The 144179-nt window shown below is 40.9% G+C and overlaps 7 protein-coding genes across 19 annotated transcripts in view; 4 read left to right on the forward strand and 3 right to left on the reverse strand.

The window, feature by feature from the left end:
• The window catches only part of shroom1 (shroom family member 1), a 31411-nt gene extending 12313 nt beyond the window's left edge, over positions 1-19098 (reverse strand). The window contains exons 1-2 of one of the 4 annotated variants that reach the window (XM_069146019.1): positions 18932-19098; positions 9139-9203 (exon numbers count right to left, since the gene is read on the reverse strand). The gene's annotated coding sequence lies outside the window, so the exon portion shown is untranslated. Of the gene's footprint in view, positions 1-545; positions 688-6072; positions 6265-9138; positions 9204-18931 lie in introns of those variants that run through there. The other 3 variants (XM_069146022.1, XM_069146021.1, XM_069146020.1) reach the window with 3 other exon arrangements.
• A 4200-nt stretch (positions 19099-23298) lies between these two features.
• Positions 23299-52615, reverse strand: aff4 (AF4/FMR2 family, member 4). Its single transcript, XM_069146023.1, has 21 exons — positions 52279-52615; positions 39257-39386; positions 35285-36079; positions 34399-34437; positions 34123-34209; positions 33142-33169; positions 32936-32999; positions 32648-32740; positions 31964-32108; positions 30981-31740; positions 30629-30780; positions 30080-30165; positions 29395-29629; positions 28784-28881; positions 28267-28330; positions 27232-27368; positions 26620-26691; positions 26338-26431; positions 26123-26166; positions 25517-25746; positions 23299-24987 (listed from the first exon to the last, which is right to left on the reverse strand). The coding sequence occupies exons 2-21, from the start codon at positions 39380-39382 to the stop codon at positions 24860-24862; spliced, it is 3477 nt and encodes a 1158-aa protein (XP_069002124.1). The 5' UTR covers positions 39383-39386; positions 52279-52615; the 3' UTR covers positions 23299-24859.
• Positions 52616-53768: 1153 nt separating this feature from the next.
• zcchc10 (zinc finger, CCHC domain containing 10) lies at positions 53769-59701 on the reverse strand. Its single transcript, XM_069146025.1, has 4 exons — positions 59642-59701; positions 57628-57789; positions 56600-56641; positions 53769-54487 (listed from the first exon to the last, which is right to left on the reverse strand). The coding sequence occupies exons 1-4, from the start codon at positions 59680-59682 to the stop codon at positions 54244-54246; spliced, it is 489 nt and encodes a 162-aa protein (XP_069002126.1). The 5' UTR covers positions 59683-59701; the 3' UTR covers positions 53769-54243.
• Positions 59702-61217: 1516 nt separating this feature from the next.
• On the forward strand, positions 61218-76876 carry hspa4a (heat shock protein 4a). Of its 3 annotated transcripts, XM_069146026.1 has the most exons (20): positions 61218-61314; positions 61463-61609; positions 63981-64038; positions 64186-64326; positions 65195-65317; positions 66181-66280; positions 66701-66834; positions 67304-67548; positions 67847-67923; positions 68315-68466; positions 69161-69267; positions 69945-70078; positions 70572-70753; positions 71435-71518; positions 73161-73316; positions 73950-74075; positions 74249-74356; positions 74528-74647; positions 74860-75021; positions 75842-76876. In XM_069146026.1, the coding sequence occupies exons 2-20, from the start codon at positions 61503-61505 to the stop codon at positions 76037-76039; spliced, it is 2514 nt and encodes an 837-aa protein (XP_069002127.1). In that variant the 5' UTR covers positions 61218-61314; positions 61463-61502; the 3' UTR covers positions 76040-76876. The 3 variants fall into 3 exon arrangements, with proteins under 3 accessions (XP_069002127.1, XP_069002129.1, XP_069002128.1); XM_069146028.1 differs by lacking the exon at positions 71435-71518; XM_069146027.1 differs by having other exon boundaries at positions 61269-61609.
• A 755-nt stretch (positions 76877-77631) lies between these two features.
• rnf14 (ring finger protein 14) lies at positions 77632-83473 on the forward strand. 4 transcript variants are annotated; one of them, XM_069146029.1, is made up of 9 exons: positions 77632-77701; positions 78384-78542; positions 79145-79275; positions 79463-79652; positions 80291-80676; positions 80854-81082; positions 81539-81711; positions 81916-82046; positions 82143-83473. In XM_069146029.1, the coding sequence occupies exons 2-9, from the start codon at positions 78392-78394 to the stop codon at positions 82201-82203; spliced, it is 1452 nt and encodes a 483-aa protein (XP_069002130.1). In that variant the 5' UTR covers positions 77632-77701; positions 78384-78391; the 3' UTR covers positions 82204-83473. The 4 variants fall into 4 exon arrangements, with proteins under 4 accessions (XP_069002130.1, XP_069002133.1, XP_069002131.1 ...); XM_069146032.1 differs by having other exon boundaries at positions 79214-79275; XM_069146030.1 differs by lacking the exon at positions 77632-77701 and adding an exon at positions 77708-78263.
• A 3084-nt stretch (positions 83474-86557) lies between these two features.
• On the forward strand, positions 86558-90489 carry endou2 (endonuclease, polyU-specific 2). Its single transcript, XM_069146033.1, has 6 exons — positions 86558-86697; positions 87457-87562; positions 88395-88516; positions 88778-88890; positions 89314-89467; positions 90159-90489. Exons 1-6 carry the CDS (start codon positions 86596-86598, stop codon positions 90411-90413), a joined length of 852 nt encoding a protein of 283 aa, XP_069002134.1. The 5' UTR covers positions 86558-86595; the 3' UTR covers positions 90414-90489.
• A 925-nt stretch (positions 90490-91414) lies between these two features.
• LOC138196209 (NEDD4 family-interacting protein 1-like) lies at positions 91415-99772 on the forward strand. 5 transcript variants are annotated; one of them, XM_069146036.1, is made up of 8 exons: positions 91415-91610; positions 93701-93788; positions 94252-94370; positions 96378-96437; positions 96957-97044; positions 97284-97408; positions 97705-97771; positions 98538-99772. In XM_069146036.1, the coding sequence occupies exons 1-8, from the start codon at positions 91581-91583 to the stop codon at positions 98639-98641; spliced, it is 681 nt and encodes a 226-aa protein (XP_069002137.1). In that variant the 5' UTR covers positions 91415-91580; the 3' UTR covers positions 98642-99772. The 5 variants fall into 5 exon arrangements, with proteins under 5 accessions (XP_069002137.1, XP_069002135.1, XP_069002136.1 ...); XM_069146034.1 differs by having other exon boundaries at positions 91416-91610; positions 94252-94382; XM_069146035.1 differs by having other exon boundaries at positions 91416-91610; positions 94252-94382; positions 96381-96437.
• Positions 99773-144179: the final 44407 nt, after the last annotated feature.

A 144179-nucleotide genomic window follows, 5' to 3' on the forward strand; every position in this document is an offset into this window, starting at 1 on the left:
AGTCTCCAAGTTTGTCGGCATCAAAGATGATCCTAGGTGGTCGTTTTGCATACATACAAAACCCACCTCCAAAGAGCCTTTCAAACTACAGTATTAAGGGGGATTCCATGTGTTTATGAAGGGCCTTCTGATCTGTAGTGTGTCACTGGGTGTGTGAGCATATGTGTGTGTGTGTGGTTTCCAGCCCTCCTCTTCCCTCTGCCAACATAGAGAGAGGCTCCCAAACAGGGGAGCGCTCAAGTGGAAGTGATGGAGGGGACAGGCAGTGACAAAATGTACAGAGAGGAGGGGGGCGGGGGGAGGCAGAGGGTGACAGGCCCAGACAAATACTCTCACACGCAAACCACAACAACAAGAGACAAGAGAAGTGAACAATGACAGCAGAAAAGCTCAATACAAGTTGGAAGACCAGGATCAACAGTCACAACAGAAAGACAGACTGGGAGCCACCCAGAAATCAACTACTTGCAGACTGCTTTGAAAAATTATAAAAGTTTTGGGAACACCATCTGCAAGTCCAAAAAAAAAGAAAGAAAATAACTCACCCAAACTTCGAGTCTAAGTCACTGACCTTCCTGATTTCCATCTGAAAAAGAAATTAGTTTCCCCTAGTTTCACCTTAAATAAGGATTAGCCAAGTGATTTCTGTCCTTGTTTCACATTCAGAACATCGTTCTTCTTCTAAAGAGGGACCAGAACAAGTAACCAGGAGAGCCAGATATTAGAGGGAAGACTTCTAGCGGGTCCCTTCTACCCCCACCGAGACCCGAAGCTGCCTAGAGGGAGCCACTGATTGGCCAGCCTATGATGTCCTGCTCTCTGATGCACAATGAGCGCAGCGGAGGGAATATTTCACTGCAGCAGATAGCTGCTAGTGCTGCCTGCTGCCTGAACAACAGAGAGAGGGAGAAAAAAAAAGAAAGAAAAAAAAAAAAAAAGAGGCCTCACATTCCTGGCTGGCTTCAAAGACGGAGCAGAGCCCGGGCGCCATTCATTCCCAAGGCCCTGAGCCCGGCACATGGAGACTAGCCAAGGCAGGAGGAAGGACATAGGAGGAGGGGAGGGGGTAATGGTGGGTGGGTGGGTGGGTGACCTCCCAGCCTTCACCCAAAAAACAGTCACAAAGACTAACCATCTCCCACCCTCACCCTCTTTTTCCGGTTTCTCTCATTTCGAACATCTGCTAGTGTCTCTTCTGTATTCTTTTATTCTTGTTGCAGTTATGAAGAAGTTACACAGCCAATCATCAATCGACCGCAGAAATATCTAATACTTTCTGCTGCCGCGTGACTGATATGAAAGTCATAGTAAGTGTAGTTCAATTTAAAAAGTTTGTGCTTATTACATGCAGTATTCCAGTGGTCACGGATGTCCTTTTAATTATATGAAGATAAAACAACCTCTGTTCACAATAAACGACCATAGTTAAAATGAGAACTAATTGACAGGTTGGGTTTATTGAATTGTAGAGATTAATTAACAAATATGCCATAACAAACTGAAAATATAGAGCGAAATTCCCACAAATTAGTATGCTTGCTGTAGTAAGCATGGACACAGATCTGTCCATTATAACATGGGTCAAACTTACCCTTGATAACAACGTCAGCTTTCAAAACTCCTGCGTGATTGTCTAGTGTCAGACAAAGACCCCTGTCGCATTCACTATTGTTTTCTATTGAGGCTGGCAGCACTAGTGCTCAGCTATGCAGTTTCTGTCACTGTTTGCACAGCGTCAGATAAAGTGGAGCAAAGAGCTCCATCCATGTTCTGCTGGTGGTTTCAGTGCTGATAACGACTCCACCTGATGATAACATCACAACTTTTTGTTTTTATGACGGACAAATATATTTGGAATTATAACTATTAATGTGTTCACCTGTCGCAAAATTACAGAAATTCTGGCATACAAACAATTATTAGTTTATTTATGGCAAATGCTTTGGCTTATTTCCGCAAAGGAGATGTATTTCTGCAAACGTCGCAAAAAAAAGTTGTGCGTTTTAAAACGTAACGTTTTAATATGGCTGAAGCGTAGGTAGATGGTATTGGAGCAATTCGTCAGTGCCATGAAGGTATCAAAGTTCGGTACCCAGCATTAGTGGCCAGCAGAGAAACCTTCATCTATTTTGCAAGTTTATGGTGACGTATAAGGATAAGCTCATGAACACTTTCCGCCTGGCAACTGAGCTAAGTACTCTGTCATGGTGGATGGTTGAGAGAGAGTAAGCCTTAAGAACTGCAAGAATTTAAAGGCCACATGTGTAAAAAAAAAAAAAAGCAAAAGGAATGTGGTCAGAGAAGGTGTCAGGCAAGGACACACTTTCTTAAAGAATACGGGATTTATAAAACCAACGAATGAGAGAGTGCAGGAACACGTGGTGAGGCTGATCTAGAAATCTTTCAGATTTATTTTTTTTGTCTTTCATTAGGTGATTACGAGTTCCAGCGTGACCTACGCCATGCAGCCACGAGACTGGACCACCAGTCCTCTAAGCAGCAGTGATGGTCTCAGAGGGCAGAAATGGACAGACAGAGACAGGGAAGACAGGATGATAAAAAAAAAAAAAAAGATGCAACAGGTAAAGAAAAACGGGGAAGATGGAAACAAGAGAGAGCCAAGCAGGGAATTCAAAACGCTATGGTGACTGGTGCCATGGTAGCCAGCCAACCAAATAGTACGCCAAAACCATTAAGCTTGTTAGCCCCGCTGGCCCTGCTAACTCCACCGATAGAGATGATGTTAGGTTGACGGACCTCCGGACCGCTGACTGAGGAGCTAAACGGATTGGGTGTTACCTTTAAAAACTACCGTTTGTACTGTGGCTCTCACTGGTGAGAAACAAAACTTTAAAATGGCTTTTCCCAGTACAACGTCCCTGTAGGTATTCATTTTTTCCAGAAGGCAAATACCTTCTGCTGGATTAAACATTGCCAAGTGCTATGATGTGTCTGACAGTTTGAAAAGAGAGTTAAATTACCCAGAATGCATGGCAAATTAGTCCTATTTAAGGCAGTCAAGAACTACAAAGCTTTGCGCAACAGATTAATTTAGATCGACGTCATCCATTAGTTATATCCAAGCCATAGTTTCTTTATGAAACTAAGTGCTGGCTAACTGGCACAGCTGTGCTTTTTACATTTTCCCCTGAAAATGATCTTTAAACGTTTCAAACACAAAATACAGCGGCTTGAAGTTGACCATCAGACTGTCGCTGTATGTGCACACTACTGCGCACGACTCCCACCGTGTTAGGAAATATTTAAACTTTAGCACATCGTGGATCCTTCTTACAGGATAGAACATTCACTCGGTCTACGAAAAGTTCAACCAAAGCAAATAGACTTGAGAGAGATTTACCTCAATGAGAATCCGACCGGACACTTTCAGAAAAGCGCTTCGCATCAACGTGCAACAAGAGACGAAGTAGACGGGTACCATTCTTGCTTACATTATTAGGAATTTAAGCTTCTTTCTCTATCGGATTAAAATTGTTCCGCTGACCTTTTGGCCCGTAAGGGCCTTCATCATGCAGTTAGCCATTATACTCTATACTTACTTTCTATGTACAGTACAAACTGCTGTACGCTCTGTTATGTACCGCCGATATCAGCATGGCTTTTAACTTCCAGGGAGGATGAAGAGACTCAACACGTGCCACCAGAAATAGAACCATCACATGGCATCTCCAAATTGAAAATCTTTTGGCACATGCAAGCACAAAAGGGATAAAAGAGGCATCAAATGCTCGGCAATGACTTCACTTCTTGGCTCAAGTCTCCCACAGGACCTAAAAGACATCAGTGTATTGTCCTTGATCAAACAGATACAAAGAGGAAGCTGTTTTTGAAAAGGCGGAAGTGGTCGGGTGTTGAGCTCTTACAGAGAACAGCGTCCAGTAGCGGGAAAGGGAAAGCTGTCATGCCATGCGGAGTTATGGCCAACACCTGCAGTGTAATTCCTGCTGTATGTGTGTGTGAGAGAGGTTTAACTGTGTGTGCAGTGGAAAGAAACTGTGGCTGGGTGTTGCTGGGCAATGCTCACATCAGTGTCTAAAATCTCAAGCTGACCAAGACAAGCTGTCACACTCTAATAAGCTCTGCATTCCTGCCCTGATCTGGCCTAAATACTTAGTTGACAATATCAATATTTAGTCCACTTGATTTAATGTTGATGTTTTCACCAAAGGTTGTACAGAATCGGTCATGTTTGAAACACTGAATACTAAATGCACGTGTGTGCAACTATGACACTGCTCTTCTGTATTTGCAGACAACCCTTTAGTTAAGCAATGGTTCAAATAATACTTATGTAACGACACGCATAAAATCCAACAAGGTGAATAAGAGTATATCAATAATATTCTCCGCTATAAAAAAAAAATATGATTCTGTATCCTTCCAGGTCAACCATTAACCAGGAACTGCACTGCGTCTCAGCATTGGGCTTAAAAATGAGCACAAGTCTCTGTGAATGATAAACTCCTTATTACTTTCAACTGGCCTCTGAGAAGACAATTACTTTTGTATTAAGGACCCCCCGGGGGTTTGCAATATGATCTAGTCATGGTGAATTTAACTGGATACTGTAGGAATTCCTCAGCACTAGAATAGTACAATGCTGCAGGCCACTGAGTTGTATTTGTGTGGAGGTGTGTTAAAGTCTAAAATAGGCTGTGCAAGTTCATCATTTCTGCAGCGTATACTTTTCTGTCTTTGGTATATGTATTAAAATCGGAGAACATAGTGACCTGGGTCAAACGTCAGAAGTGAAATGATAATAAAAAGGATTGAGCAGTAGAAGCAAGTGGACTCCCAGAGGCTGTATACCAAAGTAAGGCTGTAAAAGTGCCATCTCACACACGCAGTTATGCGTATAAAGAAAAAGTTATGCAACCCATATTGTGTCTTGCGGGAAAAATACCTTCCATTCGTGCAGGAGTCCGTAAAAATGATGCAAAATGGTTCACTACAGGAGAGATAGGTGAGGACACACCTGACCCCAGGGCCTGAGGATCAGAGCAGTGACAGCATCTTACACCTCTAACACCACCACAAAGCAGGAGATTAACTGATTCAGAGCCAACGTGTGATACTACCAACAACAAGATCCACGATTACAAAAGAGGGCCAAGCCGAGGAATGTATGAAAGGGGAAAAGACGCAGAAAGTGAGAAAGAAGAGACCCGGCCCCACAGGAAGCTGAGGACAAACACTAAAGGGGCATAAAACAAAACAAAACACACAATAACAAATGACCCACTTCCTGTTTGAAGGTGGGAAAAGTCTCAGTGACTCCATCATTATGGAAAAATGCTACCGTTAAACAAAAAAAAAAACCCGCTATTGTTCTCAATTCCAACGTTTCTGCTGCAGCTCAGCCCTCATCTCTCAACTGTCCCGGAGGACACACTGTCAGCAGTCTAAACAGGCTAGAAAAGCTTACGTTGGGTCTTAACCCAAAATTCTGCACGTTTTTTTCTTTGTGCAACGTTTGTCACTCAACAAGTGGGGCAACAATTATTTCATTTTTATGAATCATTAGTCTGCCAATTATTTTCTCCATAAACTAATAGTTTAGTTCTTATAATGTCAGAAAATAGTGAAAAATGAGCATCAGTTCCTCAGAGCCCAGGGCAACTTCTTTTTATTTTGTCAAACAATCCATAACCACCCAATATTAAATTTATTATCATGTAATACCAAAAATAAAATCTCATAATTCACTTGAGAAACTGCAACTGCTGAATGTTAAGCATTTTCTACTTACCTTGCTTGCCTTTCATTTAACTCAGCAGACACACTGAATATTCAAAGAAGAAAATTGACTACGAGAAGAAAGAAAAGAAACAACAACTTGATTATACGTATTCTATGAACAAAATGTGTTCAGCCAACCGAGAGAAGAACAGACCTACAAAAACGGATTCAACTTCTTGTTTCTAATTAGAAGCACTCTGTGTGTTAAAGTCTGGTTAATCTTTTAGGTTGAGTTTTATAGTGGGTCAAATACCTGCAGTTGCATCTCATAAACCAGAAACAGTCCAAACATGCTTTAAGACTTCTACTGACCACTTTGTACCAGAGAGCCGGAAGGTCCTTCGCTACCAGTTATCTCAGTGTCATCTTGTCCTGCCAGGCTGCATCACTGTCCTCTTACGTAATGAGCTGTGGTCCGACCAGCTGACCAACGAAACAACAGACGCAGGAATTCACCCATGGTGGCCCCTGTGCTTGTACAGCGAAAGCCATGACACTGCGTGACTTCACCAGTAACGCATGAGGAAAAGACATCCCAGGGAGACACTGACTATACAGAGCATGTATTGTTCTTTTAATATAACCAATCATTAATTATTCTCATCGTATCTTATCCAAAGTATAACACAAATGTTGCAAATGCCAATATCAGATGAACCACTGGTAAAAGAAAAGACCACATGAAGAGAAACGGCTTTATTAAACTAAATAAATTACAACCGATTAACGTCAGGTTTTCACAAAATGTCAGGCTGCCATGAGGTAAAGCTCACCCCAGAGGTCCTACTGCCAACATTCAGAGCAGAGAATTATTCATTCCTTACAAGACTCAATACATTTCAAACATCCATGCATGTATTGTGCCACTCATGGAATGTATTAATGCCGGTAAAACCCAAGCCAAAAGCTGTTGATGGACTTAACACCTTATACAGATTAGTGTGGCATAAAGGCCACATGATACAACCTGCTTTTTTTTTTTTTTTTTATGTTTTTCGCAATTTGCATAAAGCGACTGCTGTTCTGTTCCCTCTGAAGGTCTGATTGTTTGCAATTAATTCATTTTACTCTTCATTTACCAGTGCCTATGAATAATAAGAGCACAGTAAGAGCATTGACGGTGTTTTTAGCTTCAGTCTGTTCGGGGTCTTTTTGGAAACAATACTAAAAGGAAAGAAATATTATTAGGGGCAAGCTATAAACAAAATGTGTCTCTGATTTACTCTAAACTATGTTGTCTGTCTGATCTTTAACACCTTGTAGGTTGTCAGTTATTTTTGTATTGGACACACGTGCCCTTAACGTACCTCACACTTCTGTTTCTATACTGATACCGAGTCAGTGATTGCACCAGAGCTGCAAACTTGGCTGTGGACTCTTTTCTTGTTAAAAGTGTGGTTGATAACAGCACATTGTGGCTTAGGCAATTCTTTGTCTTTGAGAACGCAGACAAAATGTCAGACCATTTCAATTTCTAACAATCCAAGAACCATTAAATGAAACAATCTGTTATCTGAACTGGCTAAGCGGTGCGGAAATATCTACCAGGACAAACACCTGACACTTTATGGTGACATGAACCTTGGTGCATTATCACAGACAGGCTGGTTTGGGTGCTTGGCAGAAGCACATAGAGAGGAATGTGCATGATAAGCAGCTGGGGCACGTACACAAAGTTATTGAGTATGCTGCTGTATTCAAATGTTATTTACACTGTATAACTGACGCTCATCTGCACAATGACCTCACCGATCATGTGCTGGCCTGTGTAGATAGCAGGTGAACACATCAGATAAGACGACTTCCTGGTAGAACAAAAAAAACTCTCAGGAATTTAACCTGCAGGATTACATTCAATAAAGCAATGCATTGCGTTGCCATCTAAAAGTTCCCTCGACACGTCCAGACAGAAAAAAACCCGGCCTATCATGAAGCATTGTTATATCATGAGGACAAAGTTTTAGTTCCGATACCCATTATGTAATGAAATTAAATATTTAATCCTGCAGTACGGTGAACATGCAAGGGAAGGAATGCCAGGTTAATAACGAGCCGAGGGGGATTTTTGCAAAGACGCAGGAACACCGATCATGAACGCATGAATTATGTAGTTGTTAGATTAATCTGACTTTAGCAGTTCGTCTTCAGACAACCATTTTATCCATCAAGCAGCAATGGATTGAACTGCAATGGCTATAGCGTTGGGTTAGTCAGTTATCAAACACGAGGCCTTCATGGGAGAGCTCAAAGCGGCCACACAGATCCGAAATCTCTACATCAACACACTATCCGATTCCCTTTGAGACACTCAGACGACATAATTAGAACTGGGTGTTTTCCCCTCTCCTAATTGTACAACCTCCCGGGGTGGCTAAAGTCAGGTTACAGTACTAAATGACCTGTGGAGCTCCGAGACGACAGCATTCCTCGCCTGGTCTTATTGCTCCCCTGGACCCATCTAATATGAGGCAATTACAGGCAATGAATGGACAGTTGAAGGCCACAGAAAGTAATACAAGCTACACAGAGACTAGTTTTGAAGGAAAACCCCACATTCCAGCCTCCAACAGTCAATACGCTCCCCCACTGCCACCTGCTTAAACAACTGCACAGGTTAGTGCCTCATTCAGGCATCCTGCAGGTGCTTTCACTTGTTGATTCCACAGGTATAAAAAGTGTTAAAGATGTAAAACACATTAACTTGCATTTATATGTTCCCTCCATATAACTGCAAGTCCGTCAAATTTAAGCCCTTTACGTAGGAGTTCACACATTGCTGAATAAACCTGATAACTGCCAGGTATATCTTTTTGTATTTCCCACTATACAACATTTTTAAATCTGGTCTGTCTGGTAAGACATTCCCACGCTGGCCATGCTGGGCATGCTCGATGAGCAGAGCATGTACACCAGAGACTTACAGTGGCCGAGCCGGCTAACTTCCGCTTCAGCCCAAGGCTAACTTGAATAGAAATAAAACAATTTTTTTTTTTTTTTAATTAAATTGTGTGGCTCTTCTAGAGTTTCTGACAGGGAAATTGGTCATGCTCAAAATAATTCATCCACTATTATCCAGTCACAATATCTACAGAATACACAACTCTCACCTGTCAGGCCCTGAAACTAAAATATGATTAGCGCACACTCAAAACCCCATTCTATTTTGATCTAGTCACAGATGCCAAAAAAAAAAAAATCTTTATTTTACCAATAAGTAGAGCACAGTTAGATCCAGTGTGCACCCTGTGGTCATTTTAATGAGTCGCCAGCAGACTAACATATCTCTTGCACGTCCTGCTTTAGGTGAACTCCTTTCCACAATGACTGACATACACACAAATACATAGTCACCGAGATCAGATTAAAAAAAAGGCTTACTGGCAGCGGGAGTCATTCACGCATAGAGCTCTTGCTGTTACACGGGCACGTCTGTGACATCATGTCTGAAAAGGAAGGAGAAAACAACAGAAAACAGAGAAATATGAGAATAAGTAGGAAAACGGTGGAAGAAACTGGGCAACTGTCCGGCATCTAATGTGGCGTAATGAAAGTATCAGACGTGCCTCTAATCACTCCTTTTATACCTGCCAGGATGCTTTAAATGAGCATGAAAAGGACAGTCCAGATACACGAGACGCTGCCCTGTAGAGCGGCAGCTTCGTGACAACAAGGAAACATTTGCTCAGTGTTGCGCCAGAGATTTGAATTGCAAAACAACGCGCCAGGCAGATAGAGGCACCGTGTGAGGGCGAACGGTTAAGCATTCGCTTTCCCGACTGCCCCAACCATGACTTACCATGAAGTCAACGACCAATCTGAGCCAAAACATACTGTGTTTCTTGAGAGACTTGATTCACATGTTTAAGGAAGCGAGCCCGCTTGGCCGCCGTGACCCGCCCGCTCAGTTCGGACTCTGAATGTCAACTGAAATTAAGCAAATTCAAATGGCCAACACTCTCAACGTTTTTGGTTTCACCCGGAGAGTGCAAATTACCCAGGAGCCTCCACTCTGCCAGACCGAACAGATTAAGCCCAGTAAAAGTTGACGCTCCATCACGAAACGGGATGTTTCGCTATTTAATTGCCTGATTAATCAACAGAAAATGAATCGGCAAATATTTTGATAATCAATCGTTGTAGTCCTTTTTTCAAGCAAGAGTTTCAAACATTCGCCAGTTAAGGATTCTCTAAGGAGGCAATTTGGTCTCTTTTATTATTTTATGACATTTTATGAACAAAATATTAATCAAGACACTAATCTGCAGATTAATTGAAAATGAAAATAAGTAAGTAATAGTAAGCTGCAGTCCTTGTTGTAGGTAATGGGTGTCCAGTATGCACATTTTCCTTTTCCTTTAAATCCAGTAATTTAGCCTATGGGATCAAATCTCACTCAGTCTCTCTTCTTTATTTTCACTGTCTCCCACTCACTCCTCTGACACAGAACGTTAAAACAGGCAAGGGGAGTAATAACAGCTTTCCTTTAGAGAGAGATTTGTCTCCGTATCCACAGTTGGAGTGGAAGGTTTCATATCACGTGCTGTGATAACTGGGAGAATGAAATGCCCAAGATAAACACCCATTTTGCATTTATTTACCTTTTCTGGCAAACATCACTGTAGATCACACAAAAATCTGGGGCAAATCAATTAACCGGTCAGAGTTCACTCCATGTCCGACTTTCAGCTTCCTAGTTGTCTGGAGAAGTGATTTTGCTGATGCAGACTTTGGGTGCATCAAGTCAGACTGACTGGTGTAGAGCAGACCACAGCAAAGATTTTTGCTTTCTCCTCTGAGGCATAATTTAATACAGGAAAAAGCCCAGAGCAAAAAAAAAAAAAAAAAAATCGCATCACTGGAAGTGTCCGATTTTGCATAACCTGACCTTTCTGATGGTTTGGCAAACCATTCATTTACCTCCACCTCTCTCCATCTTCTCATTATGGAGAAATTTGATTTAGTGGAAAAGCTTAACACCAGAAGCTTTTAAATTTTTTAAATGCCAGGATCTCGGCTTTCAGCTTGTTCGTCAATGGATTTTTCCATGCACGCATACTGAACAAACTGGTGCTGCTTTACCTTTAAAATCACAACAGTAAATGTAAGTGTAACAATACCACCTCCGTGGCTCCAATGACAGTTTATTAGTCTGTAAGGTGAGGCTGGTTCAGTCCTTATTCAGGCCATCATAAAGAAATCATAACCAACAGTTTTTCCGTTAACAGGCTGATAAGTCTCTCACACTAAGTAATCCTGGGTAAGCGCATTTCCTCTGAGAAGTTTGCTTTTTGCCCTACAAGGCTATATAATAAACATAATGTAACAATGAAAAAGTAAATTATTATTTGATCCGGTTGACAGTAGTTCTTTGTTATCTTGCAGCGCAGTTACAACATGGATTGAGGATTTCTTTTTGCATTAATCCCGCCTCCATCTGAGCAATTTGAATGACATAATACATATCGGAGCACGATAGAAAGAGCAAATGTGTCTAATGTGCAAATGATTACAGACTTCCTCCTACACCTCTAGCTACAGACGGCAGGATGTACGTGATCTGCCGCTGTACCGACGCCTCTGCCAAGACGGAACACCTGGCGTTAACTTTTAATTGTCCTGCTTTTGAAATTTATACAGTAACATAATAGCACTGATCACCGTGCTCAGGAGTCAAGTGATTTCTAATCTCCATTGTGTTTCCCAGCACCAAGTCTGCCACCGTGGATAATTTTGGGGAGCTGATCACAATGGGCTCATTTTACTGCTGGCAGCGCAGGTTTCCAACCTCAGAGCAGGGGAGGGTGGAGGTGGAGAAGGAAGAAGGGTGGTGGAGGTGGTAAGAAAAGGTGGTGGGGGGGGTTAAGACCGTTAAAACAAATCACACAGAGATTAAACTTCACCAGAAAACAGTGCAACACACTTTGGACTTTGTAACCTGGTAGAGAAGAATGGAGTGTGGCTGGCAGATGTAGACGTTGCGACTACTGTTTCCTTTGATGAAAAAAAAATACACCCATATAGTCAACGCGGTATTTTTGCTCCCATTGTTATTTAGCTTTCTCAATACTGAACCATTACATATGCAACTGTATGTCTTGGCTGCATGCGAGCTCTACATTTTTCTCGTGGCTTGGCTCGTTGTAGCACGTTGGCAGATTATAGGTCTCAAAGGTCCAAAGGAATCAGTCACGCTACGCGTTAAATAAGATCATTAGTGGACGGACAAAATTAAAAAACAAAAGTGTCCGATATTACTTCCAACCAGCAATTTACGCTTGCTTTCATCATCGGATTATTCTTTTCAATGACTACGTACTTTATCAAAATGTCAAAAAAACCTAAAAGATATTCAGTTTACAATCACATAAAACAGAAAAAGCAATAAATCTCACACTTTGAAAGGCTGCAGCTCAAAAATGTTCGACACTTTTTAATCAGTTTTGCTTGAAATCACAAATTAATAATAAAATGGTTACAGATGACCGAATAGTCAATGAATCGACTAATTGTTTGAGGCCAAAATCACTTTAAATTGTGCCATTTTATTCCCTAATTTCGTATTACTATTATTCATCACGCAGGTGCTGAGGCTGGTTCCAGCTACCAGGACACACAGACACCCTCCAGAAAAAAAAAAAAAAAAAAGAAGAGACATGGAGCCTCCACTTCCAACCATGTCAGACAGTTGTAAATCCCTCTTTTATGAGTCAACATCACAGCCGTATTAATGCGTCCGTGGCCAGCTCCAGTCTCAGTGACAACCCCTCACCCACACCTTTTCATCAGGGTATATGAAACCAGAGAAGTTTCCTTTCAGCAGACCTGCTGGCACGGTGTATTATGGAAGTGCAGTGCCTGCGCGCACACGCACGCGCACACACACACACACACACACACACACACACACACACACACACACACACACACACCCCCAATAGACTGTCCGCCTTTCTCCATTTCCCTCCAAAAAGCACACACACAACAGATGGAGAGATGCTCTATAGTCTAAACTATTGTGCAACAACCACAGCGTAGCACCCCATTTTATTGCTTCCCTTGGCCTCTGTACAGGCTGACACACACAGAACATTTAAAAACTTGAAAGTCATAATCCGTGATCAGTGCGATGCCGTGTGCATCTCGGCTTTTTCTGAAAGGATTTTCAGTAGGTGGCTTTATTTTCATTATTCTGTCAATGTGGCTGTTACATCGCATGCCGATTTAACAAGCTGCCGCTGACAAATACATAATCGCTGACTTTGTCAATCGGTGACAAAGAGGGGGGGAAAAAAACTTCGGGAAATGTATTTGTAGCTAAATCATATTTCATGAATATCAATATTAGTATCAGCCTCGAAAGTCCAGTTCTGGCTGAACTAATTTTGATAAAGGAGTAAAACGTATATAATCACTTTAAAATCAGGGAGGTACCCTGTGGATCTTTTGACCTAAAGTATTACCATAGGGCCTATTTTTTTTCCATTTTGTTAGTCTCATTCATACAGACAAGGATGCACATGCATACATGCATGCACACATGCACTAGTGTGGCACGCTACACTACCCTATACACATTATTCAGTTGTTCAACAGGTGGCAGTGAGGAACCAAAATATGCAGCAATGTGCCAGTAAAGGGAAGAGAGAAGAAATGTGCTAACTAAGAAGTTGCTTTTGTTTTCCAAATGGCTTTGCAAATGTTTTACGAGGAATATAAGGTTTGTTTGACCTCAAGAGCTTAGGTGAGTAACACTAAACAGGAAAATAACATCTGCTTTTCTAAAAGAAAATTCCTTCGGGCACATTTAACTCTGCTATGACCATATTAGCCTTTTTTTTTTCTTTTCTTTTTTTTTTTTTAATAATATTGAGCATATTAAAGTGTTCTTTCATTATTACATCCACAGCATTCTGCTGCTGCAGCAATTCGGTCTGTATCTCCTAAAACAGAGGCCGTAGGAGCATAATGTATTACCAAAAGCTGCCCAGGCTGCGTAGGTTACGCACACACTCCACCACACACATGCAAAAAAAATACCTACACGACATATGACACCGTCATATCACAATGGGGGTCTTACAGGGCCATACAATAGAGTAGGTGTGGTGCTGTCGGCAGACAGACGGACACGCATAACTATACATGCTTTCCAGCCCGCCCCTCAGGGGGTCTCGTATTAACCGGTGATAACCTCTGGCAGCCATTTTCCAGCTTCATGTCCATCTGTTATATGGGACTTTAAGAGGCCTCTCTGCTGCTCCGACAAAAAGAAGGAGGATCTGACAATAGCTCACCACCACAGACAAGTGAGTGGTCACACCCAGGTAAAAAAATAAAAATAAAAGCCCCCCGCCTGCAGAAAAGAGCCCTTAAGTCACAGCAGCAGTCAGGAAAGGAGACAAAAGGTAATTGAAAGGGAGCCGCAGAGGCTCGATCTGTCCGAGTTTGGCGAGCGGCGTTTGGGAATAGCTTTACCGATGATTTTTGAACACACAGCCTCTTGAGATCAGCCCGCGGAGGACCCCTGTAATGTCTGGAATTTCAGCCATGCACGAGGAGGAGGAAGTGTGCACGCGCATTAAACCTGCTCCATGCAGGTGGCTGTCAAAAGTGAAGGGCACGGGGGAGGAATATATCCATATATCCACATCCTTCAAGTAATTCACTGCCGCTCTCTGCCTGCAAATCTTTTCATAAATTCAATTAAAAGGTGGGCGTTTTCTCTTGTAAGCCATTAATTAGCACTAAATGGGCAGAAAGTAGCCTGTATTCACTGATGCTCTGAGTCAGTTTTGAAAAGAAAAAAAAAAAAACCATTGACATATTACCCTTTGCACTAAGCAAACAACTTCATATTTACACATCCGGCAGCCACAGAGCGACATTACTGTTCATTTTCAAGTTGGGTTTATGGCTACCGAAGGAACCAAAGTCCAATATTCACTCGACTTTTCGCTCACGATAAACATTTACACGCGAAGTCTATCGTTACATTTATATGTACAGTTTGAACGACAACTGCATGCATTTTAAATATTTTTTTTTTTTACTGTATTGTGTTAATAGGTTTACTCTACACGCCTCTGCAAACTGCCCTTCACGGACAAATATACCGTCTGAATTCAACCGAATTGAAATATCTGGCTTGTTAGCTGCTGAACGCTGCACTAGGTTCACCAGCTGGTCGCGAACTTTGTCTCCTGTTCGGTTGCGAGCTGCAGCTGAAAACGGAGACAGGAGTGGTGAAAGTGAAGCCATACAACCAAAAACAACAAACTGAAAGACGCTAAAAGGGTCGGTAGAGGCGAGGAAAAACGCAAACTCGGGGAAATAAAGAACTTTATTCAAGCAGCTTTATGCCAAATACTGCCCTCATAAATATGGAGACTCCATGTGTATTATAAATGACTTGTGCATTCACACGCTCTGTCATTATTAGCAAGTGAGTGACTATTTGATCAGGTGTTCACAAACCAACAGTCAATAGAAGCCGCTTTTAGGCCAAGCAAGTTAATGAAAAAAAGAAGTCTAGCCACGGTCATAATTTCCTAATTTCTAGGGACGAGCTACTCTTGATCTGGTTGAAATGTATGCACACATTTGATCTGTTTAAAAGATCCAAAACGTGTTTCATTCAAGAGGGCCAATAAAAACAGTGCTCATAATTACATTTAAGATGTATTAACGGAGTCACTTGAAGTCATCTCGCTCTTGCGTTGTCAGTTTTGCATTAGGGGTCAATAGAAACGCAACACTTCCTGTATTTTTCAAACTAAAAGACCTCTAGCCTTTTATAAGAAAGAAAAAGTCCCCACAAAACGTAGTTACAGGAACGAAAAGGTTCCGAGTTCGGCGCGGACGCACCAAAAAAAAGGGGGAAACCTCGCTCGTCGTTCTTACAACGGCGAAATGGTCCCTCCGGCCCGAAGGCGCCTGATGGCTACTGGTTCTGCTTATGTTGTAACCTGCGATCTTTGACGCCATTGCCATCAACAGACTTCAGAGGAGGCCTTTCAAAACAATTAAACATCCGATTGTAAGCTTCAAATAAAAGAAATGCTGCAGGACATTAGAGAAAAATCTTTACTGCGATTATGGATGTGAAAGGTAAAAGAGTTCTCAACTCTTCCTCATGTTTAGCCATAGGCAGACATCTATGACCAAACACAAGCTGGTGCTAGCTGTGAAAACAATTAGAAAAAAAAAACAACACACTTCTTCCTTCGGTCAAATATGATGTAATACTAAAGTAATGTTTACCGACTGATGTTTTCGCCCCAATAATATGCTATTTAACATGGATGCATTTCCCTGCTCCTGTTTCCATTTGCCTGAAGCCTGCTGCTTATAGCAAGCTCAGACTTTCTTTCCTTTATTTCCTATTACTTATTAATCTTGTTGGGACATTTTAACTGGAACATAAAACGTTAAGCGGGCTTTTCACTTCCTCCTTTGCGCTCTTATTTAAGAAAATCAAACGAGCCGCTCCGATGAGCTCTTCGGTGTTTGAAGTGACCTCCCCGGAATGATGTCACGTTACGAAACCACACCCGAGCACCTGCATACAACACTGATGCACTTTCAAACTTTGCATTTTATCATCTTAGCAACCTTTCCAGGGACACTAACCAGATCACAACACACTACGCGTAACTAACCTGCACGCTGACTGGAGTTTAATCACTACATGATATCATCAACAAAATGTGCCCGAGCTCTAAAAGAACAAACTTCTGCAGGACTCGGTCTCTCAAACGTATCTCTAATCTCTAATCTCTAATGTCCCCAATAACAATAACACAATAACGTGTCTGATGGACTTTGGTCAGCAGAAATCTTCGAGCTTCATTGAACAAGCGCAAGGTCAGTCGCGGGGGGATATTTGAATGTATGCCCGCCTCTTTTTTTGTTATTCCTGTTAATGTAAATGCATTTTTTTTTTTATTCTACTGTTACCTAATGAAACCAGTTGATTCATATTTAAATTCTGCCAGTAGCTCATACTTTAATAAGATTACCAGTTAGAAAAGCACAACTGACTTCCTCATCCTTTAGTACGAGTTATTCAATACATCCGCTCTTACCTTCACAAAAGGTAACGCATTTATTTTCCTGTCTCACGTGGTGAAGGTACAAAGGAAGAGGTGCGATTACAACATAATCTATTATAGGAATATGTAAACAACGCAGGTCAGAATAACAGAAACCTCACGAGTTGTTAACCGATTTAAAACTTTTGACACCTTCCTGCTACATCCTATCCCATTATCTCACCGTCACACCTTCAGTAAAAGTTCAACGCGACCCCACACGGAGTGATAACAATTGAATTACCGCCGTGTTAGTTAATTTGATAAAGATCTCGACCTTTTAGCAGCTTTGTCTCTGGAGGTTTTTGTGTGTTTGTGTGTAATCCTATTTCATTTGGAAATTAGATCTTCTTCCTTGAGCAGAAATAATTTGAACCGAGTGACCCAACTTCACCCACACAGTCAGACCAGTTGGTTCATCCTTGCGGAGTCGGTTTGTGTAAAATGTCACCGAAAGAATGTAAACACCCGAGTCAAAAGCACTACGAGTAATTTGCCACTGCTTACAAAAAAAACAACAACAACAACAACATCCCCACCGAGTCAAACAACAACACAATCGAAGACGGTCCCAAACGTCTCTTCGGTGCCTGAAACCGAGCACTTCTACAGCGGCATTACAAATTGCAGTCAACGATAACTATAACTATTTTCTTGTCTTTGTGCTTCCTTTGAGAGAGGGAGACGGCAAAAGACAGGAGAAGGAGAAAAGAGATCACGCTTCAAAGCCCCGGGGCTAAGTTTACCTGTACGGCCCATGGCCTCTATTTCATAGCCTTGCTCCTCTCTTTGCTTCCATCTTTTGTTCCCACACTTTAAATAAAACATAGTCCACTCATTAGGTGGAAAGGGTCCTCCCTGTGCATAATTCAGGGGCGAGGTATCAATTTGAGGCGAGGAGACGAGGTCAGGAAAAGACAATCGTGTCTTGGTCTCGGCAATGCTGTCAAACAACAGACCCCCCCCCCCCCCCACTCCCAACACAGAAAGTACAACAATTAGAGCTGCTGGCGATTAGTCGGTTAACTCTTTAGTTGATCCTCAGCTGTTTTGATAATGAATTAAATCATTGAAGTCATTTTCTTTTTTTTTTCTTTTTTTTTATTCAAACGTGCCAAAATGCTCAGATTCTGGCTTCATAAATGTGAATATCGTCCGGTTCATTTAGTCCTCCGTGATAATAAACGGTTGTGGACTGCTGGTCAGAACAAAACAATACATTTTAGGCTGCATCTTTATCACAGTTATCATCATTTTCAAACCTTTTAAAAAAAAAAAGATCAATCAGCTCATCGATTATTCGAGAAAATAATCAACAGATCAACCAGTCAGGAAATTCTTATTTGTAGTTATTTGCAGGCCTGATGGCACTGGTAAGAAAATGTGATGACGGTAGTTAGGGTTGCAGTTTGTCTCCCTTCGAGCTGCCAATATTAATTACAGGACTGTTTCATCATCAGTTTATCTGTCAACTGTATTTCCCAGAACTCAACAGCTTACATATTGCTTGCTTGCTTTGTCCCACAGAAAAATAAAAAATAAAATAAAAAAAATATATATAATTTACTATGTAAATGAATTATCCAAACACTTGTCTAATTATTTTAGCAACTAAATATTGTGGCAATCATAAACTATTAATATGAATTGAACACGAGTAGCAGGTTAAACATGGAGCGTTACAATAACAGAAAAAAAAAATATTTAAAAACTAAATTCAAAATAACAAATGAGTCAGAAAACAATAATACAAATTTTTTTTTTAAATCTTCAACAATATGAAACGTAAAAAAAACAAAGATAATAAAAAAAAAATTAACATAGACTGCTTGCAATCAAACCTTCATAAAAACCAACCCGAGAACAGTTGTATCTTATTCAAAGACACTAATTGTCCTACCGGGGACGCATTACAACGTTTTAAAACTAACCCCCCCCTTGCAAAAAAAAAAAAAAAAAAGATGTTTTACTATAAAGTGTTATTGACATGACCATCCTCTCAATAATCAACAGGTTGACAACCGAAACTGAGCAGCCACAGCGAAACCGGCTGCACCTGCTGCTGACGACGCTTCACTTACCTGCCGAGTCTCCGGTCGCCTCCACTCGTAACTCCCTCGTTTCCCTCGGACGTGTTTTCCTCTTCTTTGAATCAGCGAATCAGTACATAAAACACAAAACTAACAGGGACGGTTCACTTTTATCCAGTCGGCTGGCGTATCTCAGTCGCAACCTCTGGTAATGAGCTTTCTTTTTCCTCTGCTTCGCTTGTTAGTTTATTCCCAGGAGGGGTGGGGGGGGGGGGGGGGGGGGGAGAAGAGAAGAGGATGATAGGTAACAGAGAACTGAATCGACCAATCAGAAGCGGCGGGAGGCGGGCGCTTTTGGGATTACACGACACCCTATTGGTCATTCCCTTGTTAATGGCGGTGAAAACAGTGAAAACGTGAAATTTCCCTGTATTGTTTTGATGCGCTTCGGTTCACCGGAATGAGGCAGGAGGTGAAAGTGAACAGTGACTGTTTTACTGCCACGCTGACAGAGACATTGTGGATTGAGTTTAATCCCCCGTCGTATGGGAAATTATAGTCTGGAAGGAAAATGATGAAAGAAATATAAAAATCAGATGTGCATGGTGGTCATAAAAAGCATCGGTGTCCTCCATAAGAGTTAAATGTTTTCAGGGCAGCAGCAATGTGGATTTGAAAGGAGCTAATCATTTCTAAGAGGCTCTGCAATGCAAAGCTATATAAACCACTTGGAATACTTTTGAGTCATGCACAGAAAGATTAAAACTAAGCACCATTTTTCTTATTGAAATAAACAACTCGGGTTTATGTTATGAATTAAATGTGGACAAATTCAATCATGTTATTCGTCTGTTAATTAATTTACAGCACTGCAATCTCAGACCGATTTAAAAAGGAGCTTTTAGATTTACAGTTATATTTAAGGTTTAACCCTTGTGTTGTCCTTGGGTCAAAATGACCCGCAGCTGTGTTCAATCAAGTTCTATTTTATTTTTATATCTTTTGGGGATCATTGGTGACAAGGAGGCTGTGAGGGTTTCTTTAAAAGAATGATGACCAATGATCCCAAAAAATATAAAAAATATAGAAATAAAATAGAGCTTGGTTGAACACAGCTGCGGGTCATTTTGACCCGAGGACAACACGAGGGTTAATAGGTTCAGCGCTCCTCTAGAATGACCGCAAATTGTCTCTAGATAGAGTAATAAGTAATTTTCCACTTTAAACTATATCTTGCATTTTTTTTCCCTCTATCTTTAAACCATTAGTTCAATCTTAAAGCCATTTACTTCCTAATAAAGTAACTGTTGTTGAGGATAACTCTAATCCAGGAAGCCTTCAAAATGTCCCAGTTAAGACTGTGAATTGCTCCCTGTCCAAGTTGTGCTGTATTGTTCATGTTAATATACTCGGTGGTGGAAAATAGAGACTCACGTAACGTACTCAAGTTCAATTTTGAAGTACTTGTACTTTTGAGTATTTTCATTTGATGCTACTTTATACTTTGGCATTTCAGTGGGAAATACTTTCTACTTCACTGCATTTGACAGCTTTAGTTACTTTTAAGGTACAAATTTAATATAATGGATGTTATAATAAGCTTTTGATATACAGTACTTTTTTTTTTTTTTAAATTGAACCAGTGATTTCTAACCTTTTTGGGTTCTTGACGCTTTACAAAAGATTTTTTTGATGCAGCTCAATGGTTTTAGGAAAGGAATACTTCTTCCACCACTCATTAAAGTGAAAATCCAGTGATAACGGCAGAAACTGATGGGATGACAGCAATGACAATAGCAACTCATCTCATGACCACTTGGTGGCATTTTATTCACTGCGAACTGCAGCACAGGCTCTGTCTCTGGTCACTGTGGTATTGCAGTTGCTTCAAGTCGAGATAATTTTACGCTGCTAAAATAAAACGAGTAAAACTCTATTAAACATATCCATATATATTTTATTCTCAATACGGCAAAATACAAAGAATATTCAGGACAGACTCTCATTAGTCACAATTAATACTCACTTCACAAGAATGCTTTTAAATTACATAACCTAAGTTTGAAGATCAAACTCAATGAGTACCTTTAATCATATTGCATCCATCATATATAGTATCTCTATCATCAGTTCTCTTAAAACTAATCCAATTTAGATTATTGTACATAGTGTATGCTGCTGGTCTCACATGTGAGACGACTTTTAGAAAAAGGTGTTATACAACATACTGTATAAACTGCTACAACTGTTTTGACGTGTAGAGAAATACCTCTGTTTCAAAAGACATGTTGGACCAATTGTTCAAAAGGGACACAGTAAATACACCTCTCTGAGGAAGAAACAGACATGGTTTTACATAACAGACTGTACATGCCATCCATCCGTCCTTCCATCCATCCATCCATCCATCCATGCATGCATCCATCCATCCATGCATCCATCCTTCCATCCCATGAGATCAACAATATACATTTCATGAAAAGTACACAGCTCCATATCAAATACAGAGAGGACAAAATATTCGCACTTGGATCTAGAGACATTGATGATTATGTGGCGACCATGATACTGAGAGACAGTGAAGCAGAAGACAAAATATACGAGCACGGTAAGAAAAGGACCGGGAAATCAATTTGATATACACAGTTAACAGACTGGGATGTCATCTGTAACAACTTGGAAGAAGAACATAAAAGCCCACAGAGGGGGAAAAAAAAAAATGTGCATAAAGTATCTCACAAGTATATTTACAGCATTTTTAAATTTAATAAAAATGTCAACCTGTAGTAGAAATTCACCCTTAAAGAAATGTTATATTTACAATTTATACATTTGTATTTAAATAGAAACATGCAAGTGTTAACATCTTCCTACTGAATGTCAAAAAAAAACCTCATCTTACCCTGGATTCTTTCAAGTTAGAATTAATATTAATTACTACTTACAATGAAATCTCATCATGAACAACTCCAATACATTTACATCTTCCTATTTCATAAAATGGTATTCCTTAAAAAGGCAAAATAGAAAAAAAACATTAAGCAAAGGGGCAGAAAAATAAATAAGTGTGAGTAGCAAACCGTTAAAAATTATTCTAATGCTAAATTTTTTTTTACATTTGACTACAAGATAGTGTAGGGAACACAAGGCGCGGACCTGTACTTACAAAGTGTACCAGTGTATGAAGACATTGACTGGGCTGGTAAAACCCACAGAGGAATTCCTATGAGAAAAGTGGCCTCCAGCTTTAAGTACAAAATGGCTCAAGCCATCGATGTTTGGTTATAAAAACAGATCTATATACACATGTATACTAAACCAGTACACAAAATTGCAAAAGCTAAAGGCATTGGACACTTGAGTTTAACGGGTTTCTCGCCGAAGCCGGGAAAAAAAAAAAAATTAAGCGGGGGAAAAAAAATCCCGAGCCTAAAAATGAACTATTTTCCACAGAAACAGATGTTTTGTTTAAAAACAGAAATCCTGCATAGATTAAAATAATACCTCCTCTTACTTTCTCTCAGTCAAGTGTAAGAGAAAATAACAGTATCCCCTCCTACGATAGAGGCCAGGGAGCCAGTGAAGGAAAGAAAAATACAACACACAACAAAAGACCCTGGGCCAAATAGCCATTTGTTTTGTCTTGAGTGTAATTACACCAAATTTAAGCTATAAAGTAGAAGACTCGGGAAGTTAAAGACTACAAGTCTTAAACTTTCTGGCACTTTCTTATCCAAACTGTGCACCAGCCCCAATAAAAGTCAACCGATAATACTAAACATGAACACTATTTGGCCCAGGCTTTTTGTATTTCCAGCATGTTAAGAGTCAGAAATGGGCATAAAATGACCAAAAAGGAAAGTTCCTCATGTCAGTGACAATTACCAAACAACCAAATGCCAACTGAAACCTCCGGTGTAATGCTAACATCTTTATGTAAAACCCCTGCCATGCACATTTGCCTTGATGAGAACCGGTAATTTGAAACTATAACAAAAATAAATGTTCATATCTGGATACAGTTATGCATACACAGTCACTCTCTCATCTTCCCCCTCTACCTGCTGCACCGTCTACTTTCTCGTAATACAAGTATGATTCTGATTTTGAAATTTAAATAGGAACAATTACATATACAAATACTTCTTATTATTATTATAACCCCTGTTGTAACCCCATTTTAAACTTGTGCACTTGAGAAGTTACACTTTTGCTTGGCTAGAAGAAGGGGGGAAAAACTGCTTGGTATATAAATAAAATCTTTATTGGTCGTTATATTTCTTATTTGAGATATATAAGCATAGATTTAAAACTCTTTGTTGTATAAATGCAACACTGCTAATCTGCATCACTAATGAGTTTGTTTTCTCGAAAGAACTTTTCTTTGAGATACATTTGCTTTAGTTGTTCCAAATCTGTGGTGAGTCAGGCCCAGCTTTTTTTTTTTTTTTTTTTTTTTTTTTTTTTTAAATCAACTGCAATGTAAGTAACTGCATTGTGGACATGATCTTCAACACTCCACACTCCCTGCTGTTCCTAAGAAAAATATACTCTGGGCAAACAAAGAGATCAAAAGAAAGAAAGAATAACACTGTATGGAAATGACTCTTCCTCGAGGAAACTTCTCGGTGAACAATGTAGCTGCGAGTGGAAAAACATTTCATAGGAAGAGACTCAAATGCTGAAGCTTTAAAGAGGCAGAAAATCTCAACTTTAACGTGATCAACTTTAGTAAGGCCAAGAGGCTAAAAATCCATGCCTGGAGGCCCCTGGGGGCCCCTGGAGGCCCCTGGAAGCCCCTGGGGGCCCCTGGAGGGCCCTGGAGGGCCGTGCTGCTCCACCGTGTGACCAAAGGGTTGTAAAATAGGAAAAAAAAACGCAAATTTGATTGATTTGCAGAGCGAAAAGAAGTTGATGATTCTGTAAAATCCAAACCTACAATGTTCAAAACTAACACACTGATCAATATAACTCCTCAGAGAACTTTTATAAATATGTGTGTGTCAGAAGTATTAATCTGCTGTGCACAGTAGCCCTTCCTACAGTTCTTAAAATCTTGTGGGCATGCTCCAAATTTACCCTTTAGTGCCTAGCGACTTTGAAGAAAGATGTACCCAGGTGGCAGCTGAATTTGTTGGAAAATGATTTGACTTAAAAATGCAAGACAGCAATCAAAACCATAATTGTTGCCACTGCCAGCTTCCATTAACCGCTAAATGTGTACAAAAAAAAAAAAAATACATAAATGTGGTAATAGCAAATAAAGGAAAAATTACCAATTCAGATATGACTGGTGACTGTTTTCCTGTTGCTCACATACAAGGCACGAAAATGATAAAGAGAAACCTTCATTTTAAAGCACCTTTGGTGTTTATGGGAGGTACTTTGGTGACACAAAGTAAAATAAAAAGTTAAAAGCCAAAGTAGCCTATAAACCAAACCCCAGATTTAGTGTATTCGTAATAAATAATTCACCCAGTGATTCCATGCCAAAAGAGATACAAACATGGCCTTCAAGGATTTTGCTAGGATGCTGATAGATGAAGCCAGGCGATAAGCTCTGTTGATGCCTGCTTGCGGTTCTGATGCGTCTCCCTGTGTGGTGCCGTCGAAGGTGTGACATGTTCGAAACTGCTCAGTGTTTTTGGCAAGCTGGTGTAGAAAATGGACACAGTGTTGGAGATATGTCTGAGAAGTTCATCCCATGTGTGTGTGTGTGTGTGTGTGTGTGTGTGTGTGTACGTAGTGGACCAGAGGTGGACTGTTTGTTTGTTTGTCTGTCTGTCTGCGTGTGTGTGCGCGCGTGTGTGTGCGCGTACAGTACGTAATTGTTTGTTTGTATCTGTGAGGGCATGCGTGTCTGTTTGAGTGTCTTTGCACAAACTGTTGCTGAAGATGAAAGGCTGAGGTGTGTGTGTGTGTGTGTGTGTGTGTGTGTGTGTGTGTGTGTGTAAGCAGCGTGCAGGGAGTGAGTCCTCGCTAGGGAACGGGCTTTGCATCCAGGCGCAGCCAGTGGAGACCCTGCCGTGTGTAACGCACCAGTTCTGTCATGCTGCTGGTGTTGAAGATCAGAGGACCCATCATCTTGTCCAACTCCAGGAAGAAGTCTGGGCAAACAAAGACACGGCAGAGGGGGACACGTCAGTGGAGAATTGTTTGGTCTATAAAAGGTCAAAAAAATACTTCAAAAAACACTGCAAGGAAGTCGTAACGTCGCCCGCTGTGATCAGCCAACAGTCTAAAACCCGAAGCTGTTCGGTTTACAACGATAGTTACGATGGACAGCATGCTGCCAATTTGAAATGAAGTATTGATTTCCCCCTTAAATCAGTTTTAACAATGCTGGTTAATATGTTTTGCATCTTGTTTAAACCTTTAGTTTGCCACGGAGGTTTTGGCACGGCGGTTTTGGCGCATTCTTGTCGAGTTTGTGTCCCAATTAGTACATTGTCCGGATTGTTTGTTTGACATCGATTTTTTTTTTTTTTTTTGGGGGGGGGGGCAATATATTCCTGGGAAAATGGAACATTTGGAGCCAGTTCACAAAGCATCCTACCTCAGCAAAGTCTACAATGGTTGCAAAAAATTGAGACTGGAGACACTGTGTAATGTGAAAAAATTATATAGTTTTAGAACCTGATTTTTGACCTTTCTGCTCCTTGGATAGTTGCTCGGCCTGGTCCCAGACCTCGGTGGCATACAGGAAGTTGGAGGTGACCTGGACGTAGCTGGCAGCCATCTGGTGGATACGCTGAGGTATTGTCACAGACGAGCTGGTGCTGCTGCTGCTGCTGACTGACGAGTAGCCACCGGCTGTGCCCGGTGACAGTTTGGGAGACACTGGAGAGGGCATACCTGCTGCCTTACTGCGTCAGGACAAAGAAACAAGCAGTGAGTTTGCTGGCACCGGTTTAGAAAAATCACACAAACACCTGCGACCACGTGACAATGAACTAGAACCAGATCGATATCCGTATTTATGTATCTGCTATCCAGTGACCCCACTTCTTTTAGATTTTGTTGTTGTTGTTGTTGTTGTTTTTTAAAAAAAAAAGGTGCCAGAACAGCTGATCAAGAAATATTTGCGGGCTCGTTTTCTCAACTTTCTGTGAAATCTTTTAACTTTTAACCTCCTAGAAAATTGTAAATCACATTCGGAATACTTTTTCCTCAACAGGAAACACAGATGGCTCCTTTACACTGACTTTAACTCGCCAAACAGCATAGGACGACGTGACTTACTTTCCCATTCCAGGAGAGGGAGCCTGGGTGTTACTCAGAGAATTCTGTAAAAACAAAGATGAGGGGGAAGAACATTATGTACGCAGAAAGGGCACAAGTTACACATTCACAGAAACAAACGACATTCAGGGAATTTTATTGCTTTTCTTTGGTTTTGAACCTTTGCCAGGAAAAATTTGATTTCAGCTTGTGGGAGGGGGGGGGGGGGGGGTTACCTTTAAGTGTTCGGTGAGTGTTTTTGAGTATTTCAGAGCGCTGTCTTTCCTCAACTTGAATAACCGCAGGTAGAGAAGAGATTGGCATCGCAGGCTGGAAAGAGTCACAGATAAATATTGATCTAAAACTTGTTGAAGAAGGCAGAGATGTGGGGGCAGCTTAAATACACAACTCCTCTTAAACAAATAACCAGAATTAGTAGCAGTCAGGTATGAGTACTTTGAGCTGAAGGACAAGACACCTCCAACATCCCAAATGGAAATGTCAGTCATCGTACTTACCACAGCACAGCTAGCCTCTTGTCTGCTGAAGTAGCATCTGGGGCCATGTAGCTTTTTAACTTCATAGTGTATCTGAATGTACAAACAAACAAACTGTTTAGTTTCAAGGAGAAACAACTGTTTTAAGTAACTAAAGCAAAATGTTTTTATTCTGGTGAACCTTAAATCTAATGCACTGTCTTTCTGTTTAAAGGAGTACTTCACACTGCACTCCTGTAACTTAGTCTCATTCACAATGAACGGTTTAAAACAATCAGGTGAACCAGAGGTCGTCTCTTTGGGCGGCAATTTTCTTCTTCCTCGTCAAATAATCGAACCTATATTACTACCCACAATGCAGCTCAAACCACTGACAGCTCTTCCTGGAGGGTGTGTTGTGCCAGTAGCAGCTAATGTAGCCGCGAGCCTCAAGCAGAGGAGCAGGCCACAGACGCCCGCGAAGATTTTTCTTTTCATTTTCAAAGTTATGAGTTCAAAAAGCTTCCGTGTAACCCGATTCATATATGCAGTGACACCTGTAAGCAGACTTTGACGTGTAAAAAAAAAAAAAAAAAATCAGTGGAGTGGCCCTTTAAATGCGACGGTGGCGAATGCATTGGCGTTTGTACTTACTTGATAAGCTCCACTGTTTCAGCGTACATGGGGAAGGGAGACTTGGCCTCTTGGGCGCTCTTCTCCAGGGCGTTACCACATTCAATGAAGGACACCACGGCGTCCAGGTAGTAAACCGCCTTCTCAAAACGGTCCAACTGTGGGGAGGAAAAAAAAAGAGACACCAACAGGGGCAACGAAAAAATGTTAAATCAGTGCTGGTGTTGCATTATGCACAAGTCAAAGACTGCATTTTGTTTCTCTGACTGTCCCAGCTCCGGAGGGCGAAATGCAAACAGCACATGACGCCGGTTTGACAAGGTTTTGGCCTGGAGCATTACATAACTGACACGTTTGTTTGTGACTTGGTGTGGATTACATAAACCCTCTTTTCATTTAAGAACCGCTGCAACAGTTTGTGTTGGCCTTTGGTGCACGCGTGATGCATTTGATGTTTAATACTATTTTCCAGAGAACAAAAACAAACATTAAAGCTAAACTCCTGTGACATGTTGTGGGCATTTCATTGTATCGCAGGTTTGTTTGTCTAACTTCATGCGGAAGTATTTTTTTACGCATTGTGATGTGTAAACGTGGCTTTGTGTTAAAATAAAAACATCAAGAACATAATTTCTAATTTTTGAGTGAACTGTAGCAGAGATGGATATTTCATAACACCCATGTAAGTAATTGATACCAGACCTGCAGCTAAATATATATACACCTGCTCGTTTTACAGTGAGCCAGTAACACAAGCATTTGTGTTACTTCCTTCTATTCATGCTCAAAAACTGTGAGAGCACAGATAAAGAAAAGGAGCTTCGGAAACAGAGTACGAGGTAAACTTCCCTGTAAATACTATCTAAACTCTGCAACCACTTTGTCAATAGAGGAAATGTGTTAAAACCCTAAAGTGAGTTTCTACATGTTGGACTAAACTCCATGCAAAATATCCCCAGGATGTTGTTTCACATTAAGGTGGAGCTTTGCATGCAACATTTGACACCGCAACATCTCAATTACACCAGGAAATAGTCATTGGGCTCTTACTCTTACCAGTGCATCTGCATTGTGTTTAAGCTTCTTGGCCTCTTGTAAGTAGTGATCTGCTGAATGGACCCTGAAACGAAATTATGCGCAGATCAAACAAAGTTGATTTCTTCTCCGAAGCACGGGGGGGAAAAAAAATAAATTACTTTTTAAACGGTGTCCTGGCTCAGTTTCTACATAAATTTCCTCTCGGCACAGAGACTTTAAAGAACGTGTTCAAACTTTCTCTAAACTCCCGAAATATCTCGCCTTCCATTAAATCAAACCTTGAAACAAAAGACACAAAAATACGAAGCAAAACCGTGTTGTTTCTTTACCACAGCATTAGAAAGGACAGAGAATTCCAGCAGAGAGCCTTTCAAAATCCAAATTTACATAATCTTTCAGGCATGTGGGCACATCCATTCATGACCTCCCCAACCTCCTACAGCTTTGTGCATCAAAGGCAACCCTAGATCCCCGCAGCAGTTCTTTCTCTGTGCCCCGCTGAGGGGTTATCCACAGTGGAAAGAGCTCCTCTTACCTGTCCTCAAACACCAGCTTGGATCTCTGAGACTTGGAGCCGTCTGTGGAGAGCGGCGGCACAGCCAGCTGGTTATCACAGCTCTTTGAGGATTTCTCCTGCAGGGACAGCGAGTGAGAGGAAATAAAGTAAATTAAATAAATTAAAAAAAATAAAAAAAGGCTGGTTTTTGAAGACCATGATAAAATGGAGAAAAGGTGAGAGTGAAGTCAGGAGGTAGAAATGTATCGCAATCTATGGCCGTTGGGCTTATATGATAATACAGACACAAAAAGACCCCAAATCCAATGAGTAGCTGCTGGTTATACAGTGTAGATACTTGTTATGGACCTTAATTATATTTAAAAAAAAAAATATGCATACCCTAATGTTTGGCACAAACCCTCCCATACATCAAGCTATGTCCTAAACCACTCCCCTTCTTCCCACTGCAACTACTCCCTCTCACCCCCCCGCCCCCCATGCTTGCTTTGTTATTCAAGTTCCTCGGGGAAACATACTGCACGGTTGGCAAGATGAAGGATTGCACTCACACGTTGCGGTATCCACAGTGTTTTGCCGGCGATACACACAGACAGCGACTGCCTGGCGATGACGTTAGTTGCACCCACCTTGCCGTCACGTGTGCTGCGTCCCTTGTCCTCTCCTTTTCTGTGTTTGGAGGTGGAGCTGCCCTTGGTGCTGTGGCTCCCTTCTTTTCCACTTCCTGTCCCGCTGGACAACGAGGTGGAGGACTGGCTGACTGTCCTCTTCCGACTCGGATGCTCTGCCTTAGGTGTCCGCTGAAGACCTGACATGGAAGGAGAGGGGACTGGCTCCTCTTTCTTCTCCAAAGACCTCTTAGACCTGGTGGGATATGGACCATCACTGAATTTTATATATATATATATAATTATATATATAAAATTATATATATATAATCTTTCTGTATCTTTCTAAATAGACCGGTTTTATAGCAGTACTGTGGTCCACATAATTAAATATGAACGCTGAAAGATGAAACATTAATATTCCCGTTGACTCAAAATCAAGAACGTAGCAGAGATGTTAGATTAAAGGTTAACAGGTGCAGCTGGAAGAGCCTGAGACGCAATAAATAAGCACCATCGCTGAGCTTTTATGCTTCCATTTTACAATGCTCATTAGAGTTAATAGGCTTTATTTTGTGAATTGTATGTTTAGAGGAAAAGACATCTGGCAAAACAAACTACTGTCGCACCAAGAGTGCCAAGTGTTCACAGTGTGCAGATTGTTTTAATGTAAATGATAATCAGGATAAACGGGAAGAACACTCACTCTTTACTGCTGCTTTTATGATGAGATAGAGACTTGTCCTCTAGCTTGCATCGCTTGCTCTCTGGCTTGGTGCCTTCCTCATCGTTCTAAAGATACAAAAAAACAGAGAGAAAAAAAAACAGCAAAGACATTTAGGGAAAAGTCAGATGTATTGGTTGGTTCAATGGCCATTGCACTGTACCTACCGGGAGCAAAAAAAAAAAAAAAAGGCTTAATATGCCGTTAGAGCCAAAGACAGACAGTCACTTAGATTTTAATTCGCATTATAGAGTAGTTTCACAGCTATGATAAAAAAATGAAAGAAATTCATCAAATGTCAGAAAATCCAGGTCTGAATCTGCATCTAAATGTAATCCATTGTTCTGTGACTCTAATACACTTCCTTGTTTTGATGGAAATCTGCTTGGAGGCTATTTTAAGAGATTCTGTACTGAGAAACGAGTAACTACATGAAACAGACACATTTTATTACATTTTACTCTCCATATGAGGACAAATTAAATCAAATTAAATAGAAGAAGAAAAAAAACCCACTAAAATTCGCTCTACCTTGTGTTTTCTCTTGGCCTTGCTTGAGCTCTTCTCAGAGCTCTGCTTGCTGAAGTCTTTGCTGTCCCTGTCGAGAGAGTCGTCCCTCTCCACTTTTATCTCTGCAGGCTCCTTGTAGGGCCGCCCTGGAACCCTGGACAGCAAGCTGAGATCTATAGGAAATGGGAAGGGAAGGGAAGGGCAGGCAAGGGAAGGGCAGGGTATGGTTTGATTTGGTCCAAAGTTTAAAAAAAAAAAAAAAAAGCTCCAGTGGTGTCTGCGTGACCCAGCTAGACAAGAGTAACACAATGCACAGAATACATTGAAAACTTGTATTATATGATTATGAGACTTGTGGGGAGTTTCGACTAACCTATCTTCACTAGTAAAACCTGCTGCTGAGGCTGCCTTGCAGGGTAGCGCTCCTCGGGGTCACTGAGTGGAGACAGCGGCTCTTTTTCTTCCATCGGCGAAAACACGCAAACAGGGGTCCTGATACTCTCTGTGTACTTGGGTGTCTGCGATGAAGACGGGATGCTGTCATTCCCCTCGGAGTCTGACGACGAAGAGTCTGTATCGACAAATTCTCGAGACTTCTGGGAAGAAGTCTTGGTGGGCGCCTTGGCCTTGCGTTTGTCTGCAGTGGTGGTGACTGCGGCTGCCGTGGGCCTCGGAGAGGATTTGGGTTCTTTTTTGATGGTTGGTTTGCGGGAACCCTTGGTAGCAGCTTTGGGCCGATGAGTAGGTATCTCTGGAGCCGGCTCACTCTCCACCCTCAGACCTCCCTTGGGTTCCTCCACCACAGGGGGCTTCTCAGATTTTTTAGGCTGCTTCTTACCCACACGGATTCTTGGATTTGTGCCACCCTCGCTCTGGGCGGGGGATTTTTGGCGCCCACGACCACCTTCTGCCCCCTTTTGCGCTGCCCGTAAGTCCCTGCTTGGGGTGGGTGCCGCTGAGTCTTTTGATCCCCCTCCCTGGCTACTGTAGCCACGCCCTGAGCTGTTATCTCGGCCCTCTTTCTTGCATTTGGGTGGAACATTATTGTTGTCCACTGGAGAAGCGGGGGAGAACTGCTTGGTCTTCTTGAACCAGTTGTCCAGCTGCCACTTATTGGCCATGGGTTGTTCAGGCTGAAGGGGCACAGGAGAGCGCACAGAATTAAGAACATGGCTTTCGGAGTGAATATCATGAATTTGTATGAGATAATAATCCTTGTCAAACGTAAAATAATATCTAATTAAAATTCATTTTTTAACTATCTCAGTCCAAATTGGAGTCTTGTCTTGTGACACAGTTCCAAATCATCACTAAGTAGCACTACAGCTTTGTACGGAGTTACTGTGAAGTGATTACTTCAGGTGAGACGGGTCGTGGGTGCTCGTTGGCTTCGCTGTCTGTCGTGCTGCTTTCGCTCTCGCTGTCGGAGCCCGAGCTGCTCTCCGAGCCGCTGTGGCTGCTGGAGTCGTCCCTCGACTGCTCAGCCGCTTCACTGTTATTGCTATTGTTAAGACAGGGGAGAGTGAAACGGCGTTACATTGTGTGCAAAAGGTGTAAAATATAACTTCAGCAACGGGATACATTCAGAATCGCCACTGCAGTTAGAAGCAAAACTCTCAACCACAACATGAAAACTTGAAGTGATCTATGCGATGATATTCTCGAGATGACGGACAGCACTAAGCATTGTTCTTGATCGCTACATATAATCAGCAAAAATCAATTATACTTAAATGTAATGATGTTTTTTCATTAATGGTAGCAGCATTTCAAGCAATATTTGTCTTTCCTTGGCATTTTCCCATTTTGTTTTTGATTTTAAAAGTCATTTTAGGCTGATTAATTGTCCAAAAAAAATAGAAGAACAAAGTTATTAATGTTGTGGAGCATTTCTTCCAAACACCCTTGAATATAAAGCAAAGTAATATAAAACCACAGTGGTCGCAAAACATTAACTTCTGTCTAAATCGCAGTGACAGTTCCAACAAAACCTCATCGTTTGAAAATTTCACAAAAGTTTCTGTGCTTTCTCTGCTTCACCTTGCCGACGTGTTCCTCGAAGCATTCTTGGCAGAGTCTTGTTCTCCGTCACTGTCCTCACTGCTGCTTATCTTCAGGTCATCTTCCAGCATACTGAGATACAGGAAAGAAACATAATCAAACCTCAGGTATTATTTACAGCAGTGTAATTGCTCTCAAGTTTGTTACTGCTAGGATTATTTTAGGTTTCTTAACTCTATAATACACCGTTTGTTTAAGTACTTTTAGCGCGATTTAGTGCTTGGGAAAACTGAAAAGAGGAAAATGACAAAAGTATGGAGCGCTTACTTGGGCTGGTCATCGCACGCTTTGGGCTGGTGGCTGCTGGAGCTCTTGGACGAGCTACCTCGCTCTAGAACACACACAAAAAGGATGCGGGTATATGTAAATATAATTAAAAAGATGTGAAACATACCACATGTACATAAATTATTATTTTTTTTTTCTCTGAATTTTTTGTCCAGATTTGGATCTGTAATTGATGCTATACTCACTGTGTCCGCTTGGAAAAGGATGCGTATCCTGAGGTAAAAAAAAAAAAAAAGAGAAAATACTGAATTATTTTCATGAACTTGTTTTTTTTTTTCAACCATCAATATCATTTTTTTCCCCCTTGATTATGTGGTCATTTATATTTACATGCAGGTACAATATGCATCTTTTCCGCAAATAAAATGTCAAAAAATGACTGAACCCGTGTACCTACATTATCCGAAATGCTTCCAACTTAACCCTAACCCTGTTCAAACTGACCGAAATCCATAATTTCAATCAACTTCATGAATGCCTGTTAATGGCACAATATCCACACAACCCCGTGTCCTTCCTTTAACTTACAGTAGGAGCTACAATGGGTCAGCTCGCACTAGCTACTGGGGTCGAGCTAACTACAACAGCTAACGATTGAGCTTCCATGTTGCTGAGCTGTGCTTCCAATTCCCCCGAGTCTCACATCCAACATGGCAAATTAAACTACATTCATTGCATTTACAATTATCACTAAAGGCGGCAGATACAAACATCAGACGCATCGAGCAAGAGAAGAAGAAGAAGAAGAAGAAGAAGAAGAAGAAGAAGAGAAGGAGAGAGAGACGCCATCGCTACCTGCTAAACTAAAGGTCGATTTCTATCATCAGTGGTGATTGTTTGACATGAAAGACAACTAATCCCTTGATTCCACGCTATTTAACAACCTCGTCCAGCTCTGTCTCGTTATTGTTTTGATTGAGAGATCTCTAGCAGCAGAAATGATGTACTATGCCTTTAAATTGCTTTAGATATCTAGCAATAATACGTTCCTTGTCTGTATAGTCAGAAGGGGCCACCAAACCCGGTGTCTCTGGATTGGTCACGTGTGTTACGTAAGGTTTGGTCGCAACTTCAAAAGTAATAAACACATACTTCAGGCTTATCAATTCATCACCACATAATAATTTGAATCAAACCGTCAACACAGCCACTGGTGCAACGCTGACCTTGGTGGGAAATGGAAACTTGGAAGGCTCCGTTTTGCAGGGGGTGTGGATGGCTGTCAACGGAGGGGGCCACGTCTGAGTCATTTCCTGAATAAAAAATAAGAAGAAGGAAAAAAAACACGCACAGGGGAAAATGTGCAAATTAGCTGTAAGGTGTGAGTAATGTCAAATGCCCTTTCAAATATTTGAAGCAGTTGACTTTCCTCTGAATACTCGTGATGAACTGTTGGACGGACAGACCACGTATTTAGCAAAATAAAACTCTAACGTACATACCTTCAGAATTTCATCGACACAGTTGGCATCACCAGATCCCTAAAGACAGAAACACAAGGCTTAGCAGATGTGTTCATGAACATTTTTGAGGGCTGCGAGTCATCCTATTGGCATTTTATGAGTCCTAGGAGTTCATTCAGACCATGTGTGACAGGCTGTGAGGATATTTTATATAGTTATTACATCATTATGACCATACTGTATGGTTCAAACATAAATCCTGCTGTCATGGAAAGTTTATGAATTCGACATGCAATATATATTTTAAAGGTTTTGTCCTGAAACAATAGTCAGGCGCCCCTATGAACACTAAAGCAGGTTTTGTTGTAATGATTCCTTGTGTTTCTACTGGCCATTAAGAGGTGCCTTTCTAATGCTGTTCAAAGTCAGTGATGGGTGATAAACTCCTCAGTTCATCCCACAGTTTAACCAAAGCTAACATGAGACTGCAGAAGTCTGAGTTTGGATATCTGTTACAGTTACAGATTTCCCCCCATCGGGATCCCCTGTAACTTTGCTGAGCTACAATGCAGGGACAGTAACAAACAAACTACAAAGTTTTAGAAAGACAGCAACTCTGAAAAATATGCTTTTGATTTACTTCAGATAAACATTAGAATGTATTTCACACTGAAAGGACAATTGATTTCGTCCCCCATCACTTTTATGGGTGACAGCTTTCTATGGGAACGACAGAAAAAGGAGGAATGATCACAGCAAGCAAAACCTGATGCGACCTGACGCAATATTGTTTTAAGACAGACTTCCAAAAATGTGACGCTAATCTTCAAGTGCCACGCAAACATCACTGTACATTGTTTGAACGGTGAAAATAAATTGCAGGGTTCGGTATGAATTACAGGAAGGCCTGTAGATCGCGGCTTACCTCTACAGGTTGTGAAGGGATTTTGAGTTTGGAAAGCGAGGCCTTGCCATTGGACTTCATCTCTCCCATGGTGCTGCTGTGTGACTGTCCGCTGTAGCTTTCTGCTTGCGAGCTCTTGGGTTCTGCTGTTTCCTGGCCATCCATAGGCCGCACATACGCTGTAGGTTTTTGCAGCATGGAGCCGGGCTTGGACATAAGAGACGGGGGAAAGGCCTGACTCGAGTGCTGTCCACTGGGGAAGGAGGTGTGAACCCGTGAGGGCGAGTCCCAGTTAGCCTCTCTGTCTCGTGGGGACTTGGAGCGGTAGCGCTCCTTGCTGTGATGCTGCTCGGCAGACAAGGAGCTCCGTGAGTGGCTGCTGGAGGAACTCAGAGAGCCCTTGGCCGGACTTGATGTGTGTGACTTTGAGTGCTCTGACCCGCCACTGTGTTTACTTGACTTCTTTTCCCGCACCTCCCCTCTTTGGCTACTATTGCTGCTGCCGCTACTGCCCCCGTTGCTCCTCTGGCTGCTGTGGCCGCCCTGGAGTCCTGAGCGTTTCTGGGACTGGGATGAAGATCCAACTGCTGCAGGGCCAACAGGAGTCCATTTACTGCTCTGGCTGCTGCCACCACTACCAACACCACGCTGGTCCCCGCTAAACAAAGGTGGGCCCGATTTCTCCTCGGAGGAAGACGAGCTGTTGGAAGGTTTACCGCTGAGCTTTGGATGGGTGTCACCAATCGGCTCTTTCATCTCGTCGTAATTGCCCAGCATGCTCTGAATACGGCTCGACAGTTTATCCTCTTTGCTGGACTGAAGAGAGAAGTAGCGATTGGGGAAGGAAGAGGTGAGGCAGTGGATGGAGTGATGATGAAGAACAAACAAAAAAAAAAGACAGAGAAAAGAAATAGAAAATGGATTGAGAAAAAAAATTTAAGGAAGAAATGAACAAGAGGAAAGCATAGAAAAGAGAGAGGGGGAGAGAAAACAGTAATTATTGGCGCAAGTTTAACATTTGGGTTACTTGCTTCAAAAACATTGGAAAAAGCATCACAGGAATATTTCGGTTACTCAAAATGAGAAAAGAAATTCAGATGTTTCAACTAGGTTTCGCGAGAGGCCTAATCAGCCAATCACAAAGTAAGCATGTTCAATCTGACCCCAGATCAGTCCCAAACCCATCTGCGAACACAGATAAGGACTTGCCCACAGTTCAAACATAGAGGTTAATCAATCACTTTGAGGCCGCGGGTTCGTCGAGCTGCTTGCAATCAGCCTGTGACAGAAGTCCGTGGAGAATATCCAGTTTCACATGCAGCCTCACACCTCTGTTTTCTTTGACACAATCACACTGAGGGTGAGGAAACACAAGCTGTTGTCTGCAGCAGGAAATGTAACTCGCGCGGTCATAACTTGGCCTCCATTACCGTGCGCTCGCACGGCCTGCCCGACATGCGTGTTGCTTGTGTTATGGGTTGTTGAATTTACTTTGTACTATAAGCATAAATGACTTTATTTTTGATTGTACTTCACCTCCGATGGAATACAAAACACCTTCTACAATTTTGAAATACATATTTTTAATCCAAGTTTTTCCAACAGGCTGATATAAAGCTTATCATGCATACTGATAGTAGCATACAGTATGGTGGCTGAAAAACAATGAAGAGCGATAACTACAAGCAGCCGAGTCATTAGATGTTTTATCAAACTTGTTGTTTACAGAAACATTGATTGCAACACTCTTCAGTGTGTTGGCGGAGTAACTGCGGTGTAATGCACATACTATATTGTGCTAAGTTTAGTGTTTTGCACTTAGTTTGATCAAAGCTTTTAGTATATATCATATGAGCATTTTTCAACTGCTTGAACTTTCTCAGGAACCTTTTCAGCAACTCAGAAACGTTACCTATATGTTGACAGTAGGATCACTGTTCATGTTTTGGTTTTTGTCTTCAAAAAGTACCAGTCATAAGTCAGGACTTTCCTGCCAGCCAGGCACTGTGCTTTCCAAAATCACAGTGCCATAACAGTAAATTACAATAGACAAAACACTTGACTGCCATTTCTTATAAACTTGCTCTTCTGTTCTTCTCACATGGAAAACTAACACATGTAATCTGCTCAATCTTTGTGGTTCTTAAGAGGCAGTCAAAACGAAAACATGAGTGTTCTTCATATATTTCTTAATTCCCCATGTCAAGTCCTTTCCTCCCCCCCCCAGTCTTATTAGACATAAGGCCTTGACTCAATTAGATTGAAAAGATCTACTTCTTAAATACATTTGAGGGATTCTCGACTTTTAAATTTTTTTTTTTTTTTTTAAAGCATGTATATTTATTATGCATGTGGTGTATCATTAAATATATATTGAGCCTCAAAATCAATGTGTGGCTTCATATAGTTTAACCCTCTTCATTCTGTGCAGCTGAGCGAGAATGTGAACTCTGCGACATAAAACTATTACTGCAGCGCTGGTCTACATCTGGGAGGCCACAGCTGCAGCTGTGTGCGCTGCACACATGGCCTTTATGCAGAACACTGTAAACTTCCACTTAGTGGAGCATGACAGAGGGGGGGGGGAAAGTAAAACTAAAGCTCACATTAGACTCACACAAGCAGCAGATATGGGATACAAAGTACAGAAAAGCCAGAGGACTTAAACAGTTTGCTTCTCCAGATTATGTTGTGTATATCATAGCATGCTGCACACTTTTTCATAAATGTCGTTTTCTAAAAAGGACAAAAGAACAAACATGCGCAGTCAAATACTTTGATGCAAATGGCTTTTGCAAAGGTCAAGGACATTGCCGCCCCTGATGTCAGCTTTTATCGTTCACTTTGTTGTGGTCCAAAACACAGACGCAGCGACACTCATCACTCTCCTCTGGTGGCTCTTCTATTTCCCAACCTGTCAGGACACATTCCTCTCTGCCTCTTTGATGGCTAGCTCCAGTGAAGGAGAAGAGCCACTTACATCTGCTCAAATCTGGTTAGTGGCAAAGATTAGACCAGTACAGAGAACTCAAATCCTCTTTACGATCGTATTGGCCGGGCAGGAGCTGGCTGGCCTACATCTATGTGTGTCTGTGAGCACGAGAGGAAGACATGGGAGGAAGTGCACCGAAGAGGTGGCGCGTTCTATTGTTTACTTTCCACAGTTGCACTACAAAAAAAGCAACTCGGGGACAGGTGTTGACAACAAAAAGACACCAGACTGTTTTGTGCCGAGTTAATTCATTGCTGACGATTTGACAGCTAACTATAATTTAATTAAAGTCATGAATGTCTGCATCTAATATGGTTTGTAATATCTGATCATGTTAACATAAACGCACGCTCTGTGCTGCAGTCAAAGCAGCCAATCATCTCTTAAGATTTGTGTGAGATCACCCGGACTTAAAGAAGGCGTTAGCAGATCCTGTCCCAACATGCTACACAAAACAACCCCCGCATGCGCACTAAAGCTTTTAATGCCCTTTAAACTTTTATCACACATTAACCTTGAACAAGACCCGAGACTGCAGGATCCTCAAGTTCTCTGTTAAAATGAAAAAAAAAAAAATACTAAATGCACAATTCATTTCATACATTCTTCTGAGGGCAGTGACAAGACTTTTTTAAAGTCTAAATCAATGACATGATATTCTGACATGAACAACTTACAATTAAAAGGCTTTTTTTTTTTTAGACTGAAACAATACATAATAGAAGTCAAACAAAGGTGTACACACACACACACACACACACATATAGATAGACTTTACCAGAGAAGCCTGAAGCTAGACATTCTTCTTCAGTTTCACAGACCAGGACCAGAAATGGAAAGGCAAATGTCTGATGTTACAAAAACATGTGATGACAAAACTACATTGCCGTGAAGGCTTCTGATGATATGCTCTGTTCTCACTTCCTGTCAAAGCTATAACTTGCGTTAAACTGACTAATCAATTGCATGGAAAAAGTGAATGCAAGTTAACATTAACTTACCACTTTGTAGGGTTCAGGGAAGAGAGGGGAATTTGCTGGAAAGGCCTCTCCACCTCCCTGCTGGATTTCTTGATTTCTCCTTTCTCTTTCTTTCATTCGGAGCACATTCCGGTCCTCACGGTTCATGTTGCTATCAATGCAAAAACAATAACAAGTCAACATGCAGAAGAGAGACCATAAACAGACTTCTTATGTCATTGAGTCTGCAAGGATTTACCTAAAACATGTTAAAACTGAAGAGATATATGTGAGCATTTCTTAGTTCAAAAAGGAAAACAAACCATTTCCAAAACATCACAGAGTCAGACAACCATCATCGACTCTCTACTTTGAGTCAGGTTTTTTGGCAAACCACAAACGGGACCATCATTAATGGCACCCCACACATCATGAACAGGGTGATCAAAGAGATGACGACCCGTGGAGAAAGTAGTCCCTAATAAGCTTAGGCTAGTCTAGACACTGAGCAGTAGCCTACTTCTACTGTATAATAATCTAGTACAGATGGCCAATGTAAATTTGCACCCCAGCTCAAACTACTAATGACTACATTAAAAGTTGTGACACAGACACAGTGAAATGTTTATTTACTACAATTAATACATCTTGCTCACCAAATACAGGAATCAGAGAGAAAAGCTCAGGTTTGTAAAATAGCGGTTATTTGCAGTAGACTACATGTTGCATGCTGGACACTCATTAAAACCAGAAGAAAAGGTTATGAATGTCCTAACAATAATTTTCTGCAATGAAACCGCAGGTGGAAAACACTTGACTCCATTACAGGTGTCTCAACACACCTCTCAGCCCATATTTTCCCTCCGAGCATAATGTGTGCAGTGCAAACATAAAAGCAGAAGGCCATTTCGGGGCAGTGTTCTTCTAAGTGGATGTATGGACTGACACCAAGGAGACAAACCCCACCATTACATGTAATAAAACTGTGTGCTCTTCCAGGGAATAAAACACAAGGCTGTTAATTTCCTTTTAATATATGGTGAAACTGCACATAAAATGTTCTGCTTGGTGCCACTTACGGTATTAAAACACAGGCAGAACGAGCGTGCGTGTGTGCGTGTGTGTGTGTGTGTGTGTGTGTGTGTGCGTGTGTGTGTGTGTGTGTTAGGTACAGTCCGGCTGGCTAAGAACAAATGGGACTTCTGTTTGCCGTGCACCTTGTTCAACAAAAAGCCACTACAGAGCTTTGAAAGTCGAAACAAGCACATTGTCAGTCAGGCGTGTCGCCTCCTGGTTTAAGTCGACAGCTTCAAGCCCTGCCAATGACAACAATGATTTTAAGGCTGCTGACGGAGTGCGATTATGCAGCAACCATCCGGCCTCCTCCTAGATTATAAACACATCACACAAGGGTGTCTTTAATCTTTACTTAGTTTGACTAAAAAGATGAAAAGAAGCAGATGGGAAACAGACTCCAGAATGACAAAAGACACACGAGGAAGTCAAATAAGAGATGTGAAAGGCAGACAACCTCGATTACATGTTAAGTTTCTTGTACAAATTCAAGCAACTCTTACAGAGAGGGAGGAGGGGGGGGACGCATAGGTAAGACTAAACAAACAAACAAAAAAAAATTGTTTAAACTTTTGGAAAAGCTCGTCAGCGAGTTGAAACGGTTATTTCACAATCAAATTCTTTTAAATCATCAACGCCACCCAATTGTGAGTCACCGTTGCAGGCCATGTGATTTACACTATGGCCACGCTACATTAAACAAAATCTCAGGAAGTAGCCATGGTCATAGCCACTGAAAGAAACAACAGTTTTATAGCAGAGGCGTAAAGAAAAGAAGAAAACATTGTTTGGACTATCCATCACTCGTCAACATCCAACTCTTATCATCTGTGTTTTTTATTTGACTTGCAGCACAGCTAAAGGACCAAGCTCAGACTACACAAAGTTAGACACTAAAAAAAACAGACACTTTTCATAATTACAAACAGGCTCAAATTGAACTGACCACCGATTGCCTTTCATAGACAACAAGGACTACAGTTAACAGCGCGGATGATTTACTAAAAGACACGTTCCAGTAAACTTTGCTCAATGTTAGGGTTAGGGTTATTTTGCCTCTTCTACCACACAGCGGACAAGTACCAACTATCATGTGAAGGTCTTTAATGCTATAAATGTCCACAATTTAAGAGGGCTCTCTGATGAGACTAATAATGAAACTAAACGATGAGGCACCGAAGGTGCTTTTAGAGTTGTGCAGGAGTACTTGCATATGGAAATGAGGCTGTTGATGTCAGTTGAGGCTGAAACTACATGTGTCAACAAGTCACTGTCAGCAGTGTTAAATGCTGAAACGCATCAGGCCCAAGATCCCTTGTAAACACTTGTTTTGTCCGTTCTGTCCATCTAAAGCTACATCCATTTCTTTGTTTTAAAATGCAGCTTTCGTTAAGTATCCACACCAGCCATTTTTTGTTTTTTTTAAACCCTAAAATGGAGGCTTTTGAAAACACTGCGAATCCCATTTTTGTTGAGAAAAAAAAAAAAAAAAAGGAAACTTTTGAAAACGGTGACGCAGACACTCGAGCTCAATTGCTGATTGGGTCTTATTAATCATGCCGTGTCCTTTCCTGATTTGTCACAACTCTATCATACGATCCCTTTTCCCAATGAAAAATGAACCACATTAGCCTTGACTTCCAGCGGTTAACTCAACATAGATAACATATTACAGACCTTGTTGTCTAAGCTAGCAGCTGTTTTGCAGTTAAACTACTGCCTACATGTGCAGGAGGCATGCGAGTGACTTGCGACAATTCCCGTGTCCGGCGGCGTTAACAGCTCTATATTGAACGTTGCCCACGTGACCCATCAAGTTCTGTGACCTGCCCTGATATTCTTACCCCGACCCTCTAAATCCTCGTGTCTAAACTTTACCAACACTGCAGGACAAAGACTCTGATGGGTCACCAAATACAAAAGTATCAGCAGTTTTAGGTGGCATGCCCAGTGAACGGTCACAGTAATTACTTTCAGGCCTTTTAGTATCGATGGAGATTAGTCTTGAACTGTTGCTGAACTGCTCGTGTGGAAGGAGCCTTTTGGCATTTGTCGAGTGAAAAATGGCGTTTGAAGATGAAAATGTATTATTGTTGATGTGGCCTAACTAACATATGTTTGTTTTTAATCATTAGAAAAGGGAATACCATAGAATAGTTCTACAAAGGTGGCTTAACTATTTCTTGAAGGTTTCAACAAAACTAGATCATTAATTCACATTTAAGAGCCAAAAGGTTTGCTGTACTTTTGTGTCCTTCCAAAAACTGGAACTTATTTGAAAAGTTTTGATTTTAAGGCAAGTTACATTGGAAACAAACATACTCTATATGAAAAACCAAGGTTTACTTTGGATTTTGAATAAATAAGGAAGTCCTCCATGAAAACTGATGGAAGAAATAATGCAAAACTGGTGATGATGATGCGACTGCTTATGAGCTTGACCTGTTTTTAAGTAGGCCTTGAACCAGCTTCAAAACTCAGACTTGGCTATGTAGAGAAGAAAACCAAAACCCAGATCGAGAAAGCCTTTATAGGCATTCTCCTTCAGGATAAAAGGTTACGACAGGACTCCATGCCTTTCTTTAAACACCCCACTCGTGTCTTAAGACTTCCATTAATAAATAACTAAAATTACTGACTTGAGCCAACTACAGTTACTGTACGCATACGTCGCTGGTTTTCCACGAATGCACATGTGCACTGTTTTCAACATGGGGGACAAAAGCTACTGTGAGCAAGTATGGCCTAACACCACAAAGTCAGCAGGGAGACAGTAAAACATAATCGCTGCACAAAAAAATAAATATCATCCAATGGGGAAAGCCTGTCTGACATGCCACAACAATAACTACTACAGCATGGTGGAAGCGATGTCCCTGTTTTTACTCCCCATATAAATCCCCAGGAACAGCTAATGTCACATGCTAGATAACTTCTTTTGAAATGTAATCTTTAATTTCTAAACTAGGAAATGGGGGGGTTGCATTTGTCCAGCAAAGTGAGGCCCAACTGAACATAGTGCTTATTCCTTTCTGAGGGTGCAGTAGCTAAAACTGTTGGCTGTGCAAGTCAGACGTGACTCAATAACCACAAATTCAATAAAACCACACACAAGTGATTTACAACAACGCAACAGACAGACAATTTTTTATTTCAATGTAACTCGTTTAAACTTGGACCGTAAACAAACTTCGGTTTGCATATTTCGCCGAGCCTACACCCAAAGCCCAACTCCTACAGAGCTCATCTATTGGCAAAATAATAAGATTTGCATCCCCCCCCAAGTAGGAAAAACATGACTACACAAAACACGTCTTACACAAGATTAAATAACATTTGTTACTATCAGAGTGTAATGGCCAGCTACGTTTACTTGAGTCATTCACGAGTGTCCCAAACAGAAAAGGTCAAAATCTCTCCAGAGATGAAAAGGCAGTTCACTCTCTAAATTAATTAATCAGCTCATCTAACTCACAACATAACAGCCAGGCCACATCTACCAAAACGAACAGAAAACGGGAAGAATTGATGGTTATCTGAGCACCGTGAACGCGGCGCCGGGTTTCTGTGACTCAACCACTATGCGAGGCCATCCAAAAACATCTCGTATGACTTGTGTACAGATATAATGAAAATTCTGTGTTTTATTCCTATCAGACACATAAGCAAAGCTGCCAACTAAGTTGTGCATTTCTTACCCTGACTGAGAGGCCATGGCCCCAACCACTGAAACATTGGAAGGAGGAGGGGAGGAGGGTTCAGAGGATCTCCCAGGGATTCAGAAGTATTCTCGTCATGACTTGTCAGCCTAAATGTGTACGCCAACCTCCTCCAGTAAGGATAATCTGACCCTTTTGTTTTCCTAAATGTATCTGTAGGCGTCCAGCTGGAAGAGTGTAACCACAGTTTCTTTACTCGACTCAAAGGTACAGTGTATTTCCTTGGAGTGGAGACAAATCTGACTTAGGGAGGGGAGGTGACTGCTTGTTTTCGGGAGATACCACGTCGGCAAACACCGGGGGTAGTCACATGCTAGGTGAAGTCTAGAGGCAGCCGCAGCTTCCTGATCTGTTTGAGGGTTTTGAGGTTAAAGCATGTCCGGAGATCAAGCGAGGTGAAATGGGGCAGGCGGTGGATAAGAATAGGGGTGAGAGAGAGTGTGTGTGTGTGTGTGTGTGTGTGTTGTGTAAATGTTAAGAATGAATGTGACAGAGAAAAATGAAGGAGACGATTCATCTCGTTTCCAGAAGAGTGTCAGACTAACAGCACCGTGTGCCGATTTTAATCTTCCACTATGAGGAAAAGAAGCTCAGCATGGAGCTGAGGAATCTTTTAATCTCAGTTAATTAAGCATATGAAATATCTGAAGGGAGCTTTGCACGAGCACAATGCTCAGCAGGAGTTTGAAAAGACTGCTGAAACTGTAATACATCCGTGTCTTAAAAATGAACGTGACCGATTACACCTTCAAGTCTTAAATCAAAGAAGAGAGACGAGAAGAAAAGAGAAGGAAAAAGTCTTCCTGAAGGTAATTACACCTTCCAGTAAACTCAAAAGCAAGGAGAGTAAAGCAAAAGATAATAAAATAAAAGGTGGTTTTAAAAAAAAAAAAAAAAAAAAGAGGAAAGAAACGAGCTTTGTTTAAGACAGCTTTACAGCAATAATAATTTACAAGCTGGCCATCCAGGCCAATTAATGAGCACATCTACAGGGAGGGAAACGGCACTGAAGAATCAGTTAAAGGGGAATAAATCTCACCTCTCTCCGAGAATGGCACGGTCCACCTCCTCCCATAAAAGGAGATGTTATTTTACACCGCAGGGCCTCTCCTCCGTGTGATGTCACTCCCCTCAGTAAGACGCGGCCAATCAGAGCTCGCCTTTCCGTCAACAACCTCCCTCCCCCCCCTCCCTCCCCCACTATGCCCTGAGCACAGGGCACAGCACCCATGCACCCTGTTAAAGTGACAGCGCACAGGTTTCCGGCACGCTGCTTGTAACAAACATGAGACTTTTTCATCAGCTACATGTGATGACGACACATGCTGACAAATGTGGCATCAGCACATCTCTCACAAGGATGATTATCTGGTACAAACACTGACAATACCACACCTCCTCACTTCTCTGCCGGCTTCCTGTTTTGTGAAAGTCTGATTTCGATATTTGATCACATCTGGAGCACACTTTGGTTTGACTTGTGGATAACCACCAGAGTCTGTACAAACATTCACATTTACAGCTAAATGTCTTTTACACTTTGCCTTTAAGTTGAGGCCATCATGTTTTCTTAAAATTACGCGTTTGTAGTATTTATATTTACCTACAATTTACAATGTTGTGTTTGTCAGTCCTGGAAGAAAGGTTTTTGCATTTGTATTTTGTATTTTGGTGGCCACCAGTTTTTATTTGAATATAAAGGGGGTAATTTATATACAAAGGGGGTTGAATATAAAGGGGGTAATTTATATACAAATAAAAACTGGTGGCAGCAATTTATTTTTTCAGACTTTGGAAGGACTTGACCAAGCCCCTACCACCTTTTAAACTTACTTCTGAAAACATATCTATCACTTGCTACTGTCTTCTAAATTATCTTTAATGTTATCACTTCTTTTCTCCAGTATTCTCTTTAGTATGAATATGTTTGATATATTTGATCACTCAGGAATTTTGTTGCAATAAACCAGTAAATCAATAAAGATTATTATTGTTTTTTTTTTAGAACATTTGTTCTACTTTAGGAAACATTCACAATGGGGCACTTTTATATTCTTTCTGGTGGGCTGTTAAATCATGGTGTTATTTACAATATACTGGAAAGTAAACAAGAGAAAAACAATCCTGAAAACAAAGTGCGGTCATAAAATGATGAATTCCAAACTGGGGAAACTCCCTTGGACTCAGTTTATAATAAATAAAGTTGATATACAAAGTCGTAAATTGACACTAACACTGTACAGAAGTGAGAACAGCTGCATGTCTTTATGATCAGGGCTGATGTTTTTGTAAATACTGTACTGTTTTGACTAACTTCAACTTAATAATAAATCTAAAAACACCATCTTTTTCTGTTCTCTTTAAGTTTATACTATCACAGGGTACTCTGTTATTTTCAGCACTTCAATTACATTTACCACTTTCTTTTATAATTAGAATCAGACCACTACCCTTGGTTGATTAAATCGATAGCAGGGTTCATTAAGGAGCAAATGTAACTGAGAATCCACAAAGCTATGTGATACCACCGAACTGGTATGCAATCTAAAGATCATAACAACAGTAGAAGGTGTTGACGTTCTGCGCCAACTGTGAAGATCACAAATGGTTCTAGTTTTGCAACAGATTTTCACGACAACAATGAATAAAAAGATAAATATCACGTCATATTTAGTCAGTTGTGTTTACACAACCCCAAACCCCGAATCATTGTTTATGAGTGACTTCCTGCATTTTATACAAACAGTTCAAGAAGAGTATTTTATAACGTGAACAGTGAGTTCTCAGTAATGGGTACAGATGGGCAGCCAGTGCCACCACCCCTGGTGCTTTTGAAGCAAACCTGCTGACTGCAGGAATTCCAGAGGGAGTGTCCATTTAAATGGTGCAAACCTGCCTCCTATAAGCAGCTGTTTGGGAAGGACTGCTGTCAAGACCACATGCTGCTAAGACAAGGAGTCGATAAGAAATTGTTCGAAAACACTCATTTTTGAAAGCAAAGTGACTTTCAAACTCTATAAAATCTAATCATTTTCCTGAAGAAATTTGTGCAAGTACAAAGACATATTTCTGTATCTGTTTTTCTTGCAGAGACATCATCTCATTCACACAACAACAACATAAATAAGCTTAATTTTCTGTGTGCCTTTTATATCACAGCATTAAGCTAAAGATGTTTAAGGAAGAACATGTCAAAATGTGTTGTCTTAAGTTCCTGCTTCAATAAAAAAAAAACCTAAGATATTTCCGTGGCTTCAGATTAGCTCCAATTAACATATGAAAACAAGCCTAGAGTCTTGATTGGCATGTTCCCTAAACAAATGCTTACATCCTTTGAACTGACTCACTGCCTGGAATGCCTCCACACAGCAGGCGGGCATTATTGGATTCAGTGGGAGCCTTAAGCACTTACCAATCAGGGCCTAGTGCTGTGACTGTTGTGTGCTCACAAACTATTCCGTCATTATTAATTTAGAGATTTTATAAAAGTTTGACATTCAAGCAAACCTGATTACCAAGAGGTGAGAGGTATATTGTTCTCAATGAACACACAAACTCAATGTTAATTTTGAAAACTGCACTATGTTCCTTTAAGACCACGTCTTCTTCCAGACAAGATGATCAAATCAGGCTAGAGTAGAGAAGATTAGGATTCACATTAATAACTTTTCCATTACTAAACTGAACTTGTCTATCTTGCTCATCTCTCAAAACAGCCTTATGACGTGTGGTAAACATGATAGACAACATACAAACCTAAACAGCAACCACCTGAAAAGCCCTCGGGGGTTTCGAATTGATAATTATTGTCAGACAAACCCAGAAAGTAAATGCTCTCACTTTCAGCTCTGACACAGATAACACAATGCCCAGGGTCCTTTTTCTGCCAAAATTGTTAGTGGAACATGTCACACACCCCTCAATTATCTTGGCAACGTTTCCAGAGGAACTGCGTCATTCAAGCTCTTCAATATGCACGCCAAGCTTGTCAAGAGGCTTTTACTTCTTTGCAAGACCCTCTTCACTGGTTTGGCTGATTCAACATATTATAGTGGACCATGCACCCCATTTTAACTCGGTATGTCCAGCCGCAGTTTTGTGGATATGTCACTGATGGCAATTTAACTTGGATTATACAGCAAAAAGTGTCAACTATTTAACATACTAGCATTTCATTAGCATTTCATAAATATTCATTGGTCCTTTATGTAGCCGATAAGGAGCAAAACACATGCTAAAACAACCCATCTTGGCCTGTCATGCATATCTATGCTACGCTTTGTTCGATCAGACCTGAAGCATTAACACTGACCGACATAAAACACTCCACCCAAGACATCAATTAACCGTTCCTTATTCGCTTAGTTTTTCCGTCATGAAAGAACAACTACCCCGCTGAAACGTAACATAAGCCATTAAAACAGCAGGCAGCACGCAAACTTTTACTGCAACAACGTGCCGGTCATACAACAACACTGCAGCCCCGCTGAGTAATTTTCCATACATCAGTCACAGGTGTTATTACTCAGGGAACCGTCTAGACAAGATCTGTTGCTGAAACTTCTGTCTATCTGGAGAACCTATAGCGTACCGCTCTGAACCTCAAAACAAACCTCTGCAGGTCACAGAACAGTATTTCTTGTGGGCGAATGTGATTAAAGTAGAACTGCAACAATTAGCTGATCAACGTGAAAATGATTTCACAGTTATTTTTGACAAGTGAATCAGGAATTAGTGAGTTGTTTTGGGTTTTTTCCCAAAGGAAAGTTGTCTGTTGCCAGCTTCTCAAATATATTGCATGCATTTTTTTTGCTATACATCACGGTAAGATAAATATTGGGTTCGGGCTGGTTGGTCAGACATCTGAGGATGTCACTTTGGATTGTGGGAAAGTATACAGGGAATTTTTTTCATTGTTTTCTGACTTTATAGACAAAAAGATTAATCTAAAAGATAATTTGTTGATGAAAAAAGTTGTTAGTTGCAGCCCCAGAATAAAAAATGTAATTGCATTGATTCATACGTTTGCAAGTAGGTAGGTAGGTAGTTACTTTATTAATCCCCGAGGGGAAATTTTTTCACTACAGCAGCATACAGAAGCAATGAGATAATAATAGAAATAATAATAGAATAGTCCTAGTGCTTAAGTTAGCAATACGAGTGCATTAATTACAAAAGTTCTGTCAACTTATTACTTAAATTCATAACAACTACTTCTTCTGTAGCCATCACACGCAAGAATATTTACCGTTTAAGTTACTGACCCATTCATTATTTCCTGCAATGTGCTTAACCTTGAAAATACTACTGCCACAAATTGCATTACGGTTTATGCAACAGAATATGACTGAATCTGTTATTGTACCATTTCAAAACAAGTGCGATGGAGCAGTATATCACAGCACTGATCTATGCCAGATCTGTGAAGTGAAATGGCCTTAATGAGCTTCCCCTTCATAGGACTATATGGCCACGAGAGCTTAACTCACATCCTAGAGAACAAAAGCGGAGGAACAGATGCACGAGGTCAGGACACAGTGAGTAGCATATTTTTCTGCTGTGTGAGCAACAGTACTGAGGGATAAAAAAAGAGCTGCTGATGTCTGATTAGATTCGGGGCTAATTAAACTGGCAGACTCTGGAAGAGCCTTCAAACAACTTTCTCTCGACAAGCTTTTCTTAGTACAGGAAATCATATTTGGCTGTAAACTTACGGACCGCAAGATGAAGACTTTTAGCTCTTATTTTGGGACGGTGTTAATGAGGGGAATGTAAATGCTAAAAAGCAGTTGCGTCTCTGCAGACACAGACACCACGTAATAGTGACGACTCCTTTGTGGCTTCATTAATTTACTTCATTCATCAAAAAGGAGAGAAAGATGAAGCTGATGAGACGAGATAAAGACGCAATCTGGAGCCTTTGGTGTAATTCATATAAGTAACCCTCAATTTTGGGAAGGCAGCCATACAGTTTTGTACAATGAGTTGTTGTTGAACAGCCTGAAACTAGGCATTGCTCACTTCCCAAAAATCCAGCTTGCAAAACCACACTGTAGTACAACTGCACTGTACAATAGATGTGCCAAAGCCAAAGCAAACATGTACCCACTGCTCTGTCTGGAACAGAAAAACAAATCACCATAACATCTTGACAGGGCATCTGCCCTTTGCCGTGGCAACAGAGGAAACGGTTATACTATAGCTTCCGGCCAAAACCTAAATAGGAGGTGAAGAGGATTTCACAATGAGCTGCGTCACAGGGAGCAGTTACACATTACTAATAGGCTGTTTACTACAGTTGCGTAATGACTAAATTTCTTCGTAATGTTACAACTTAACAAAGCTGTCATCAGGGAGTTTACAAACTCTACTCTTCGCATTGGTCCGCTTAAGCTTGCCCGAGTTGTTTCGGTGGTTACCCTAACCCAGAACTATCACACCCGGCCATCCTGCAGTCACAGTCCCACTTTGCAACAAAAAGCAGTGCGCAACATACTGAGCTATTTTAACAGTTTAAACTGACACCTGAATATCCAAAACTTCTCTTTAATTATTTCTCAGTGAGGAAAATGTTATTTCATGTAAAAAGTTAGGATACAGATATTGAGGCTTCGATCCAACCCTGGACCACAGCCGGATTAATCACCAAAGCAGCTCGTATGTTTCAACTAAAGTTTCTGACACACTGCTGTCATAGTACGCCGTTCAAGCAATTTGGCAAAGGCATTATGCTTCAAGTTGCTTTTACCACTCCAATGGAAGTATATCGAATTTTTTTTTTCCTTCTATTGTCAAACAAGCGAATTGCCTTCTGTGACTCCATTTGAGAGGCATACGATAATTCAGTTGAACTATTTACTCGCTTTAACGCAAGTTGGAATATGCAATGCGTCTTAAACTAGAAAATAGTGCTGCTGGCATCACAGTCCGACAGTAAGGAGGTGTTTACACCGACTTAATTTAACACGAAGGCGACGTTATGACTCCTGTAATGACCGCATGAAAATAAAAAAATAAAAAACGCACTTGTAGTAACACATCGTAGACGGTACACTTCACAGACAACTCCCAACCACAACTCCATCCACCACCTGACCACAATTGTTGTTGTGTCAGTTCCCAGCAATCTGCCATAAACGGGTTCGTGACCTCGGTGCTCCCCTATCTTCACCAATCAGGGTTTTCCTCGTCCCCGGTCTCCAAGTCCATCCTCCTCAAGTGTCCACGCGTATCCGGTGATATTACAAAACTGTTGAGAGGAACTCTGGACTTATGATACATTTTCTGGCCCTTCCCCCAACTGTGGCACGTAAAATGGCTTCCTAGAAAAGCATATCAGCTGTCCCTTGGCTTGGACCAAAGCACACACACACACACACACACACACACACACGGGCTACTTTCTCGTCTTCTCGTAGTCAATTTTGAGAGTCAACAGAAATAACTTTGACTTGAAACAGCTGGGAGTGGCACCGAGACTCGTCCACCGCGATCAACGCAGGACACATAATGTGCAAAGAGGACAGCAGCGAGCCTCAAAAGTTTCTGCGAGTAACAAACGAGTCTCTTCGGCCTCGAGTAACTCGTTCAGTTGTCTCGTGTCTGCTGCAGAAACTGCAAGCAAGTCAAAAAATAAATAAGTAATAATAATTTAGTTTGGGGGAGGAAATTTAAGTTTATTTCATGAAGTTTAGCTGCAACATTACGGTGTAATTTGCGTTATAATACAACCGCAGCAAATTCTGTTTTATCATTCAAGTACTTGATAGCACTAGTTCACGGTTTAAGTGATGCCGACCACGGCTTTAAAAAAACAACAACAACAACAACAACAACAGAAAACACAAACATCGGACGTCATGACCTGTTTTAAGTTACAGGAACAAAAACATGATCACTATCACTGCGACGTTAGCCTCAGTTTTTCCCAAAGAGCGGAGCGTCAAAGTAACATTTAACCATCCTTCAGATATATATATATATATATTTTGTTTTTAACGTTTCCCCCAAAAAAAGAAATGGTTTAAGAGACCAACACGCTCCTCTTCGGGACTACCTGGATCTTTTTTTTTTTTTTTTTTTTTTTTTTAGCATACTAGTTAGCTAAGCCAAACCGGCTAGTAGCGTTTTGAGGGCTAGCGGCCAGCTAGCTCTGAAATTCATGAATTTTTTTCGCGGAAATCGAAACGAACATTCACTCCAAATGTCGGATAACCACCCGGTGCGATTAATCGCCAAGTAAAACCCGCCGTGTCGGTTCGGCATCCTCACCTCTTGTCTTCTTTTTAGGCCCAAACCATTCTAGCTATTGGAAAGCTCTTTTCTCTTTGTCTTTTTCCACTTCCAGTTAACACGCAAAATGGACTCAGCAAAACGCTTATAACAAGCTAAAACGCTAAAACCAAATGGACGGTCTTCATCTTCTCCTTAAAACGCAACCGTGACGTCGAGTGGAAAACAAAACGGAATCATTCTCCCTCTCGTTCATGTTTTTTTTTTTTTTTTTTTTTTTTATTCCTCCTGACAGAAGTGACTGATAGGTAAGGAGACTGCTAGCTAAGTTAAGCAGCCAAGCAGGTACCACAGACAGGACTCAATGCATGGATGCGCCGCCTTCACGGGCTGTCGGAAACATCGCGAATCCAACCACCTGACCATGTAAACATGACAGGAAAGTTTTTCTTTTGTAAACATAACAGGGTAAAAATAATAATAATAGACGGGATTTTACGGAGCCGTGTCAACGATAGACCGTTTGAAAACACTACTGATCTTAGTTTTTTTTTTTTTTTTTTTTTTTCCGGTGGCGTAGTTTATATAACGAGATATAATTATTTATCGCGATAACGGACCTATCAGATTCCAAATTAAGGAATATAAATAATTGTGAGGTTGTTAGGTTAAATATAGGAGCCTATTTAAATTGTTACTCGGTAGTCGGACGGTAACAGCGTGGACAGTTTTTTTTTTTTTAAAGATATAGGTATTTCCTACGTACCCTGAATGCAACACTTCCGTGACGCACAGGTTCCTCACACTTGACGCTTAGGACGGAAATCACGGAGAGCGTTTCATTGTTCCCTGATTAATGGCCTAATCTAATTTTAAATACACAACTTGACTGATAAATTCAGATGTCAGGTGCCTTTCTTTGGTGTAAAAAAAAAAAAGAAAAAAAAAAAGTTTTAAACTATAGCCTTAAACCAAGTTGTTTCTCCCCCCCATAAATAGTCAATTTAAATGTGTTACAACTCATGTTTATGATTTCTAGTATATGTTGGATACCTTATTTCTCCAAGGAAAGCACGCATAAAAATTCCCCAGACAAAAACCCATAGGTTATAATGTCCAAAAGATACATAATGTTCGATCAAGCATTTTGAAACGCAAACCTGCGTGCTTTGATTTATGGACACTTTTCAAATTCATCTTCATCATCATCGCCCAGGGCCTGATTTAAAACACTGGCCAATAATCTGGGGCTACTTTGAATCTTTTAAGACTTTTCAATCTTAAAAGCTACTTTCAGCTTTGCAGTTTAATGATTGAAATACAGTGTCAATACATTTTCAATATATATTAAACTGGTAGGCCCACCAACATAGCTTGACTCTGAGAGGCTGTTTTTGAAAATATTCTATTTTCAAGCCAGTTACCAAAATGTATTGCCATTTTATCCTCAATTTCTTATATGTAAAGTTATTATAATGTGGTTTACTTTAGAAAAACCCAGCCTTTTACAGAAGCAAAATTCAAAAGCCTTAAAAAGAAAAACAAGCCAAGTTTATTTTACAGTGAAACAAAGCAATTTCCTAGCAACAAGACTTTTTACATTAATTTGAAGTTTAACAAAACATAGGTTTCTTTCAGTAGCCTTTAAAAGGTCACATGTGTGTTTTCAGTTCTACAGATATGGCGTTGCTTTATAAAGGTTGTGCGCTGTACAGATTAAGCTTGACTAAAAATATATCTAAGTACAAAATCACAATTTAACAGGAATGATCACATTCATTTCCTCAGATGTTTTGAGTTTACATCTTTAGTAGACAACAAACTTAAGAAAATATCACACTAGAGGATTATATGATGGCCAACTAAAAATATCTCGTCCGATCATCCTAGTCCGTTATGAACAAATCTGTGCAACTGTCATATCCAATCAGATCCAACCAACTGTAATGGGATTTAGAAAAAAAAAAAAATACAAACAAGAAATCCGCACTCATTCAAACATATTCATTTCTTCTTTTTCTTCTTCTTAGGAGGTCCTTGATCTGAATCGCTGCTGCTCCCTGAGACTGAGCTGTCTGAGGACGAAGAGGAGGAGGAGGAAGAGGAGGATGAGGAAGAGCTGTCATCGCCGCTGTCACTGCTGCTGTCGCTGTCATCTGAAGAGGAGCTGGAGGAGTCGCTGCTGTCTGACGATGAGTCACTGGAGGAGCCGTCTGAATCACTGCTGCTGTCGCTGGAGTCTTTTGCCCTGAGAGCAAGTGGCACAGCACAACCAGAAAACATGACTACACCAAAGTGAACGGCATCTGGGCTCATTGAGGTCTCACTATGTACCTGCTACCGTCCCTCAAGATGTTACGGGGTGGCTGTTGTGGTGTCACTTCACAAAGAAAAGGTGCGCAATGACTTTGACCCGTTTTATACCCTGCTAACTCTTCTTTATTCTCCGTTTACAGACATGAAAGGTGAAGCGACACAATGTCTCCCATGTTACGCGTGCTGATCTGCAAGGTTTAAAAAAAAATTAAAAAAAATGATTTGGTTGTTTTAAAATAGTGACAAACATCACCTGAACATGTTCTACTGATGTTTATCTTTGGATGCTGAACAGACTAGTACAGTCATGTCACAGGAAAAGGAATCATATTAATTTTGCCTATCGGGGCTTCATCTGTTGAACTCGTGTACCCCTTTTCCACTATCACCAGCCTCAGATATTCCTTGACTGAATGCATCCGTAAGCATATTTTCACCTTTTTCTGACACTTAAAATACCAAACTGGTAACTAATTAATTGGGAAAATACTCAACAGATTAATTGATAATGATAACCATTAGTTGCAGCCTTAAAATCTAATACCCGTTTTTTTTGGTTTTTTTTTAACATTGTTGAAATATTTTTGTAGTTACAGCCACAGCTTAATAATCAACCTGAGATAACACAAGTGAGTGTCTTCAGCACTGTGGGGTGCTGGTATCACATGACCAGGGGCAAAATGTGGTGTGAAACTTCAGTTAAATGGACCTTTTGGCACAGCGGACATTTTAACATTATTAGTTCCACCCTTTCTTCTCTTGCAAGTCAGAAAGATGTCTGCTGTGAAAAAGGGTCATTCGTTTGGGAATGATAAAGAAACAAAGAGTGCTCAGATGTCAGGAGTAGGGGGTTAAGTAGTGCTTAGCATTTTTCACAGAAGACAATTAGACATGTGACAGGAATAAAAGCACAGATGTAAATCATAACATTAATGATAGGTTTCATTTAGCTGATTCAGGGTAATAGAACATAGCCATTGTGAATGATATTAACTACACCGGGGCTTTTCCTACAATCCCACAAGTTAGGCTGAGAAAATGGTCTTTAAAGATCAGCATGTAATTATCCACAAAGTCTAGCCTTGAAAAGCAAAACACAAATATCCTCAGAGAAATACAACTTGACTAATGTTAAATTTATCATAGTACTGGATTAGAAACCGTCACCATTGCAATTGGATCAGTGTCCTGCAGTGATCAAGAATCTCCACTAGAGGGCACAGTTGTGTCATATTTCTGTGAACAATGAGTCTACTTTTTCCAGTTCATAAATGTTTTCTGAAGTAACCTGACCTAATTTAATAAAAAAGAAACAAATCTTTCAATTATGTATTTTTTTTTAATTATTCTTGCTAATAAAAAGTAAATTAAATTTGTATTTATATTACTATTTATACTATGATTATTACCGCCTCGTGGTTAATACCTCTGTCAATCATTCAAGTTGCAGTTTACATCCATGTCTGTCCAGACTCATATAAGTAGTGAATATTTTAAAGTAATGTGGCAAATAACGCCGATTGCAGTAGAACACAAAGTTGTAGCATATCAAAGTGGTGTCATAAATAGAGTACGAGTTCTTGGGTTGTGGCCACAAATGAGTTTTGTCAGGTCAGTGACCTTTAGCCTTAAATACCAAACTCTAATCAGTGCCTCCTTAAGTCTCAGTGAATGTTTGTGCTAAATTTGACAAAATTCCCTCAACATTCCTGAGATATTGTGTTCATAAGAATGGGACGGATGGACCGACGGATGACCTGAAAACATCAATCATCTGGCCACAGCTTTCACCAATGGCGAGCCATAAAAATACATTAAATTAATATAAAGTCCCACTTGTCCAAAATTATAGAAATTTTGTTAATAAAACCTTACATTTCCCACACCACAAAATGTGAGAACAAATGTACTTTTTAAAAGTATATTTAAATATACTGTATACGAACTGTGCACCTCTAGTAACTACTTTAGATTCCAACAGGTGTTGTGCAGAGCCAAAACATTTCAAACTGTCAAAATATGCTGTAATATACAACCCACTTACTTCTTTTTAATTTTCTTCTCATTGGAGCCATCAATTCCTGGTCTGCATGAAAAAAAAAAAAAACCAAAAAAACGTTATCACAACCATTTTAAAAATAAGCTGAGCTTCAACTGAACTGGTACCGAGTAATAAAGAAGGAATACGTGTGTGTGTGTGTGTGTGTGTGTGTGTGTGTGTGTGTGTGTGTGTGTGTGTGTGTGTGTGTGTGTGTGTGTGTGTCTCATCTTTTATTTTTTACACATAACAGATGCTTTTCTTTTAGGAAAAAGTTAAAATAAAGAACGAACAGTGAACACTGTCATCAAACCAGACAAAGCACTTTCCCTCTGAGAGCTTAGGCTGGTTTAAAATACTTGCAGCTTTTTTAAAAATTATTTTGGTTTAGATATTGGCAATAATTATGAAACCCACAGTAGTTAAAAGTGTGCTTATTTATCAAACTGTATCAGTGGCCCGGACTGTTGCCGATGGGTTCGTGTTGCAATGTTGACAGTTAATGGTGGCGTGCGAAACCATTTTCTACTCCGTGTGTGCTTTTCTGAGCACAACAGTGGCTCAATTTTAATCTGCAGACTAAATTATCTACAGGCTGGAACAAAAACTGCTTAGTGTTTAATTCACCACGTCAAACAGTGTCTCACAACATGACGTCTCATCTCAGTTCGACACCGTCACTGCTCCTCCGACGAGCCAAATTCCCCGACCGACTGGGACGACGACCGTGGAAATCATTCGAGTCCGGTCGGCCACTTAATTCCACAGCGTTTAGTCAAGCAGAAAACTACGAAGCCAACATTTAAAACATCAGCTTCTCTTCACAATCGGAAGCTCGTGACTTGCGTCTCTCTGATTACTGAGCCGAAACGCCGGGACACGTGTCCCACTCCCTGCGCCTGCCAGTGGTTTTAATGTTTTGGCTTATTGGTGAAAACAGTGAACACAGTTTAGAGAAGAGTGAGAAACGGGGGCATTTTAGGGGGAGAAGAGGGACCTCACAAACTAAATATGAACCGACGGAGACACTTTACCCAGTGATGCTGAGGGGTTTGCTTTCATTCTCCTTGAGTTTCTTTTTCATCTCAGTTGTTCTCGTTGGTCTGTGCACGTATTTCCGCTTCCCCGTGCACTCGTAAGTCCAGTGGCCCATCTCCAAGCACTTCTGGCAACGCACATGTTGCTTGTTTGCCTCCCTGCACGTAACAAAACGGACAGATGTGAACGTCGTCACTGCATTTCTTTGTTATCAGACAAGTGTTAGTTCAAGAACGACTTCTTCCAAAGTGAAGCTTCGCAGCTGATGGTGCTGAAGTTTAAACCCGATCAATGCTCGCCGACATTTTTAAATCAACCACTCTACGTTCGGGGAATTCTTAAAACGGTTTACCTGATTGCTCCGTCATATCTTCCTTCTGTTTACTACGATCAGGCAACCAAAACTACTTTGTTAAAGTTGGAGGAAATTACATCAGTGGTTACAGTTCTGGAAAATTGGCAATCAAAAATAATAATCGAGTAATTTCCAAGGTGCAGAAAGATGATAACTTGTTTCTAACAGTCAGACAAATTATGCAAATTTGGGCTCAATGTTCCTCAGCTCAGAAAATTAACTAACAAATTAGGAATAATCACACTGTAAAATCAACTGCTGAATAATTTGACATTAGCATGATGATTTTCCTGAGGGGCCTATAACAATTAATTTTCAGATGAATGTGAAAGTTATTCTCATTGCATTTCTCATGTACAGAGACTGTAGTTTTTTTTTTGTGTTTTTTTTTCTAATGGCAGAAGAACTCTTTTTAAAAGACAGATATAATTGCCAGTGGCTTTACACAAATGTCAAAATGTAAGAAACCCACCATAAAGCTGAACCAGCCCAACATTGTTTTTTTTGTAAGCATTTTGCCTTTGAAACTGAACTGTGGAAATTGTCATTAGTGTCTATCTATCTTTATTATTTCAATATTGGATCATCACTTCTATTTAAATTGTGTTTGGTTTCTTTGACCACAGCAGTAATTATCAAGAGCAATTTTACCAGATCAGTCTTACCATAATCATACTTTTTTCCTTTTATCATGAGTGTTAAAACTCTTCTTTCCTGCTCTGGTAAACTACATCTGTACTGTTTATTACAATGTGAACAGAAAAGCAGTGCACCTGTTAAGCATTAATATTATTCTGACCAGATGGTGCATCTGGTCAGAATAAAGGAGGTCATTCCTGCCGGCGGCCATCAAACTCTTTACCGCTTCCTTCAGAGCATCTGATGTGGAAACGATGAGCCAATAGGTAAGCCGGCCTTATAAAAAGTTTTTAAGTTTTTAAGGATTTGCACACTTTCACAATGATTTTAGTTTTCAACTACGGTATTTACTGCACACGCCAGTGACTGCATATTAAGTATATTTATTATCTCGTTTCTTCTTAAAATGATTTAGTTCTTTCTGTCCCGAGCAGACGTGAGAGTGAGTGTAGCGTCACCATTTCCCTGTGGGGATGAATAAAGTATTTCTGATGGTGATTCTGAAGTCCCTCTGACCTGAATTTGATCGTTGTTAATGACATAGACTTGACCTCATATTATCCGTTGTTGAGTTTTTCTAATGATAATTAGTGGGGGGGGGGGGGGGGGGGGGGAAATGGCCAAATAAAAAAAATAAAAATCCCGTCAAGCTTCTTTTTTTTTTTTTTTTTGCAGTGACGTGAACAACATCCCACCTAAACTAATAGTGTGATAGGAAACGTATCATCCACGGCCTCAGAGGCTGTCTACAGTCTTGAGCGCAGAAAACAGTCATACAACTATACATATATATGCTTTTTTTTAATTTTTATTTATTTTTTTTATATCGTGTGTTGTACAGACAGGCAGTGGCGCGTTGGAGCTCCCATTAAGAACCGGCAGCGTTCGTAATTCACCTCCTACGTCCGGCCCGAAGCTCGACGAGCCAAGTATCATTTGTATTTAAAAAAAGACAACTGAAGACGCACAAGTGTGGAAACGACGCCGTAATATTTAGTTAACTAATTCATACTCACGCTTGCCTCCTGGCTATTATTCTGTGCATGGGAGTCGCCATGTTGCAGTTTACTTTTTCTTCTTCGTTTATGTCGGATAATTGCGTATTTCCGGGCAAACTTTATGTATATTGCGCCCCTACTGGTCAGATTGATATTCGGCACCTATTCATTTCATAAACATCGAATTATGATGATGATGATGATGATGACGACGAGAAGGATGATTATGTTGATGATGATGATGATGATTAGTAGTATTAGTAGTAGTGGTATTAGCCTAGTAGTAGTATTTGTAATAGTAGTAGTAGTCAGAGTAGTAGTATTAGTAGCAGTATTGTTAGTGTTAGTATTGTTGTTGTTATTATTATTATTATTATTAGTTTAATATATAGTATAATACTAATACTATTAATAGTATTTAAAGTAGTAGTAGTAGTAGCAGTAGTAATAGTGTAAAAAAAAACACGTTTGGTGGGAAAATACTTTTGAAAAAGATCATATTTACATTGAATGTTGTTCAGTTGACCCTGTTTAACTAGAGTCATGCTTGCTTTTATTTCTGTATATGTATAACATACTTTTTTTTCTTTTTTTTTAATAATTAAGGTGTTTCATTTTGCATGTCTTTCTCCCGAGCTGAGAAGTATTTGTTTCATATTATTCTAAAACCTTCTAAAAGGTTCCTCCAGCTCCGCTGTCACAAGGACAGATACAGGAGATCATTCCTGCCCACTGCCATAAGACTTTACAATAACTCACCTCTGGCAAAATCCATCACAGTACAATATCACTGTTGACTGTGTTTCTTGGTTGCTTGTATATTATATATATAGATATATACTGTACTGTATGTATATATATACATATATATATATATGTTGACTGTGTTTATTGGTTTGGTGTATATAATATATATAGATATATAATGTACTGTATATATACTGTATATACTGTGCATTTTATATTTATATTTTTTACTGCTATTTACTGCTATTTTATTTTATTGCTTTTCTATTATATTATTCTATTCTATTATTTTTATTCTATTGTTTCCTATTATTGCTTCTGTATGTATGCTGCTCTGGCGAAAAAAATTTCCCCTCGGGGATTAATAAAGTATATACCTACCTACCTACCTACCTTATGTGTACTTATAACAGAATCAAATCAACTGTTATAAATAATTGATTACTCTCATAGTTCGTCAAAAAGAAAATAGTATGACAATAAATTAAATGTATTTTAATGTTAAATGTGTAGCTTGTGACTCGGTCACTCAGTCGATTTTATAGTGTGAGGTAGCTTTGTAAATTATGACTTCATCACACATGACTCACAGTTTATTTTTGTTCCCCCCCCCCCCCCCCTCTAAGGTTAATTCCAGACATCATCGAACTAACTAAGTCGTTGCCATCTTTATGCTATTTACTTTCACGGCAAAAGTGTTCATCTTTGAAACGATGTCGAAAAAAAAAAAAAAAAAAAATCACAGAAATGTTGAAATATCAGGAGAATTCTTTTGGAGAAACACGTGGTTCCACATGGTTATAGAAAGGTCCAGAGATATCTAGAACTACGTAACTCTCGCGATAGTTCCAGGCGAGAACTCAGTAAAAAAAAAAAAGCCACCTTGCTGCTGCAGCAGCCTCGCCAGCGCAGACCAGAGACACCGGTGTGGATTATGATGAGAAGTACTTAACACGGAGCGACACAACAACTTCACCTGACCTTTACATCCTTTTTTTTTTTACCTTCGTAGCTGTAATACCTTTGTTTTTGTTTGTCCCCCCCCCTCTCTCTCTCTCTCTCTCCCCCCTCCCACCATACGTCGCGCTGAAGCCGTTATTAAAAGCTAGAAGGCAAGACGTAATCGCTGAAGATGTCGGTGGTGGGATTTGACTTGGGCTTTCAAAGCTGCTATGTAGCGGTAGCCCGAGCCGGAGGAATCGAGACAATCGCCAACGAGTACAGCGACCGATGTACACCGTGAGTATACGACATATATCGGGGTGTTTCTTATTTGGAGTTCCCGGTGAACAGCTACGGAAAAGAAAGGGGTTTCCGTTGTCTTAATAGTTGTTGTGTCGCCGGTGTCGAGGTAATAATGCACGTGAACGCAGGGTTGTACTTGACGGAGCAGCCATTAGCTGGACTTGCTGTGTTTGGATCATTAAAACTGCCTTTCCGTTTTGAGTGGGTCGGTAAAACGGTTGTTAATGTTTTCACGGCGAACGTTGAAGCTGTCTTTTTTTTAAAAAAAACAACAACAACAAAAATCAGCTTAAACACCTTTTACACGAGGTGACTCCCGGTAAGCTAACTGTAAGGAGCTAATAAAAAAAAAAAAAAAAAAAAAAAAAGCGCTTTGAAAATCGTCATGTGCTCGCCCGGCGAACTCGAGCGGGGCGGTGTTTCCTCCCCTCTGCCGTTCTTAATACGGTCGTACTTCTCTTGGAAGACGTAAGCTCCGACCAACCGGTGTTCCCCGTGTGGCAAAGTGGGAAGTCTTTGCGATGACGACAGCAGCCTGTCTCGTTGGAATATTCTAGCACATATTTAATGCCCATACGAGTTTAATGATTTACACTGAAGGTATATACTGTTTATATTAACTTTTTTTTAAAAAATTTTTTTTTATATTATTATTTATATTTATGAATTTGGTCATGACGGAGTTTATTTTCATATTGTACAAGTTGAGCTCATTTGGCTGTCACGGCACACTTTGTACCTTCAGTAGTTGTATTCTGTTATTTTGATTACATCTCTGCATGGGCTATTGAGGAGACTTTGTTCATACGTTCAAGAATTGGGTTGCTTTTAAAATAGGATAAATTAAAACTTGATTTATTCCCAGGCCGGAAAATGTATGTGTTACAGCAGCAGTAAGATCAAATGATATAGATAATAATAATAATAATTAAAAAAAACAATACTGTAGAATTCACAAAGGTAAAACACAGCCGACAAGTAAGAATATGATCATAGGAATTATACCAGGTCCAAATTATGTAAACTTTGAAAGAGTCATAGTCATGTTGCCCTGCAGTATACAAAGCATAATAAAAGTGTTTTATATATATATATATATATATAATAGCAGTTGTTTGTAGTTTTACAGTGCACAAATAGATTAATTCTAGCTAAAGGTCGTGCATAGATTTATCTTAAGTAATGCATCTAACAGTCCTTGACAAAGATTTTTTTTTTTTTCTTATTCTCTGACAATGTATAAAAGTTAAAAAAAAAAAAAAGTAAACAAGAGCTTTATGAGAATCTGTGAGAGAGGACAAATAAAGTAGGCAGGCCCTGTTAATGCCCACCGGTGCAGCGTTTACCTTTTGGTGACTTTACGAGCCAAACCTACAAGAAAATAATAGTTAACTTATTGGATTAGCCAGTGAGCAGAAATATAATAGATGCTACCTTTTTAGAATTGATTAATTATTTAAAAAGTTTTGTGTGTAAAACAAACAAACTTGCTCATAATTTGCTTCTTTCTAAATACTTGGGGTATTTGTCTGTTGGCCTGATAAACGTGCTCAGGTATCTTGTGATGGGAATGTTTTTGAAATTCAAAAATATAATGTTTGCGCAAATATTCTAGTTTTCAGGTATTGTCTTGAAATTAGCGCACAACTTCATTAAATCATGTTAAATTCATTTTCCAGATTTCTTCAATTGTTTCTCTTTAGTTTTCACTGGATGTTCTTTTGTTCCTTTGTTTACTAAAATTCAGCCAAAAAGACCACGTCATTCAACTTCAGACTGTTCTTGGGTCAAGATGCGGCCCGGCGTACACTGAGCCCATCTCCTCAGAGACTCTGAGGAGCGTTGGCCCCTCTTTGACATCACCAACTGCACTTGTGTGTTGACAGCAACTGTGGCTCCTCAGTGTAGCATCTGTGTTTGATAGGGATGATGATGACAGGCATGCTTAGACCACAACCCACTGGGATGCAAGTGGACCGACCACACCACTTCAGACTGTGTTTCTAAAGTACTGTGTGAGAGATGAATCTCAACAAGCCCGCGTGAATGATGGGATTTATTCTGGGTTGAAAATATTGTAAGCAAATATCTTTTAAGAGAGCTGCAATCCCACTTTTCTACAAACCAATGTGATGTGATTGTGATGACAGACTTGAATACGGTCTGTCTTATGTGGGTTGGGCTCTGAAATGTCATGTCATGTGTAGGCATGGGATGACACCATGTAATAACTCCACTGACAAGTACATCTGTCTTGGTTTGAGGTGTATTCACACACCAGACGAATGATAAAATGAGCTCAAGCTGCTTGCTTGCAATAGCATGTCATGGCTGTTGCTTAACATTTCACTTCTGTGATTTCCAGGTCCTTCGTATCATTTGGACCACGAAATCGCTCCATAGGTGCTGCTGCAAAGAGCCAGGTAAAAACAAATTCAGCTGCTTTTTCATCTTCCGCAGAATTCTATATGATTAAACACAAAAATTGGAAACTGTCTCACGGTTATGGCACAGCTTGTAACAACATTTTCTTTTGTTTCCTCCCGTCTTGCCTCCTTCATCGCATCCAGGTGGTGACCAACTCCAAGAACACAGTGCAGGGCTTCAAACGGTTCCATGGCAGGGCGTTCTCAGACCCTTATGTCCAGTCAACCAAGTCCAACTTGGTGTATGACCTGGCGCAGCTGCCGTCCGGATCCACCGGTATAAAAGTAAGATTATACTTTATTATTGTTATATTCTGCTTTCAAGCAGGGTCCCGTCCTCAGTCTACCTGCAGTATTTACCCTCAAAAATAATAAGGAACAGCTAGAAGACGTTAAGCTGAGAGAAAGCATTGAGGATACAACGATTTATACTCTTACCTGCTGTGCTTTAAGAAGTGCCTCGTGTAATGCTCTCTCCTTTGAATCATAAGTCTTCCTCTTTATCTTCCCATTCCATCCACCGCTCTGTGCTTTTAGCCCAAGAGGAGTCTCTTCTGCCTCACTCTTCAGCGCATATTTATTTATGTGGGGTTTTGCCTCAGAACTTTCATTCTAAGGTCAAAATAATCATGATATTATCACTCTGAACCTTTCACTCTGCTCGCTGCCTAAATATGAAACATTTACTAACTCTTGCGGCCATAAGATAACTAACATAAAACTCAAAACATACTCAAAGTTGTTACCAGTATGTAAATAACAATGCCTGACTTGTCACACTGCTAACGCATAGGTCGGCCTGTGGTTGCGTCCCTGTGGAGATGATTAATGAGTCCTCAGGTTAAAATGTCAAATCAAAGAAGATGGCATCAACCTGTCGTTGCCTGCATAATCACTCTTTTCATTAAGAGTCTTCACTTTACATATTTTATTACATTTGCATATTTTTCTCAGTTCTCGTGGGGGGGGGGGCTTGTTTTATGAGCTCCGAGTCTGTCGAAATGCATTCAATGAAACGAATAGCCATCATTCATGAACAAATTTTCTTATTTATAGAAATATTAAACTTCCTTTCCTAACGTGTCTTGTTTTATTTGCTATTCAAAGGATTGGCCTTGAGATTAACCGTCCTCCTATTTCTCACCACTTCTAGGTGATGTACATGGAGGAAGAGAAGGTATTCAGCATCGAGCAGGTCACTGGCATGCTGCTGGCCAAACTGAAGGAGACTGCTGAAAGTGCACTGAAGAAACCAGTTGCAGACTGTGTCATCTCGGTAAGCATTCCTGCCGACAGCCGAGGCGGCGGGATGTCTGAAAATCCATAAAACATCCTAAACAGATCTGTCAGTGCTGTACATTAGTTCTCCTGAGAAGATCCGCCAGCGTATCCTGGTCCAACTGGAGACCTGTTTTTGTTGTATCTTATCTATTTGGCTTTAAATGTCTTAAGAGGTGTTCATTTACTGGGTGGGTCCCTGCACACAGCTTATTTAACGTTGTGAAATTGCGCTGACGAGGCTACAGGAGACCCATGAGTCACCATAAAATGACTTTACCAACTGTACTGATGTTCTCTGTACATGAATGGAGTAATTACTTTGCCGTTATTAATGTCATCTTCTTGCATTTTCAAGTAAAAGCTTCCTGCAAGGTGTACAAATGTGTTGCCACCTGTTCATGTGGCATTTTGAGCTCACAAACATTTCACCAGATGTCTTGCCTGAAAGCTTTATCTTCTCTTTCTCACCTTGTTGGTGAAGAGTGGGAAGTGTGTGTGTGTGTGTGTGTTTTCTTGAGCTCAGTATATGAATTCACCGACAGCATCTGTTATGTAATGTTACAGATCTGAGACAGAGAGGCTGTTACTTTCACTGGGCCTGAATCTACAGTTTACATCAGCCCCTCAAAATGGATAACATGTTATCATTACTGTGGCCAGGAGCTAAATTTAGACCTCAGGCTGTTGCACGAGGAGATGTTTTGTTTTGACACCCGGAGTAACTAAAATGGTAATGTTATCCAGACATCTTGTAAGGCAGGCAGGTCATGCAGATCCGTCGCTCTGACACTGTCGACGTTAGTATTTTCTCTCAGTGAGGGCTTCGTGTAAACACTGCAATGTTTTTTGCCCTTACAGGTACCGAGCTATTTCACTGATGCAGAGAGGAGGTCTGTCATGGATGCAGCTCAGATCGCAGGCCTCAACTGTCTACGACTAATGAATGAGACCACTGCAGGTACATAGAAGCTCTGTAAACTATGCAGGGCAGGCAGCAACTGAATCGTTTTGACTAGTTATCTCTTCCCGTTTTTTTTTTTTTTTTTTTTTTTTCACGCTAGACATTTCAACCACCGTGCTGTGATATAACATCTAGATGTTACTTTGTTCGACGTGTTCTTTTTAACCTGCTGAAGCGGTCACCGCTATTAAGAATGCTATACGTTATTGCAAAAGCTCTGATTTATGTATTAGTTTGTGATCTAACCATCAGATGCAGTGAAACCGATCATTAAGCTTGGCCTGCATTTTACTTACAATTTTCTGAGTCCCAACAGAATTAGTTTAGAACAGTACGGTTGAAATGTAACATGTTAATTAGTACGCTGATACAGCGATGAGCAAGAACTAACAGCATCTTCTGCCTGTTTTGTTGCAGTGACTCTGGCATATGGAATCTACAAGCAGGACCTGCCGGCTCCAGAAGAAAAGCCCAGGATAGTGGTGTTTGTGGACCTGGGCCACTCCGGTTTCCAGGTGTCAGTTTGTGCCTTCAACAAGGGAAAGCTGAAGGTGAGAAATGAATCATTTGTGGTCATTTTGAAAATATATTCATATTCATGTGTGAGCATTCATAAACACTGCTGTCTGTCAGTGATTTGTAATCATATGTTCATGGTTATGTTACTTATTGCAATTAAACTGTTAGTATTGCTTAGTATGAATGTATTGTTATCCCATACATATATGGGCTGTTTTGCAATGGAGATAAGCTTAAACCAGAAAGTGATGTATGAAAAAAAAAAAAAAAAACATTTGCCAGAACTTATTCAGTTTTTATTGTATAGAAGAACATGCGTTCAATATAAAAGTAAAATGCTGGAGACAAATCCACATATTTCTTTTTTTTTTTTTTTTAATGTCGTCACATGTACTCATCGTAGACATACATATTTAAATACATCAAATATTTATCCAGTAGTTTAATTTTTTTTTCCCCCATCCCTTGAAATCTTGACCCACCATCCTTCTCTGCTCCCAGATCCTGGCTATGGCATTTGACTCGGAGCTGGGCGGGAAGGACTTTGACGACATCCTGGTCGGCCACTTCTGCGAGGAGTTTGGGAAGAAGTACAAGCTGGACGTCAGGTCCAAGCCTCGCGCGCTGGTGCGCCTCTACCAAGAGGCCGAGAAGCTCAAGAAGCTGATGAGCGCCAACTCGTCGGACCTGCCTCTCAACATCGAGTGCTTCATGAACGACATCGATGTTTCCGGTAAACTGAACAGGTGAGGTGCAACGTTGCTTTGGTAATGAAGAAAACAAAGTCTGTTTATGCAACAGAGCGAATCTTCAAGCGGAGAGCTGCAACAAAAACAAAATCATTAAAAACAGCTTGTAAAACTCCATATTTAATGGCTTCAGATTAATAGGTGTTAAAGAAGCTAATTAGAAATTGTGTTGTTATTATTAACATGACTCTGCCTACGTCACATTGTAATTCTGCACATGGGGAGTTTTCCAGTATGTATGTGTGTGTGTGTGTTAGGTTGCATCTATTAATAAGTTATGACCATGTGTCCCCAGAGGTCAGTTTGAGGAGATGTGTGCGGGACTGCTGTCCAAAGTAGAGGGTCCCCTGCGCAGCGTCTTGGAACAAGCCAGTAAGTACAAATTACTTTAGTAGCAGCCAGACTATCCCCATGAACATGTGCACACTCACACAGACGAGGCTCAGTCATGTGCTTTGCTGAGACAGCTTTCCCTCCGGGCACTGGCACCACGCCTGCCTTCCTTTAATCATTCCTCGCTTCCTTTCTATCTCTGCCTGCTCTCGCTCATCCATTCTCAGCAGTAATATGTGTAAAAGTGTCAAAAATATCAGGTTTTCAATTTAAAAAAAAAAAAAAAAAAAGTTACACATTCGCTCTGTCCATTAAGAGTCCTGTGATGTTCACACTGAACAAATGAAATACTTTTATGTTGTTTTTAAATCAGCGTTTAAAGGAAAGTGAAGTTGTGACATTGTTTCATCATCGTGCTTCCTGTATCCAGAGCTGAAAAAGGAAGATGTCTATGCAGTGGAGATTGTGGGCGGGGCCTCCAGAATCCCCGCCATCAAAGAGCGAATCAGCAAATTCTTTGGCAAAGAGCTGAACACCACCCTAAACGCTGACGAGGCTGTGGCCAGAGGCTGCGCTCTGCAGGTACAGCTCACCAGTCATGACCAACACTTTGGTCCCGTTAGTGACTCACAGCAAACTCCCTCGCCAGCAGCTGAGAAAGCAGAGTAGGAGGAATATGACACGTGTCTTCTACTGCTTGATCTATGTTGAACATTTAAATATGTGTAATTAGTTGACCAGAAAATGAAATTCTTTTGAATTTTGAAAGCTCTTTTTAGCTTTTATGTTGTAGTTTAGTCATTTATATTATTTGACATGATTTAAAAATAACCAAACAGAGCCTCACATGCAAAACAAAACTGTGGTTGGAAGTTATATATTTTGGGTGGATACTTTTTTTTGGTTGTTGTTCGTCCTTTTATGTCCTTTTATGCAGTTCTTTTGTTCCCCTGTTTTTGTTTGTTTATTTTCATTTATTTATTTGGTTGTTTTCTATTCCATTTGCTCGTTTTGGTTGTATGTTTGGTTTTGTTGTATTCATTACCTTAATGGTATGGTCTTTTTTTTGCCTCCTGTTTTCCTAAATGTTTACCGGTATTGAGGTTATGTTTGACTATGCTTTGCTTCTCTGTAGAGCACTTTGTAAACTCTATTTTTAAAGGTGCTGTCTAAATAAAGTTATTATTATTACTATTATTATTATTATTATATTAAGAAAGAAACTTCAAAACAAAAGTTCAAGTTTTAACTTGTTTGTTTGTGTTTTTGTCCTCAGTGTGCTATCTTGTCACCAGCTTTCAAAGTCCGAGAGTTCTCCATCACAGATGTTGTTCCCTACTCCATCTCCCTCAGGTGGAATTCAGCTGCAGAGGAAGGACTGAGGTACGATCTGCATCAGTTTCCCCTCAGCACAGCTGGGAAGAAAAGGCAGTTTAATACTTTGTTTTATGCTTAAGAGGAAACCTCACCTTTACAGCAGCTCTGAATATTAAAATCTACTTCCTGACTCGTGCAGTTGAGACCAAATTAGACATTTAATGTTTGAGGCCACACCTGTCATCCACCAACTACCCGTGCCTGCAGGATTTTGTGGCACATCTGCCCACATCCATTGTTAATTTCTACCATCCAAACCCATTACTAAAAGTCTTCACCAGATACATTCATATTTTACAAAGTCATTTGTAAATCCTGGTTAGTTTTAAACTCTCTTAAAATACTTCCATAAATGCTGTTTGAGTTAGAAGAAGACGTCGGATGTGTTTTATAAACTGTTGCCAAATAGCAGATTGGTGTGTTTGTGTGTGGGTGGTTAAGTGGGTGGCAACCTACAAGTGTGCAAACAGGAGGCTTCACTGTCTCTCTCGTCCATTATTTCATCACTCGTGTTCTTGGCGGGGGGGGGGGACAACTGTCATCTGCTGCAGGGCGATCAGAGCACCTCGTGCAATCCATAAATGACAGTTTCCACTTCGCTACAAAACACTGGTTTAGAGTGTAAGATCCTGTCTCTGGAACTTTTCTTGTCTCACTGAGCTCCTGTTGCTGTGTTTTTACAGTGATTGTGAAGTTTTCCCAAAGAACCATGCAGCTCCTTTCTCAAAAGTGCTGAGCTTCTACCGGAAAGAGGCCTTCCCCCTCGAAGCCTACTACAACAATTCAAAGGAGCTGTCCCACCCCGACACCAGCATAGGTACTGCAGGTTCAACTTCATTAAGACATGAGGTGTTGGACAACAATGAGAATGGAATAAATCCTTTTCAGTTGCTTTGGTCAAAAAAACAATGCTTAATTAGGAAAAACAACAACTGTAGAGTTAGCACAGAAAAATTATTTCTGGAAATTATATATATAAATTATATAAATCTCAAATCTCCAGTTTGCCGTGAGTGCCAGTTAAGATAGAGACAGTTCATATTTAACTTTGACATCTGCTCAAGCTCCTATTTTTTGTGGTTTGCAGTTACTTTGCAGTTAAATTGATGCCAACATTTAAGCACGTGATATTTTTATACAATAATCAACCAACTCTAACATTGTGGATAAATGCTAAAACATGTTTTAAAAAAAAAATGCAACATCTTTTCCTGTGATTCCACTTACCTTGCTGTGTTAGATTGCAGCATCTTTCCTCCTGAATGTAATGACAGATATTTTCACCTCTGTCTCTGTCCTCTGCCCTGCAGGCCAGTTCGTGATCCAGAACGTGGTTCCTCAGGCATCTGGGGAGAGTGCAAAGGTCAAGGTGAAAGTTCGGGTCAACGTTCACGGTGTGTTCAGTGTCTCGAGCGCGACGCTAGTAGAAGTTTTGAAAACGGCTGAAGGAGAGGAGCCAATGGAGACGGACCAGACAGCGAAGGAAGAGGAGGTGTGTACTGTGTGTATTCGCGCTGCTTTTAAGACACTGATGACATTAGTGTGGGTGTGTGTGCGTACGTGAGAAAGAGAGACAGACAAAAGACATACTCGCAGGCTTGTTGCATGCTGTTTGGTCTCGGACATCCTTTTCACTCAGTGTGTCAGACAGGCCACACCTCTGTCGGCACATCATCCCTGTGGAATTTAGATGTCTTGCCCTAACAAGTGAAAGACAGCTCCAAGGGCTTGAAAGTAAATGGCTCTTTATATCGTTTGTTTCGCATTTTATTTTTTGTATTTTTTTCCCGCACTAATAAATACTGTTTATAAGATTGTGACTCTGAAAGCTGCGGAGTTCACACAACCAAAAAAATGGCCCAAAGTTAAAAGAAAATACATACAGATGATGGACACGGTGTCAGGAACACCTGGACAATAATAGAGATAAACCATATCATTTCAAATCATATCTTCAGTGAGGCAAAAACTGAAACGGGCAAACAAAATCGTTTGCACAAACCCACTCAATCTTATGTTAATATCAGTTCAACCGTTTTACAATTTAGTGTTTCTTGAAATACTCTTGTTGAAATGGTCAGGGCCCAGATGATTGAATGAAACCCGCCAGAGGCCGGCATTTGTTACGTACATTATCATTTATGCATATTCTGTCTTTGTTACCGTGTGTCAGAACAAAATGCAGGTGGATCAGGAGGATCAGAAAGGCCAGACCGGAGACAACGGAGACAAGAAATCAGAGGCCGAGGAAATGGAGGTAACCTCGTGCTGGGCGATAAGGCAATATCCACAATGTCAATCCATCTGTGATACTACATACTACAAGTACTGGCAAAGTGGCAACCCCATAAAGGCTTGTAAAATGTTTAAAGGAAGTCCTCTTGCTTCCAATATAAACGAATACACGCTATAAAGTAAAGGATAAAAGGAAGGTGGCAGTTTTAAAGTGTGGAGTGATGGCTAATTCGGCAAGGACGGTATGATAACACTAGTGTCAGTTTAACAAACATTTACGGCCTTTGAAGACCGAAAACATGTTCATATGTACGTTTTCAGTGTTTCGTCCAAAATTTCCATAACAAAATAGAGCCCAACACATCCCTACGTTGCAACCAGAAAGTCATTTGAATTTACGCAAAAGTAAGGGCGATGCATTTTTCCAAAACGTCTGTCAGTGAAAGAGGTACTGAAATGTATGAACTCTCGCATTACATGAAAGGATCAATTTAAGCCGTGAACAGAGCTCTCAAACTCTTTCAAGTTGAGGACAGAAAACAACGTCGTCACAGAGCATCTTTTTCTAATCAATAAATCAAATGCTGGCATTCAGCTTTTATGTTATGCAACGTTTGCCTGTTTGCGTGACACATGATCAGTTGCAATTGTTTCTTTAGAGCGATCCTATGCTTTTAACGTAGATTTAACATATTGTGATATATATTACTCTGGCATGATGTGGATCTGGTTATAAAATTATATTTTACAGCCATATCGCCCAGCACTAGGTAACCAATGCATCCAATATAATGTACCAACTTTATTATTATTTTTTTTAAAGTATTATAGTTTCCTGCTAAATGATTAGCATTTGGCAAGGCATACTGATTTACATTTACACACACATACTTGTGCCTTTATCTTTGTAAGGACTCTCATTGATGTATTGTGTTCCCTAATCTTTTACTCTAACCTAACCTAAACCTAATTCTACCTGTAACCCTACTAAGAGCCCTAACTTTCCTAAAATATCCTAATTTCTGAGGTTTAAAACTCATATTAGTGTATACACACACACACACACACACACACACACACACACACACACACACACACACACACACACACACACACACACTCTTAATAGAAAACATTTACTGTTTTGAAACATGTAAGAAACTTAATGATTTGAGTGTTACTTCTCAGTGTGGTCACTCATTTATTTAAATTCAGATATGTTTTTGAGAGTTCGGGGAAAATTCAACAATAAGCTCATAAAAACATTTGAAGATAAAAGTAACGATTTGAAGGTTTGACATACAGCTACTGACTGACATATGCATGTTTAATAATATTAAAAAGTGTTGAATATCTGCACTAAATTTTTAATGTACTCACAAAAACAACATAATGAAATTACTCTCAGCTGTCAGCTTGGAATTTGACATAACGGTGGGACTAACCACTGAAACATTAATGAAACTGACTGAAGTCAAATGAAACTTTATGGTGTGTTCAGGCATTTAAAAATATGAACATGTATTCCTCGTATTCACACCTTTTCCACGTGCATCAATGCACAAGTTAAATAGTTGGTGGGGAATGTCATAAATGTAATGTAACATATTTTTCCACAGACTAAAAGGATATTTTCATCATTTTTTTTCTTTTTTTTTCTTTAGACAACAGCAGAGGACGCCAAGCAGGAGAAGAAGAACGACCAGCCTCCTCAGGCCAAGAAGCCCAAAGTGAAAACGAAGATGGTGGAGCTGCCCATAGAGAACAATTTGCACTGGCAGCTGTCCAATGAAGAACTAAATGTGTTTGTGGAGAATGAGGTAATGCTCTAAAAATCTCCCAGGAATGCCTACCTTGCACACACAGTATCTGTTAAAGCAGTGTGCGAGTGTTGCTCACTGGTCCTGTTGTTATTTAAAACAAAAAGAAATGACTCTTGGTCACTTTGTAATTTATGGTTATAATATAGTAGCCTCGTAATCTTTACAAGCTTATACAAGGATACCGTAACACATGATTGGAACACTTTGCCATAGTTTTTATTACCTTCATAAGTATGTTCTAAACAAAAGTTGTAGTATGTGTTACCAGGAAATACTTATGATCCAAATAGTAATTATATTTAGTAGGGATGTCCTGATCAAGTTTTTTGGTCATGATCTTGATCAGAGTGATTCAATTAGTAGCTGCTGACACTAATATTTGCTGCATCCTGCCACAAATCGTGCTCTCCATCACTCGTGTGACAGTTGTCGTAAAACGGGGCTAAATATAAGTCGGTATAGCCGGTGCCTTGATTGGACCCGATACTCATCTCTGAGATCAGCTTGTTGCATCCCCTAATATTTTAATGTATTTCTCCTGGCATGGTTTGATTCCCCTTCGTCACTTTGTTTGGTGTGAACTCTGCACTTCTGCTGACTAATCATCTGCAATTCGCTGTGACTCTTCAGGGTAAGATGATCATGCAGGACAAGCTGGAGAAGGAGAGAAACGATGCAAAGAACAACGTGGAGGAGTACGTGTACGACATGAGGGACAAACTGCACGGTGCTCTGGAGAAGTTTGTGAATGAAGGCGTGAGTACAAATTGGACGCATGTCAACAGACATTAATCCTCTCGGTAGATATTAGCAGCCATGTTTAACCCTCTGTAGTTTTACCTCGACTTCAGACGTACTGCATGTATTTAATGTTTTGCACTGCTGATGTTTAAACTGAAGTTTAACCTCACTTTTTGTGCGACATGCAGGATCGTGATTCATTCTCATTAAAACTGGAGGACATGGAGAACTGGCTGTACGAAGAGGGAGAGGACCAACAGAAACAAGTTTACATTGACAAACTGGCTGAGCTGAAGGTAACCAAGCGTGCCGTCTACGACTGGACCTTTTCTATTCTAAAGGGCACCTGGAGATTTGAAAAAGATGTGACGTGATTTACTGTAGCATTATTTTTGTCAAGAATTTGCATTGACTGCTGTCTTGCTGGATGATGGATTTACAAAGCTTGATGACGCTTCTTTCCACAGAAATTTGGCCAGCCTATTCACGAGAGGTACATGGAAGCTGAGGAGAGACCAAAAGCATTTGAGGAGCTTGGCAGACAGATCCAGATGTACATGAAGATTGTTGAAGCCTACAAGGCAAAGGTAACTTTTTTTTTTTTATTCGATTTTGGTAAAACCTGAGGGCAGCAACTTCCATAAAGTCATCCTCATCAGTTGTACATCACGTGTTTGTTGGTCAAGTGTAAATGCAGGTATAGAGACACTAAGAGCATTGCCTTGCTGTTTTTAGGAACGGCTAATGTAGTTGTAAATTTCGATTATTATCACTGTTTTACCCATGTGTCTCCAAACAGGATGAGCTGTACGATCACCTGGATGAGCTGGAGGTGACTCGGGTGGACAAGCTGATAAACGATGCCATGGTCTGGATGAACGGCAAGATGAACCAGCAGAACAACCAGAACCTCACCCTGGACCCAGTGGTCACAGTTAAAGAGATCCAGGCCAAGACTAAGGTACCGAGGTTGCATTCAAGGCACATACACAGTCCCAATGCCAAAAATGTTTAGGAAGCTACCCGGGGCTGCATTTCTTAACACCTTCTTTGACCTACTCTCACACAGGCAGCATACCATCCTCACTCCAGTAACTGTGGTCTGGTGGTGCTCAGCAGGCATTTGTCAGGGCTTAAAGGTGTCGTCCAGGAGAGTTGGGATTAGTCTGAACTCCAGCAGGCTAATATTGTTAATATGAACATATTACCGAAGATTACATGTGTATCCATTTTGATTCCTTTACCCACACTCCCTGAATATTGGAACAGGATACAGAGCAAAAATGTATATATAGGTTATATATACATATAAAAAAAGAACAACCAAGGCTTAAAACCGAGGATGGGAAGCCTGTTTTTTTTTTCCTGGTTGGTCTAAATGTGACATCCATCCTGTTTTACACATTCTTCATACTGAAGGTCTGAAGAGAATCTCAAGAAGTTACTATACACTTCTTTTTATTTATAATTGCAGCAGAAGTCCAAATGTGAGTTAAGAGGCTGTGCACCGTTTAATGAGTGTAACCTATGTTTACTTAAAAGATTGACAGCAGTCTGAAATAACTGGACCTCATATTTCTAGCTCACCCGATCTTTCACTTCAAAACTACTGATTAATATTCACAAATTTCAGAGAAAATTTCCACTTTAAAGTTCTTTCCCAGAAGTGGGAAATCTTGTAGTCGTGTGTTGAACAAATGAGTTGCAGAGATATTGTGATCACGTGCTCTGAAGAAGAAGAAGAAGAAAAAAACGCCTCCCTTTTCTTTTGTGCTGTTCAGGAGCTTTATTCAGCCTGCAACCCGGTGCTGTCTAAACGCAAGCCCAAAGTGGAGCCTCCAAAGGAGGAGACGGAGAACGGTCCGGTCAATGGGCAGGAGGGAACGGAGAACCAGCCGAGCAACCCAGACAAGGCAACATCTGCAGGCACAGAGCAGGGAACGGCAGAGAAGAAGCCCCCTGAGATGGACATTGACTAACTGTTTCCAGCCCTGAGTTTCACCTCCGTCTGTCCTGCTACTCGCTCCGACTCTGCCCTTCTTCTGAGATTGTTATTGATGACACGGTAGCCTCTCTCTTGAAGACACCGACTGCAGCATCCCTAATCAATACAGTTCATCAGTCAGCCTCCTGGGCATGTCATTTCTCATTTTCTTTGAATACAAAAATATTGCATAATATTAATATTGAATGGACTACTTTCTGAAATAAAACTTGTGAGTGTGGGATGGAAACTGCTTTCTCTGTGCTGCTTTGATGGCTGTTATGTTCAAGGTTGTTTTGTTCAGCATCTCCCGAGCACACTTAAGCTAAGAATGTCACATCTGTTCAATTGTCAGCGAAGTGGCTGTTCAGAAGTATACTAATAACACACAGGATTCATGAAAATGTAAAATACTGCAGTATGTCTAAATGAGGTGTAGATGCAGTGGTAAGCCAACATGGATTGTTCCAAGTTGTACATGAGAAATAGTGCATTTTGTTCCACCCCAAACAATTGTAACCGCTGGATTACGATGTATTTAGAGGAATTAATAAGTAGTACTGAGAGGAAGCAAAGTGTTTTCGTTGAATTTACTTGTGCTGTATGTTGAAATTAGATACTACAATTTTACTGTCATGCAGTATCTCATCGTTTGGCTTTTCTCATTCAAAAGCAATGGTCCATTTGTTGTTCTCTGGTAGCCTTGTATTGTTTTTTTTTTTCTACTTAACAGTGTGAATGCTGGTCCAACAAACCACCTTTACAGGTGCTGCTGTTGTTGCCAGAGCACCAAAAAAAGCAAAAATAAATCTTGACAACAAAAAAATGATGTGAGATGAGTTATTGTTGTAAATAATGTGAATGGTTGTGTTGCTATTAGCTTGTAGTGGAGAGTATCTAAGTACATTTGCTTAAGTACGGAAGTACAATTTTGAGATACTTGTACTTTCAATATTTCCATTTGATGCTACTTTATAGTTTAACCCCACTGCTTTTTCCAGTACTTTTAAAGTACAACACATCGCTAAGGCAGAGATTCCCAACCTTTTTGGCTTTTGACATCTTACAAAAGCCACTGTTGAGTTAAGGTGGCATTAACACCAAATATTAATTTGTCCTTCTAAATTTCTCAAATCTCAATTCAATAAATTGAAACCAAAAATCAAAGATTAGAGAAAAAAAAGTATAGTTGTTTTCTTTCCCCTCCCAGTGACGTCTGATGACCCCTCAGATTTATCTGCTGCTATTTTAAACCAGCTGGACCTGCAGCGGCTACAAACAGTAATACGTTGCTTAAACACTGATGCTTCAGTATTAATAAACTAACAACGCACTATATCGTGATATCGTTTTGCTCTGGTTGACCAAACCAGTACTTTAACTACGATACTTTAAACACATTTCGCTGGTGATTCCTGGTCTTTTACTTCAGAAGGATTTAAAAAAAAAAAAATTATGCAAGACTTGTGTTTATAATGGACTATTTCCACATTGCTATTTTGGTACTTTTACTTAGGTAAAAGAAAGCGGAAGTGGAAGTCAACCTGCAGTACACTACCGAGCCTGCAGGTGGCACTGTCGCCGTCGCCGTCACCGTGAATGGTTATGACATGAGCCGGTCAGAGGGCAGGAGTCACTCGAGTTCGGGTCGGATAAGGTAAGAAACGTGTTATTGCTTTACAGTTACTGCGTACTTACGCGCGTAACGGTGTGTTGTAGCCTCGCTCAGCGGCGCAGACGAACCGGGAAACAAAAAAAAGGGTTTTTATTGCCGCGGAGGAAAAGTTAAAAGCGGAGGTTCGGCAGACAGTCGCGGACACTGTTTACATTAGCCGACACCGCTAGCTAGCTTGAACGCTCTTCCCTTACCGACCCGAGCTAGTTAGCTCTGTTCTGGCTTGAACGTCCGTCATCCGGACCACCTCCTCCCACCTCCTCCCACCTCCACCTCCCCGATCCACAACAACCCCCGCAAGTAAACCAGGCGACTTGCTTTCATTATCGAGCAAGTGACGACAACTTCTAATGTGGGTGAAGTTAACTTTTGCTAGCGGGTCGGCTAACTTTTGGGCTCAGCTAAACTGATAGTATGTCTGTACAAAAAAAAAAAATACACATTTTTGCTATTTGCGTTGATTCGTTTAATCTGTATACAAGAGTTCCTCAAGGACAAACGATTAACCAGCGTCGGATCATGTAGTTGATCCACGGGAGGACAGGTGGGTGAATGGGGAGAGAGGGGGGGTGAGAGGGGGGTGAGGGAGGCATGCTGCTCGTTTTGTCTCGTCTTTGTGTTGACTTGTCATGACAGTGAATTTGTGCCACACGTCAAATTGCAGGAATGTAAATGTCTGAGGACAGGGAAGCCCAGGAGGACGAGCTGCTTGCGCTGGCAAGTATCTATGACGAGGAGGAGTTTCACCGCGCAGAGTCGGCGCAGGGAGGAGAGATCCAGCTCTGCCTGGAGCTCCCTTCCGATTTCAAAGTGATTGTTAAAGGTACCTGCTATCAGTGAAGCCCAGTAGAGAGATGTAACCCCCTCCTTCCTCCTAAACTAGCCAGGACAGGAAATGGCGTCTGGTCTGCACCTATGTAGAGCTTCATCACCTCAGCGGTCCCAGAGCTGCTTTTTTAAAGTTTGCCTCCCGCTCACCCACTCTCGCATTCACACACACCGACGACGACGACGACGACGACGGTGGCGGAGCTGCGATGAAAGGTGCTCGCCTGCCATCATCAGGAGCGACTCGGGGTTCAGTGCGAGCAGGAGGCCCTTGGGGGGGTCGAACCGCCCGACCTTTATGTTGAGCGGGTAACTCGCCGCTCGACCGTCTCAACGGCCCACAAAGAAAAACACCAAGTCTAGAAGAGAGAGAACTCCTTCTCCTCCATCCTCTCTTTAAAAGGCTAAGAGGGCAGGGCTAAACACTCAGCATGGATTTGAAACACCTGAAGAGAGAGAGAGAGAGAGAGAGAAAACACAATGGGGAGCATGTAACAATGATCTAAGACCAAGATGGTTTTCGTGAAGTTCTTCTCTACAGATTGTGCTAATACACTCAAACAAGGACTGCATGAACGCCTCCTCTCTCTGTTGCAGGAGAGGCGAAAACTGAACATAATGTCTGCTTCTTGCCTCCATTGGTTCTCAACTTTGAGCTTCCTGCAGACTATCCATCCACATCCTCGCCGATCTTTACTCTCAGCTCTAAATGGATGACCAGAGCGCAGGTAAGACTCACGCAGCCTCATCTAATCCTTCATTGCGTCACAGAAATACATGAAAAGCGGTTAAAATATTGAAATTGAGAGTCAACTGGGGAAAAGTGAGTGACTTTACCTTGTAAAAGAGCCGCTGTTGAGGTCACAGAAACCGAAGCTTCTGGACACCTTCTCCTTTACCGTTATACTTCCTCAGATGAGCTCTCTGTGCCAACGCCTGGATGAGCTGTGGGAGGAAAACCAGGGCTGTGTGATTCTTTTCACATGGATCCAGTTCCTCAAAGAGGAGGTACTGGACTTTCTGGGCATCCAGTCACCTCTTGAAGTCATCAGGGGAGGCAGCAAGGCAACTGGTGAGCGAAGGAAAACAGACCCTGCAGCCACAGGTACAGTATGAGTTTTGTTAAATAACTTCTTCTTTTTTTTTGGGTTTATTTTTGAGATTTCTTTGCTTTTTTTTTGGTGGTTGTGACAAAGAGAGTAAGACAGGAAGCGGGGGAGAAAAGTAGAGGAATGACATGCTTGTTAAGGTCCACTTGGCCCAGTCATCAGGCAGGGGACCAGCTGTTCAGAGCATATGTGCTCATGTGAAATGTGTCCTAACTTCTCGAGTATGAGGTTGCCCAAATGAATGTAGTTTTTTTTTTTTTTAATTTATTATTGTGTGGATGCATCTGCATTCAATAAGATACGTCTATTATCATCATACCATCACGGTTCCTAATCAAAAGTAGATAAGATGTTGTAATGTCATATAGAGTTAAGCTGCAAAAAGTACAAATACAAAAATGTTCTCCTGATCTATTACTACTGTTCGGCTGCATTGTTAATTCTGTATATTAACCGAGTGCAGTAGTACTATTTAACACTTATTCATACTGCCTAATTTGTTTGTGATAAAACGGTTATTGGCGTCTCATTCGTACACTCGCTTCATTCAAAGAACCTCATTGTGTCCGAGTCCTCAGTCAGTAAGTGTAAAATGTATTAACACGCGTTGTTTTTGGTTTTTTTTCCCGTTCAGCTCTGGCTCAGTGTGGGAGTCATCCTGAAAAAGCAGAGGAGAAGAAAAGAGAAATGAAGAAGGAAAAGTCCGAGCGGCAGTTTTCGTCATCTTCTACGCTGGACCCGCGGGGCGTCCTCGCGATGGACCCGCGCGCCGACCTCCTACCTCAGCTCCTGGACTTTGACGAGGCGCAGCGGCAGAGGGTGTTTGACAGCAAGGTGTTCTGCTGTGGAATCTGCTTCGTGGAGAAGCTGGGCTCCAACTGTCTCTGCTTTAAGGAGTGTCAACATGTTTACTGCAAGTCCTGCATGACCGAATACTTTCAGATCCAAATACGGGACGGGAACGTTCAGTGCCTTAATTGCCCTGAGCCCAAATGTACCTCTTTAGCTACACCTTTGCAGGTAAGAGTGGCACAGCACGTGCGTTTGTGTGCGCCTGGGCTTGTTTGTAGTCCCAAAGTCAATTTACAATTCAATAAGCGAACTTTTAAGAAGAAAGTTGAACTCCGCAACTTTATTTTTTTGTAACTCTCCTGATTCCGCCTGTGCTTTATCTCCCCGTCTGCCTTCATCTTTCAGGTGAAACAGCTGGTGAATGAGGAGCTGTTTGCCCGATATGACCGTTTGCTGCTTCAGTCCAGTTTGGACCTTATGGCCGACGTGGTCTACTGTCCCCGTCAGTCCTGTGGCACTGCTGTGATGGTGGAGCCAGACACAACCATGGGCATTTGCTCAGCCTGCCAGTATGCTTTTTGCACACTGTGTAAACTGGGGTATCATGGTGTCTCCCACTGTAAAATCCCTGCAGGTAATGCCACCAAAAATATAGGTTTTTTTTTTTGTTTGTTTTGTTCTGAAGGGCAAAAACATTAGTAGTTATTTCTGTCTCCATTTTTTTGAAATATTGTTGTCACCACTTGTGAGCAACTCCAAACGCTCTCATTTCATACTTTTGTTTAATATCTAAGGTCACAAGTTTGAGGAAACCAAACACGCACACGCAGTTTTTTTTGTGTTTGAAATTCAAATTCTGTTTTACCTTTTTTTTTTTTTTTTTCTTCATATTTAAGTGTCTTTACAGCAGCGAACATATTGAGAAAGCCCTGATTGTGCTTAAAAATAATCCTTTACTTCTATCAAACAGTACTACTACAGAGTTTATACATATTGTGACATAGGAGGCGATCTGAGGGAAATCTTTATGCTAACCAGGAGTGTTCATGTTAAACCCAGCTCTGTGCCCGTTTTCTGCCTTGTGCCGCAGAGGATCTGCGTAACCTAAGAGACGACTACCTGTCAGCCACGTCTGAGGGGAAGAAGTTCATGGAGCAACGCTTTGGGAAGAGGGTGATCCAGAAAGCAGTGGAGGAGTCCTTTAGCAGAGAGTGGCTAGATGAGAACTGCAAATGCTGCCCCCGCTGTGGAACCAATATACAGGTGGGGCTCCCCCTGCTGGTAACAGCACTGTAGGACAGGCTTTGGGGGTCAATGTTCCCTGCTGTCAGTTGTGGATGTAAAAATAAAATTAAAAAGGGCATTTATTTTCATTACCAGGGTTATTACTACTCTCTTGATTGTCATTGTCTTCTGTGTGATGTCCCTGAAGAATCCCATGTCCATGTCTCATCTCTGTGTCTCTAGAAAGTGGATGGCTGCAACAAGATGACCTGCACCTCTTGTAGACAGTACTTCTGTTGGCTTTGCCTGGGCGTCCTCTCTAAAGTCAACCCATACAGTCACTTTAACAACCCACATTCACCCTGTTACAACCAGTGAGTAATTAGTGATTCATGTTTCTCCACCATTTCGGCGATTTACCTTCATTTACTCCCTCATTGATGAAATCCGCCTCTTCTTGCGTGTTACAGACTCTTCCACGGCGTAGATCTCGATGAAGAAGATGCCTTCTGGAGTGATGAGGAGGACTGACACCAGCACAGTGCCTCACTGCTGTCTGCTCTGTCTGAATGCACTTTATCTCTCACACATAACTATCACTTCATCTGTGACACTCACTCGGAATGCATTGGCCCAGCAGTGCCACTTACAACTGTGTACCATGACACCATTGTTTATGCTTTTTAATATCGTCTGGGGTGATAAAACACTCGACGCCTGGGTGTCACGTTCACCTACACACAAAGTATTGTGGTATTCAGAATAGCAAGAAGAGTTGCAGCGGTTATTTCACAGAGAAACGGTGAGAAACGGCTGCGGTTTATTCAGAAATTCAATCTTTTGCTTATGAACATCCAGCATACACACTTGGATACGTGGTTCGTGATTGGTCACAGGTTAAACCTTCACGATCCAACCAGGACAAATAACACAAAGGTACAGCATTAGAGCAACAGGACAAACCGGGGGATTAATCATTCACCTGCAATGCCACTGAAAACTGAGGGTTTGTTGTTTGTTTCAGCTGCAGGTTGGTTTTTTTTTTCTGGTTGACTACCAGTATGGCAAATGTTCCCGCATCCCTTAGACAGACACAGTGTGCTGTATACAGAGCGTACTCTGTACATTACATTTTACAGGATGGGATTTTTTTTATGCTTGATTTGAAATGTATTTCTGCACAACATGAATGATGATAAATCTCCAGCAGGGTGAAAAGAGTAACGATACTAGATTGGTGATGGGAAGTTATTTGTCCAGACAGAATGTAATAATGGGGGACACCGTGGTAGATATTCTCAACAGTACAATCCTTTGATGGTGTTGCAGTAATTATGATTTTGACATTCAGGGACAGCCTGTGAATTTTGGAATGCTATTTGACTCGATTTATTCAAACCTCCTTTGTACAATGTTTGTTTTTGTTTTTTTACATTGCCAAATGTTAGTGTCAAAGTAAGGCCACAGAATGTTGTTAATATCTTCAGATACAAAAATTATTTTCTTTTATTATTTATTTGACATTTGATTTGATTGAACCCTCATTAGTTTTTTTTCTGCATAAATGTGTTCTTCACTGTCTCGAAAGTCCAGACCTTTCTGAGAGTTAATGCTGCTCTAGATTGGTAAAAAAAAAAAAACAAAAAAAAACTCTTGTTCAGTCTCGAAATGCACTTCTTTCTCTTTCCCGTCAATGCAGGCCCCACGTTCACACCATGTCTCATGTTTATGTACATGATCAGCAGAATTATTTAAATACCACTATCATACTCTTCCTGGAAATAAATGTTCCCACGTAGCATGTTGTCTGTTTTATTCATTTACTGAGACTGAAGAATGTACCGTGGTGCCAGCAAAATTCTTCTGCCCTCTCTGTAGGTGAATAAACAAAACTATGTAGCAAGTTAAACACAAAAGCTTGAAGACAGCAATTTCAAAGTAAGAGAGAGATCACAAACCAGAAAAAGATTATGTTCCACAAACAATAGTCAGACCGAAATTATTGTCAATATTGACTTAAGTGGTCAAATTAATCCCTTCGGACTTCATTTCAGGCAGAAGGAGCGCTTCACCTCTGAAAAATCAAGTTACTTTTTCAAAGGAAGTACAATGAATCTGGCAAACATAGACATAAAGTCCACAAAAGTTGAAGCTGAATAAGTAAAATATGTTTCAGACTTAAGAGTTATCTACATAGAATATAGCAATACCAATACATTAACTTTAGACTGCTAGTTAGTATAGTGGCTCGCTTCACTGTCATGTTTCCAGCAGCTGTGGGGTCAGGAGACATTTTACTGTTGATTTTCACATGTGTTTTAAGTTGCTCCACTCCAGCTTTCTACATTTTCAGTGTAGACCACATTTAGGCTTTACAAAATTTTACCATAACACATTATGTCAGTTTTTACAATGAAAACAGGACTAAAATGCTAGATTTCTTCCTTTTTTTTTTGGGTGGGGGGGGGGGGGGGTTCATGTAAATTAGCATGATCTTGTATCATTGTGTCTTAAATAAACACATTAATATTACTGCTGTCAGACTTGGGTGATAAGGTTGTGTTAGAGCGCCATGGTCCATTTCCTCTAAGCTTCATGAAATGATGACATGTATATTTGTATTATATAAGTAATGCAATATAAAACAATAAATGTTTTTTTTCATAACATACTGATGCTCTATTGGTTGAAGAGGGGTAAAAATACGCATACAAAAATTCTATTACTTTGTCTGAATATATATAACTGCTATTTACCCTTAAATGTCATTATGTGACAAGGATATTTCAAAACTTTTAAAAATAACAAAGCAAATTCTGATAAAATAATGTGCACTTCTGAAGTTTGGTTTTAAAAAGTCACGTTTTTTTCCTTACTTTCGACCAAACATTTAGTCTTAAAATCCTTCCGAATAAAACATAAAAATCAGGAATATTTCCAAACCGAGACTGAGTATTTTCTGCTTGGTTGCACTTTTTTGTGGAGAGGTTTAAGTCAATTCTAAGCCCTTTACAACATCGTCTTATCTGAAATATGACCCGCATTTACCTTTTAGTCCAGAGGTTATGCTGTGACAGAGAGAGAAACAATGAAATACTAAAGAAACAAAGAGCTCACGTTTTAGCCTGAGATTGAAAAGAGACGACAACATGGTGTAATCCCTTTAGCCAGAGTTGCTGACAGGGGATAACCCTTTAAAATGGCCCCTCTCTCCTATCCTGTCCCATCCCCTGCCTCGTGCTCTCTGCTGGCCCCCCCAGTCCCTGCCTTTCTTTCTCCATCCACACCGACCGACTGGCTGGACTGATAGTATGCCCGTAAAGACACCTGCTCTCTCAAACACGGGAAACCAGCAGCACCTGAACCAAACACTGAGAAACTCCACTAACCCTTTAAATCATTCATCAGCTCCTCCACACTGACCCCCCAAAAAAGCAGGACCACACTCAAAGGAAAAGGTGAGTGCATTTTGAAGTGTAAGGGCTGATGGGATGCAGACGAGGGCACGCTCAGATGGCGATGCTGAAGTTCTGAGGGCCCAGTGTCATGAATGTGTGATGTGTTGTCAGCCATGTCTTTGTTGAATGCAGAGTTGGTGTGCAGTAGTGTTGAGTCGAGTGGACGGCTCGGCCTGGCCGGGGAAGTAATTGTTTTTTTAAAGTGCTGATGACTTTCACAGCCTGCAGCCGCTTTATGATTTACAGACAAGCCAATCACAATTTGCAACCATGTTCAAAATAATTCCTTTAAGTTCCTACAGTTTAATTTCTCGTGATGGTTTTCAATTGAGCACCTCATCTCAAATGACGGTCTCGATACAGTGCCGATTGGTGGCTGTTTTTTTTTTTTTTTTTAAGCAAAGTTTAGTTTGAATTTGAATAATATAAATGAATAACATTTTACTGTGGTCTTATAATAGACAGATACAATTTGTATGTCGCCAACAAATTTGATAAATCACTGACAAACCATGTGCCGCATTATACTGGAGAAATCAGAATGAAATTGAATAATCTATCTTGTCTTATTGTCCAGAAACATAAGGAGTTTAAATACATCAAAATGAAAGAAACCATTCTAATCTGTGATTATCTGTAGAACAGAATATTTCATGGCTGTGATGAGCCATTTCATGAAAAAAAAGTACACTTTTAGTAAACACTTTACATTCTTTTTCTAGTAGATCATTCAAATAGATTATTGTCCTCTATAAAAGTGAGATGTAATCATGTGCATCCGATCTTTGAAACTCCTGCTCATTCAGTAAAAGACATGACCTAGGATTTAAATCTTACCCCTGTCAAACTCTATAAAACTCGAATTGACTCTTGTTGGTTAAACTTTTATAAATTAGTAAAAAGATTTATGTACAGATTAACAAAGTAATTTAAATAATATCTGAGGTCTAAAACTGCCACATTAAGTATATTAATCAGTCACTGATTAGCGTCTGTAATGAGATGGGTTTAGACTGTTTACAGCCTTTATTTGCACCCACTTTATCATAACCTGAAAGTTCCTAAAATTAATGGTTATTGAATTAAATTTTAAACGGAACTTCAACAGAACACTCACCACAAATGTATACCGATAGAAATTAAAGTCACACTCATTTCAAAATTCAACATTCCACTAAAATGCAGAAATAATCAAGACATGATCATCAACATAACATCGAAAGACGGTTTAAAATGATTTATCTGACGCTGAAAAGGAGCGAAGTAGATGTATGAAATTAATAAAAAGCTTAATCTTAGATTCTTTCTAAAGACTAAACGTGGTTTTGTGAGTCTCCACCACCGCAGCTCATTGTAAAAGCTTCATTAACTGTTCCTCTTTTGTCAGAACTTTACACTGTACTGACAACAAACCCTCCACAGCACATCTACCGCGAGACCAAAAACCCAACCGAGCAGTCATATCATGATTGAGAGTGACATAGAGCTGTCGTCCATGGTGCAGGAGCTTTGGGACAATGATGTCAACAGACTCAAACCTGGAAAAGACTACAGGATCTCTCTGCAGGTGCAACACACACACATGCACACACGCACACACACACACGCACACACACACACACACACACACACACACACACACACACACACACAGACATTAGTTCGCAGTTTACCTATTGCCTTCATGTTTGGCCTTTACAGACAACCAAGCTGGCCCTAAAACACGTCTACATGCTACATATAATAATAATTTAAAAAAAAAAGCCTTTTTACCTTTTTGTGTATCATCTTGAAGCGACTTAAATCACAAGTAGCATCAATAAATATCTATAATATAATATTAAATTTAAGACATTTTATACAATTCTAGTTAATAATGAAGACAGGCCGCAGCTGGTAAATTTCCCCTGAAATCTTTCGGGTTGCTTTATAGCATGAAACACAGGGTGTGCACTGTTCTGTCACTGCAAACAGAGACTGGGCTTTTATCTCTGAATCGCTTTGTTGTGCTGTTCCACGTCAGTGTGAAAAGAGAAAACATCAGATCTATTGAAAAGGTAAAGAAGTAACAGGAAACAATGAATACAATGGGAAACTGTCAACAAAGATTAGTTGTTGTGTTCCTTACACAGTGGCAATGCATCCATTTTGCAAAGGTAGCGCTACGCAAAATGTATCTCAAGTAGTGTATAAAAAGAGCATTGGCAGAATATTAAGATTTTATAGAGGAATTTAAAAAAAAAACAAAAAAACAAAACAGTAAGCCTATATAAACTATTTATGCAGGTCAGATTTTGAAGTTTGGGTGTTTCTCTTCTTGCCGCAGGGGAAAGCTGGGGAGAGCATGTCCATCAATGACAACAGCGACGCAGCAGGATATCCTCTGTTTACATTTGTCGATGAGAACATTTTCAAAAAGGAGACTTTTTTAGGTGAGTGCACGAGGGGGGTGAAATATTCGAGTTTGTTTAGAGACGTCTCAGAGCCAGAGCTGCAGAGTCACCATGATTTGACATTAATTATGAATTTAGTCAAGCTTTAACGTTCAGTGGCTTTCACTTGTTTCTGTGGGATGGCGCAGCCTGATTTATCTGGATATGGTCTCTTTTCTGCCTCTTACACAACTGCTCCGCCAATAATGTTTGAAGACATGATCTCTTCACGCATTTCCACAGCACTGTTTGCCAGTTTGACACTATCCTCCTTGTCACCTCCCGTCAGAGTAAAGCTTTTCCATCTACTCCTAATCTCCTTATGACGAACAGTGGCATGTTGCGTAATCACAGAGCGCACGGGGTTTCAATGTGCTGGATGCAGAAAGATGCTCCTCTCCAACCACCGGCTTCTCCTCCAAGTCCTCCTCCGCACGATGACTGCCGAAGCTCACTTCCTTCCAGCAATAGTGATATTTTCACACTTTTATGTTGCACGCACAACTTTAAGAGAAAACCGAGCCCTTGTATAGAGCTGTGTACCGAGCTGGGTTATGTAATGGCCTGGTGTTCACTCAGAATTCACTCTAAGAGCGCTGTCCCATCAACAACAAGCAGGATGTCTCTCTCCTCAATACTTTTTCTGTCTCAAAAATAACACTTTGAGCCAGAGGATTCTGTTTTCAGCTTTGCTTGATTGTCTCTAAACGGTGATTGTCATCATTTTCATGTTTCTGGGATCACACAGCCTTAATCGTTACGTAATATTTTTTTTTCCCCACATTGAACAAAAATCACCTTTTGAAGAGTGTGTGTGCGTTTGTTCCTGCAGCCTTTATCTCCCTGCTGGATAACTATGTGAGTGACACTGGTGAGCCAGAAATTGTCACCCCTGAGGAGGTGGCAGAGAACCACAAGTTCCTGGACTCCATCATTCAGACTCCCACCATGAAGGTATCACTGGGGACATTTGGGTAGAAACATCTCCCAGCATGCTGTGCGCCAAACCCCTCCTTTTTTTCTAGAAACTATTTAGAAGTTCCCAATTGCTTAAATAATCATATAATACTCTTAAAGTGACTCTCGCAGCTATTCGATTTTTACTTGTATTACTCATAACTATAACACCCGTGAACGGTCCTTGACACATAATGGTCTGTAAGCCCATTGCTGACAAACGACAACATTTAATAGGAAATCCTTGTTTGTATTCAGATCGCCCATAAATACCTGGTAGAGAAGCACCTTTCTCCCAAGGACGAGACGAAATTCAAGGAGCAGCTGTACAGGATCTGGTTTGAACTCTATGCGAGGAAAGGATCCAGCAGGTGGGTGGAATCTGGCGCAGCACCTCCGTACAACTTCCCCAGCGGAATGCAGCACTGCGACGGTAACCGTGTAGAAACTGGCTCTGTGCAGCACGTCCACGCTTAAAATATCTATTTGCAACATGTTTGCAGCCACTAAACACCACACGATGTCCCAGTAACACATGAGATAATGTGCGATCGTGCTCACGGGTGCCAATCTGCTGAATGTGCAGTTTCACATACCTCAGAAATTAAGCGTTTATAGGGCTTTGGTTGTGGCCAATGAAATGTCTGATGAAATTACACTTTTTCAAAAATGTATTTCTGCTCGCAGTAATAACAAGAGAGTAAAACCCTTCGTGCAAAAATAACACACTAACGCCTGGAATCAGTATGGCAACGTGTCAGCAAAGGTGTGCGTGGACTGATGTCTCCCTCCAGGCCAGACTCTTCGGGGTTCGAACACGTGTTCGTCGGGGAGACGAGAGGAGGGCGGACCGTCATCGGCTTTCACAACTGGATCCAGCTGTACTTGCAAGAGAAGCTGGGGCACATCGATTACAAGGGCTACAGTGTCAGTGCACATTCACCCCAGGTATGCTGCTATTTGGTGTTTGGCTTTACCTCACGTGGACAAAAACGGGGCCTGAATATGTTTCCACCAGCACAGTATCTGTATTATATTGTGAATATAATAAAGGATGCATGTTATTGTGTTTTTCAAATATTTGTAAGGGGAGAGGGCTGTTTTACTGTCTCTCTTGAACACATTTGAAAACTTCCTAGTTAATCTATAGATCCTTTATTTGACAAGCATGTCTCCCCTCTCTTCTCTCATGCCACCTACTTGCTTTCGGTCTCTGTAGTCTTCCTCTGATCTCTTGCCTTCGGCATCTTTCTTACACGCTGATGAAAAACCTCACATCCTGCTCTAAACGAGTTTGCTCTTTCACCTCTTGCTCAGCGGCTCCCTGTGTTGTTGTTTTTTTCATTACACATGACTGAGATCATGCTCACCCTTTTCGATTTCTTGTAAACAGTACGCATGTTTTTTTTCAAATTATTACCTATTGGTCAGTTAAATCTTTGAGTGACAGAATAAGTGCCGAGTCATTTGTCTCACACGTACGCCTTGTTAATTCTGGCTGTACACTTTCCTGTCTCTTTTCCAAATACTGATGGAAATGGGCCAACAGCTGTTTGTTGTTTCTCCATCCCTCGTCACCTTTTTCTTTTTTTCTTCCATGTCTTTCTCCTCCTCTCCCCCCCCCCTCCCTTCACTGCAGCCCGATGAGAACAAACACATCATGGCGCTACAGTTCAGCTGGAAGGACGGTATAAAGCCCAAAGGCAGCATCTTCGTAGGTGTCAGTCCTGAGTTCGAGTTTGCCCTCTACACCCTCTGTTTCCTCAACTCGCCTAATGAGCGCGTAAAAGTCCAGTTCAGTTTTTACGACGTGGAGATTGTCTGCCACCACTACAACCAGAAGCACATAGGCACCACCTACCCTGTGCTCCTTAAGTACCGGAAACCTTTGTAAGTTCACCAAAACAAAAACAACAACAACAAACAAAAAAAACTTTGAGATATATGCTCTCTAACACTTGACCTAAAATACCAAAAATATCTTCGGTATTGTTGTCTTTTTATTTTATATAAAGATACAATAAAACCTTTCAAGACCCAACTGTCGCTTTTGTCGTCTATTCTGAGACCGAGACTGTCTTGGGGAATATATAAAAAGATAATAACTGATTTTAATGATTCAGTCCCAAAATATGCACGATGACTGTGGCCGCAGGTGATTGAAGATGGACATTGATCTCAGTCAGTTTCTCCAGTGTGAGACTCATTCAAACATAACACCTTGTATGTGGCATGTTTTAGCCTAATTAATTTGTCACTCTCATCAATAATATTCCCATTTTATTCATTTGTATATACACAGCTTCATCTTTGCATAGATGGTGTGACATGCAGTTGATATCACTGTTTTCGAAGCAGACGCTCGGGGTGGTCTCAATGCTGTGGAGTTTCGACCAACGTTAACTTGTCCCATTACATTTTCACATGACGTGAAATGAATGAGACAAAATACACGACATTATTTTTAGGTGATAAAATTAATTCTTAGTAGTTTAATTCTCCTAGCTATTACTATATGTAACATTTGCTATTGTTGGCTATTTCACTTTTGTTCCAGAGAGAGGCGGTAGAGGGTTTGTTGTGGCCAATGACGTCAATTGCTTGGCGAGCAAAGAGCTTACGTCAAGCAAGAAAAAGTCAGAAACAGTTTGTTTTTTTAATTTCAAAATAAAAGTACTTGAAATATCTTTTTACAAAATAAGAGGATTTTTCGTCACGATATAGATATGAATGAATTGAAATAGGTATAATAATGGAGAAAAAAAATCTACTATTAAAAAGCTCGATTTATTTGCAAGAATAATACCCATCGGTCCTCAACATGGACTATATTTTGAAATCCTAAACAGGAAGCTCTGTGGGTTGTTGTTGTTTTTTTGTTGCTCCACACGGTTAAAATTTGATTGTGGCGTGAAGCACCGAGCTGTCGAGACGAGAAGGAGGTTTCCATCGTGGCGAGGGTCGAGTTTTACAGTTTTCTACTGTTATATAATTTCGTCTTCGTCGGGTTTTTGTCGTGTTCAGTCTCGGTTTTGCTGAAAACCAGCCGCTCTTAACCGGGATGGCGGAACCGAGCGCCGGATACCAGCAGGTACGAAGACGCTCCTGAACTTCAGCGAACGCGTTAAAAGGTTTAACGTCCGTTTTAACGTCAGCTGTGAAAACGGGTCAACGCTCGTTCGGACGACTCGAGCGAAGGCGTCTTGATTTCGCGCCACGACGACGGTTTCCCTGTTAAAAAAAAAAAAAAAAAAAAAAAAAAAAGGGAAGATGGACGTCAACCGGTTTGTCAACCGATCCGGCTCGGTTGTCGACGCGATTTGTCTCGTTGTCGTCGGGTGATTTTTTTTTTTTTTTTCTCGAGGCGAAGTCGCTTCGCTTCGCGTCTCGCTGACGTCGCCCTGCCGGCTTGTTAAATTGTCTCTTTTGACTGTCGATGACTTACTGCCGAGTTACTCCCAAACGCTGACGATCTCCCAAATTACTGTATTACGTTTTTACTCTTAACATCACGTTCATCAGTACAAATAAAACCCAGTCAAAAACCTTTTTTTGAGGAGGACTACGGTGCGCAAATGTGTATTTCATGGGGTGTTTTCCTGCATCATTTGATTGCAAAAATCAAAACTATCGAGGAGGTCGCGAGATGTGTGGATTTTATTTTATTATTCATTACATACGTGTGGATCCGCTGTCACGCTGTTTTGGTTCATTTCGGTGTGGTTTGTGGTTTGTGGTTTTCGTGGATTTGACAATAAAAGCTTTACAAAAATGATGGCTGACGACATTAGAGACGTAAATATTCTAAATGATCAAATCTTGATGAAAAGAATAGGTTTTCTAATAAGTGCAAACAATAATAAAAAAACAAAACAGCTTCGTTATGTTTTTTATTTTTTTTTTAAATAAAGACATCCACATTTAAAAACCTGTGGATGAAATGTTTCCATTCGTCACCATATGCTTAAACCTCATGCACATCTGCAACGGCGACCTTTTAATATTTTTGGATATAATTGTGACCGTGTTACAGATTCTGGTTCTTGCCTTTTGAACCTCTGTCCCTGACATCTCCACAGTGTTGTACCGGCCATCGGGTATACTGGGATGAATCCCGGTGAACCAGTGGATTGTCCAAAAAAAAAAAAAAAAAATCCCTAAAGTTTTTTTTTTTTTACCTGCTCTGTGTTGTGTCCGCATGAGTGTTTTGCTGCAGGCCGTCCCGTCCCAGTGGATAACACCTCTGGTGCTTCATAAACCGCTGGACGTGGATTGTGGAGTCATAATATTTTTTTGTTTTTGCAACTATTGAACAGCGCGGCCGTCTGCTGGATTTTTAAGATGTGTGGCGTTCAGTGGGTGAAATGCCTCGTCTTGCGATGTTAATGAACGCGAGAAATAATTCATGGTTTCCTTCCTCCGATTTGGATCCATTGGTTCTCGTTTGCCGTGCCCCTTCCGATAAGTTTCGTGAAAGTATTTCTTCTGTATTCCTGCTGACAAACAAGACACGACAAACCAAAAACCTAACCTCCTTGGCAGGAGTCGCTATGGGACCTTTGAAATAAAGCTTTACTGACAACAAAGGGTGGAAAGGCGGCCATTGTCAGTCTTTAATTTATACTTCTGCAGACCTGGTGTCGCAGGCTCACTGCTTGGTATTCAGCGCCACCTCAGAGGCCTTTCCTGGAAACTGACAGTAATGTTAATTGATCAGATGTCGTGTCCATCTGAATTAGAAGTAAGAAGTACATGAACCTTGGTTGTTCTTTGTCTGAAGAGACGGACAAAACCGGGCCGGTGTTTGAATCGGCTGGCCTTCGTGTAGTTTCACTTCTTCTAATGAGAGAAAGAGGGCGGGGGGGGGGGGGAAGAAGAAGAAGAACATTGTAGTTGGTGCTTATTTCCTTTATATTCATCACAGTGTGTGTGCAATAACAAGCCGATTTTAAAGCGGACCCAGTTTCTATTACTGTCCTCTGATCGTTATAGCGATGCTCGGTTTGCGCTTACCTTTTAAGTAGGCCGTGAAAATAATGTAACACCTGACAGACGGTGTGAATCTTTTTTTTGTTGTTGTTGTTTTCATCGAAAGACATCCATTTCAAACGGAGAGCAGCGCGTGCTTTACACACATACACCGCGGCGTTAACCATTGCGTGGTTTATCTTCCCTCCACAGCTGCCCAATGAGGAGGAGCCAGAAGAGAGTCCACAGGTAGCAGCTGATGCTCCGCCGCCTTACAGCAGCGTCGCAGTGGCCAATTCTGGTAAAACCATGACTCATGCACATGTTTCCGCGGTGCTGAGCTCATTTGCAATGGTGACATAGCTGTGTTTGTTGCCGCAGGGGAACATGAGGAAACGTGGCCCCCCCCCGTATGATTACTGAAACCAGCTGACGACAGTCGTCTCATCGTAGCTTGTGACATACGGGGCGTTGTATCGTTCGTGTCTTCGTAACGGCAGCGTACACTTTGAAAACCCAACAGGGCCGAACGAGTAGCCCGGTAGAGGCGACGTGTCGGTTCGCAGGCAAAGCTCCTCAGACATTTATGTGAATAACTGAGAACGTGTTAAATATTCATATTTTCACATCACGTGTCTTAGTTTTGCCATCGAAAATGAAAACGTCACGCTGTTCCCAGAGTTGTGTTTGCCAACATGATTAAGACTTCATTTCGGTTCGACTTCTCCCTCTGTGTTTGAAACTGTGTGTTGTTTCTTCTTCAGCCTATTTTGACTACAAGGAAGACGGGGATTTCCCCAAGCCTCCATCATACAACGTAGCAACCACGCTACCTTCCTATGACGAAGCTGAAAGAGCCAAAGTTCTGTCTACTGTTCCCCTGGTAACTGGAAGAGTGAGTGTCTCACTGACACGCACGCCACACACACACACACACACACACACACACGCACGCACACGCGCGAGCAAAAACACTTTAGCTTGTGCTCAAACACTTCCTGTCTTGTCTGCAAGGAAGGAAGTCTTTCGCGCTCTGCTATTGAAATGTTGTTTTTTTTTCATACATCTGATTGTGTCTCTTCGTCTTTCCTACATGAACCTCTGCTCACCTTTGTTACTTTAACAACAGCAGACTCGTGGAAATTTAAGAATACTTTTTAATTTTTTTTTTTTATTATTATTATCATTCATTTTAAAGGACATTTAGTCATATTTTTGCACATAATGACTACAGTCAGTGCCTCCCTCGTGCTCACAGGAGCCAGCTCTGTTCTGATCCACTCTTCTTTATCTGGGTTCGTGGGCTCGTTTCCCTAAAAACGAACAGATATAGCTGCAGCATTTGTAATGTGGAGGCAGCTTTAGACGGATAAACTGCTGAGTTGGCATTACATTTCTGAACAGGTATCTTAACTAACGTGTCCAATGGGATTCCGACTGTGTTTTGTTTGTTCAGCTTTCTTTTTTTTTTTTACTGCTGCTCAAACAGTCCCGTCAGTCAGTTAATGCTCGATGATGAAGGCGTGGATTGTCCCGTTAATATTTAGAACTTTTGGGGAGACACTTAATCAAAATTGTGTTATGATATGCTGCTTCAGATGCGCAATGAAATCTCCCATGAACAATACACTTTCAAAACACTACGGGCGCGGTTGTTGTAGTTTCCCATCGCTGCAACTACGGGCTCTATTTGAACAATATAAGCACAAGGTTTAGAGCGTGTGACACGAGTGCATTAATCCAAATCCACTCGTGGTGGTTTAACGGCAGATATGTAAGTAAGGCGCACGGTCCAGAGGGATTGTACTTCGTCTCTTTTTTTTAAATTTTTTTTAATCACAGTCGTGTTTTGTGCACAACATGAAATATACCAATCAGAGGGTCATCCTTCGTTCCGTATAACAGCCGGGTGTGCTTGCACCTCGGTACATTGCTTTTATAACAGGATTTTGTCAAGTGTAACTGAGAAGTGGGAAAGTTCCCACTTCCGAATAGGAGGTTCCACCTGAATGCCTGCTGAACCGGGAATGTCCCACACAGAAAGTGGGAATCTTTTGAGAGCTCGCAGATGTAGGTTTGACGTCACGTGACAACGTTTGTGGCGAAAGATAAGAAATGTTCTCGCTCTGAAAATAAGGTCAAATAGCCAGACTCGGTTAGTCCGACCTAACTTAACTTCTGTGTTGAATATTAACTAAGAAAAACACGTAGAAATGTAGTCAACAAATAATATTGTCCTTCTGACCTCTTCTGTTAGTTTATGGATGACCACGTTGTTTGTCACTTTTCTGGATGTTGTAAGCATATTTCCAGTTGTTGTTTTTTTGTCCTGCAGCAAATAGTCTCAATTTGGAAGTGGGATGATCTCAAGTGGGAACTTTGACAATTCCCAGCTGGCTGAGTGCATGATGAGATGGAGCCCAAAGTGTTACCAGAAGGCCCTCTTTACTTACACCACCTTTTCAAATGCCGTGATCTTATGTAAAAAAAAAAAAAAATCTTTTGAAAAACAATTGTGTCTTTTTTATTTTTACTATTTGTGTGTGGCAGCTCCTTCCCTTTCAGCAGGGTGTAGCGGTTCTCTTATTTACAAAAGGCAAAACACGCCTCATCTCCCACAGCTAACTTCCCGTGTGCACCCTTGTCACGAGACACTAACACACAAAAGCCTCTTGGTAAAAAAAAATTCATACGTGTTCGGCAGCAGACTCATCCAAAAAAACGAAACCAAAAAAAAAAAAAAAACAGCCACGCAACAGAAAAATTGACGGCTCATGTCCGACCTCTAGTGGTCCCTGTGATGCATTGCTCTTTCCCGCATGTGAAGGCCACTCTTGTCTGATTGCTGGTGTTGTGTTTCTCTTGCCGCACATTGCCTCGCGCTCGGCAGCAGCCTCAGCACAGGGAGCGCCTGGAGACTTTTGACGATGTAATTCGCAGTTCACTGGAGGTAACTTGGTGGAGTGGCAGGAGAGTGTATGATGAGGTCCTGGTTTGGTGTGTATGTATTCAGTGCCCCCCCCCCCCCACCCCACTTGTATGTCTGTGTATTTAGTGTCAGCTAGTCCTTAGTTGTAAGCTCTGTGAGATCTTCCGGTCCTGCTGATGTTCTGACAGACGCCGGACTTTTGATGATAGTAATTAAATGAGCTCGTCGTGTTGTCGTGTTTTCCATTCGTCTGTTGGTTGTTTTGTTATCTTTCCTCTCTGTTGACGGTGAAGCTTGGTTTCCATTAGCAGGTGCTCGCCCAGGTTTAATCACAGTTCACATTGATCTCAGTCTATATTCCGCTCGCAGAATTCTAAATGCACTCGTGTGTTTAAACGAAACTTGGGATCAAAATATTTGACATTATTAAAGTTAAAGCTCTGGGAAGCTCTCTGCTACTGGCTGGCTTTTCTGCGATTGAACTCTTTTTTTTTTTCTTTTTTTTTTTAACTTGCTCTCCTGTCACTTGTTCGATCACAGGATGAAGACTTTGTGACCCGAGACGACTTCGAAGACGCCGATCAGCTGAGGATAGGAAATGATGGCATCTTCATGCTGACTTTCTTCAGTTAGTTACCCGATCTTCTCGTCTCCACTGTCGCATCTTACCCATGTCCTTTCATCATCGGCTCCTCATCTCTCTCTCTCTCTCTCCCTACATTTATGCAGAGATGATGATTCGCAAAATTACTTTTCCTGTCTTTTTAAAAAAAAAATATTTTTTTTAATTTTTACTGTTACATTTTTAACCCTTTTTTTTAAAAAAAATGTTTTTTTCTTCCTCTCCCTCAACCCGTCTCTGTCCAGTGGCATTCCTGTTCAACTGGATCGGCTTCTTCCTGTCTTTCTGTCTGACCACCTCCGCAGCCGGACGCTACGGAGCCATCTCGGGCTTCGGCCTCTCCCTCATCAAATGGATCCTCATAGTCAGGGTGCGGGACTCAGACGTTACTCGGCACACACACAAACGCCATAAAAATGCGGCTTTATGCACTCGCAAACAAATCAAAAAGCCCCAAACGCCACTGTGGTATTTTAATGTCGTTCTCTGTAGTGGTCGGCTTGTCGGCGCTGAACTATTTCCTCAAAGATCTCTCTCCCTCTTGAGAGAGAGAGCTGCGCCGCTTTCTTCTTTCACTTTTTAAAACGCTGGACTCCCTTTGAGTGAAACCAGCACGGGCCATATTTATTCTAACCAGTCATTTCTGTCGTTTCGTTGGGTTTCTAGTTCTCCACGTACTTCCCCGGTTACTTTGATGGACAGTACTGGCTGTGGTGGGTGTTCCTGGTGTTGGGTAAGTAGCAAACCTCTGAATTTAAATGAATCACATGGCTTTGATCCCGATTGTGACACATTTCAGCTCTCCGGAGCTCAGTCACATTAGTGTGAAGGTGTCCTATGCTGTATATACATCACATTACATTATTAACGGGACAGTTAGCCTTAGTTACTGTGTTCTTATAAGCTGGTTAAGATTTTTGTTTGGATGAGTGATATAATGATTTTTTTTAAATTTACTTTTTCTTTGAAGATATCCTTAACAATTTTGAACAGAAATACAAGGCTCTGCTGAATCATTTAAAGCTGCCATAATTCATATTTTTAGATTAACAATGGACCAAATGACTACGAGCGAGCTAACATTGTCGATGAAAAAAATGAACAGGACTTTTACTTGTGGAGCCTCGTACACCCAAAATAACTTTTTTTTTTTTTTACTGTTTTGTCACCCTCATCGAAAGCCCAGAATTGATCTCGCAGTTATTTTTAACCTCACACATATAAGTGTCTATTGTACTAGTAATTACCGTCTCCCCTGTATAATATTATCCTCACAGAGTTGTTTCATGAACTTATCTTAACTCTGTTTGCCCTGTAAGGGTAGTCTTATCTCTTGGTTTTTTTTATTTATTGAATTTTTTATCGGCGTTGATAATGGACTTGTCACATTTATCAGAACAGCCAGGTCCTAACATGGAGCTGAAGCGTTATTGTTTACTGTACTAGTTGGTTACTTTTGAGACGTTCTGAGTCTCATGGTCCCACTTTTTCCTCCTCAGGCTTCTTGCTCTTCCTCCGAGGATTCATCAACTATGCCAGAATCCGCAAGATGGCTGACACATTCTCCACCCTGCCCCGCACCCGGGTCCTCTTCATCTACTGAGGCAGCACGCCACCTCAGTCTTTTTTTTTTTTTTTTTTTTTTTTTTTTTTCCAGTGAGACATACTGTCTGATCTTATCTAATCAGACAGGGAGAACATTTCCTCCCCTCTGCTTGACATGATTGTGGACAATACGACATCTGTTGTCCCCTCGGTGTAAAACAGTGAATGCTGAGAAATCTGTAAAACCCTTCAGTTGTTTTTTTTTGTGGTGAACTGTCAAGTGCTATTTGCAATTATGAGGTGTGTAATGTATAAATTAATGCCTTATTTTAATATCTGGTGGTAGCAGCAGCATATGCTGTTCTCCTGTTTAGCCACCAGGGGGCAGTCTTGTTTGTATTTTTTTTTTTTTTTTCCCCCTTCTTCTATTTGATGAAGTAATTTGTATAGGAGAACAGCCCAGGGGTTAGCGGGTAATTTGGGGGTTATGGGTTGATTTATGCAATGTGAGATAATATATTTGAAGTACTAATGTGTAATGTGCTTTTAACTTTTCTGACCAATGCTTTTTGCTCTTTGTGAAGCAATTCAGGTAATACAAGGCTGTAAAGGGAAAATGATTAACTTTTTGTGGGTTCAGGGGCTGAAAAGATTGAAGACTGCTCGAGTAAAAGATCAGGTTTCCCCCACCCCCCACCCCCAGAAGTATTTTCCTGATGTATTTCTGAATTGTCCATACACTCGCTGAATGTTGTTTCCCTATGTGCTGTACATGTAGAGCTGCAGGGATGTTCAGGAGCAGCGCTTTTGGTGCAGGCTGAGGGTCACTGCCTTGCTCAAGGACAAGTTGATAGTCTGTCACTGGATTTAGATGTGCAATTGGACACTTTTGGTCAACAATATAATTCTAACGCCCCCGACTAATCACTGGCACCTCATTAGTGCCATTCAAGGAAAAAAAAAAATACTATAACGCCAAATGTGATTTGGGAAACCTGCCCTGTGAAAAGCAACAAATGTATTAATTCAAAGACTTTTTTTTTGATGTAACTGGCATTAAAATATATATATTTCTTTTTTTTTGCTGCTTTACCCTCATTTTAGTGGAAGTGGAAATGATTTTTTTTTAGTGCAAAAATTGTAAGTATCCTGGCTTGGAAAATGTTTGGAATTAAACTTGGAAAGTACATTTTGGTGTTGAGCTATTAATCAAAGAAGCAATGAGCTGCCGGTAAAAATGTGTCCTGACATAACAGACGTTTTAGTTCTGCTGGTTATTGCAGGTTGGAGGATACCACTTCCTGTCAGCTGGCTCGATGCAACAACCTAAAATTACAGCACTTTATCTGATGGACACGTATGTCAGAGAGCTGCTTGAAGACTGGTATGTTGATATTAACTAGGACTGGTAGCTATTTATCGTTGCAGGACTTTATAGTGTACAGTTTATTCAATTGCAGGCAAACATTTTAATGCAGTTATTTCAGTCATATTAAATTGGAGGAATCAAGTTCTGTCAGTGGATAATAAACTGTTGGGGAGACTAGATTGGATTATAGTAGATAGATTGTTACAGTTTAGTTTGAATTGAGCTTCACGCTGCTGGTCTTGCTGAGATCCAGCAGTCTCCAGCCGCCGAGAGAAGAAGCCGTGCTGCTGACCACGATGTTCAGCTGCTGACATGAGATGTACTTTTAGTCGAGCTAAATTTAACACGCGAGACACGGTGTGTTTGTGTGTGTGTGTGATGATTTACTGGTGTTTGCTAATTATACCTGTCAGCAGTGTTTTTGCTTACAGTTGAACAGGAAGTAAAGCTCACCCCACCTGGAAGACGTGTCGCACCAACTGGAACAGTCGTTGGTTTCACTGGAAACTTTTCGGTGTCGTACAGTGTCGCATCATCTCTTAGGTCTTCCCCTCCACCCGTCCCACATGGCTGGATTTGGGCCTCCGGTGGTGCTCAGTTGGCTCTGACTCAGATTCTTTTCCACAGGTCACAGGCGTCACTTTCAATTAACTAGGAATCATTATTTTTCTTCATTTATTTTAATCTCTTTGGCCAAGAGCAGAACATTGAAATCAAGTAATGCAGATTTTCCAGTTTCTTAAAAGTCCAAAAGTGTGCTTTGTCTTCTGGTTGTTAGCATTAATTCTAAATTCACGTCATCTGACCCACACTTTTTTTTTTTTAGAGGAGTTATTGTTATTAATGAATTAGACCGAATGACGAGATTCTGTCACTAGTTTATTGCAGGCCGTTAAATGTTGGTTGACATTTTTAGCAAATGTTTCTCTTCCTTGTGAACTATAGATTTACCCGTTTGTTTACTTTGAGTTGCTGCTCCGCTGGTACTTTTTGAAAATCGGATTTCCTCAAGTAATTTCTTCTTTTGCAGTGTGCACTTTGGTAAAGTAGAAACAGCTGTTGTTCAGAAATTACAGATGTTCCGTGGCTCTGCGCTGAAAATGTTAACTTTAAACCGTCTCGGCTTTAGAAAGCTCGGTGCCTGAGTATTTTAACACATGCATTTCTTAGTTTTGACACAGCACAAACAGCCTGTAGAAGAAGAGGGGGGGGGGGGGGGGGGGGATGAGGGAGGAAGGTCATACACCAGACCTTCAACACCGGTCCAGTGAATCACCACGTCACCAGATGACTTGGATAAACAAACTTCATTTTGCCAGGTGCAGATGGTTTAACTGTTGACAGTGTTTCAGCTGTAAATCCTCACAAAGCACACAAACAACAAAAATTCCCTATCGACCCCATCTTACACTAATTCTGCCTCAGTCCACTTCAATCACACTGCAGCGTCACCCCTCCGCTCCGGCGGGGTCACCCAGTGCAGGTGTTCTCGTTATCCAGATGTCATTCATAAAATAACTCCATTGTGCCAAAACCTGTCTGTGTCTTGTCAGCTGCCCTCGATTTACAGAGACGGAAGTATTTCTTGGAGTAATTGATGGGAATTATGTGTGCTAGCCAAGTGCCTGCGCTGCTTGCATGTTTTTGCTATCAAAAGATAAGAGGAGTCTTTATGATTTACAGAGAGCGTGGGAGTGAGCCTTCTCTCCAAAAAGACGTGCTTTTACTTTTCTGGCTTCTGTTAGGTAGACGTTCTGTGCAAATACAGTTTGAATTTACTAAATGAAAAGCCGGTTGTCTGAAACAATAGGGAGACTGGAATTTTTTTTTTTTTTTGCCTAATACCGCTCAGATTGTTTAAGAGTTTGTGTGTATTTTTGTGGATCTTTCACCAGGGAACTACGTACGAAATAGCAGGGTAGCTGAATTTAGCTTACAGACCGGAAACAAGTTCAACTGATTCATTTTGCTGTCACAAATGCAAATTTTGTTTGCTGCTGTGGGCGAAGAAACAGCGTAAACAGAAGACGCAACACAGAAATTATGAGTATACAAGACAGCACTAGCTTGTAGTGCTGATGAGAGAGGCAGAGGGCAGTGTTCAGTACAAATGGAGCTAAAAGGTGAGAAGCCAATGGAAAAATCACTTGTAACATGTTTATCTTTCTTGGCCGAAGATGGAGATGGTGATCCTCTGTGTTGACAGCAGAGGGTTTCGTTGAAATGTGTGATCTTTAGTCGCAGTGCTACAAAAAAAAACCCAAAAAACATAATATGTGCACTTTGCATAGGCTTCTGATCGTGTCCACCAAGTTGATTGCAACCAAAATAAATGGATGTTAACCGACGAGCACCTTTAGGACAAGGAGCCTTGAGGCCAGGGCAGACAAGCAACTGCAAACCTTTACAATTTCAGCTGAATCTTTTCATTATTTAAAGTCAGAATATCCTGCCACAGAATTCCCATCACCTTAGACAAACTGCAGTCAGCCGGAGCCTCCTGCTGTCAGCCTGACTTTCAGATGGGAGGTTCCCAGGATGTGGTGCGGATGTGGGTTGCATCCAAATAATATCTCCTTCTTCTTCTTCTGTGTGTGTGTGTCTATGTGTGTGTGTGATTGGGGCAGGGGGAGGAGTGTTATCATTGAAGTGTGAGTCATCCTGACCCTCCCCTCCTCGCCCGGCACTTTATGTGGCATGTGTGTGCGTATAAGTTTTGTGGGTGTGCATTCATGTTCGTATGCGAGGTGAGCGAGGTGCGTTTCTGTTGAGTGGAGGTGTCGATTCTTCTAATGCCTTAAAATGGCACACATGTGCATACATGATGTGGTATTACACGTATGTGTCTTGGCCAATAGCGTGAGCATCCCTGTGGATTGTGTGTATGCGTGTGTGGCTGGTAAAGCTGTGGTGAGTCATCCATAGGCCAACATTGCCTGTTACCATGGGTCACACACAGCAGGTACCCCACCTCCCCATGTGCTTTCTTTTTTTTTTTTTTTTTACCCACCTCTCTTCCTTATCCTCTTCTTCTTCCTCCTCCTCCTCCGTCTCCTCCTCTTCTTTTTCCTCTCTGACTCACACATGACTCCCCACCACCACCACCGATGACATCACCACCCCCTCCCTAACACTTTGTTGTGGTGAATCATACTGTACGTTGAGATTTTCTCAGCTCCTCTCTCTTCAGCCAGCCAGCCAGCAGGGTAAACCTAAATGTCACCCGTTCATTCACAAAATCGGACTCAAGTCGCTGGAGCGTTTGCTTCTGACGCCTGTGACCGCAGGTCGGTCACTTCAGTTATGGCATTCATTATAACTTACTGTATGCGATCAAAAAAGTCTTCTGATCATATCTCTCAGCCGTTTGTGCAAACACTGTGTTTCTGTTTTCCAAATCTTATATGACACTGTTCTTATTTAAACCGCCCATTGTGCTCATATTCCCTAAATTAATTCTCAGTTTGTTTGCAAGATTTTTTTAGTTCCAGTGGAATTTGCATTTTCTTAGTCACTCACAATTACACAAAATACAATCAGGGGATTCCCAGGGGATTCAGACTATATTATTTATCTTTCAATATGGTTGCAGTGGTTAAATAGTAGTTCATGCTGCAAGTATATTACATTCTCTTTATTATTACTACCATTTTTTCCTGGCTGCTGTGACTTTGACTCGTATTGATCAGCTGTTTACAGCAAATGTAACATGATTCTTCTGTTGCATTTACTAAGAGATTAAATGTACAATAGAACGTGCTGACTGTGGCCCAGGAACCATTTACTGTTAATGTATGGTATCCATATTTTGTATCTTTATGGTGCCTCCATTTTATGTCATACAATCATCCATTGACAATAATGTCACATCATCATATCTTTTCCTCTGGTTTTCTTGCTGGTTGGCACTATTTAGTCTCCAATGTGAAAAATGACCCTCGTTTCTCACTTTACTGCTCATGCCCACAGACTGCTGACGAGCTCCGTCGTCTGCAGACATTTTTGAATGTCATGAGACACAAATTCATTGCGTTGTCTGTCTTGTGTCGAGTCTGCGAATGCATGCACCATATCAGGCCCGGAGAGATGTAGTGATGCAGTGATGTCAGAGATTAGAGTGTGATGTCATCTGGCTTCTTTGTCTTCAAAGTATTTGCCTGTTGTCCACAAGGCTGTAGATTGTTGGTTGGAGGCTGTAATGATAATCGTCTAGCTGCTCCCCCTGCATGGTCCTATGAGCTATTGGAAATATTCTATTCTATTCTATTCTATTCTATTCTATGCTATGCAGTTTTAGATTGTAAACTGTCCATTTTCTTTGTTTTTGATACAACCGGACATCTTGACCATACTTTCTCTCAACAGTTAAATTACTGTAACAAATCAGTTGCTATGAGCAATCTCGCTCATCTTTGACAGCACATGCCGTAACCATGGCAACAGTAAATCTCACACAACATTTAAACGTTTAAAACGAGTAAGTAATTGTTAAAACTAACTCGCTTCTGATCCAAAGATGGTCACTACACCTGGCAAGATACTCAGTTTATCTTAACTGCATTCTTTGGTAAGAAGTACTGAATCTCTGAATCACATGGCTTGTTTAATCATTGTTTTGAATTTTTATTGTAAGTCATTGTTCTGTATTATTGTACTCGACTGAGATGTATAATATTATTTTGGTGTGACAGTTTGTGTTCGTTCCGGCGCTGTGAATCCACCTGCCGTCTCCCTCTCCCGGCTTGCAGGGCTTTTTGTGAATGGAGGCTTGCTGTGCTATGACGGGAGGATGGATGAATGAGAAGGAGCGACGGGCAAATGAATGAGAGAGATGGAGGGATGCGTGCGGTGAGGGAGGGAGGGAGAGAGGGAGGGAGGGAGGGAGAGATGGAGGCTACGTCACATTACGTTTCCGCAGTGCATCAAGGGAACTAGTCTGTCTGTGACTCATACCGTCAGGATGGGGAGGGGAGGGGATAATGGAGAGGAGGAGGAAGAGACAGAGATAAAGAGGATGAGGAAGAGAAAGAGAGGGAGCGAGAGGGAAAGGAGGAGTCTAGTCTTTTTTTGTCCTACCTTTGGCTTTTTTTTTTCTTTCCCACTGCTCCATCCCCCATCAGTGATGTAACACAGGTGACCTATTCATCGCAGGGAGGAAGCTCTCCTCTCCTCTCCTCTCCTCTCCTCTCCTCTCCTCTCCTCTCCTCTCCTCTCCTCTCCTCTCCTCTCCTCTCCTCTCCTCTCCTCTCCTCGCTCAGCTGACCGGCTGAATGCATGAATGAACAGGCCTCTCTCCTTTTAGTGCGGAGGGGGGAAGGGGGATGGGGGGGGGGGGACACAGGAAGCCGTGAGGCAGACGCAGAGCAGGAGAAGAGGAAAGAATGAGTGATAAAGAAGAGAGAGAGCGAGAGACAAAGAGAGAGAGAGAGAGAGAGAGAGAGAGTTCCCATGGCATCTGAGCAGATACACATTGGCTGCTGATCTCATCCTTTACGCGTGAAGCTGTTGCCATTGTCTGTCTGTTTGTGGGTGCGTGCGTGCAGGCGTACGTACCTATGTGCGTAGCGTGTGAATAGATGCAGCATTATTTCATTCAGAGAAATCCAAATGCATATTCTCGTCCTTTCGAACACAGACACCTCCTCCGCATGTCACCTTAACCTGCTGAACTATAGAAAATCTAGGCAAAGGAGAAATACAGCAACCGTCACGCAATCAGTGTTTGGAATCTGCAGATTTTAAGTGATGAATAGGTATTTTCTCCTCACGTTACTAATAGATCAAGTACACGTTTTCTTTTGATCTTTGTCATATTTTTGAAATTGGATATTTATCCCTTCGACCCAGAAGACGCAACTCAAAGTAAATATCTTTATATTCAGGTGCAACACTCCATAGACTCCCATTCAACTTCTCTCATGAAATACCAAGTCAATATCCACAAGTCACTATCGTGTCGTCAGCTAAAATCACTCTTTTTCTAGATGTCCATCTGAAAATAATCTAAACATGAATTAGATAATAGTCTCAAAAAGGGGCATTTTTCGTGCCGTGTCTGTTTGATTGACAGGCCTGGGGTGCAGTCAGGTTGGTGGGTGGGACGTAGTTTCCTCCGGTTCCCAGTCAGAATGAGTCAGATCCACCGCTTGCGCCGCCCAGCTCGTCCAAATATGGTCACTTCTGGCTCCAAAATAGCAAGATGTCGACGACTGAAATGCCGAACTCAAGGTTTCAGAATGGCAGTTCACGAACCGATGTGTGACGTCACTGTTGGTTGCTGCTTGCCCTTAACTTAAATATTTCTGTTGCTCTGAAACAAATCAATTTAAGTTTGCCCACTTTTGTTAGGCTTTAAACTGACCCAGAGATTAGATGTTTCTCAACCCATAGAAACCCATGAGACTCACCAAACCGTGACTGATTAATACTTTTTATTTCACCCCTGTATTTGTGCGTTTTTACTTTTTGTGGTAAAAGTTGAACATCTTATATTCTATCGAGTGACACCACTGGGCTTCGGCATTTAAACGAGTATAAGATATGTTGTCAGTCGAAGCCTGACCAGGAAGGCATCAACAAGTTAAATAGTTTGAAATAGATACATGGAAGTAACCATATAACCTAGCTTTTGTTCATGTCTATGAAAAGTATGCACAGTACTATAGCATGCATGTGTGTATATTATGTCCACACCTGTTGACTTTGCCATATAGACTGACTGTATGGGTTTGCGTGTATATATGTGCGCTTGCATGTGTGTGTGCATGTGTGTGTGCATGCTCATTGCCAGTCATCAGACCCTGATTGTCTCTGCCTCCACCTTGTATGAGTCAGAGCTGCAGTACAGTGTGGGAGGGGCTGGGATTGGATATCCTGCTGGTGGCTCATCCACGCACACACACGCGCGCACACACACACACACACACACACACACACGCACGCACACGCGCACGCACACACACACACACTTTTGTATTATTATACTTGTGAGGGTCGTCAGTGATGGAGTACATTCTCAAACCTTTAGAAGGGAAGACCAGGTATCCACTATGGCGGTCCAAAAAAAAAAAAAAAAAAATCCAACAAGTCCTCATTAAGATAGAACATACACAGTCACCTGAACACATAATATATATTCACACAACATACACATGCAGAAAGACAAACAGCGACAGTCACATATACAGTATGTCTGCACGTAACACAGATAAGCAGACACGCACACACATACACACATATAGACACACACACACACACACACACAGCATGCTGTCACATCCGGCCCTGCGCTCCACAGCGTGGCCTATAATTAGCTGCCTGCAAAGCTGACTGCCTAGAGATGAGATGAGCTAACCAGAAAGAGAAGGAGAGGAAGAAAAGGAGATGAGCTAACCACATGTAGGTAGATGCTGCTCCAACTGAGTGAGGAGGAAGAGGAGGATGGAGGAAGAAAAATGTTGAGAGGGAGGGAGAAATAACCAGATACAGGTGGAACTTCATAAAAGGGAGAGCCACATGTGATATAGAAGGAGAGAGATGCAGCACAGTCACAGGAATTTATCCAAAATATGTTACAGTGCTATGGGTGCACACAGTCTGAGTGTGGGTGGCCCCTGGGGGGGATTAAACACCAAACTCTGACACTGACACACACTCGTTCTCAACCCATTCAGCTGTACAAGACATCCAAATATGGCATTGGAGGTGTGTATATGTGTGTGTGTGTGTGTGTGTGTGTGTGTGTGTGTGTGTGTGTGTGTGTGTGTGCGCGTGCGTCTTCCTCTGCACATACTCGACTGGAGCATTTTTTATGAATGGGGCTCCGGCAGCCAGCGCGATAAAGTATGTCACAGCACTATAATGAGAGCTGCGATGGTCTCTTAAGTAGCACGATTTCATCTGTATAACAAAAGCAGGCTCGAGACTCGGCTGTGAATGAATGAGTCAGGATCGACGTAACCCGGCTACATGGGCGGGGGGTGGGGTTGGGGGTGGGGTGGGGGGGGGGGGGGACGAAGGAGAGAGGGAGGGCTTTGTGTATGACTCATACTCTCTCCTCTCTCATTGTCACTCCACTGCAGTAGCATTGGAGGACTTCTGGCCTGCTTGTGGGCTCTCCCTCCTTTATCTCCATCTCCCTGTCTGCCTCTCCATTTGCTCCACAGCCTCACATCTCTCTCTGCTCTGATGCAGGTAAAGAGGGAGCTTTTAACCTACTGGCACCAATGGTCAGTCAGTACAAACTCACGGCGTGCAGCAAAACATTATCAGAGCCCGCAGAACTTTGTTTCAGATTCAAGGAGAGATCTCAAAGTTTCAATAGATGCTAAATGTTTAATTTGGTGTCATTTTTGGGGAAATTGGCAGAGTTTATTTGAGCCTTACCATGTGCTGAAAATAGGGGAAACATATATACTCAAGTATGGCATCCTGTTGGAATTGATGATCTTTCACTGTTAATATTTTCTTCCTAACTCGAGTCATGATGCAACTGATTTGATAACTTTGTGTGTTCATTTAGAAAACCTTTGGTCTGACTTGGTATCTATCCAATTTTCTGATTTGTAATCCCTCTCACTAAATTTATTGTCTGTTTCATGACCACTTCCACTAAGAGCTTGAAAGACAATCTGTGTTTAGCTTGTTGTATTGCTGTGCGCTGTCATACCGTGTACAGTGAGTGCAGAAGACGCAGATCGTCAAACTTAAAGTAAAATCCAACGCTGCCACTGTTCTCTTTAGATTGAAGCTTCTGCAACATTCAAGATCGTAGCATCACATGACATAATCGCTGAGTTATTAAAATAAAAAAGTTTCATCCGAACCTCTTGCCGTTTGTAGCCGTCTGTGCAAAACCGCCGAGCATAGCTGTGAGGAAATCATTTTGTTGTGATTTTCTACTCACTTAAATGTGCTGCTCAATCCAGCATCTTTCCAATGCTATTATTTTGGTTTTAAATTATGATGATGATAATAATAATAATAACAACAATAATAATAATAATAATAATTATAATAGCGTTGAGTCAGGACTGTTCTTTTAAATTTTATTCAAGAAGGCAGATTGAATACAAAGAAAAGCCAGACACAGCGTGGAGCGCAGCATGACATGGGGAAAGACTGTGGCTCGGCGCAGATCTGTTGTTTTTTCCTGCAGCTACAATATTGGTCTGATTACTTAGTTTGCACAACAATGAAGCAGATAATATAGTTACACAATCACAGAGTAATGGAAAGTAATAATAAAAAAAAAAGCAGAAACTTGAGCTTTTACTAAAAACTCCAGGAGATATAATAACAGCAAGAGACTTCGGAAGATGAACAAACCAAACGTTGGACTTTGATCATATAAAGTGACGTGATCCCTGATGATTAGTAATGATGATGATGACAAATATGAATGAAGATGATGACTACAAGATGTAAAGTCAAAAAGTCTTTTTGGAGACATTGGAAGTCTCCTTTCTTGACAGAAGATGGAGAGACCCGTTGAAGTGAGAGGGAGATGCATTTTACATGACGGAAATACCTCCTGGAAGCTCACCAGTGGTGGCAGGGGTGGTGGGCCTTTACTTGCTCATGCATGTGAGGTGCGTTCATTATTATTCCATGCCTTCCTCGGCCTGACTAATGGGTGCACTGGGCCCCGTGCTTTCATGCTGGGCTGGAGGAGGCATGGAAATAAGATACAGAGTGTGTGAGTCAGTCAGCGGTCATTATAAATTAACAAACAACCAGTCACCTGCAGACTGTGTGCAACCACAACTGCAGATCTTTAAGGAGAACTTTGAAAGCTCTGTGTTCTCACGTTCAGTCTGATGACGCTGTTATTGTGTTCCCAGTTGAAAAAAAAAAAAAAAGAATGTGCAGGGATTCCAATTATTAGCTATGAGGGAATTGCTTTAATACTATCAATATAGAGTCAAAATATGCAGAGCGCTGTATTTTGTTTCAATGCATCAGTGTTTTGGTGACGTCTCTCCTGGAAGCTATTTTTTGTTTTTTAAACATTTGTTTTTTATGTAAACAGTATTTTGAATGCAATCTTTTCAAGTGCTCTATGATTTAAAACATATTGTATGTTAAATAGACATTTTAAAAAGGCTCCACAGCAAAGAATAATATCCCCGAAGAGCAGTGTACTGCATGTGCTAGTACGTTCTGTCATGCCAAATCTTCCAACCATGACCCAACGCAGGCATATTTACAGCAATGTTGAAACCAATAGATAAAATGAAATATGACTATTCTGCAGCCATGATTCAAACTGGAGAAGAAGTGTTCCCCCCAGTGATAACTTTCTCCATATATACTCTGTTCTCGCTGTGCATCGCTCCCACACAGCCACATAGAAGATTACATCACACAGGATTTGTCTGGAAATTCTTCATAATTTGCGCAGAGCTTCGGAAACTTCATTTAAGAAGCATCGTCTAACTCTGCTAAATAAAAAGCAGATTTCTCAGGCTGGTTTTGTGCCATATATCAGACCCCAGTGATTAATGATTAGTACTCCACTTTATAGTTCCTGTGTGCCACTTTCTATCAGGCTCCTTTATTATTTTACCTCCCCACTCGTTTTGACACGTTCCCCTTCCAGTCCAAGAGACACGACGTGTAAAGAGCTCCCTAGAAATGGAGCCCAAATACTCAGAGTGAACCAAAAAGAAAAGCTCAGAGCTAATCTTTGTTCTCATAGATCAACCTACTACTTTCGAGTGATATTTTTTAGAGTATTTCCTAACATGGTTTCTCCATGAAAGCATTGCCTTTCTTGAAAATACTCCTGACAAAATTAGATTTCTGTTTCTTGGCAGACTAATCCCGAGCGCATGTGCCTGCAGCTAGTGCTGTGCTGTGCAAAAAGGTCAGCATGAAACTAATCTCACGTTTAGCCCCTAATTTTAGATGAATTGCAAGATTTTTCTGGCTTCAATAAATGTAATATTTTTTGGATAATGAGACTTTTTACGGTAGTTACATCAAACATACAAAAAAAAATGTTTTGAGGCAGTTCATAAAATAGAATTTCATGTGTATAATACAGTTTTAATGATACATTAGTGTGTTGAATAACTTAATTAATAGTGATTGATTGTGAATGGCACCTTACACTGGAGGCATTATGTGGCATTAGTAAAGAAATGTAGCTGCTAACAGCTAAAAAAAGAAAAAGAAAAGTTGTCCATTGGAGAAAACAAAGAAGTGCTTTACCAGGATTTTGTAGTGGTAGATGTATACATTTAGCATTAGTTCATATTTTTTAAAAAGTAAGAGCACCGAGGTGTAATTTCGACTTCACCACAAAGGGTTGACTTTTCCTAAATAGGTGCTACTTTTATGAGCAGACAGGTCAGCTGCTGACAGATGTGAGGTGTCACAGGAACAGCGAGTCATTGTGAAGCAATGACCAGAGGAAGCGAGGAAGAGGAGAGGAGAGGTAATGAAGGTGTAATTTGCTAACCATCTGTGAGGTGCCTGGTTGCCCCGGGGTTTCCTCTTCTCCGGAACTTCCCCTCCGCAGGGGCACAGGTGCTGGAGAGAAGAGGAGGAGGAGGAGGAGGAGGAGGAGTGGGCGACTGGTGAAGAGGGAAGGGAGGGGGAAAGTAGAAAACGTAAGGGAATGAAAAAAAAACAAAGACGGGAGGCAGATGAGGTGGGTAGACGGCTCAATCGGACAAAGCAGCAAAAGTAAGAGGGATGAAATAAGGATGGGAATCAAAGAATGCAAAAAACCCCAAAAAACAGGCAAAATCATGCTGGGATTATCTGGGGAAGAAGAAGATACAGCGTAGAGTTGAGGGCACCCTTTGGTGCTTCAGGGGTTTAAGCTTTCATGCCTGCCTCTGTTACATGCCTCTGTTCCCAACTTCCCAAAAGGCATTAATACATGTTCATGTATTCTCTAATGAGGTAGAAGTACCTTTCAAAAATCTTTCAAAAATCCAAGAGCAGCCATGGTGGTGAAAGCACAAGAGAGAGCATTTTAACCATTCAACAGAAAGAACAGTTTCCTTTGCATGAAATCCTTCTCCCTTCACCTCCTACTATCTAACCGTCAGCTCTTCTATAACTCATCACCATCATTTCCCACCTCTCCTCTGCATCCCGTCCCACAACAACCATCATCCCCTCAGATAATCAATAGCCCTTCTTATAAAGTTACATTTTTCAAACTAAAAGAGGAAAAAATATCTAGTAAAGGTTGCTTTTGGTTTTAACATAAAATTATTTTCTTTAAACATCAGGGGAAACCTGACTATAATTGTTCCCATGCTAAACATGTTAAAACTAACAAAGCCTACTGAAACTCAAAACTCAGCTAACATCAACAAACTGACAGGAAACTGTTCCAATTTAATGTGAAGCGAGTTTCACCTCATTTAGCATGTTGATTTTTATTCACCACAACAATGCGCTGACTTCCTTTTGGATCTTTAAATTCTCAAATTGTCATACAAATAATATCATCCACTCCAGACGGAAGTTCACCTCAGCTCACGCCACCTACAGTGGATCTCCGAGACAGAGCCTCAACAGAGCCTCCGCAAAGTTCTACAAAATTATCTTCCAAGTACCCTTGGATCTGCTCTCATCCTTCCTGCCCCGTAACCCCCATCTCACCCTGTAAAGTCCTCACTTCCCCTTGAACATGCAGGCTGGTGGAGGTGGAGGTGGTGGTGGCTGGGCTCCTTCCTGCTTTGAAGCGCTCCAGTCAGCCATGCTACCTCTGGCTGCCTCTCTCTGAGGGTCATATAATGGCTTTAAGACGCCCTAGCTTCCTCCATAATGACTGCTTCCTCTGCTCTTGTCCTGGCTGGCTGGATGTGTGGGTGGCTGGCTGGCCACCTGACAGGCTGACCAATGCTCTGCTCACATCTGCAGTATTACTATAAAACTGCACCAGTCCGTAGTTTGTATCTTGTTTCATACGTTATGCAGGTAGTTCACTCTAGATTTTGTTGGAAGTTTTCTCTATCAGTCCTGTGCAAAGGTCCCGTAATCAAGGAGCGATCGAATGGTCAAAATTAAAAGGAAAAGTGTCCACCTTTTCCCCCTGTTGCCTTGCTTGTGTAGCTCTGTCGTAACTATTTTTTTGGTGCCTCATGCTGTTTGGAAATGCTTGCTTGCAGTTTATTTAACTAGTAAATGTGAACTGTTGTCCTGCTGGTTAACTGTTGTGATGGATGGTTGCTTTACTGCAAGGCTCTTTGACTGACTGGATGATTAAAAGCTGGCTCCTTAAGTAGCTGACTTATTGGCTGAGGAATGCAGCAGGTGGTTCAAAATCTGAATGGGTTTTGCGGTCGTGTGTGTGTGTGCGTGCGTGTTTAGGTTTATGTGTGCGGGTGCGTGCCTGAGTGCATGTTTTTTCCCATGGTTGAAGCCATTGAGCTTGTCTGCAGGCCCTCAGATTTCTTCTCTAATCTGGCATGTTTCACATTCCCAATTTCCTCTGCTGATGCATGACTCCTCCGCTCTGTGTTCAACCAGAGACTGTAGAGAGGGCAGAATGACAACGCTTCCTCTTTCCTGTATCTATAAATGCTGCTGTAGCGAAATCATTTCCCCTTGGGGATTAATAATCAATCAATCAATCAATCAATCAATCTATCTATCTATCTATCTATCTATCTATCTATCTATCTATCTATCTATCTATCTATCTATCTATCTATCTATCTATCTATCTATCTATCTATCTATCTATCTATCTATCTATCTATCTATCTATCTATCTATCTATCTATCTATCTATCTATCTATCTATCTATCTATCTATCTATCTATCTATCTATCTATCTATCTATCTATCTATCTATCTATCTATCTCGTGAATCTCATCCATTTGTCTGTTTATAGTCTGTTGTCCTGTTTTCTATTACCTCCTGTTCGTCCATCTGACTGCACGTCCCTCTGTCATTGTAGTCTCTTTTCTCACACAGTCAAATCTATCATACACACAAACACATAAATACCTGCCTAATCAGGTCTGTGATTCGCCTGTGCTTGGCACGCCCACCGCCTCCCAAGCACTTGTGTCTGAAAATTGTTTCAGCAAAACAGATATGTACTTATGTAATAGTAATTTCCAGGAGACAGTGCTGCTTCAAGTATAAATTAATGCACAAACATCAACATGAAAAGAAAAAAAAAAAAGTGGCCTGGTTGTGGCAACGTGGAAGCTGGAAACCACTCGCGTTGGTGCGCACTCACATGCACACACTCGATCATTAGGTAAACAAAGGGCAGCGGAAGCTCGGGAACACTCTATCAGCAGGCTATCTACAGTACTGTTGACTCTACCGTCACTTATCTGTTACATGAACTCTACACTTTCACATAAACATGCTCTGTGTGTGTGTGTGTGCGCACGTGTGTGTGTGTGTGTGTGTGTGTGTAAACTGCTCAGGTTAAGAGGAAACAACGAGACGGGAATGCGCCAATCACTGTTGGCTTCACTGTGTTCGTGACACAAATTGTCATTCATTTTCCTTATTAGACACTGTTCATTTTGGCAGTGATCTCAGCGGTGATGCAACAAACGGACTCTCACTGCTAAATTCGTTTAACATTTCCAAACTTGTGTGTTTGAACAGAACCGTCTTGGGTTCACCTGGCATTAGCATGAGTAATGCTACTTGGTCTCTCCACGAAAGAGCCAACAATATTCGAGAAACGTACCCATTCCTTATGGTGACGACACGAAAGATGTTTGACCTCAACGTAACGGGAGCATTACATCCACATTGTTTGACTCATATTCCGCCATTCACTTTCCTTTTTTTAAAATTTTTTTTTTTTTTTTTTAATATAAAACTTGGGTGCTACATGTTCATGCTCATAGTGTTTCTCAGCTGTTGTTTGCCACATCGTGTAATTCCTTTTGTAAATTGAAAATAATTTGTTGATAATTAAAATGTACAAGCAGCTTAAAATTCTCCTGAAAACAAAACGTGACATATCTAGCTTGGTTGAATTTTACTGAGAAACTTCTTATCAGTTGCTCAATTGCTTGTTTGTGAAGTGATATGCCAGAAAGGGATGACATCCAGTTCTTTCAAGGATATCCCAACGGGAACCCAAACTCACCGGAATTTACTGGATGCTTGCAACACGTACTACGTCAACTTTTCCCAGGACGGTGGGTCATCGGCACGCCACAGTGTAGCCGTAGGTTAAGTTGGGTAGATACTGTGTAAATGAATGCAATCAATACACAATCTGTATCACAGTCTGGTCCCACATCAATTCAGAAGAGAAGAACTCACTGTAAATTTCTTGCTAAATATCACATGTATAAACCCAAGTTCACCTGTAAACATCTGCTTTATCAAAAGTGAAAAAAAAAAATAAAAAATCTCCCGACAAGATAACCTCATCTTTTTCTTTATTCTATTTTCATTTGCCTCTCTACTTCTGTCCTTCTCTCCCTTTCCAAACCCCCTTCTCTCTCTCTCTGTCCTCTGCTCCATGCTAAATGAGAACCAGACTTTCAGCAGACCTAATCAAGATGTCCTCAGCTGAATGAGCCTTATTATGGGATGGGTAAACAGAGAGTTCCGATGTTGCCGGGGGATAAAGTCCCGGGACAAACCAGGGTTGATTGAGAGCAACGATACTGACATCGCACAGTGAGCACTGGTCAATTACAACTACCGTTGGTTGATGTCTGAGGAAGAGGAGATTTAGTTTAAGGTCCTGACCATTAGTAAATGGGTTACCACAACAGTTGGCATAAACACTATTGCACAGACATCTACTTTATAGTAATTATTACCATGTTATGATCAAATTATTGTATTATATACCTCAAAACAGTTTCATTTCTGGTATGTGTGTACAATCTGAACCCAAACCAAAGTCCAAATTTCCCAACATCTACCGTCATAGGTTGTGTGGTCCCTTTGAGATATAGAGTATATTGTAGATATTTCTCTCAAAAATGTACCAAGTCAAAATAAAAACCCATGTTGCTTTGTACACAGAAATAATAGTTCGTGATAAAATATAAAACATGACCTTGGGACCTTGATCCACAAGCAAATAAGGTTTGACTTCTTGTAAAGTGCTTGTTAAAAAAAAGAAAAACAACTTCTATTTTTATGCTCTAAAACTCTCAGTTATTTCAAGAGTTTGTGGATTTGTGGAGGGCCAGAGTTTCCTGTGGATTGCAGATTTAAGTGGTCCTGCTGTAAACTCTAACCTGTGCTTGTTTTACCCTTAATGACGAGGGCCCATTCAGACTAACACTCTGTACATAAAGCACAGCCATAAAAAGCTGCATGTTCACGCTGCTCTTGAGTGTGAATGGATCAGATTCTTCACTGAGGATGTCTAATCCCAAACATCCACTCAAGGCGTTCAATATCCAAACTTTTTTTGCCTGGAGATAACATTTTCCTGTACAGATATAAAAAAACAAAACAACAAAAAAAACAGTTCAGTCCGTGAGTCAGGAAGCAAGCTACTAACTGTCCCTTGGGGGGTATCAAAACATTTATATATACATTGTACCTATAACTGTAATAGCCTACCTTTTATATTCATGCCTGGAAGAATCTTTTTAAAATATTTTGGACATCCTGAATGTGGACCCTATGATTTCTTAACCTCGCCTGCCTTGCTACTTTCATTGCAGTGGTTCGTGTCCTCATTGGACTCTGCTCGTGTGCTAATAGAGACACTACAGATTAATGTAAGTAGCTCGCTATCTAGCTGGTTTAATACACTTTTCTTTCTTACCCTCAGAGTTCATGAATTAGATTGTGTAAAGTGTCCACAGACGAATGCCAGTGTCAGCTATTTTCAAAGTTTTACCTTGAGTTACAGTTTATCTGACAAATGTCAGCAACCCCTTTTTTTTTTTTTTTTTTCCAATGTTGGCTCGGCACAGAGGCAGCTATAAAATCTCATTTATTATCTAATTTGAACTAACACTGGTATGTATTCATGAATGTTAAGACAATGAAGGATTGTAGATGCACGCTTTGACATAAAATAGACTTTATTGTTTCATTTTAAATGAGTTTGTATGTTCTATAATGTTTTGTCTTTTCAATATTGGCACAAGGAGGAAAGTCCAGGAGAGTCAACCCCAACCTCTGCGGCCGATTTTTTTTTTTTAAGATAAGACTGATTTGATCAAATCTTTTACATTGAGCTACTTTAAAGATTGAAACGTTTGCCACGCTACTACTTAAAGTCATCAACTATCCAGAAGCTTTATTAGCTTTTTTTCTTTCCTTCAAAATAGTGTAAATTAAAAAATCAAACTCATATCCTACTGGATCTTTTTCATGGGAGCCTTCCTTTTCACTTCTGCAAAAGTGTGATACGTTCCCCATGGGACAGACTGAAGACATTAGGTTAAATGAGTGAGATACTGTCAAGATTGTAAGACTTCAGATCACTGAAGCACGCGCCTGTATTGTACTGGGTCCTCTTTACGACCTGGAGAAATATATGTTCCTGGAATGCATTCAATTCAATTCAATTCAATTCAATTCAATTCAATTCAATTCAATTCAATTCAATTCAATTCAATTCAATTCAATTCAATTCAATTCAATTCAATTCAATTCAATTCAATTCAATTCAATTCAATTCAATTCAATTCAATTCAATTTTATTTATATAGCGCCAAATCACAACATAGGTTATTTCATGGCACTTAACACATTAACGTCCTTACAGCAAGACGTTACAATATTATACAGAGAAACCCAACAATTCAACAATTCCTACATAAGCAAGGAGGGAAAAAAACTCCTCTTTAAGGGAGAAAAACCTCCAACAGAGGGAAGGAAAAACTCCCTCTTAACAGGAAGAAACCTCCGACAGAACCAGGCTCAGAGGTGGGCGGCCATCTGCCTCGACCGGTTGGGGTGAGAGGAGAGCAGAGAGAGAAAAGGACAGCATAGAGATAGAAGAGAAGAACTGTTGGTGGAGATGACAAGCGCAGGGCAGAGACATGCAGCTCCATGACGGGACATCTGCAATAGAAAGAAGAGAAACTACACGAGCGAAGGAACTAAATGGAGACAACAGACAATAATTTACCCTTTGTTTTTATTGATATGTGTTGTCAATCTACTTCAAATGGAGTACTTAATGTAGTAATGTGACTTAAAATGCAAAAACTTCCAACAGTGTAAGTTAAAGGGTGATTTAAAACTGTGATTTCTTGTACCGCCATGCACAACCACCCTCTCCCCCCCACACACATCTATCTTGCACCAATGTACAATAAAACAAACCGCAGAAATCATTTTTTCCATTCAGTCGACGCGGGTCTGGAGTTTAGACCTACCAGCCCGACTCTGCTGAAGTAACAATTAGTTTTAAAAAAAAATAAAAACTACGTTCCCTGATGTGGCCCCTCTGTTGACTGCAGCCTAACTGGTAGTCAAACAGAAAACCCTTATCATAGGTAAACACTAAGTGGCCACTCAGCCATCCGGCTACACAGATAGGCAGTGAGAGATAAACATCTCTGTATCACCATGCAGAGCTGCGTTCAAATCGAATTTCCGCTTTCCGATTTGGAGGCTTGTTTATATCCAAAAGCATCTGGAATATTAACATGCCCTTGAAAGAATTTCCTGGCACGCCTCATGCAGTGACCACATGCATGTTTGTATGTTATATTAGTGCAAGTGTGTGCATGTGTTGCAGGCTATGTCACAGTGCATGTATGTGTGTGTGTGTTTTCCTTCGTGCGACTGAACGTATTTGTGAAAATGTTCCTGTTTTGTGTGTGGAACTATATTTGTTTCAATATTTTACTACTTGTGTAAAATTGGAACACCCTTAAATATGAGGATGCTTGAAAACCAGTTAGGACTTATCTATAGTTTGTCATTTTTGACTCTTGTTTAAAATGGCTACTTTTTTATTTGAAGTTGTTTTCTCCGGCTCTTGTATTTTAAGAAAAATATTTTTTATACTATTAGAAAGTCTCACAACAAAAGTTTTGGGGGGAAAAAGCTTAAAAAAAAACAACTAGATTTTTATCTTAAACATAGCTCAGTAAACAGCTGTTCACACTATTGTTCAGCAAACGTCACTCAAAATGAGTAGACAGTCGGAACTATTTTCAGGAGCGCGTCAACACACATTCTGTGCACATGGTGAGTATTTATACCATCGTAACGATGCATGTGGGATTGATTCAAAATAAATGACTGTACCCATGTTGAGTTTGATGTAGGAAGATGTTACCCAGTGCAACTGTGTGGCTCACTGATGTGTTTTTAATAGTTTTTGGACAACATTGGAGGACTGTAAAACAGAGGAATAAGCTATATCAAGCTCTGGCGACACAGTCAGATCAATTAATTGCTGGTATTGATGTTTTTAAGACAAATATAGAACACCACCAGCTTTGTCCCCAGAGTAAAGCCTTTTTAGGTACTTATTTTGATTCTTGTATGGCTCTGGCATAGATTATGAATAACGTGCTATATTATGTCCTCATAACTCAAATTACCATAACTCATGTTACTTTATATGAAGCTCTGTTTGAATACAATCTTCTGGGACATCTTTTTTAGGCGTGTGTGTTGCAACACAAATCTGATTCCTTGTAATGAACATGACACCAGAGGAGACTGGAGAGAGGGATGTTGTAAAAAAAAAAAAATCTAAAAACAACTCCCTGCATGCTTATTTTGCTCTTGTTTTCCTGCAGCACACCAGTTTTTCATTTTAGGGAGGGATGGAGGAATGGCGCGAGGAGAGGAAGGCAGGCTGGAGTGCGTAGCGCTGACAGTATTTATAGCCCAGCATTCTGACCAAAATTATCAGTGTACCACAAAATAACTTCCTCTGGCCTCACCGCTAAATAACAGGAAGCCTTCAATTGTGCTTATTTATTAATTTTAACGCACACACATGAGCTGACGCAGATATGCACAGTTGCTGAAATGCACTCACAGAAGCAACACATGAAAACATACGCTTGAGTGCACACATCCACGTACGCACACGTATGTAGTGAGGGGTGTGCTGTCTTTATAAATAGAGCAGCTCCTGGAGCGCTGCGGAGTCGGCTGTATAAACTTCCTCCACTTTTTAAGAGTTGACTTTTCTTTGTACTCGCAGACTCGCTCTCTTTCTGTCCTTTCCGTCTGTCTCTCGCTGTCCGCTGCTCTCGTGCGGATGGACACAACTGAGTCTGAGCACATGTGAAAACGCACACAAACACGCACACACTCCCAAAGTCTGGCCTCCATTAGAGAGCCATTCAGTGGAGTTTGGGGTCAAAGGTGAGAGTGTGTTAATGGGTGACATGGGGGGTCTTTTCTGCTTGAATGACCATCACTGCCATGTACACACACACACACACACACACACACACACACACACACACACACACACACACACACACACACACACAGGGATACATTTACATAAAAACACAAATATATTAAAATTTCACTTAATCTCTCTTTCTTTTCCACCATCACCTCTTCCTGTCTCTCCTGTCCTTCTCTCTCTCTCTCTCTCTCTCTCTCTCTCTCTCTCTCTCTCTCTCTCTCTGTGTTGTGCTTTTGGGTCTGTAAATCACAGGTTGGATGTTTCAACACACCGCAAAATACAATTGCAGACGCTGCACCTGGTAGACATGTTAGTGAGCATGTGCACATGTGCAGCTGTACATGTGATAATGCATGAACGCACGAAGATTTTCAACCAACTCGTGCTGCATTCGTGGCATGTCGGGTGGAACTGGGAGAACAGAGGCCCCAACGCAGTGAGATGAACGGAAACTGAGCCAAAATAAGCTATTTCTCTTCTTACATACTCATAGCGTTTAGTTAAACAATTTAAACCAGATAAAAGCAGAACTCATTTGTAAAGTTGCAGAATTGACTGCTTTGGTGTTGAAATTGGATTCTGTTTAGACTTTAGTAGTACAGACACTTTTACTCTCAGAAATTCTGAATAAATCAGGAATTAGAACCAGCAGGCTGACTTATAATAACAGACTCAATGATATGAAGTGAATTTGAGATTCATTTTTGAGCATGATAAAGGGGCTACAGTGAAAACCCTTCTGTAATCTGAGATTCGTCATCTTTGCTGTCTCGTATTTTCTCCCACATGTTGAACATCTTTTATAAGTGAGACAAGATGGAGGAACTTTAAGAAATATTCTTCTTTGAGCGTCATTTACCTTTTCTTTTAAATTTTTTTTTAAACATATAGTCACTCCCTATATCTTTAGCTTTGATTTTCCTGTTCTGGAAAAACCTTTGAGGCCGAGCACAAAACTTTCTAAATCGTGTCCAAATCTGTGCTTGTGCCTGTCACCCATGCTTGTTAGATTTGAGCAGCCAGAGCGGTACTGGACCCCTCAAGTATTTTTTTGGGGGATGCTTGACATTTCTTGTCTCAGCAGCTCTGGGAAAAACTCAGAGAGCGGCATTGAGCGACAGCCAACGAGAGCCGAGTTGGACTTGAAAGGTAGCGGTATATAAAATACATCAACATTTGATTGGATTTTGGTTCGCTTCCTCGCGTGTTTTTTTTTTCTTCCAAATTTTATTGTGGTTCCATAAATAGCAACTTCAGACGTCAGGGATGAAAAATCCCTGATGCAATTATTGCACTTTGTCTGGACTCAGTTTTCTACTGTGAAAGTGCAGGAGAGATTATTGTGTAGCTACAGCAGTTTTTATTTCATTTGAGCTCTCCACTGTCTGAGCTCGGCATTAAGAGCATAAGGAGAACAAAATGATCGAAACAGAATTATTTCGGGTTTGTAATAAAAGCACAAAACTGGATTGATTAGGTGCCACCTAGTGTTGTGAGGTTGCTACAGCAATTTTCTTTGCTAAGCTACAAAAAGCTAGTTCTATTTCTACAGCGCGGCCTCCCGAGCAAGTTGACAGGCAGCATGAATCCAGCTTTAGTAACGCTTTCCTCCACATTTGACTTTTTGTGACAGAAGCTTTTAGACTGACCATCCATATCAGAAAGAATAAACAATTACCGGTTTTTGTTTTGTTATATAAGTACCGTGCCCATTCAGCTGGTTTAAGAGCCCTTGAATATGCCTGGATACCGGCAAATGTGTGTGTGTGTGTGTGTGTGTGTGTGTGTGTGTGTGTGTGTGTGTGTGTTTCCTCACCCAGGTGAGTGCATTATTTGTGTGTGTGTGTGTGTGTGTGTGACTGTGCGTGTCTTAGTGTGTGTGTGAAAGAGGAGTTGACTGGGGTTGCGTAATCACCATGTGCCTGGGTGCCTGGAGCCGGCAGCTCGTTAACCTGCCTTCCTTCCTGCTGTCACCTCAAACTAAATAAACACAGAGGCTATCTGCTGCGCCTGCACACGTGCGTTAACACACAATCCACATACACATGCATAAAAATCCAGACCCACACTCGCATTCACATGGACAGCTTTCTCGGTCTTTCTTCCTAACACATGAGCTGTGCATGTACGTCACCGGAGGCACTTTCCTTTAAGGAGGACAGATCATATCTCTTTCTGATCACACACACACACACACACACACACACACACACACACACACACACACACACACACACACACACACACACACACACACACACACTAACTTTTGAGCTTTTATTTACCCTATGGGGAGGATGTTACAGTTAGGATGGGATACAACATGTCGTTGAGGAATCCTGCCTCCCTGACAGTTGAAAACAAGCGGCTGCGTCTCTGCAGACTCTAACCTCTGCTTGATGTTTTGCAGCGGGGAGCTTATTGGCACCCAACAGAGGTTTGCAGATGTTGTGACGGGCCAGTCGAGATGTTATGAAGAGAGGACATGAGGTATTAGGCCAGGTTTAAAAGTTAATGGTGGTGTAGAGTCACAGCCTTCAGGATAAGACTTGTTAATTGATCTGAGCTTACTGAAATAACAATACGTTTTTAATGAGGAGTTTTTATATTTCGTTATCCGTTGAGCAAACATGGCTATAAATACTTAATGAGGAAACAACGACAGAATGCTGTCTTCTTAACTTTACTGCCACACAGCAGGCTAACGTCATTGTTTTTCAATGCTCTGTTTTCCCATCCACACTTACGCAAGATTGTTTTTGTCATATTTTTCCACTTTCCATTACTTTTGGGTGTAGAAATGATCAGAAAAAGATGCATTTCCAGACTCAGCTGGTGTAGTTTGGGATGGGAAATGTAACTAAAGCAACTGTATGAGTAAAGGTGTTATTGCCCTTAATTTTTTCTATTTACCCAAGTAAAAATCCTTGGGCATCCTTGGACAAGCTTGACATCATTTGATTTCAACTTTTCACACTCTTTGTCCTGAGGCCTTTAAATCCATTTAATACCCACATTTGAACCCACGTCAGCTTTTCATTCCACAAACACAAAATATCTCAGACCACATGTAACAAACCCACATCAATGACTCATGTTTGTTTCATAAAAAATAATTACATTAACATACCCCCTTTCTTTTTCTCTGCTTTTAAACTCGAACCCAATATTTCAACATTAAACTTAGCTGTGCCTCCCAGTCAGTGGGCTTTTGTATTAGTTTCTTTCTTCTGAAAAAAAAAATAACACAAGTACATGGGGGAGGACTAGCAGTGGAAGCATTAATAAACAAAGAAATAAATAATGTTTATTGCAAGCCAGACATCACAGTGGTTTTATGGTTGGACTGTAAACTAGAAGGCCCGGCTTAGAATTTACATAATTACTTCCTGGTGTAAATTGCTCACCCCCTCCTCTCCCACTTTGCCTCTACAGTCCTCTCTCTATTCTGGGTCACTCTTAATCATAACAGCAGCTCCATACATTTTTTTCAAAAGCTCTTATACCTATATTCAAAATGTTTTTCATTTTCAAAAAGTAGCATTTTATTCTGTTTTAAGTAAAGTAGTTAGTAGCTATGGTAGCTATAGTTGAAGGAGAGCAGCAGTAAAGCAATAACAATGAACAAACTTACTACTTTGTTATCAATATTTCAAGTTTTAAAAGTCTCAATTGTCCTTATAAATACGATGCAAATCTAGTCAATAACCATCAAAGACAAAACCAGAATTTATATTTTCAGTTTGAGGAACATGTAATACCTGATATATATATATATATATATAGTATAAATTGTGAAATGGAATAATCTTCAAAAGTTTTACTTTCTGGAAAAGGTTATTTTTATGTAGTCGTAAAGATTAGGCAATAGTTGTAGTCTTTGTTAAGTGTTTAAAAAGTCAAGTGTCTTAAAGCTCAAGACACAACGTGCTTACTTCATTAACATTTAGGCCAACTTAAATGTATTGGTTAAAGTTTGTTAAAGTGCCTTCATGGTTAAAATATAACAACAAAATGTAGACTTGTAGACACGCTGACCTCATCAAGTAGGGCTGGGTATTGTTCAAAAACTGCCAATACTGGTACCAGTATTTTAACTTCAATTCTAATTCCTTTTTTCGATACCAAAATCCAGATGGGGAGAGTGACCCAGGTTATTTTCTGAAGCTACTGTTTATAAATGTCTCTATGGCCTCACATGTAGGCTATCAGTAGACGCTAGCTAGCCGGCTAGCCCCAGTGTCCTCTGACATTTTCTTTGGTAATTGGTTGTATTTCTTTATACCACAAGGACATTAGTACACATTTCTGTAAATGCACTGGTGTTAGCCAGCTTGTAATAATTCTCAGTTTCGGTCCTTTGGCGAGATTTGTTCTGCTTACATAATCGCATCAGGTCGGAGTCAGAATGATAAGAAGCCCTTTTTGTTTTTGCATTTAAACAAGGAAACAACACCGTGTACATTGAAACACTTCAGCTTGGAGCTGCAGGGTGTGTTTTCTGTCTTTGTTCCAGCATTGAATTGTAAAGCACAGGGTTAGGTTAGGTTAGTGGAGGTCAGGGAACACAGGGACAAATTGCTAAATGAAATGTTGCTTCCTCTTTGGGTCACACTCTTTGCCTATCTGATGTTTATGTCCTGGTCAAGAGGATAGAGATGATGGGTTAACTGGAGGGAAGAATGATGGCCTTCACTTTCTCCTGCCTGTTTGGTCTGTGGTCATTTGACTTTTTTTCTTCATTGTGTCCTTTTCTTTATCCTTATACTTTAGTTGTCTCTCTTTGCGCATTTTCACTCTTCACCCCCCCCCCCCCCCCCCCCCCCCCCCCCCGTCTCTTTCTCGATCCTTTTTTTTTTCCCCCACTGGGACGACAGCCATGTGCTTTGGAGGCCCTCAGAGATGAAACCACACATTGGAGCTGTAGCAGGGGGTAGAAGAAGAAGGCTCCAGAAAAAGCTATGCCGGCACTCCTGGCCAAGACACCGGCCAGAAACCAAACTGGATGTGGTGAAACTGTCAAATTACTTAAGGAAACTGCAGCAAAACCTCAGGAAGCGAAAACAGAGAGGGAGAGGAGGGTTTTTTTTTTCAATGTGTTGAAAAACAAGCTAAGCAAAATGGTATTTGTAAAAGAATTTTAAAAAGTTGTTAGTGGGGAGGCCTGGCTATTAGATAGCTTCTTCCAGCCCCTTGGCACTAGTTGTTTGTGCTAAACAGAAGCAGGTAGAATATGCCGAATACATTTTGTAGTATTCATTTTCCATGATTTTGTTTTCGAGTATCCTTTTATTGGTTAAGAATTAATCAATACCATTCTCTTATTATTGTTGCATATTATTGGTGTGCCATGGTGGCCTACAGGTCTTCAAGGTTCTCACCATGCTCACCAGCAGGCTGTATTTGTTGGATTAATACTTTATATATTTGTTAAAGCTCTTATATTAAGGAATAGAATATCCCAAAATATTTAAAGGACTCTCTGTTTGAATGAATTTAGGCTAAGTTCGCATTAAAATACTCATAGTATTTTTGGATTTCCATCCTCACTAAGCCAGTTTTTAACAGATACAAAAATAAAAAAGTGTCTTCACAAAGTTGAAAAATTCGATGTACAAATCATGAAAACTTGGCTTTTTGCATTGTGACATAATTTTCTTGTAATTTAAAATCCAAATCCAATATATAAGAATGAATTATTTAGATCAGGGGTGTCAAACTCATTTTAGTTAAGGGGCCACATACTGCCCACTTTGATCTCAAGTGGGCCAGACCAGTAAATTCATAGCATAATAACGCAGACATAACGACAATATTTCTTTGTTTAAATCATTGGTGAAGGTTTTTGGATGATAAACCCTGTTTTAAGGTCTTTCTACAATAAACTAGAAACATAAAGACCAAAAACTCAGACATCAGCCCACTGTTTATCTGCCCCGGCTCTCCTCTGCAGATTCCCTCGCTTTGTGACGCGTTTGACGTCAAACGCGTCACAAAGCGAGCAGCGAGCGCTGCTGCCTGTGGCACCGAGCGCTTCTTCCTCCGGAGCAGACGTCGCATTTACGCTGTTTTTGAAGCAATTACTGGATCGATTAAAAAAAATAAATAACAAAACGTTTGTACTCATAAACCTCCATATTCTCATAGAAATGCAATTTATGTCTTTCTGTAATTTTCACACTTAGCAAAGTCATCCGACGGGCCGAGCTGGACTCCCTGGCGGGCCGGATCCGGCCCGCGGGCCGTATGTTTGACACCCCTGATTTAGATTTTTGAGAATAGCTGCTAAGCTATTAAAGTATGACACAAAGGAAATAAAATGTGACTTCAAGACACCCACAATAAAATATCCACATTTATCCACCTTCATGTGGCCGTGGTCAAAATGCTGACAAACAATCCTCAAACATTAAAGAAAACATTAATTAGAAGAGTAAACCAAGCAAGACCACATAGATTTGTAACCGTAGCCCTACAACTCACATTTGTATAATACGGTTTTGATTTGCAAGTTGTGTTTGAAAACATGATTTGTATCCTGAGGTGACATTTCTCTGAATGTCCTGTAGAAAATGTGTGGGAAGTTTTTGTATTGCTTTCAAGTCATAGGGAGTCGCCTGACGTAGATGGAGGGCGTATAGGTACTGAATATACTTTGGTTAAAGTTTAGGAAGGATCTGGGTTTCGACTACTTGTCATTAAAGTAAACAAGTTGTGTCGTGTGCGTTTAGAGTTTTTTAGTACTTGACCCAGACCACAGTCTTTCCCTAACTTTAACCACGTGCCCTCAGTGTCTAAAAAGAATCATAAAACAACCATTTAATCATCAGAAAACAAATTAACTACGTTGTCTGTGAATGTTCTGCAGATATTTTACTTTATGTTATGACATTTTGCATCTTTCCAGCTTGTTGGCAAGAAATGCAACTAACATTACATTTATGTATTTGCTGTTGCAATGTAGTTGCATATAAACATCATTTCTTGGAGGCCGAGTTGCCGAAATGAAAGTCATCCTGAAACTGCAGGTTCTTAATAGCGTAAAAATAGTGTTCATTGGTTTGTATGCGCTCACACAAAAACAGAAAACATGAATTCCCTGTACACATGCCCACAGCAGTGAGCAGTATAAAACATATAATCTCTCAAGACTGCACGGAATGTGTAACGGCGCTCCGATTTCTAGTGACAGTAATGTGAAAAAGAAGTTCTCCGTGGCATCCGCTTCATCCGACTTTGCTGCTTGTGGAGTCCAGACATTACAGGATGTCCCGTAACCTATAAGAACATGCTCTTACTCTGCTGGAGGTGCGGCTGGTTTGGGACCCCCTTCCCCCTCGTGTTCATTTTAATTTGTGAAACGTTTACTGACACAAAAATCGGTCTTTAAGACCCCGTTTGGAAAACCTGAGGTGGCGCCCTGATTTATGTGCTGCTTTATGCTGATGCTGAAATTTGTAGCATCCTCTTTGAAAAATAGAGCTTTTATTTTGACATTATAGCCTGTTAAAGTGACGCAGGATTCCAGTTTCATGTCATTTATGAGGAAGATGTAAACGTTGTAAGAGTTGACATAAGGGATGAATCAGTTCAAGGCTCGAGTGGATCATTAGGCCGCTATAAATCACTGCTATATGTTTCAAATAAAGTGTTAACATTTGTGACTGTGACTGTGTGTGTGTGTGTGTGTGTGTGTGTGTGTGTGTGTGTGTGTGTGTGTGTGTGTGTGTGTGTGTGTGTGTGTGTGTGTGTGTGTGTGTGTGTGTGTGTGTGTGTGACAGAGAAAGAGAGAACCGTTGCACAGTGCTCTGGCTCCACTGAGACTCCATGCCCAGCAGTTATAGACAGCAGAGACGGCTATAACTTCCACTGCCTCCATCACACACACACACACACACACACACACACACACACACACACACACACACACACACACACACACACACACACACACACACACACACACACACACACACACACACACACACACACACACACACACACAAATTCTACCTCCTCCTCACTCCATAACAAACAGCAAGAGCCTGGGCCCCCAAGGCTTCCTGTATCCTACACACAGCCAGCAAATAAACACAATCACATTCATTTACCCCTACACACACACACACACACACACACACACACACACACACACACACACACACACATGCACACACACACACACATGCACACACACACACACACAACCGCACAAAAGCATTCATTCGTGCACAGCCATGCTGCAAACATACCCACAGACCCACACAAGCATTCAGTCCTGTGCAGACACACAAACTGAAAGACTGAAAGAGGACTTTTTAGACCAAATGGGTAACCACTGCTATTTCTTCCCTCATTAAACAGCAATATTACGAGCTGACACTCGGAGAGGCCCGTGGGCTTGGACTCGGTGTCCCGAGGTTTCCACTGTTGAGGGGTGAACATGTCCTTCTGTTACAGGAAGAGGGAAGAGAGGAATCAGAGGCGATAACCAGCAATTCCACAAAGATTTAATGCCCATATTTTAGAGGTTAAATCGAGGAAAATTTGTGTCCGCAAGACAATTACGGTCACAGAGTTCCCCTTTGGTATTCTCAGACTCTTTGTTTCTTACAATTAAGTATTGCAATTGCATAATTTCTTTTCCGTTCTCTGCAAGCTTTCGTATATTTCAGTGAGAGGGGAGCATTTTCTGTCATAATGAATTTACAATGACGTATAACAGTATTTTTTCTTATCTTAAGCTAAAAGTACATCAGCATGTGACTCAGAAAGGCCACTTTCATAAGAATGCTATTGGACAATGATCCTTAACAAACAAAAAAGGCAACAAATTTGTTTTTTTTTCTAAACAGTGGACGATTCTTGATCGACAGTATCAGTCACCTCTCCAGAATTTTTCCAAAATGTAAAACCTGAAACAAATTTCAGACAGTTACAAACCAGATATGGTTCATTTAGGTTATCAGATTGTGAAATAGGCATATTATAGTTTTTAATTGTTTTTGTACGAGTTAAAGAAACAATATAACCTGTTGAATTTGCAGATGTTTTTTTAGATGGAGCCTCGCTAACCTTTTTCCGATACTTACTGACAAAAGTATTCCCAAAAAATATCAAACCACTCCTGATTTACATCCTTTTCGTTGCAGTGACACATCGGCTGCACTTTATATGTTAAATGGTTTTGAATTTTTTTTTTTTAGCCTAATTCAGCACCAAGTAAAGTTAAGATTTAAAGGGTCTGTGCTGGCTTTAGACTGATTTGCTACAGCAGAGATAGATGAGAGCGAGTTTGGATGGAGAGGAGTAGTTTTTGGGGCTAACCGTAGCTCGTGCAGGCCTCCAACCGAGCCAACATGCAAGCCTCCAAAATGTCAAATATTTGTTGCGCAAATCTGTGGCTTTTTGTGTCAAACAAATCTTGATTCGTTAAGGATGGAGGAAGATCATTTTGACGGAGACACTACGTCCTGAAAAAATTTGGAAAAAGAAAACTTGATTTTGTAGTACAATGACTTCTTCACATTGCAGTTTCATGAAAATCACAGTCCCACAAGAATGTTAGATTTCTTCCAAGATTAACAACAGTTATAACTGTTATTACCAAATAGAGGGATCAACACCCGCCAGTGGGATATTTTTACAACCACAATAAATGATCTAGCAAGCATTATTAAATGGTTTATTAATCATTAATAAAGCCATTTATTAAAACTGACACACATTAGGAAATTGTACCATGAAATATCACTTTCAGTCTTTTGGACAGTTTCAATATTTGCATTGCACAGGTCAAATTCATCTGAAGTAAGATGTACTTATATTTGCAGCACAGTATTCACTTGTTGGCACTTCATCAACACTTTAGTCTGTATTTTATATCGCAAGTCTAAACCTCCATTTTCGGATTATGCATTGATTTAACAAGAAAGAATGGTTGTTCTGGAGTGTATGTTTCACTAAACATGAAGTGGAGCCTCATGTTTCTATCGTGCAGATGAAATGATTCAACTGAGAAAAAATATGGGACAAACTTAATCAACAAACAAATCCAAAGATAAATGGAAACACGCACAAAAACATCACACCACCAACCATTGAAAGTCTCCCACAGTCGCACTTCACAAAGTTTTTGCTACTACTTTGTAAACTCATTTAGATTGACTATTTCTTGCCCTATCAGCAATATATTTTTGACTCCATCTGTACACGCAACATGTGTTTATAATATCCTTTTCTCGTCCTCCTCTGGAGCGTGTGAAAGGGTGATACCAGGGTAGCAACAGAGGAAACATAGCAACCACATAATTGCCGGCCAGGATCAAACTTTAATCACGTTGTCCTATCGGTGAGGCTCTGTATCCTGTTCTTTTCCCATATATCTTGTGCCATAATGACTGTGACACGGCTGTGCTACTACAGTGTTTGGTTGAGTTGGAATGTATGTAATTGGTTTTCAGCATTTGCATGAAAAAAAAAATCTGCAAAGTTGTACTCACAGACATGTATTCAACGGCTTAGCAGAAACTAAACCTGTAAAAAATAGTTTATCTGCCTTTTAGAGTAACATAATTTTTTTATAACATCAATCTTTAATTTGTATATATTGTGTACTTAGTTTATAGTTATGACATGCAGCAGATTTGAAGAGAGAAATATATACGTTTGCTTTTTTTCCCCTTCTCCTTGTGGTCTTTATACGCTCATTTTGAATGTGTATTTACATTAACTGTGTCACTTTAAGATAAGAAGATAAGTTTACTTTTTGGCTTGCTGCAAGAAAAGTGAGTTGGAATTTTCTCTTGTAAGATTATCATAAAATCATGCATCATTTTGTACATGACAAATAACAGTTGCCAGTGGTTAAACAAAAATAAAAAAAAGGAATAAATCTGCTAGGTCATTTTGATGATTCATATTGTGAGCAACTAACCCGTAAGCTTTAAGTGTTTATATATTTTAAAAATAAATGATTCAAATCTGTGGCTGCAGCTATTGCAAAAACAGTTAAATACATATTTTAGTATAAACCTGCAAAAAATATTTTTCTGCCTCGGTTTCCTTGAACTGTACATTTATAAAAATCCAGGCACGGTGTTATTGATTTTTCGAAGGTTAAGTCTCCTTTCCATTGTCAAAGCCTCGTGACTGAGGTAGTGGACAATGATGTAATGCTGCATATCATGGACCTGTTTGTGAAGCTGAATTCTGCAGCCAACAAAAATACAAAATTTTAAGAATTTGTTTTATTTTTTATACAAGCTTTAATGCAATGTCCCCATTTTCAAAAAAACTTTTCCCAGCCTCTCTAATTTTGACCTCATATTGGTAACTAAAGAATTCCAGAAATGTTACCTGCAGTTCTTTCATGGCTGTTGAGCTGTTTCCATGGCAATGACAGCTTCAAGTTTAACATCCAAAGTTTAGCCCTGATGGGGTGAACTTTTCTGGCTCATAGTAAATCTGATTTATGCACCAGACTTTTTCTCCTCTGCTTGTCCTATTTTACAAATAAGAAATCAACAGATTTGTGGTAAATTCAGTGCATTGAAAATAAAAAAGGAAGGTAAATGTTACAAACAGCCAACTGGTCATTTTAATCTTCCCTATCAACCACAGGCAACTCCATTAGAAATCAATACTTTTATTCTGTAGGCAGATGAAAATGACTTAAAAAAATTCAAGCCCTTTTTACTGCTTTGACATTAATTAGATCAAATTCTCCAGAGATTATGATTTAATTTAAACTTGAATTCACTACTAACTAAATCCGTGCAGAAACATTTCTGACTGGTGAAAATGACCACTGAACACAGCTTTTCAGTCTGATTACTGGCCAGTAGTGTGTGTGTGTGTGTGTGTGTGTGTGTGTGTGTGTGTGTGTGTGTGCGTGTGCGCGTGCGCGTGCGCGTGCGTGAATAGAATCACACTGCACAAACAGCTAGCTTGCTGTGCTGTATTGGTCGTCCCACCAGACACAGGAAGTTACAGTGTCCCGGACGTCATTGTACTGCGGGACAGAGGTGTCTTTGTCTGGGCCGAGGTCACAGAGCAGGTGCTCCGGCTCTGTTCCCTCAGTGTCTCTCAGTCACTCTCTCTTTCCTCTCCCTTTGTCTCGGTCTTTTTCTCACTTGCTCTCCACATCTCTAGCTGTGTTTCCCTTCAAATATTGTGCGGAGTATAAACTCGTGAAATCACAAACAAGTGAGGAGATTTTCCTGATTTGAAACCCATGAAGTGGAACTTTCAGCACTTTTAAACCACAGAAAGTCGTAACTGCCGCCGCCTACTTGCTACAGTCCCAACTGTATAACACCAAAGCATATAACACACCCATCGGTCCACTGCAGGATACAGTAGTTACATTTTGTCTCCCCTTGGCGTGAAAAAACACGTGGTTAGGTTCAGGGGAAAAAAATATATGTGCCTACGTTTTCGAAAACAAAATCACATTGTCAGGGTAAAACAGCACAAAAACGATTTGGTGAAGTGTAGAAGGAGATTTATTTGAAGAAATCCACATCACTTTCTCACAAACTAAAGCCTTTGTCTCCTGGGCAAAATTCCTGCGTTTGATCCATGTGACGACTCCCAAACTAACGCCCTGTTTGGACTTCAGCGATTTCCTACTTCATCACATTGCCTCCTTTTTGTACCTTGGTCATACGTGACAAACGATACGGCGAGACAAAGCGGGACACTAATATGGTTTCCTTTGGTGTACTGATGGCTGTATCACATGGTTTGGCGTGATATTGAGCCGCATAAAACACATTACATCACTGTGCTTGCCTGGGAACATCTTCCCGGGCACCAGATTTAAAAGCTTGGTAAACTGTTAAATACAGACAGATTTATCTGGTGGTATGGGCTTATTCAGTATTTTGTGAACTCGTTTGGCAAGTGCTTGAATTTATTTGTAAAAGTCCCGCACTATAGCTGTAAGGTGTTTTCAATTTGTTTGTTTAACTCTCTTCTTTGGCTAAAAGCATTAAATCAGACCAATAATACCTCATTTATTACTTAAAATCTCCTAAACCCACTTGTAGAAGCTTTATTTAAAATAATGCATCTGAAATTTTTGTCATAATTTTCCGTACTTGTGTCGAAATTGGCTTCCCTCTCTCTGGTTACTGAACATTCATTTATGTCTGACCTCGGCAGTCAGGACATACATGAAGTATGGACGTCCTGTTTACAAAATCGTAGGCCATCAGCAGGGAAGGAAAGGATGAAGGGAGACTGTGAGGAAGTATTAAGAAAGACGTATGCAGCCGCACATAGACATATGCGCACACACGCACACGCACACACACACGCACACGCACACACGCACACACACACACACGCACACACACACACACACACACACACACACACACACACACACACACACACACACACACAGGCCTAGGAAAGAGGAACGTGAGAAAAGAACAAGAGGGAGATTAACACACTAATCCAATATCCGATGCTCCTGGACGGAGGAGCGGCTGTTGAATGATGCCCCTTTCTCTCTTTCTCTTTCTGAACACACACGCACACATGCAAGAAGACACACACACACACACACACACACACACACACACACACACACACACACACACACACACATGCAACATACTGTGTGTGTGTTTGTGTGGGGGGTGGAGGGTGGGAGGGTGATGGTGGTGGTGGTGGTGGTGGTGGTGGGTTCTGAAGGATCCGTCTTGTAAGCATTTCAGTGAGACCAACCACATCCTTGGCTAAGCCACGCACGCACACACACACACACACACACACACACACACACACACACACACACACACACACACACACACACACACACACACGCACACACACGCAGCCACAGGAATAGCATTCAGAGCCAGAGGGCTTCAGAGTCCAGACCACTTCTCACAGACATAACTGCCCCAAAATGTACAAGACTTGCTGCTAATATACATTCCCCTGCATTAGGATGTCCATGCATGAGCACGTGCATGTGTGCGAGTGTGTGGTTCAGCTAAACTAGTTCCTGTAGAGATTTGCTTTCTTGGAAACCATTAACCAAATCACGTTTCACAATGGCTGGCAGGAAGAGAGTCCAGGGTTTATAATTCATTCCCTCTCCTCCATGTTGTCAGAGGTTCTGTTCTGACTGACAGCCACATTCAGAGCTTCGTTGAGTAAAAGTGTATTCGGTCAATTTAATTTTGTACATTAGGCCAGGGTACATACAACATATAAACTCCAAAAAGAAGAACAAATTCTCAAAATTGATAAAAAAGCAAAATCAGAGATATCCTACTAATGATTCCTGAGATGCTTCTTTCCCTCCAAACTGTCAGTGAGAATTGGATATTGGACTCCAGGATGGCTGCTCACCCAGGGCCCACTGTACATTTCAATTGCTGTCGCTCTGGTCCTGTGTGCTCATCCCAAATGATGTCACACATTATTATAGTTTTTTAAAGCTCGGGGCACAATTTCACCTTAAAGTTTCAAAAATTCAAAAGGCAAAATTGTAAAAAAATCTACCTTCTTTTCAGCACAAGGTGTCTAGTCAACACTCATACACTTCTGTTTTATAGTAGTGGTCTATAGGGAGAGTGTTTTGGGGATTTTTTTTTGTGTTGCAGAAACTGTGGCCAAAAACAGCACTCAGAATATCTGTGCTCAAACCTCCGGTGGCTTTGCTAAGCACAAAAGCGTGATACAATCTTTTCTCTACAGAGCCTATTAGAAGAAAACAAAATTGGCAGTACCATTTTTAACATTTATATGGCTTTACATTGGTTCTGTAGAGCTTTCAGGTCCCAAACACAATTTGTGTGACTTAACTGCAGCACTGTAACTTTCCCAGCTCCCTCTTGAGACAAACATACTTAGATTTATAAAGCATTACAACCTATTGTAATCTTAATAAAACCAATTTATGAATGAACAGTATAGGATAGAATTATAGAGCTTTCATGTTGCTCTGAAAACAGATCTACGCAGCTGACTACAAAAGCTAATCCATGAGGCTGACTTCAGTTTTTACTTTTGGTCAGACTCAGACTTAAGTATGTAATTTATGTGAACTTTGTGTTCAATTGGAAACTGTTAGGAATCTTCTTTGCTGGATTTGTGTTTGTCTCTAAAACTGAGATCCAGGCTAAAATGTTCCAGAATTTTCCTTTAAAGTCTTTAGTCATTTAAAAATGTTCATGTCCATGGATATGCTTTGCCTTTTATTTTTCCACTTAACGCCAGATTTACTGTCATGTAATCCAAAAATATTTCCACTATTGTGCTAAACATTATAAATAATCTCAAATTTTTTGTTTTTCTTTTCTAAACCAGAACGACTGTACAGAAGAACCGGCTTGGACTGACAGACCTGTGACCTTCGACAGAGAATGCATGACAGGAACTTCACAGGAAGCGAAAAGGTCAGCCAACAGGAACACGGGAGTGCCAACTGAGCTGAAAGGAAACATCGAACTGTGGTGAGACATGCCAAGACACTCCACCCCGGGGTCCTAAACATACACGTGCAAACACACACACATGTAAACATGCACACCATCACGCACAAACGCTCTCACGTATACGAGAAAACATGACTTGACTTTCTTTCTCTTCATCTATAGGTGTGCTAGTGTGATAAGTTCTGAGTCGTTGGTTGTTTGCTGATGGGTTGTCATGGTGATTTTCCCTGTTGCTCATGATATTGGCTAAACAGATGTATGTTAACAGGAAGGAAGGAGGGCATTTCAGGATAGAGCAATGTTAGCGACTGACTGTAGAAGAAGATTTGACTGTGTGAAATTTACGAGGGAGAAGTTTCACAAGAGCAGAGTCTCCCCTCCTCTCCTCTCCTCTCCTCTCCTCTCCTCTCCTCTCCTCTCCTCTCCTCTCCTCTCCTCTCCTCTCCTCTCCTCAGATTGACTTGGCACTGGAGTAACAGATGTGTGTAATATCATTATTTCAGCATGTGTTTGAATGAGAACATACTTGGTTAATAATTAGTATTGTGCATGTATTGAGTGCATGTATTAGTTTGCAGCGTGATGAAGCAGTCTAACAGGACGTGTGCATGCATATCCACAAGATGAAGTTCAGGTCTTTGGCACGACCTGGACCTTAAGTCATATTTGCACACAGTATATTTCAGGCTTAATGAATACATCTTGAATTATCATATGTAAAATCAAACGCAGTTTACTACAACTACGACTGAACATAAGTAAAATGAAAGGAAAGATGAAGGTGAAGGTGTGAGGGTGAGTGACAGGACACAATGGTTATTATTTGATGCACATGAACATAGAAATTGAACCCACAAACTCTAAAAACATTCAAGTACAGGCTAGCAGAGAAATATCCAATCATTTAAATATATTAACGGAAACCTAAAAGTAAAATAAAATCAGTGCCTTTATTGCTTTGAATGGGAGTTTGACTTTCTGTTGTCCAATCAGTGCAGCAGTTCACCCAGGGAGCTGAAATCCAAGAGACAAACTGGACATTGATTCGTTCTCCAGTGTCCTCTCCTCTTGAGTCCAACAACAAAGCGTCATTGTGGACCATGAAGTTGACACACACACACACACACACACACACACACACACACACACACACACATGCGCGCGCACACACAGACACACACACACACACACACACACATGGTTCGGCATTGAGCAATCTTCTTACATACACACTCACACACAAACTTGCACAAAGCACATACTTTTAGAAGCGCATAATTTTAAGAGATGCACACTGTACACACACTCAAAGATATGCACGATGTACACAGACAGAGAAGCAAAAAGACACGCGCACACACGCACACACACACACACACACACACACACACACACACACACACACACACACACACACACAATGGCGCTGACTTCCTGTGAAGTCATACCTGTTACATAAGAGTCTTTCTCTTTCTCTGTGTGTGTTTGGCTCCTTTTGTGTTTGTTCGGACAGAAAAGAAACTGGAACACGGACAGACAAGCAAATATATAAATGAAGCAGATTCAGCCTTTAGAGTAAGAATCGTACAAAGCATGCAGTGGTAGTGGCTTTGTTTTTTTTTTTATAGGCCTACATAACAGTTAACATGAGGGGCTAGCTAATATCACCAGACCCAGATTTTATTGGTGAATAGATCTAATCTGGCCACACTTCACTGGGGATTTTGTACAGTTGTTCAATCCTAACACCTGAGGTTAATTTTGAAACTATTGGAGAAGCCTTTAACCAATCACCACTGACCACCACATGATATACAGTATATTGTGCGCCAAAACTCACCAAGTTGTAGACAACAGTACATCCCACAAATGTGAGCAAATTGCAACACCATATCGGTAAATTACCATTGCATACAAAAAAAAAAGGCATTGCTCTTGTTTCGGCTTTACTTCGACTGTATTTGCTGGCATTGCAACAGCTGTTCGTAACACCACCTCTTGCTCCACCACCACCACCACCACCACCACCAGCGTTGTTGGATTTATATTTAGAAACAAATGCTTCAGTGTGATCGTTCTTAGCTTCCCCCGCTGGTTGCTGATTGGTCCGCCCTTCAGAGTGGTTGAGCAAACCTTAAAGCGAACAGGGTTTCCAGACTATAATCACATTTAAGTCTGAGGCTGTGAGCGACAGGCAGTGCACAAGCAACTCGTTTTGTTTTTTTATCCATTCTTGAGTACTTTGAGTACTCCAGACCTCCGCTGTTTTTCTGTATTTGTCCTCAGTTTACTGTACAGCTACTTTTTATTTTGTTATTTATGAGATGTATTTTGATTTGACTTGGTGATGTAAAGTAGCAGCATTGTGTGATAGATTTATTAAGTCTTATCTTAGAGAATTTATTTTGATTTCATCTTACAACTTCAGTCCACTTAAAGATCTGGTCAAATTTGATTTGATTCAGTTCAAGTCAAGTCAGTTTTGGTGGATTTTTAAAACTGCAACAACTAGTCGATTAATTGATGGATCAGCCAATCAATAGAAAACTTACAGGAAAACTTCCAACCATTTGCTTTTTAAATCAACTGATTAATCAGGAAAATAATCTGCAGATGAATCAATAATGAAAATAGCTGTCTTAAAAGCTTTGAGAGCTTGTGAAGGAGACCCATGAGGCTGAAGAGGATTGGATGTCAGCTGTATGTCATAACAAGTGGAGGTCAGGATGAAGACGATGTCATATGCAATCTGGTGAATATCATATGAGGGGAAAATCAGTGCAACAGCTTAACTAAAGAAAAGAGAAAACAAGATTAGAGAAACAACACAGATAGAAACACTCGGACTGAGAGGGAGAGAGGGAAAGATGGCAATCAAAACAGCATTTTGCAGCACTGTTCTATGTCCATATGTGCATGCATGTATACACTCTTTCTTTCCTGTGCATGTACGTATGGGTGTGCGTCTTGTCTGTTTGTGTCAGTGTTAAGAGACTCAAGCCAATAGATAAATGTATGAAATGTTATTGTGGTGGGGCTGGCCCTGCTCCAGAGGAAGTGCTTGGCTTTGACAATGCTCTCACCAGGAATGCACTGCAGGCCGCCGCCAAGTGGGCGTGTCGCTGCTCCGGGGTCGGAAGCCAAGTTTGGTCGGTTCAGTTTTGGCCCCTCCGATGCCTCGGGGGACCTTCTTGCTCTGCTGTTGTTCAGAAAAAGAGGGAAAGAGAGAGAGAGAGAGAGAGAGAGAGAGAGAGAGAGAGAGAGGGGAGAGAGGGAGTGGGTTTGTGTGTTCTTGTAAGCTTAGTTTGTATAGATTTGAATGTGTGTGTGTGTGTGTGTGTTTTCCCTTTGAGAGGAGGATCTGAAAGGAATGCAACAGTTCCTTTACACATGTCCACCCCCCTTAGGCAGCCACAGGGCCTGTTGAAAACAGACACGCACCCATGACACACACACACACACACACACACACACACACACACACACACACACACACACACACACACACACACACACACACACACACACACACACACACACACACACACACACACACACACACACACACACACGGAGGTTGTGGAATGGAAGGAAGTATCAAACTACACCGGCTGAATACTTATCAAGACTGAGGAGCAAAGCTGCCCATTAAGATTCCAGACTTTCACTCCTTAACTTCTCCAATAAGAAAATAATAGGATCACAATAGAATAGAATAACTCACATAAGGCTCTAAATATTTGAAAATATAGTAATATACTTTTCGTCCTTGGTAGTCAATCAAACAACCAAAACTGCGTTCTTGAATCCAGAATCCACTGACAAGAAGTGCCGAACTGGATTGTGCATTCCTAAGTTGTTTGTCTAAACTTTTAATACACACTGTAGGAACATTATGTAACATCACTTTTCATTTTCTTACAAGCGCACAAACCTGTATGCTCCGAGAGAAGGAAAACCCAAGTGAAAAAAACCTACACGATCTCCTTCATGTTCAGAGGTCACATGAAATTCAATTAAAAATGTTGTTTGATGGGTTTAATTTGTTTTTCTTTTTATGTGCTGCCTCTTTCGTTGACACTCTTGAAAGCTGAAATAAAACCCTCCCCCTGGGTGCAGGGTTAGTATAATGGTGGCATAATGGGAGAGGGCTGTAATAGAAAGCAGTAGAGAGGCCGGTGTGGCGGAGGCCTTGGTGTGCTTCAGACTGGCAGTGCCTGGTGATAAGAGGCTGCGGCCTGGTTGGCCTCTCTGAGGGGAAGTGATGCAAGACAGTAGCTCTTTGTTTAGTGGCATTACTTGGTCCCGTGCCAGTGGCCCCACTGAATGAAATGGACCGGTTGGCTTGTTTGCTGGCTGGGTGAGTGGCTTCATGGTGGACAGGCTGCCTGCCTGGTTGACTTGCTGGTAGGCAGGCAACTGCGGCACTAAAAATCGTGGCTAATCTCGCTTTTCTCTTCTTCTTTCTGTCTTTTCTTCTTTCTATTGCCTCCTTGGGCTTAAAGGAACACTAAAGCTGCAAACTGGGAAATGTTCTGCTCCATAATAAATGTGCTTGCACCACTGCTTTGGTTTTTAACATACTGGAAATGAAAACTATGTGGATGTTTGACAATAGCCGTCGAGACTGAAATTATTTGAAAAAAGATGTTTTTCATTTAATATCTACAGTTGTACTTCAAAGCACACTGAGGCTGTCACTGACCATTTTAGGACAGATGTCAGAAAAGCTTCTCGGAACAACCACTCCTCCTTCGCTCCCTGTTCTCCTATTCCTTCTCCTTCTCCTCCTCCTCCTGTCCCTCCAGCTCCTCTCCTCCTTGTTGTCCCTGCCACTTCTAAAGTGTTGAAATGTGTGTTTTTCCTGCAGCTCAAGCCGTCCTGTCACACTTAGGTTCATTTTACTTTTGAATTCCACAGAGGAAAGAGAGGAGGGGAAAAGAGGGGGTAGAGGAGGAGATACTTTGTGTGTTTGTACAGTGTGTGTGTGTGTGTGTGTGTGTGTATGTGCGATGGGATACAGTCTAAATGTCAGGGGTTTCATTTCCAAACAGCAATGCACTTGCAATTTCTGCCTCATATAGATAGCATGCATTCATGCAGGCATGCACAGGGTCTCATGTCTTAACATTATGAACACCTCCGTCAGAACAAAAGCAAAATGTGTCCATGTGCTGTGGAAATAGATTTAAATCATGACGCAGGTGAATTATGCGGCTTAAACGTCTGTATACAAAAGCATCCACTCTTGAACAATAAAGACTGTAGCCCTCCTTAAATAATCTTAATTCACTAGACAAGCAAAAATGCTGTAACTTTCAAACATTTTCCGCATTGTTTTTGTTAATTTAAATTTTGATGGGTGCCCTTTACTTATATCATCTTGCTGTGCCGTCTTTTTCTGTGATAGTTTGATACCAACCAAAATGCAGAATTAGCAGCTGCAGCTGTTTATCTTGATGCCGACAACTCTTAATATTTGCATGACAGTAGTTCCTGGTAACGCAGTTTAATTTGCATCATCTTTTGCTGGTTTTCTTGAAATTCTACAAAAATTTGCATGACATTTGGATTGAAATTTGATATCCATCTACAGGCTTATGATGATAATCTATTAGCTAAAAGCTATTTTCCCAGGTTAAATTGAGACATTATAAAACCATATCATACATATGATGTTGTGTAGGTGAGTGAAAGTACCTTTTGTTAGCATTTCCAGATGGTCGCTGTCCCACATTATGTGATGATGGTGGTGCCGTCACTTGGACGAGAGACCAATCGGGTCTGGAGGGAACAGAAAGATCAGGAATACCAACAACGATGGTGTCCGAGAGTCACAGAGAATTTTGTAGAGATTTTCAAATTTAGCAAGAGAATGCTAAAGAATTATGAACATGTCTATTTTTCTTTTGGAGTCATTTTGAAGGTACAGAGCAAGTTGTTTTCCACAAAGGAACAAGATAGAATTAAAATTGCAAGCAGTGATATGCAGGCCCGACGGCTCCTCGACATGCAGCGCACGAGGGACCGCATATCCCTGCTTAAAGTTGCAATGTTTTTTTTCTTGTTTCCTGTCTCCAGCAGGGGGCGCTATGACTATGAGCGAATATTACCATACAGGTGTCTTCAGAGCGGGACTGATATCAAAGATGTAATGTTTGAGGAAGATCGGAATATGTACATAAAAGTTACAGCATTTTCATGCTGTAACTTTTAGTTAGTTTCATGGCAAAACGCTCAAAATGTCTGCCAAGCCATGGGCACACCATTGGACGAAAACAAATTCCTTTGATAACTTTTCATCTCCCAGTTGTTAAGATAGGACAGACAAAACTTCAGGTCGGTACGTCAAAGTCTGTGGGAGGAATTCGTTAAAATACAACAGGTGCGATTCGCCAAAAATGGCAACTAAATTCAAAATGGCAGACTTCCTGTTTAGTAGGTCATGCTGCCAAGGGACTTTTTTGTACAGATTGATGTGATACACATCCAAAAATGTTGGTGCATGTAGGTGAAACTAGATGCTGGGGCTGCAATTTATGCCATCCATTTGGCCATGCCCACTCACAAAACACATATCAGATGTATCGCCTCACCATGCCAGATGTATGTGCCACTTTTCATGAGGTTTCAAGCATCCTTTGACCTTAAACATCAACTTCCTGTGTCACAGCGAAACATCAAACTTTGCTGCATTGCCATGGCAGCGCTCTTTGACAAAGTCGAACAGAATTCTCAATATATCATCAACCACTGTTTAGGCTATTCTGACCCAAATTTAGGTTCATGTGATCAACCATCTTGATGTAGCATGTGAAAGGATGAAAAGTGTCATTTCCAGGTGCCTAAGGAGGCGCTATGACTATGAGCAAATATTACCATACACGTGTCTTCAGGCTGGGACTGTTATCAAAGATGTGATGTTTGAGAAAGATCGGAATATGTACATAAAAGTTACAGTCACTTGCAGTTTCATGACAAGACGCTCAAAATGGCCGTCACGCCACGGGCACACCGATCAACGAAAACAAATTCATGATGCCAAGAGACTTTTTTGTACATCATGTGATACACATGTCTAACAAATTTGGTGCATGTAGGTGAAACTAGGTGCCAGGACTGCAGTTTAGGGGGCACCAGCGAGCCGTTTGGCCACGCCCACTCGTAGAACACATATCAGATGTATGGTCTCACCATGCCAGATGTATGTGCCACGTTTCATGAGGTTTCAAGCATCCTTCGACCTTAAACATCAACTTCCTGTGTCACGGCAAACCATCAAACTTTGCCACATCGCCACGGCGATGCCCTTTGACAAAGTCACATGAACTTCTCAATATATCATCATCAATGTCTGAAGGCTATTCTGACCCGACTTTAGGTTCATGTGATCAACCAGCTCGACAAAGCATGTGAAAATATGACATATTTCATTTCCAGGGGGGCATCTGTGTAGGGGGGCGCTAGCGAGCCATTTGGCCACGCCCACTCGCGACTCCACTAAAGTTTTTGAGTATAATAAAGCCTCCAAATAGTCAATTTATTTTTGAGGAGAAAAAGAATAATAATTCCTTGAAGAACAATAGGGCTTTCGCACCATCGGTGCTCGGGCCCTGATGACAGTTGTTGTATCTGATGCTAATCAAAGCTCTGAATACCCCATCTCTGATGCTTTGGGTTATTTTCTGTCTGAGATTCTGTCCTCTGATCCGAGCTTTAGCAACAGCTTTGTTGGACGAGGAGAATATCTCATGCTGTTTTCTTTGCATGTTAATTTTCCTCTGCAACTCTAAAGACTAATTGTGAACACTTTTCATCTATCTGCATTTACAGACTGTAAACAGAGAATGAGAGAGGAGAGGAATGGGGTGAAAGGACAAGAAAGAGAGGAAAGTGTATGTGTCTTGAGTGTGTGTATCTGGGGGTTGTCAGGGGTGCGAAGGGGTTCGCCTGAGCGCTACACCAGATGTGAAAATGGCTTTTGCAATATGTCATCCAAACAGCAAACTGCAGGGGATTTACTTGAGCTTTCTTGAAGCACATAAGTGCAGGAGAGTCAAAATTACAGCTAGCTTCTTGAAAATCTCAAACAGATTCAGAGACCAGCTGAGGGGAAACATCATTCATTGCAGGAAACTGGCATGCGGTTATTCCCCTCCCGGCCTCAGAGCATTAGTCTAACATATGTTACCTAAATGCAGATTCACGCTGAAGAAGTGGCGGTTTGGCCCTTTAAGGGCTATCTCGGGTCACATCGATGCGTGCTGATCCGGTGACTTAGCAGTACAAGTTGTTCCGGTTGTGAAACGCAGCAGATAAGAAGACAAACGTGGGGTGGGTCAAGTCAGATTGTGTCACATGGATGTTGTACCTGATGATCCCTTTGTCCTGTTTTATTATTGTTGTTGAAACTTCTGTTTTCATTCAGACTCACGCACACACGCACA

Source organism: Embiotoca jacksoni, unplaced genomic scaffold, assembly GCF_022577435.1.
Source record: "Embiotoca jacksoni isolate LCO1_2020_lvr unplaced genomic scaffold, fEmbJac1.0.p SCAF_13, whole genome shotgun sequence".
NCBI lineage: Eukaryota > Metazoa > Chordata > Actinopteri > Embiotocidae > Embiotoca > Embiotoca jacksoni.

Excerpts from the sequence above, each read along its gene's own strand:
- rnf14 (XM_069146029.1), top strand. The coding sequence starts at position 78,392 with ATGTCTGAGGACAGGGAAGCCCAGGAGGACGAGCTGCTTGCGCTGGCA. Across the intron at positions 81,083-81,538 it reads CCACTGTAAAATCCCTGCAG|AGGATCTGCGTAACCTAAGA; the intron begins GTAATGCCACCA and ends CTTGTGCCGCAG. Across the intron at positions 81,712-81,915 it reads GCTGTGGAACCAATATACAG|AAAGTGGATGGCTGCAACAA; the intron begins GTGGGGCTCCCC and ends CTGTGTCTCTAG.
- endou2 (XM_069146033.1), top strand. The coding sequence starts at position 86,596 with ATGATTGAGAGTGACATAGAGCTGTCGTCCATGGTGCAGGAGCTTTGG. Across the intron at positions 86,698-87,456 it reads ACTACAGGATCTCTCTGCAG|GGGAAAGCTGGGGAGAGCAT; the intron begins GTGCAACACACA and ends TTCTTGCCGCAG. Across the intron at positions 87,563-88,394 it reads CAAAAAGGAGACTTTTTTAG|CCTTTATCTCCCTGCTGGAT; the intron begins GTGAGTGCACGA and ends TTGTTCCTGCAG.
- hspa4a (XM_069146026.1), top strand. The coding sequence starts at position 61,503 with ATGTCGGTGGTGGGATTTGACTTGGGCTTTCAAAGCTGCTATGTAGCG. Across the intron at positions 64,327-65,194 it reads CCGGATCCACCGGTATAAAA|GTGATGTACATGGAGGAAGA; the intron begins GTAAGATTATAC and ends CACCACTTCTAG. Across the intron at positions 68,467-69,160 it reads CCAGAGGCTGCGCTCTGCAG|TGTGCTATCTTGTCACCAGC; the intron begins GTACAGCTCACC and ends TTTTGTCCTCAG.
- LOC138196209 (XM_069146034.1), top strand. The coding sequence starts at position 91,581 with ATGGCGGAACCGAGCGCCGGATACCAGCAG. Across the intron at positions 96,438-96,956 it reads TAATTCGCAGTTCACTGGAG|GATGAAGACTTTGTGACCCG; the intron begins GTAACTTGGTGG and ends GTTCGATCACAG. Across the intron at positions 97,772-98,537 it reads GTGGGTGTTCCTGGTGTTGG|GCTTCTTGCTCTTCCTCCGA; the intron begins GTAAGTAGCAAA and ends TTTCCTCCTCAG.
- zcchc10 (XM_069146025.1), bottom strand. The coding sequence starts at position 59,682 with ATGGCGACTCCCATGCACAGAATAATAGCCAGGAGGCAAGC. Across the intron at positions 57,790-59,641 it reads ATAATAGCCAGGAGGCAAGC|GGAGGCAAACAAGCAACATG; the intron begins GTGAGTATGAAT and ends TGTTACGTGCAG. Across the intron at positions 56,642-57,627 it reads AAACCCCTCAGCATCACTGG|ACCAGGAATTGATGGCTCCA; the intron begins GTAAAGTGTCTC and ends TTTTTCATGCAG.
- aff4 (XM_069146023.1), bottom strand. The coding sequence starts at position 39,382 with ATGAACCGTGAGGACCGGAATGTGCTCCGAATGAAAGAAAGAGAAAGG. Across the intron at positions 33,170-34,122 it reads AGTTTCCATTTCCCACCAAG|GATACGCATCCTTTTCCAAG; the intron begins GTCAGCGTTGCA and ends TTTTTACCTCAG. Across the intron at positions 31,741-31,963 it reads CACGACCCGTCTCACCTGAA|CCTGAACAACCCATGGCCAA; the intron begins GTAATCACTTCA and ends GTGCCCCTTCAG.